The sequence below is a fragment of the Phoxinus phoxinus genome, assembly GCF_949152265.1.
Source record: "Phoxinus phoxinus genome assembly, chromosome: 23".
In the NCBI taxonomy this organism is placed as follows: Eukaryota; Metazoa; Chordata; class Actinopteri; order Cypriniformes; family Leuciscidae; genus Phoxinus; species Phoxinus phoxinus.
Genome location: NC_136898.1, coordinates 769,958 through 914,136, shown reverse-complemented (window position 1 = coordinate 914,136; position 144,179 = coordinate 769,958). Strand labels below are relative to the sequence as shown.

At 41.0% G+C, this 144,179-nt stretch overlaps 7 protein-coding genes across 13 annotated transcripts in view; 2 read left to right on the top strand and 5 right to left on the bottom strand.

Annotated features, from left to right (window-relative positions):
- glis3 (GLIS family zinc finger 3) overlaps positions 1-3,504 on the top strand; it is a 38,776-nt gene extending 35,272 nt beyond the window's left edge. The window contains exons 10-11 of one of the 2 annotated variants that reach the window (XM_079599682.1): positions 811-975; positions 2,789-3,504. In XM_079599682.1, coding sequence (XP_079455808.1) covers positions 811-975; positions 2,789-2,913 — 290 coding nt within the window. In that variant the 3' untranslated portion in view covers positions 2,914-3,504. The remainder of the gene's footprint in view (positions 1-810; positions 976-2,788) is intronic. The other variant, XM_079599681.1, reaches the window with a different exon arrangement.
- Positions 3,505-4,481: 977 nt separating this feature from the next.
- Positions 4,482-40,565, top strand: rfx3 (regulatory factor X, 3 (influences HLA class II expression); the record flags this gene model as incomplete). 2 transcript variants are annotated; one of them, XM_079599779.1, is made up of 17 exons in its annotated part: positions 4,482-4,617; positions 15,924-16,030; positions 17,141-17,232; positions 21,620-21,887; positions 26,296-26,370; positions 27,439-27,620; positions 28,512-28,631; positions 29,213-29,337; positions 30,557-30,669; positions 31,378-31,493; positions 31,575-31,729; positions 34,142-34,239; positions 35,083-35,232; positions 36,115-36,323; positions 37,962-38,115; positions 38,199-38,241; positions 40,312-40,565. In XM_079599779.1, exons 2-17 carry the CDS (start codon positions 15,929-15,931, stop codon positions 40,563-40,565), a joined length of 2,256 nt encoding a protein of 751 aa, XP_079455905.1. In that variant the 5' UTR covers positions 4,482-4,617; positions 15,924-15,928. The 2 variants fall into 2 exon arrangements, with proteins under 2 accessions (XP_079455905.1, XP_079455906.1); XM_079599780.1 differs by lacking the exon at positions 26,296-26,370.
- A 9,608-nt stretch (positions 40,566-50,173) lies between these two features.
- smad4a (SMAD family member 4a) lies at positions 50,174-70,953 on the bottom strand. 3 transcript variants are annotated; one of them, XM_079600068.1, is made up of 12 exons: positions 70,555-70,953; positions 68,793-69,130; positions 66,930-67,104; positions 66,806-66,835; positions 65,567-65,776; positions 62,863-62,985; positions 60,306-60,413; positions 58,500-58,550; positions 58,238-58,421; positions 56,352-56,520; positions 52,663-52,801; positions 50,174-51,384 (listed from the first exon to the last, which is right to left on the bottom strand). In XM_079600068.1, exons 2-12 carry the CDS (start codon positions 69,033-69,035, stop codon positions 51,173-51,175), a joined length of 1,644 nt encoding a protein of 547 aa, XP_079456194.1. In that variant the 5' UTR covers positions 69,036-69,130; positions 70,555-70,953; the 3' UTR covers positions 50,174-51,172. The 3 variants fall into 3 exon arrangements, with proteins under 3 accessions (XP_079456194.1, XP_079456193.1, XP_079456195.1); XM_079600067.1 differs by having other exon boundaries at positions 60,306-60,440; positions 70,555-70,885; XM_079600069.1 differs by lacking the exon at positions 62,863-62,985 and having other exon boundaries at positions 70,555-70,908.
- A 6,539-nt stretch (positions 70,954-77,492) lies between these two features.
- bmp10l (bone morphogenetic protein 10, like) lies at positions 77,493-81,001 on the bottom strand (the record flags this gene model as incomplete). Its single annotated transcript, XM_079599048.1, has 2 exons — positions 77,493-78,513; positions 80,722-81,001. 2 exons carry the CDS (start codon positions 80,999-81,001, stop codon positions 77,681-77,683), a joined length of 1,113 nt encoding a protein of 370 aa, XP_079455174.1. The 3' UTR covers positions 77,493-77,680.
- Positions 81,002-93,620: 12,619 nt separating this feature from the next.
- Positions 93,621-104,063, bottom strand: npffr1l3 (neuropeptide FF receptor 1 like 3). Its single transcript, XM_079600587.1, has 4 exons — positions 103,941-104,063; positions 101,215-101,563; positions 99,598-99,697; positions 93,621-95,560 (listed from the first exon to the last, which is right to left on the bottom strand). Exons 2-4 carry the CDS (start codon positions 101,546-101,548, stop codon positions 94,636-94,638), a joined length of 1,359 nt encoding a protein of 452 aa, XP_079456713.1. The 5' UTR covers positions 101,549-101,563; positions 103,941-104,063; the 3' UTR covers positions 93,621-94,635.
- A 5,633-nt stretch (positions 104,064-109,696) lies between these two features.
- On the bottom strand, positions 109,697-114,425 carry LOC306991312 (uncharacterized protein; the record flags this gene model as incomplete). The annotated part of the gene is made up of 4 exons (XM_079599043.1): positions 109,697-109,859; positions 110,439-111,018; positions 111,554-111,590; positions 114,399-114,425. The coding sequence occupies 4 exons, from the start codon at positions 114,423-114,425 to the stop codon at positions 109,823-109,825; spliced, it is 681 nt and encodes a 226-aa protein (XP_079455169.1). The 3' UTR covers positions 109,697-109,822.
- A 3,454-nt stretch (positions 114,426-117,879) lies between these two features.
- arvcfa (ARVCF delta catenin family member a) overlaps positions 117,880-144,179 on the bottom strand; it is a 59,953-nt gene continuing 33,653 nt past the window's right edge. For all 3 annotated transcript variants that reach the window (XM_079599893.1, XM_079599892.1, XM_079599894.1), the window contains exons 17-19: positions 142,883-142,959; positions 120,016-120,119; positions 117,880-118,391 (exon numbers count right to left, since the gene is read on the bottom strand). In XM_079599893.1, the coding sequence (XP_079456019.1) occupies positions 120,027-120,119; positions 142,883-142,959 (170 nt within the window). In that variant the 3' untranslated portion in view covers positions 117,880-118,391; positions 120,016-120,026. The remainder of the gene's footprint in view (positions 118,392-120,015; positions 120,120-142,882; positions 142,960-144,179) is intronic.

Here is a 144,179-nt window from a genome sequence, read left to right as displayed (position 1 = left end):
TGGTTAGATATATGGCTTTGATCTTACAGTAAAATTATTTTGTAAAATATATATATTATATAAAATGTTTAGTACAGTACATTTGATTTGCAGTAAATCTAAACTTCCATAACTTTTTCATACTGTAATTTTTTTAAGCTTTCACTTAAGTCAATAATCTACTGAGTGTCTTCTCTAAAACAAGACTCTTGAATTACAACCATTTAAGTTTGGATAGTGCATTTTCACGGCAGTTAAGCTTCAAATTTGTCACAAAGCGCTTCTCTACAAGTATGTGAAGATGTTTGCTGTATGTTTTCGTTCCCGAACGCTTGTTAAAGCGACTCAAACTCAAAGCAGAGGCAGATAGAGACGCTGCGGATCATGAGTTGCTCGCGTGTAAATGAACACCGTGCCTGAAGCACGCAGCGCACACACACAGCCATTCACCATTTCAGGTTTTATTTTAATTAATAGTGCAGGCGGCAGATCTGTGTGGCGTCTGACTCTATATAAGCTCATCTACATATAAGCCATATGTGCAGTAAGCAGACGCAGAGTGCATATGTAAGACGTGACCGTGAGCGCAGGATGAACCGATCCGCACTGAATGATTCACAGATTTGTCCTTGCGCTCTCAGAGCAACAGATGGCAGATGTCTGTCAGGCCGAGGCAAAAATAGATCCATCTAATGCATGTAAAAATCTCAGCGTATATGAAGTTTTTCCAAACTCAAATGAGGAAATATCATTCATTCTGCATGCAATCTCAAATTAAGGACTTAATAGTTCAGTTTTGGATGTGAGTAATGTTTTTTCATTAACACTCAGGTTTCTCTGGTGACGCCCGGACCGTGTTCTCATACACTGACTCACCGCAGGGAGACAAGCAGATTTCTTCCTTTTCCATGATGCAGACGCCCATGTTTGAGGAACATCTGGGCTCATCAGACGCGCCTCAGCCCGAGCTCGACCTCGTCCACAGAACCATCACTGGTAAAACACAAATAAGCATCATGATATGCACTGCAGAAGCTAACTTATTATTTGTAGTGTATTAAAGTCCCCCTGTGGTGTAAATCCAGTTTCTAATGTTGTTTATGTGTGTATGTGGTGTTTTTAATCTGCTGTAACACACACCATGTGTAAGTTCATAAGTGGACAGCATTGCTGAGTATTTTCTGCTTAAAACTGCAGTGAACCAAAGACAGTCTCAAACACACGGTTTGAAATCGCTGGTGTTTCTGACGTCACACACTACCTTGACCAATCAGATCAACGTGTGATCGTCAACCAGTGGATCTCTGAGTGAATGAGTGAGTGGAGGCGGGGCTCATTTGCATATTCATAGAGCCGCGCATACTAAATGAGGCAAGGGTGATGAGTTACATTCAAGGGGCCCTATTGTAACGCTCTGAAACGCAAGTATCAAACGCTAAACGCAAGTAACTCTGTGGGCGGATCCCGGCGCTGTTGCTATTATACCGGCGGGATAAACGACTCTTGCGCCCGACGCAAATCTAACGTGTTGTTCTGAAGTCGTTTCATTATTCATAGGTGTGGTTTGGGCGTAACGTGAAATAAACCAATCAGAGCGTCCTCTCACATTCCCTTTAAGAGCCGGCGCGCTTGTTCCACGGCGGATCGCTATTATAACGGCGGATTGCTATTATAACGGCGGATTGCTGTTGTTCACACGCTACATTATGGCCAAGCACGCGCCCTTAAAATAGCACATGACTAACGCGCGGTGCCGCTGTCTTTAGACTGGGTTTCTCCTGGTCAGTGGCGGAGTTGTTTTCTGGATCTGCAGAATATCACCAGGGAACGTTTGCGCCGGAACACACTCCTCTTTACACTGAACCGCCCCCCCCCGAGCGCAAGTTCATTCCCTAATTTACCGACGTGTGTCTGTGGAGGGAAGAGTCGCTGTGTGCGGGTGCAAAATAGGAATGATACATGCGTCGGTGTACAAAGTCAATTGCGCTGGGTGCAAGATAGAGCCTAAGATATTTTAAGACATGAAGATTGTTTTTCAAGGAAAAAACGTTTAAATATGTCATTTTGGTGATCAAAGTTGAGTTTTAAATGATAAAATTATTGACTACAGAGGGACTTTAATTATATGAAAAGTGTTCTGAAAACACTGTTTGACAAATGTAAATGCTGTTATATTAGGTACACACTTTACACATTTTAAGGTGATGTAGTAACATTGTAATTACTGAGTAAAGTGATTGACTACAGGAGGACTTTAATGTTGCTGTTTTTAAGCTCTGCAAAGTTACAAAGTCTCTCTATATCAGTGTCAGTGTTTCTGAACTCCTGAAACGCCTCCATTGTATCTCGAGTTTCTTCCGGGAACGAACACGTCACAATATTCCTCATATATAATTCATACGCAGAATAAAGGGGCGGGGCCTGGTTGAGTTAGTCAGTAGTGTGTTAAACTGGCGGTTAAGAGGCGGGACATTTCCCAGACACACTCGAAGCGCTCGACCAATCACAGCACACTGCATCAGCCGACCAATCAGAGCACAGTGTGCTTTTCAGAAGGAGGGGCTTCATAGAGACAGGAAGTAAACAGAGCGTTATTGACAGACTGGGAAGAGAGGAGCCGCAACAATGGAGAATATGAGGAGAATAATCAACATTCAAGCAGGAAAACCTGTTCTAGTGGAGACCAAACACTAGAAGGGCATAATATGGTCTCTTTAAGGGCTAAAGACTATTCAAGGCAAACTAGAAACCTTTTTAAAAATGTCCATTAATGTACTTTCTGAATAGAAACGTGTGTTTGTGACTACAGTGTTCGACTGCCAAACCGGACCGGAGCAGTTTCTGGGAGACCCGGTGCCTTCGCTGTCGGAGGACAATTACCTCCACATCCCGAGATGCCCGAGCCGGATCTCATGCGTCTTTACTGAAGGATGAAGGTTCCCTCTCATCGACCCAAACAACTCACTCGCGCTGTTTAAAGAGCTTTCCTCGGGGACACTTCATCATGGGAGAAACTGGACATTCGAGCCAAACTTAAACTGTAAAAATGTCAAAGCAAGTGTTTTTATCTGTGCGTAAAACATCATCATTTGTGCTCATATATCTGTGCTTTTATTTCAAAGCGTATTTTTGCCTAATGTTTAGCTTAAAAAGCATGTTTCCTAACACTAAATGAAATGCTATGATATTTTAAAAGGGTATAATGTTTATTAATGTACAGCCACTGTATGTACAGTGAAGAAGCAAAACTATGAATATACCCCCCCCCCCGACAACAAAATGCACTTAAAAGCCATACCGATATGTAAATATTTATGCATATGTTTGTAAAGTGTTATCTGCAAAAAATTTGAACATTGAGGTTTGCATAACCTTATTCATATCAATGTGTATTTTAGGGATAAAATGTTTAAATTCCTCCAAACAGACCAGAATGTCAAAACATCATTGCTTTTACTTTAATATTTTGTTGTCATGCTCTAATCTCAGCAATCTGTTAACATTAAATTTGATGATTTTCCTTGGAAAAACATTGTATACAAACGTTTTTGCATGAAAAAAATATAATATTTGTTGTAAAAAGGGGTCTAATTTTAGGGTTACTCATCTGATTGACATTTTTTTACTTTAATTTGTATACATTTTAACAAATTACAACAACGAAGTAAACATTAATTGACAACAACGGTGGCCCAAATATAGAAAAAGTGAAAAAGAAAATGCATAAAACACTAAAAAACTATTTTTTTTCTTCATATACAGCAGGGAATAAGTAAAAGTTTCACACCGATCAGTTCACCCTCAATATATACAAATATAAATACTATATATACACTAAAAAATGTGTTCTACACTAAAATCATGTGTTCCATTTTGTAAATAGATTGAAGTTTCTCTCCATTGACTAATTCTTGGTGGATGTGACTTAGCATGTAGTAGGAGAACATGCAAATATATCTTTTGACTACTAAAATCTTGGGGTATTCATTCAAGCATAAAAAACACAAGGGAGTTAAAGGCAGGTCTACATGCAAAATATTCACAATCTCAATCTGATTGACTTTATTCAGCAGAATTCATCAAAAGTGAGGCTGATTTTTGTATACAAGGGAAAGTGGTTTCTGGTTTGACGCACAAGCCCCGCCCTTCTTTCTCATCTCAACATCTCAACCAGACCTGCTTCAGAAGCCCCGCCCACTCGTCGTTGGGCGCCTCCTATTGGTGCTTTACACACAGCCCACGATAATTATTTATTTTGCAATATATCCTTGCGTTCTCAGTTTCATCCCTTTTATGATAATAATTTCCTCAGTACTTTAATCGATAATAAATTATTTCAAAAATAGAGAGGCGCTCACGCAGACTCCTCCCTCCCACCACCACAAGCCCCGCCCCTTCACTGAACGTCATGTTCGGTTGCGCTCAGAGCTTTATATATAAGCTCCGCCTCTTTCCGCAGCGTCAAGTTAGTTTACGCGGCGAGCTTTATAGCAACCGTTGCCCCGAGTTGCAGCGCCATAGTCACCGTAGTCCTGGCGACTGTAACCCACCAACAATAACAACAACAACCTCCTCCTCTCCTCTCTCCATCCTTACACCACCTTCCTCTCATCCTCATCCTCATCCACACCAGTCCAGGTGAATATTTCAATATTAACATCTCGTTTCTAAAGTGTGTTCGCTGTGTAACCGCTTGCGTGATGGTTGTGGCTTTGTGTTTCTGTTTGAATACCGGAGTAAAACCTCCCGAGCTTGTGTTGTTTGTGAAGGTTTCACGGCTGTCGTTTTTATTCTCTGACGGTTTATTCCGTTTCTATTGATGCGGCGCGTCCAGATGTTTCGCTCCTCATCTGCTTTATGTGTTAAAAACCTGAGGAGCGAACGACATCTGTCGGCGTTTCGATAGTGCTCATTGATAAATACGTGTTTAATGATGTGGAAACGCGGTGGAAACGCGGTTGTATTGAAGCGCAGCATCATTTTCTCACGATGCAGGTGTTGCTAAGCGGCTAATGTTAGCATGATGAGCCCGAATGCAGCGATTCTTTATCACACTTTCGCTTTAGGAATCAAAATCACATCGCGTGTGTGTGTTCGTGCTTTTAGTCGTTTAACACGATCTTCAAGTTGTATATTCGAGTCGTTTTGATCGCTGGGTGTTGTTTATCGCTAGCCTCAGACGCTCATTTGTAAACGAAACAATGCATTTTCTCTCCAGGCAGGTGTTCGTGTTTTTATTTCCCGCTGATACATGCTAATGGAGGATCTTAGGTGTGATTCTGTGGGGTATAATGACACATATGAAGATGATCTGTCTGTCTTCTATTGTTATAAAGCAGGAGTTACTCTTGCTAAGCTATTGGCCCTCTGTGGTCGTGTCTCAATCGTGTCGTGGTCCCTATATAGGGGCCTATCCTCATCATGCCCCCTAAACACAGTCTCCTGACCGCCTATCTGGAGCTGTTTTAGGGCATCATGCACCAGCATCTCTGTCTATGTAGGCAGCTCATTAGATGTTTGTGTTATTAATAACACACTGATTATTTGCACAGCTGTGCAAAATCCACCTGTTTATTGGCAGATTAATTTTTAACAATATTAGTAAGGCTGGGCATTGATGGTTCGATTTTAATTCACACGCTTGCAGTTCTGATCTTAATTCGATATGGATTTATTTTTCCTTAAGCAAAAAAAAAATCATCTTTATTATAATGCTGTAAACTATATAGGGAGTGAACATATTACTATATTATTACAGGTTAAAATTAATGTTATAATAACTTTTTAAAGCCATAATTATAATTCTACTCCAATACATAGCCTAAACATTTAAACAGTGGCCGTCGTAAGATTTATTAAAACACATTTAATATTGAAGAGCAGATATAATGAATTTAAAGTGCATATACGAATCAAAATGAGTTAGGCTATTTTTCTAGTTGACTTATGGTCATTGAATGATAATATAGTGATATATAACTGTTTTATTGACGTCATTCTGCAGTTAAACACTGATTGATGGATTACATGAGACATGATTGATTTCATAATATGTTCTGTATCTTTCAACGTTCCTTCTGATGTTGATTTGCTGCTGTAACTGGAAGTAAAGAGGTGATCGGTTCATCTGTCACACACATTAAACACACATTTGAGTGAATTTAATGACACAACTGACCGGATTTTAAAGCTGAGGTTTCATATCAAAAGTATCAAAACCGGATTGGATGACAGGAGCGATTTACAAATAATGTTTATTAGTGAACTTCTGTTCATTCATCGGCTGAAAATGCTCTGAAAGATCAATCGTGTGATTTAAGAATCAATGTCGGTTCATAAAAAAAAAACGAAAATCAATATTTTCAATATCAATATTAGTGTTTAACGTCACTTATTGAATGTTGGCTGGTTCAGATTCAAATTCAAATTTTGTAGCATATTGCCGAAGTATTTATATTACAAGTGCTGCACGGTTACTCTTATTTTAATCATGATGGTGTTTTCTGTTCCTCTCAGTTATTTAACTCTTTCCCCGCCAGCGTTCTTCTGCAAAGATTACAGCGTCAGCAATGCTTCTATCGCTTGTTTCTGCTTCTTCTTCTCCTGTCTTTTGATCCAGATGTGTAATAGCGCATCAAAAATGATCGGCCAATATAACGTTATCGGCTTTTTTAATATAAAGAATTATCGGTATCGGCCAAAGTGTTCATCTCTATTGTCTTTAATATTAGGAATATTTCTGGAGTTTTGATTTTTGAGGGAAGCTTCTCACGGCTTTACCAGTTTTCATAATGTAGAGATAAAGTCAAAATAATCCTTGCGAACGAGTTGTTTTCTAGAGTAAAAGTGCAATAATTTTGATGAAATGTAAAAAAACACTAATGGATAGGCCTGCTTATTATTATTATTATTATTATTATTATTATTAAGGGTAAATGAGAGAATGGGGGGAAGGTCGTGGAAATGATGTTATCGTATTGAGACGGTGTTATAGTAAAAACCTTACTCAGTGTTTCATAACATCGTCATTTTATTTCACAACCAAACTTAATTCAATTCAAGTTTATTTGTATAGCGCTTTTCACAATACATATTGTTTCAAAGCAGCTTTACAGAAAATGCATTTCAGAAATGTACATATAAAAATACAGTTAGTTAATCATGTATAAATTTAGGGCACAACATATCGCCGGCGTCCCGAGATAACAGCAAAAAAGCAATAATAATTAGCGTAGCTGCTGTTCATAATATGAATGCATTTGGTCTGATTTAACTGTAGGATAGAAGGTATGAGATGCATCATGTGAATGCTTGGCTAAAGAGATGCGTCTTTAATCTAGTTTTAAACTGGGAGTTAAACTTAAGTGTTATAATAATCTCACCAGGAGCATCATCATGTTTTCATGTTCTCATCCGCCACGTTCTTCAGAGATTCGCTCGGCATCTGAAATCCACTTTTACACTCACCGGCCAATTTGGCTTAGAACTACACTCTGAAGTTACCGGCCATTCAGAACTTCTACTAGCCAAAGAGAAGAAGCAGAAGAAATAAACCAGATTAAGCTTGTAAAATGTGGATTTCATACATTAATTTCTTATTCAAACAAAACCCTCATCCAGCATCTCCTCTCTTCCTTTATCATCCGCGTCCTTTTCACCAGAAATGCGTTTTATGAGGACAGATTAATACAAAGTGTTAAAATAATGTGTTTTCTGTTCACCGAATGCTTTTTAATCTCCGCTATTGCTTCAGTGCAAATGAACACGCGCTGTTGTTTGTTGTGTAGTGACGTGTGTTTAAAGTAATCCAGATATGAGCAGATTCTGCACAATACACTGTGTTTAATATATCATGAGGACTCTCGAGTGTTTCTGCTAAACCTGTGCAGATTTGTCTTCCGACGAAGTGAGTAAATATAATAAGTAACACGCAAATTAGCGAGTGATTTGACCGCGTGACCCGCCGCTGTTGATGTATACGCGCACTCGGCGAGTGTTAATTGAATCCAAACGCTGTCTGTGATAGGCTAATGCAGGAGATGCACAGAAATGCTGATCTGTGAATGAGCTTCTTTATGTCCTGGATAATGATTTTTAATAGAAACAAACATATTGAACAGGTTCTGAACTAAAGCTCGGCGTAACCCGGCGGCTCCTGCTGGTTTGTAAGGGCCGTGTCAGCTTTAGCTCCATGCGTCTGTAGTCTCGAAGTTGACGATGGCTGCAGAAATGTGACCGATCTTCACACACTCCAGCGCAGCACTGAACTCTCCGCCGAGGGTTGCATCAGGGTCCTCTGCGAGAGGAAGTCGCGTCTCGCTTCATTACGGGCCGAGGAGACCGGAGAGAGGCATCATGGGATAGCGCTCCATTCAACCTGATCAACCGATGAGATGCTGGAGTTACACACTGATCTCAGTGCGAGTTAAAGTTAGGGATGCACCGATATGAGCATTTTGACCGATAATTCGTTACACTTGAAAGTCGATAACCGATATATCGGCAGATAAATCTAAATCCAAATTTTTATATAATTTTTGAGAGCCTGATTACAAAAGCAAAAGTGTCCATCATTAAAATCCACGTCCCAAACACAATTACGATGTTCTCATGATAATGTTCTGAAGCCGATATGACAGACTTGCGCTGCACATGTTGCACTGAACTCTATTTTCCTTTATTGAAGTGATTTTAATCATATTTCAAGCAGTTCAGAATCATCATGTTGAACATCTGTAGAGTCTCAGCTGAAGGACATAATACATTATTTATCGGCTTTAATATATCGGAAAAATTTTCTTATCAGGCCGATAACGATAACATTAAGAATGAACATATATCGGCCGGTACGATAAGGTGGACGATATATCGTGCATCACTTGTAAAGTTGGCGGATTGGAAAGATGTGCTGCATCTTCTCTGAAAGCAATCGGAAACCATCCAACTAATGAAGTCGATCATGTTATTCCAGGTGTTACTTTAGGGTTATTTTCTGATCCCCCCCCCACCCCCCCCACCCCCCCACCACACACACACACACACACTATAGTCCGTTAATGCCAAACCAGGAGGACATGATGTCAGAACCCCAGTTATCAGCTCACGTTACTCTTATCTACGGTCAGGTGTGGAGTTGAACCGGGCCGTGCCACCTGTCCGCAGTATCCGGTTGCTTTCCAATCGCTTTAAGAGATACTGATTGAGTAAATAATTCATATCCATTTCATTTCAAGCTAAACCCATTGAGGTTCACGGCTCACGAGTGTGTGTGGGCGGATGCTGCTCGGGAAAAAAACTTGTTTTTTTTTTTTAGATCAAGATTAATCAAGACTACTTTATTTTAGCTTTGTTATAGTGTGTGTGTGTTTTAATCTAAACCACCCCTGGCAACGCTAAATATACATCAGCTAGTGACATCGCTTTGATTGTTCTGTATTCTGTACATGCTTCATGCTCAGTTCTGCTGGCGATCGGTTTGGTGTTTGTTTGGAATATGACGATGGGTTCTTCAGTAGCCGATTCCAATATAAGTCTCGTAATTTTATTATTGTGCAGATCTGAATAATGGTAATATTGTCTACTTCTGAAGAGCTGTGGTTGTGTGAAAAAAAAGTGTCCAAAAAGTGAAGTTTTTAATGACGCTACAAGTTCAATTAAACCATCAAAAAATGAAAAAATTAGGGAAAAACAAAACACTAAACTTACTTATCTGACAAAATTATTTGGCAAAAAAAGGCTAACTACAGCTACAGGTTTTATTTTACAAAGCAATATTATACTATTGTTCTCTCTTATTTTTGCATGCATTCATAATGTCTTTGAATGATATCCTGGCCAAAATTTATTTATTTCTTTATAAAGCACAATTTAATACAACAACAGCTGCCAAAAATTGCTGCACAAAGAACTTAAATATAATATTAATGGGTAACACTTTATTTTACAGTGTCCTTGTAACACATGTTACATGTACTTACTGTAGTAATAACAGTAAATTATGCATAATTACATGCAACTAACCCTCGAACAAACCCTAACCCTACATGTTGTTAATTATTATTACTCGGTCAGTACTTAAATATATAATTACACTGTAACAGTGACGCCTGAAAATAAAGTAATAATGATACATAAGCCAAATGACACAACAGTAAAACATGGCTCAGCACCCAATGGAGATATGCATGTTTGATTGCGTTATTATCATCACAAATAAACAATGCGTGCGCTGGTCTAAAGGCACATCTGACCCCTGACTCGTGGGGGAGAGGCAGCGCTGGGCCTTTGTTCGCTCCAGCATTGAGTGTGCGTTTGCTGTGGGTTTAAGTGGGCCACAGGGGAGCGCATGAATGAGCGGAGGTGAAGTCAGCTGGGTGAGGGGGGGGGGGGGGGTGTTCAGACAGGTGCCGGTTTATACACCACCACAGGGAGCAGGCGCGGTTAGGCCACACAACACACATCAGCCGGCGTTCACATCGGACAGCTACTGACATCATCATTTACCAATTTATCAGTAAATATAGAAAAATCATTAAGTGTATATGGACACTATACAAGATTATTAACATGATTTTTGGATGTTGTTTTTGTTCTCCGCGGTCGGTAACTTACTGTGCAAAATACACACTTGTGACGAGTGAAACCTTAATGCACTGTTTGTGATGTTTGGGTTAGGATGAGGACACGTCACATGTTTAGACGGCCCATGAACACCTGTGTCTGCATCTGTCCAGTGTCCACGTGTGCTGCACAAATACTGGAGCTTGACCGCACCGATTCTATAACTTTTCATTTTAACTTTCACTATGCTAATTACACAGTTGGTTAGTAGCATGTGATCATTTGCATTTACTGTGTTATTTATTTACTGTGCTAATAAGTAAACAATTATTTATTTATTGCATTTGATAAATCAATACCACAGTAAATTCAAATGATTTATTACACTATGCTAATTACAGTTGGTTAGTTGCAGGTAATCATTTGCATTTACCATAGTATTGATTTCTTTACCCACTCTCAGGGTTGGACAGTAAGCCCTGTCGTGTGCTTGTGCTGTGCAGAAGTAGATCAGTCATTCACTTGTCCCAGTAAAACAGTTGATTGTATGGAAAAAATAGGATTTTTTATGTTGGAAATATAATTTATTCTGAAGCAATATTCTCGTATCAGCTTTGACATGTTTAACTCTTCGTGTGGCAGTCAAAAATTACCTATTTTTGTTATTATCGTTTCAATGAAATGATTACTATGTTATATTTTGATAATGTTTTTTATTTAATATTTAGTATTTTTAGAGGATTTAATGCCATTAAATGATATTTATTCAGTAGTTATTCCATTCACTTTTTGAGCATAGAGTTGATAATGCAATTTCCATCTTAAACTGAGGTAAATATTGAATACTTGAGAGCACAGGCTGAAGTTTGTCAAAGAAGACACTTGGCAAATTATTGCTGAAGTGAATACATTTAAAAAAGTGAACTTAAAAAAAGTTACAGATTTTTACATTTATTGTTATGAAAAATGCACAAAAATAATATTTTTTATTCTAAATCAAAGTGATTATTCTAAACAAGCTGTGTTGCAAATTTTTGTTCGGCCGCAGTACCAAAGGTTTCCACTAGATGAAATTCATATCCCATTTTTGACTGTGAACAGAACACAAGTGTGTCTATATTTTACAGACCATTATGAATCATGTCCATGATTTATTTATTTTTTGCTCAAAAAGTAAATAAATGTATTATCATCACTGCATAAATATAATGTAGTACCATAAAATGGCAAAAAAAAAATATATATATATATTTAATTTTTTTTGACGACACTAGAGGATAAAGGACAACATACAAGAGTTTAACGGAGGATTGTGAGGAAAGAAAGCGATTAAGACTTCAATTCCCCCAGTTAGGAGTTAATAAGTAACAGCGCTGCATCATGTTTTAAAGGTGATGGGGATCCGCTACGCTAGAACGCCGTCTCTGAATAGTTGGTTGTGGATGAAGTCTGTTGACTCATCAGTGTGTGTGTGCGCTGGAGATGTCGTGATTATGCGTGAGTCAGGAATGCTGGGTAATCAGACGTTAGGGCTGAGGGGGAGGAGAAGTGAACAACACCACCTGAACCCTTCAGGTGAACGAGGAGCAGAAGAAGAGGAGGTGCAGGAGCTCTGGGGAGAGATAATTAACCTGGAGAGACCTGATCATGGAAACCAGTGTTTACCTGCACACGCTCTCAGTACTGTACTTCTGCAGACGCCATTAAACATTAACTGCATTTATTGCAGCGCTCTCCGCTCACTGACCTGCTCAGAACACACAGATAACCTCAGCATCACTAATGTGTGTGTGTGTGTGTGTGTAAGCAGAGGACTGGAAGAGGCCCAGCTTGATCAAACAAAAACAAAACAAACAATATATATATATATCTTTTGTTCTGTAGGTAACGGCTCTCAGTGTTGTTATTAGCAGTGTTTGCCCAGACGAGCATCGCCATTACTAGTGACTAAAATAATCAATAACTAGTGACTCAAGCCATCCTAAGGTGTACTGTACACCAGTGGTTCCCAACCTTTTTCTGTCTGAGACCCTTTTTCCCAAGACAATATTTTAGGCCCCTTCACATTTAATGATATTATCGCTCTTGTAAGTTTGCAGCGAGGATGACCAAATATGTTGTTTTCAAACGAACGGTATGTTTACTATAACCAGATATGTTTATGCACAAATAATAGCCTATAATATTGAAAATACAATAACAAAAACATCAGTAGGCCCTTTATAATTTAAAAACGTAAGCCGAGGAGTAGCCTATGAACTGGACCTATTAGAAATGCAATAACACAAATATTCACACTGGTGTGCAGGTAAAAAATAAAGAATATAGTCTATTACTAAATGACTGCTGTCTGGGACTCAATACTTGCATGTTATTCGTGAGGCTTTATTTTTGGCGCTATAGCGAGCGATAATAAACTTGTGTACGTCTCTGTGTACGTCTGTGACGAGTCACGCAGGCACTGGGCTCCTCCGCATCCGAACCCGTGTAAAATAGTCCCAGTGTAAACACTTATGATAGGAGCACCAGTGGCTCAGGATCAGACAACAACACGGATTGGAAAATGGATTCATGATGAACTCGCTCATTATACATTTTGTAAATTTTGAACAGAAAAAAGTTAAGGACTTTTATTTAATGCTCATTGCTCAAAACTTTTACAAATATGACGCGACCCCCGACAGAGCTCGCTGACGCCCCCTTGTGGGCCGCGACCCCCTGTTGGGAACCGATGCTGTACTGTATATGGCTTTCTTCTTTCATACAAACACAATCTGAGTTATGTTAAATTATATCCTGGGGCCGGTTTCACAAAGCTATTTTAGCCCGGTCTATAGTGTTAGACAAGTCTAAAATTTGCTCATAGACTAGTCTAATGCAAGTTAGACTGTTTCACAAAAATAAAGACTGACTTAATTTAGACCAAATAAATTAGACACCTTCCCCCCCAGGCTAACTTCGGTCTAAGACTCTGTTACCTTGGCAACCAGCAGTAACAATCAGTTACATCACAAACAGCTGAAAGAAAAGGGAAAACGGCTCATAATTTGTGGTTTGCAGAGACGTGGAGAGCGCTGAGAAGGGAACGGGTTTTAGGGACCGCAGTAACTACTGGAGATATATAATAATGACGACTTCATCGTCGGTTTCGTTTTTGTGTCTTTTCTGTACGTCTTTAACGCTCAACGGTCGGATTAACGCTGTTAACTGTCATGGCAATCTTTTCCCAAACATTTCTTCTTGTTACTACATTCTCCGCTAAACTTCCCAAGTAAAATGTCCTTGTAACTGTTATACTCCTCCAACAAACACATATTTTCTGCTGGGATAAACTGCACTGAGCGGCTGAATGCGCTTACTCGATCCGCCATGTTTTTGGTTTTGAAAAGTGTCTTAGTTTACCCAGAATGCATTGCAGTGTAGTCCTACTTAAGATAGTCAAAGTCTTAAGTGCTTTGTGAGACGGTCTGATTTAGATGTCTATCTGAAGTCTGACTATCTACTATAACTAAGCCATAGTCAAAGTCTATCTTTGTGAAACCGGCCCCTGGCTCTTCTAGTTTTTAAGCTCCAAAAAGCACATCCATCCATCATGAAAGTAACTCCAGCGGGTTAATAAACGGCTTGTGAAGCGGAGCGATGGTACGAGTGTTCAGGAGAGTCGAGTTCTGGTGTTAGGCTGACCTCTGACCCGATCCTCTTCTCTTATATCGAGTTCTTCACACCAAGAGCAATAACTATATTAGCGCCCACACCAACGAACGATAGCGGTCGGTTTATTCTAAGCTCGCGCTGCGGTTTCAGCGCGTGTACAATCCGTCAGAGCATGTTTCTGCTGTTCTGTCCTCAGCATGCTGTGTACCGCTAGTGTAATCGATCTCATAATCTAACCGTGCGTTTATCTGACGTACTCGATATAGTGAATAAAACAACATCGGCTTGACGTGTCGACAGTGCTGGATTCATCTGGACCTCGGAGATTAACCTCTCCACGATGCCGTCTGTCGTCTTGAATATGGAGCTTGTTATGATTTCTCTATATCGTTACAGTTGTGGTGTGAACTGTTCTTTAATATTGAGAACGTTTTAGATCTAGGCTATATGGTTATTGTTATTGTCATTGGTGTGAACGGGCCTTTACACTTCTAACTTGTGTCCAGCGTTTTGCTTTGCTCTGCGCTCGTCAGTTCTCAGCTTCGCTTTACTGCGTCATACATCCTACGTCAGGACATTTAAACACATTCAAACTCCTTTTGTGGCCCATAATCGACAGCAGGGCATACGCATTACAACACCAGGGTGAGTAAACGAGGAGTTAGTGTTCAGTGTGGGGGAATCATCCCATTAAACTAAACCAAACTCACTATAACTACTTCAAATAAATTAAGCCTAAATAGAAATATTTAAAAAAGGCAGAAAATTAATAAAATTACAAAAGCATAAAACGGAATGAGTAAAAATTCAACTAAATTAACAAAACTAAAAATATATAAATAAAGGGTACTTCAAAATATTAAACTAAAATGACACTTCTGCATCGCAGTGTTAACTAAAACTAAAACCATTAAAACATTTGTTACTTTAAATAACTGAAATATGTTTCTATTTATTTATTTTATTTTTTTAATAAATATTTAATATTTTTATTTATTTATTTTACTACATAAACTACATTTAAAATGAGCTCAAATCAAATTTTTTTTTAGTTTTAATAGTTTATTAAAACTAAAAAAAAAATTGATTTGAGCTCATTTTAAATGTAGTTTATGTAGTAAAATAAATAGAAACTATAATCAAGTCAAGAATATTTGTATAGCGCTTTTCACAATACAGATTGTATCAAAGCAGCTTCACAGTATTAAATTAAAACAATAATAAAACGTCCATGTTTGGTAATGCTAATCAATAGTAATATTGATAGACATGTATACAGAAACACAAGATGAATCACTGAAGCGAACAGTAAGTGTCAGATTCACCCACAGCGCAACTCTTCTGGGGTTAAAGCGCTGTCAGGACTCACTGAAGACAGTGATGGAGAGGCGCGCGCGGTTGTGTTTGCTGCTCACGTTATCTGCATCTGCATTTGTAGGAGTTTCCCGTTTCCCTTTCATACGCAGTGTTTATACGAGGAGAGTTTTTAAATGAATCATGCAAATTGATTAACTAAAGTTTGTGCTCGTCAATTTAATGGTGTTTTCATCATTATTTATACCGCCCCAGCAAAACACGTCTCTCACGATGATTTGCCCTGTTTAGTAAATCTGCCCCTAACACTTGAACTAAAATGGAAATGAAAAGGGAATGAAACCACTACTGTCCTGCAGCGTGTGCATGGTGTTGTTTTAGAGAGTGTTAATGATGTGATTGTGTGTGTTCCTCAGGCGCCATGCAGACCCCCGAGGCCGGCGCTGACTCCTCGTCCAACACACTCCAGACCAGCGTACCTGTGCAGCCTGCAGTCAGCGGCCAGCAGGGGGCGTCTCAGCAGGTGACAGACACACACACACACACACACACACACACACACACACTCCAGACCAGCGTACCTGTGCTGCCTGCAGTCAGCAGCCAGCAGGGGGCGTCTCAGCAGGTGACAGACACACACACACACACACACACACACACACACACACACTCCAGACCAGCGTACCTGTGCAGCCTGCAGTCAGCGGCCAGCACACACACACACACACTCTGCAGTGAGTCAAGGGGAAATCAGACCAATCTATGTTTGAATGGATACAACTGGCCAGTCTTAAAGGGACAGTTCACCCATTTACTCGCCCTCATGCCGTTCCAGACCAGTGTGAGTGTCTTTCTTCTGCTGAACACAAAATAAGATATTCTGAAGAATGTCCCTAACCAAGTCAATGGCTGCCGTCAACCGCTTGATTACCAACATTCTTCAGAATATCGTTTGTGTTCAGCAGAAGAAAGACACTTTAGGGTCGTTGGGTGAACTGTCCCTTTTCTATTCTATGCAACTGACCACATGAACAAACAAATATTATATATATATATATATATATAAAAATGATAGACATTCTAATAACTGTAAGTAACTTTGCAACTACCTCATGAACTTTTTTTTCTGACTTTTTAAAATTATTCATTGCATTTAAATCAGTGTAACGAATGAACAGCTTGGCTAAATTCTATTTAGAAAATAAAAATGCGTAGTTTTTTGTCAGCTATTCTTCTGACAGTTTATGAACTCTTCCACAACTCTGGCATGTTTAACAGTTAATAACGGTCTAAGACTAGTAATGTTTTTTATATTTTCCTGTTTTAAGCTTTTATGTACATGTATAACACTATACTTGGTGTTTTCTCTGCATTAAGATGCAGCAAACTCTTGCTTCTAATAACGTCTGAGACATCTTTCTCTCTTCTAACTATCATAATCCATATGCATATTTCCCTCTTTTGGAAAATCATAGAAACGCTATAATGTACTTTAGCTCTATATAATGTTATCCACCAACTTCTGCTTCTGAGACGCATGGACATGTGCACTTGTGTCGCTGACTGAGCTGCCGCTGAACGCACTGACTCCTGTAGTCCTGAGTGTTTACAGAGACGTGATGCTGTGTTTCAGGCGCAGACTGTTCAACAGGTCCAGCATGTGTATCAAGCACAGGTGCAGTACGTCCAGGAGGAGAACAACAGCGTTTACACCAACGGCACCATGTGAGTGTTTCATCGCCACACACACAGGGTTTAAACGTGTGCTTTAAAGGGATAGTGCACCTAAACATGTATTTACTCACCCTCTGTCATTCTAACCCTGTATGCACTTCTTTCTTCTGTAGATCACAAAAGATGATATTAAAAAAAACTGTTTCATTCATAAATTCCACATTCGACGCGTCCGCCCATCTTTAAACGGTTAACATGACGCTCACACTAACAAATCTATGTATTTTAATTGGAAATGTCACTGTAAAAAATATCTGTAAAAACCACAGAGCATAAAATCCAGATGAGATGTAATGACCTTTCATTTCCCATTGACTTCCATTGTTTGTGTGTTTTTTCAGTGGGAAAAGGAACGGTTTGGTTACCATTATTCTATCTTCCTTTACGTTCCACAGAAGTCAGTCAGTCAGACGAGTTTGGAACAACATGAGGGTGAATAAACGACAGATTTTTGATTGCTGGGTGAACTATCCCTGTAACACAGACGGGTGCACAATAAAGGCCCATTCTCAAGTCATCTTCATTTATACAGCGCTTTTAACACTGTAGACTGTTTTAAAGCTGCTTTACAGAGATAAATGTATAATTTAAGGTAACAGATTGTTTTGTCTTTATAGCGGTTCTTGAATAATGTTATTTTCCAGCTAAAGTTAGTTTTGATTGATTCACTTCCGTCGAAAGGATAATTAGTTATTAAATCAGGGGCCGCTAAGACGACAGCGTTCTCTCTACACAGACTTTAAACTGAACCCGTGAGAAACACTGATGGCGCTCGCGTGCGCATCAAGAATTAATTCTATAGTTATGTGCGTTTGAATATATGTGCGCATGTTTGTAATTCCCTACAAACCAAGCCTAAACAAACTACTTGTCCTGCCTATATATTTGATACAGAATTGTATTAAATTTTTTCACTACGGGGAGATACGCGAATCTCCCACAATCTGTAGAGTGGTACAGGGATCCTCCACAGGGAGAGGCTAGTTGGCACATTCTCAACAATAACCATAAAGATACAAGGTGTGTCCCAGTTTGCACACTTATGCACTATTTTGTAGTATAATAGTGTGTTTAGTGTGTTCACTCCAAATAGAATAAGTGCGTTTAAATACCCGGATGATGCTCTTAATTAACCCAAGAAATGAAGTGTGGAATGTCATCAGCACTTGAATGTCGATGTTGAATGACAAAATAACCTTATAAAGTTCATACACTACACAGTGTACAAGTGCGTCATTTGGGACGCAACTGTAGTTAACATTGACAGCCAATTCATTCTGTTTTAAAGAGTTTGAGCATAAAAGCACAGACGACATGTGGTTCATGTGGACGCTAATATAGTTACTGTACTTCGTGTGAAAGTCTCTCATACTGTCATAGATCACAGTAAGGGTCGTGTGACTGAGCAGAGCATGTGTTCAGAGGCGAACTGACTGAATACACTGCGTCACTGAAACACACGATGGTCAGTCATCTGGAAATGACCACAAGTATCAACAAGTGGTGAAGCAGCGGCGCTGTACGGCAGGAGAGCACCTGAAGAACTTCTGTCTGTTTTCTCCATATTTAGACATTCACTCAGCAAGAAGCCAAGATCTTTTAAATTGGCTATTATAAATAACATGTCATCAGCCGAACGGAGAGAGCACGCATCAGAATGGCAATCAAAAGCAATGTTCTCCATAAAACAGTTATGCTTTGGTGATTTCTGTATCCATGGAAACAGCACACTCACCTGAAGATGAAAGGATGGGGACTCATCACAACACGACTTCTGTTTGTCCAAGTCAATTAAAGAAAAGCGTGCACGCCGATATAGAGATGAAGATGTCAGAAATCATCTAAGATTTATTGTCACTGTACGAAGGTATATAACCAAATTGGAGCAATACTTACAGTGCCGTCACAGATAAGTTTGTGCAAACTGCTGAACATCTCATTTAAATACATACATTTAAGTAGAATTTTAAAGAAACTACGATAATAACCAATATAGTCAAGTCAAGTCCCCTTCATTTATACAGCGCTTTAACAGTATAGAGTTTCACAGCAGCTTTACAGAGATCACAGGCAGGGCCGGATTAACCATTAGGGCAACTGGGCACTTCCCCAGGGGCCCAGGACATCTAAGGGGCCCTGGGCACCGTCAAATATTATGTTAGATTAGGGGTGTGCGATATCACGATTTTTGATCGTGGACGATTAAAATGTCTCCACGATCTGCTTTTGAAGAAATATCGTAGGATCGTGCATTCTATCAGTTTCTGGCGCCTCCGTCTCAACATACTGTACAGCGCGACATATATTTACATGAAATGCAGAGGAACGGGACTCTGTAGTTCAGGGATGTTCAACTTCGGTCCTGGGAGGGCCACTGTCCTACAGAGTTTAGCTTCAACCCTGACAAAAGCTCTTTTCTAGTAATCCTGAAAACATTGATTAGCTTGTTCAGGTGTGTTTAATTAGGGTTGGAGCTAAACTCTGCAGGACAGTGGCCCTCCAGGACTGAAGTTGAACATCCCTGGTGTAGTTCATAAAAATTAATTATTTGCATGTGCTTTAAAGCCTTGTCGGTTAAACATGTCATTCGCTGCTGATGCGCTGTTCTAACGGGCGCTTTTCTGAGCGCAAACACCCGACGCGCACGTGCACTAAAGCCTGTCTAACAGCGCCTGGTCTAAGTTATCTTTCGAGTCTTATTGCTCTAATACTGTCAAATACACACAAGCTTTACATAAACAAAGTTGGTTATGTCTAAAGTGAAAGAACAGTAGAAAAAAATAAGAAACAAATCTGCTTGTCAAATGCGTGTATATTAGACTCGTCGCGTGCAGATCTTAAAGTGACAGTAGCCCTAATAGTAAACATTCAGCCGCTTGTCCTTAAAGGGACAGTTACCCAAAAATAAAAATGATGTCATTATTTACTCACTCACTCTAATGTTGTTCCAAACATGTATTAATTTATTTCTTGTGCTGAACACAAAAGAAGATATTTTGAGGAGTGTGGCTAACCGGCGGTTGCTGGTCCCCATTGACCATAGTAGGAAAAAACTATTATGGAAGTCACTGGGGTACATCAACTGTTTGGTTACCCACATTCTTCCAAATCCGGCCCTGATCACAGGAGATTACAGTAACAGAGAGTGTTCAGCTTTAAAGCAGCTCTAGAATAAAGTTATTGTCCAGATAAAGTTAGTTTTGATTCACTTCCGTTGTAAAGATCATTAGGTATTAACTTATGGGCCGCTAACACGACACCGTTCTAACAGATATATACAATATACAGTACAATACGTCAATACACAATATGCCTTAATCAATACAACGCAAAAACAATGCACAGAAGCCAGTGCAAGCAAGGCGAACAGTCACGTATTGCACAGAAATATTGCACAGTAAGCTTAAGTACTGCACGATATTGCACACAATGAAAGTGAGGTAAGTGCAACAGAATGTAACCACATTTGAATAATATAGTGTAAACATTTAGACACACTGAGATATATAGGGGGTGTAGTTAACCTTATATAGGAGGAGATATAACAGTGTGTGTGTTAGTGTGTGTGTGTGTGTGTGTGTGTGGGCAGTGTTCAACTGTTCTTGAGTGTATTTGTCCGTGATTTGATGGACCTAAAACGTTCATCAGAGGGCAGCGTTTCAAACAACTGATGTCTCGGATGGAAAGGATCCTTTAAAGCTGCAGTGTGTAAGTTTAGCAGCATCTAGTGGTGAGGTTGTGAATTGCACCCAACATAAGTTACGGTGGCCGTCAGGAAGTGATGTCGTCGTCTGAGACAGCAGAGAGTAGCCAGTTAAACAATGAGGTTTCTTTACAAAGATAAATTAAGAAATTAAATGTACTTAATTATTAAGTAAAACGATTATGTAATTGCGAATATTATTGTTACCTGTTCATCATCGTGTCAGTGTTTTATTCGCCACTGTAGAAACACGTCGATGTAAGCGGACCTGCGGTGTGTGTAGAAACACGTCGATGTAAGCGGACCCGCGGTGTGTGTAGAAACACGTCGATGTAAGCGGACCCGCGGTGTGTGTAGAAACACGTCGATGTAAGCGGACCCGCGGTGTGTGTAGAAACACGTCGATGTAAGCGGACCCGCGGTGTGTGTAGATAGAAATGTCTCGTTCTAATGTAATAAAACATCACGGGTCATTATGTGAGGTCTTCATACACCACTGAAAACTTAGTTATGTATGATATTGCATTTCTGTCAACAGATCCTCCTGAATATTACACACTGCACCTTTAAAACAAGTGCTGCTCTTCGGAGAAAGCCGTGTAAAGCTCTGTTAGGGACGGTTAAGGGCAGCCAATGAGAGTGTAAAAGCAGCACATGTTCTTGTTTTATTGGCAGACGGGCGTATTCATATTCAGAACCGCAGCTGTACAACCAGAACAGCGGCGGGAACTACTTCGACACGCAAGGCAGCTCGGGTCAGGTGAGCGCGGTGGTGACCAATCACAGCATGGCTAACAACGGGAACGGCAACGGCGCTCTGGGAATGGGCCTATCAGGAGGCCAGATCATCAGCAGCTCTGGAGCTTATCTGATTGGAGGAAACTCCATGGATGGCTCCGCCCCTCACTCCGCGGCTCAGACCACCAGAGCCTCCCCCGCCACGGTGAGCACCAATCACATCGCTCTCAGTACAAGTGTCTTGAGTTACGTAATCAGATTACCTTTTCAAGTAACTAAAGTAACGCATTACTTTTTCAATTCACAACAACATATCCAAGTTACTTTTTTACATTTATTGACTGAAAAATAAGTAAGTAACGCACTTGGTTACTTTTTTGGGGAGTAACGCAATGTTGTAATGCATTACTTTTAAAAGTAACTCTCCCCAGCACTGCTCTTAAAGGGACAGTGCACACACATCTTCATTTACTCGCGCGACCTCAAGCTGTTCCAAACCTGTACGAGTTTCTTCCTCGTGTTGAGCGTGAACATAATCAAACAGTTGCTGGACCCCATTGACCTCCGTAGGATAGATACAATATACTATGGAAGTCAACAGGAATTTAAACTGTTTGTTTGCCAACATTCTTCAAAATATCTTCTTTTGTGTTCAGCACAAGAAACTCACACAGGTCTGGAACAACTTACGGGTGAGTAAATTATGATCTTTGGGTCCCTTTAACACTCATGTTGACTCCCAGTTATTTCCCACAAGAGGATTTTATTTTCCCCGAAAATGCTAGTTAATACTTTTTCAGGATTATTTTTTCACCCCATCTCGTTACACTTCAAAATAATTGACCAAATATTGGATTTAATCATTTTGTCAACTTGTTTTCTTTCAGTTAGCACTGCTTTGGTATTTATAATAATAATAATAATAGTACATTTTATTTATATCATACAAACGTAACATCTGTCATCTTGGAGCATCAGTACTAACATCATTAAACAAACAATACTATAATTTACAGTAAGACACGGGAAGATATAAAACTCACTGCATGTGCCGTCAGTAACAGGCCTGTTTAAATCTGGGAGTTTTAAAGGGGTCATGACATGAGAAACCAAATTTGCCTTGATCTTTTGGTATATAAGAGGTTTTTGTACCATTAAAACGTCCTGCAAGTTTCATAGCTTAAGACGTCCTCCCCATTATAAACGAATCATTTATTTAATCAAGCTCTAAATACAGCTCGTTCTGGATCCATGGTAAGAAGTGACGTCACGGTACGAAGTGACGTACCAGCGTTTGCATAATGACCGCCTCCGGCACAAGACAACTACGCTTAAAGCGCAAGACAACTACGCTCATTTCGTATCGTTGTCGCGCCCGCGCGCCTCACAAGTGTTCAGTCGCCGGACAGCGAGTGGGTCTGTCTGTGTACAGGGAGATTACGATGCCGCAGATGTGCTGTTCCTGGCTGTGGACAAACAACATCTTTGAATACGCTGCAGAAAGATCCAGTCGTCAGGGAAAAATGGATGCACTTTATTTTTTGCGGACGTCTCAGTCACGGCAGTGTTAGTTAAAGCGTTTGTTCTGTACATTTGAAGGATAACTGTTTTGAGCTTTGCCAGAAAACTGTTGCTCAAAGATAAGTCCGTGCCGACTATTCTGGGCTCAACAACGACGACGCAAACTGTAAGTAATGTATTTAAAACTTTAAACTACTTCTTAAATACGCTGAAAGATCCAGTCGTCAGGAAAAAATGGATGCACTTTATTTTTTGCGGACGTCCCAGTCACGGCAGTGTTCTTTACATTTAAGGATGACTGTTTTAAGGAAAAAATCCCAATATGATGCTGGCTTTGCCAGAAAACTGTTGCTCAAAGATAAGTCCGTGCCGACTATTCTGGCCTCAACAACGACGACGCAAACTTACTTTTTACCATGGCTAATATAAACACATTTGTATAAGAGAATCTTGAAAATATGTCGCCTTTCTAGTAGCTACATGTGATAGAAAATTAAAAATGTTGCCTTTATCAATGCTGCATCTTCAAATATGGTCTGTGCATGCATTTTTGTCCGTGGTACACCCTATCATTTCATTGGAATTAGTTAAATAATGTTAAACTGTTAGCAAATGAAGCTATAGGATAATTATGCAACAATAATCCGTTTTCAAGTGTCTCGGGTTAATTTTTTTTTATTAATTCAAAACAGTTTCACTTTCCATGTGGACACGGGCTGATCCAGTCTTCGTTGTTGTGGTGATGGTTCATGTTCATCTGATTCCGGCTCAAACATAAGGTTTTATCATTGCAAGAGCCATCGCTTCGCATGCATCACCCGCTATTAAACAGTTGCGCCGAATCCGCACAGGTTCTGGCTGGGGGCGTTAATAACTGATGCATAGGCACTGACGTTAGCCAATCATAACAGTGGGCGTTAACACTGAACTCTTAAAGGGGAAACACCCCCAAAACAGACTGTTTGAATCAGAGGATGAGAAACAGGGTGGGAAAAGGTCATAAATCACTACATTTTAAAAGTTTTTTGTAAAAAAAACTATAGTAATACTATAATTGCACCTAAGGGAACATAATAATAAAATAAAAAAAACCATGTCATGACCACTTTAAGGAGAGATTACTTTATTGAGGAACTGATTGATTGTAGGTCTCATTGATCTGAGCTCAGCCGTTTATTCTCTTTTATAAAGACCCAATTTATATTGTGGACTTATTTAATTTAATTTATTTATTAATTTAAATATTTTATATTATTATTTAAAAACATGTACTACTCACATTTATTTAATAGCACATTTTTTATTATTTATTCAGATTAAGTTGTTTCGAGGTGAACTTTTTCTGAGGCGCATGAGCTCAGATCAACGAGGCGTTCCTGTGCTAGTTTACAGAAAACAAGCGGACAAAAACATTGAGCCCAATAATGGCCAACAACGGCATAATGAGAGATTTAGAAGCAGTTTTTAACACTGGTCATTTGTGGTTAACACAAGAGTTAACCCTTTAAACAAGGGTTCGTCTGAAATGTGCCTGTGATAATTAAAGCCAGTTTCAAAAATAAATAAAGAGCCGAAAACACACTTTTGAGTCAAATACTTCAATTTAATTAATTCCTTCAAATGAATTGTCAATCTGAATAATTATACAGGCTGTTACCAATCAAAGTGAATTAACATATTTTATGTGATAATGGGTCTGTTCCAAAATGATCCACCTTATTTTTTTAATGTGAAAGTAAGTTATTTTCTGTGAGCGTGCGTGACTTCAGATTCATTGCTGGTGAAGTCATGTTTATTTATTGTTTATTAAACAATCTATGTTTATAGATAATTTCAAAGCAGCTTCACGGTAATAAACGGGAAAATAATGATTCATTAAATATGACACACATTCACATTCTGCTGTAAAGAATGTGTCATTATTCAGATCAATTCAGTTCAGTAAACGGTAAAAGTATTTGCACTACAAACCAGTGCGTTTACAATATAAATATTAAAGTATGATAACAAATGGACTGTTTTTGTACGGCTAAAATAACTAGAAACTGTTAAAAAAGCTCCTACATTAACAATGAAGTGGATAGCAACATGCATGCACAAATACTGAGTGTGTTACTGATCGTTTTCAGCATTAAAAGCATGAGTATAAATAAACATACAAGCTGATCGGACCAAAACAACACCGCATGTTTGAGCATCATGTGATGTCTTCAATTATTCCGCATTAGGGTTTGGAACAGAGCCTAGATTTCTTTATTATAGGATGTAATGTAGAAGAAAAAAAGTGATATTGCTTCATTATTGTTGTCAACCACCTTTATATTGTTAGAATATGTAAAAAAAACATTTAGTTTATAAAAACTTCTGCATTTTTGTATCCCCGGGCCCAGTGCATTATGGGTGTTGAGGTTCTCCATCCTTTTTGGGAACTTCACAAGTTCACAGCCATTTTTCTTTAATCGTGAAGACCTGATTTCTGTGGAAGCGTGTTTCCGCCACAGAATTAAACTATTTAAAAGATAATTGCGACTTTTTATCTCACAATTGCAAGATATAAACTCACAATTCTGACTTTATATCATGCAATTGTGACTCTATATCCCACAATTCTGACTTTATATCACGCAATTGTGACTCTATATCCCACAATTCTGACTTTATAACACAATTGTGAGTTTATATCTCACAATTCTGTGATAAAAAGTCAGAATTGTGAGATAAAAAGTCGCAATTATCTGTTATTTTTTATTCTGTGGTGAAACAAGCTTCTATAGATTTCTACTGCACAGACAGACACATTTTATCTGGCCAGGAGTGAATTACACATATAATTTCTAAGTCTGTATATGAAGATTTAACCTCATTATCAATGTATTGTAGTTTAGATGTTGAGTTCTGAGTGAAGGTTTACAGAAGCTGGATCAGTGTGTGTGTGTGTGTGTTGGTGGCTGGGATGCTTTAGTCGGGTCTATTTCTGCTGCTCATCTCTGGGTTCAGTACAGCTCTCTTTCGCTACAGCCTTCATTTGATCCCCCCCCCCCACCCTCTTTTTGTTTTGTTCTCCTTTATTCTTTTGCTCTTTGGTCTATCAGATTGAAATGGCGATTGAGACGCTCCAAAAGTCTGAAGGTTTATCCAGTCAGAGAAGTTCGCTGCTCAACAGCCATGTAAGTTGTGAACACGCACCGCTTGGCTTTGCCCGTCTCCTAGCGATCTGCTGCGGTACTTCACGCTTGTCTCTCTCTACGGGTTACTCACTTTCTTTCTGAAGGACGCTCACACCAAGGAGATTAATGATACCGGAACGATTTAATAGGGAAGTCACGGCATAACGATAACAACACAGATATCAGAACTTTAGTTTAGTTTTAGTAATAAACAAAATCTCCGGTTTCCTAAAACAAAAATATACACATAATTATGTAGTTGTACTTAACTGAAAAGGAGAGTGTATAGTGTCACCCTAAATTGTTCATTATGGCTTTTTTTGTGGAAAACTGCTTATGTATTATAAAATTAAATGCATAGAATTGAGTGTGCAAACGTTTGTATTTGACAACATAATTTCCATTTATTCATTTATTTATCTTTTTAAAATATTGAACAAGGAAGGGACAAAGGAGGAGGATCTGAAGATGTAAAGTGAACACAGAACTTGATCTTATTAGATAAAACACGTGTGGACAGTTTCCCTTTGGGGACATTTGCAGTTGAAAGAGTAAAATATCAATATATATTTTATTGCAAGTAAAAAAAAAAAAAAAATCACCATATAATATAATATCGTATAATGGAGTCTGGTGATTTTAGACACTAATGTTCCGTTATCGTCATCGTTCTTGGTGTGAACGGTCTTTATACTGTGCCGTTTAAAAGAGTCACATGATCAATAACACTCATTTACTTCACATTTCTTTGCTTTCTTTAAATTCGATACAAAAAAATCTTAATTTTTATTTCCATATTGTCAGTGTAGACTCAGACTTTTTAAATGGCACTGTATTTCTTAGGTTATGCAAGTTCTATTGTAGTGTAAAGTTTGTTTTTGTTATTTATTTGATGAATGGACTGTTATGTTAAATATTGTAATGCTTTGTTCTGAGGTTATAGGTCATGCACCAATTAAAAACACCAGGATAGATCACGTCATTCCAAAATGTTCCGTAGAAACACAAGATGCAGTGTCATTAAGGAGATGTACAGTGAGTCTGACGCGTGTAGCGTGTCGTTCACAGCTGCAGTGGCTGCTGGATAACTACGAGACGGCCGAGGGCGTGAGTTTGCCCCGATCCACCCTGTACAACCACTACCTGCGCCACTGCCAGGAGCAGAAGCTGGACCCGGTCAACGCCGCGTCCTTCGGGAAGCTCATCCGCTCCATCTTCATGGGCCTGCGGACCCGGCGCCTGGGAACCCGGTAACATCTCCAGCTCTCCTCTCATCAACACACACATTTTACAGCCAAAAAATATATTTTTCAAAATGTGGTCGATTCAAAATCGATTCTTAAAGGCCACATTTATTTATCTACTAGTGCTGGGCGGTATGACCAAAAATCCATTTTTCAAAATGATACCGATTTCACGGTATATGACGGTACGTATGTCTTCAAGCATGTCTGGGTGTTAACCACATGTTCTTCTGAGTGAGACAGGACACACACTGCAGGAGATTGACTTAAATTGCCCAATTCTACTGTCATGAGTGAATATTGTAGAAAAAGCCACACTAGTACTAATACAGGTCTGCAGTGTTTATAAAGAGCACCAGCAGGAGGCGCTGTAGAGCGGCAGAAGCAGCGGTTTCCCCGGTAACGGCTGAACACAAAGCGGTTTCCCCGGTAACGGCTCATAAACGCTGCTTTATCAGGAAAGATTAAGCAAGATTCAATGAAAATAACAGAAACTTTTCTAAGTTTCTCTTTAGATATGAAAACACCCGCGCCACGGTTTGACTTTGAAACGTGCCGTGCTCATCATTTTGTAAAGCGACATACACAGGTATTGTGATATATAAAAAATTCATACCATAACAAAAATAAACACCGGTATTCGGTATGAACCGGTATACCGCCCAGCACCATTATCTATATCACCCAAAAGCCAGTATTAGTTTTCATCCACTGTTCTCCATGTTATAGCGAATCCTTGTAAACTTATGTTCACCGTTCTTTTTCATAAATATAGGATTTGTATTAAATCTAGATTAATTGAGTCGAATGGGACCATGTGAATGGACACCCAGCCCTCGTCACCACATGCTCAGTTCTGTGCTGCTCACTCCTCTCGTTTTCTCTTCTTGAGTTTAGAGGGAACTCGAAGTATCATTATTACGGGATCCGTGTGAAGCCGGACTCTCCTCTGAACCGGTTGCAGGAGGACATGCAGTACATGGCGCTGAGACAGCAGCCCGTCCAGCAGAAGCAGAGGTCAGTGTCGTCTCCGTCGAGCTTTCTGCTGTTTATTTCAGTTACAGTCCCCCTGTGGTCACTCACTTTATCCCTTAAAACTCCTCTGATACATATTTGAACCTTTTTTCTTTGAAAAAAATTATTAGTGCCTTAAAATATCTTGAATGTAACTCGACACCCTTGCCTCATTTAGTATGCGTGGTCCTATGAATATGCAAATGAGCCCCGCCTCACTTCCATATAAAATATTGCATATTTGCACTCTAAACAGTGAAATATTATTACAATGTAAAGCAGCTGTTTTCTACGTGAAGAATCCTGAAAAATAAAGTGTATCATGGTTTCCATAAAAATATTAATCATAAATGTGTCTTGAGCATCAGATCATCATATTATACTGATTTCTGAAGGATCATGTGACACTGAAGACTGGAGTTATGATGCTGAACATTCAGCTTTGATCACAGGAATAAATTACACTTTACTAGATATTCACATAGAAAACAGTGGTTGTACGTTGTAATAATATTTTTGATCAGATCATTATCCCCAACGTTCGGCCGGCAGTGAAGTTAACCGCTCTTTTGTCCCGTCTGCAGGTTCAAGCCGGTGCAGAAGATGGACAGTGTTTCGGGGGAGAGTTTCTCCAGCGGGGGGCAACACACACCCAGCGCAGCGGAGCAAACCTTCATCGCTCAGAGCCAACACCATCAGCAGTTCCTGGGTAAACACACACACACACACACACAGCTCAAGCTCAAGTCATGTTTTAGAAGAGCTGATCTGGGGTGTGTTTCCCGTACACCGCCGTAACTCGCTGCTTCACTATCACAGTGCGATGCATCGTTGAGGAAATCAACTAGCTAGTCACAAATGTTTCCCGAAACCATATTGTCGCAAAGACCCGCCCCCTTAGTTACTGTCGCTATGTCCAACAAGCTACGCCGCTCTCACACACACCATGTTCTCACACAGTGAACAACACACCGCGGAGCAGAGAGACACTGACAACACACTGACGGACACAGTCCAACTTACTTTTAGATATTAAACAGCCTCAACTTTCAAATTTGGTCATTTTATAAAGAAATGTAAATATAAATACTGTTTTGTGGCTCTTTAATGTGTGTGACAGATCGCTCAGTTAAAGCGGCTCGTGAACCGATCATCTCTTCTTCTAGTTCATTTATAGCATCAAATAAACATGAATGAACATCAGAAGGAATGTTGTTTAAACCGCGGAGAGACGTCAGTACACTCCGCTTCTCAAGCTCAAATCCTCCAACGGTAATCTACTAACTCTCCTGACTGCTCTGTCCGACAAAAGTGGCGGATTATGATTGGTCAGAACGCCTGTCAATCAAGCTCCCTGCGAAGGGTCAATTGGTCGTTCAACCGCGTTGGTTAATGATGTCGTGCAGGTGCTGGAGTGTAGTTTTAATTAAACTGTTTTGAGATCGAGTTAACGCTAGATGTTTTGCTATACATTACGGTTATGGCATCTGAGGAATATTTCTCATGTTTCCCAGTTATTTTTCTTTATTTCCAGATTCACTCATAGACTCGTTCTTACACACTAGAGCTCGTTCACACGTTCAAAAACTACACTTTAAATCTCTCCACAAACTAAAAGATGTAAATGTCATTTGTATGTATTCCAAATAATAGACACAGATTGCACTGAATGGCCGCTTGATTATTTGGCTCAAGATCAGGATTTATTGAGTCCACACGTCATGAAAACTAGAAACCGCTTCTAACCGCAGGAGATCTGTCGCTCACACACACAACTCTGCGATGCGGTTTGCGAATGTTCGTGGGAACGATGGGTTCGGGAAACACGACTCGTTGAACTGCTGATAGCAATAACTTGTGAGCATAGTTGGCTAGCGATGCTTTCGGGGAACACAGCCCTGAATGTCCCTGTATGATGTCCCTGTCAGACGGGTCCAGAGCTCTGCCAGAGTTTGTGGAGCTGGACCTCGGAGAGCCTGTTGAAGACATCGGCCTGGAGGACGTCAAAGCCCTTCAGACGCTGTACAGGGAACACTGCGAGGTCAGTCCACCGGTCAACGCTACAAACCGCCCTACACTGCTAAATATGCTCTTCTTACTTAGTGTTTTTGTCTTGTTTCCAGTCCAAATATCGAAAAATTCTCAAATCAAGATGCATTTACTAGAGGAGTAAAATGACAAGATGTCAGATAACAGAATCAACATTAGTTTTCTGACCCCACTGGCAGATCATTTAGCTTGTTTTAAGCTACAACTCACTTAATTTTTATTTATTTCCCCAGAAAAGAAGACATAATATCGTATGGCATTTTACTCATCTAGTGAATGCATCTAGAGTTAATTATAAGTGTATTTTGACGGCTTCGGGTCATTTTGACCCCCAAAGGAAGGGTTTGTTACAGAACCTGAGGGAAGGATGAGGGTTTCATAGGGCGCTAGTTAGTCCAGTTCTCCGCTTAAAGTGATAGTTCACCCAAAACTGAACATTAGCCCATGATTTACTCACCCTGGAGTCATCCTAGATGTATATGACATTCTTCTGTCAGACGAACACAATGTTATATTAAAAAATGTCCTGGCTCTTCCAAGCTTTATAATGGCAGTGAATGGGTGTCTGTCTTTGGACGTTCATAAAGTGCATCCATCATAAAAGAGTAAATCATGGGCTAATTTTAATTTTTGGGTGAACTATCGCTTTAAGTCTTGTTGAATTACAGTTTAAAGGTGTTGTGATCATTTTCCCACGCAGGCCATTTTGGACGTAGTGGTGAACCTGCAGTTCAATCTAATCGAGAACTTGTGGCAGACGTTCTGGCGCTATTCTCCCTCCAGCACCGTAGAGGGCGTCACCATCACAGAGAACAGGTTTGTGGCCCGGGCCTCCTCCTCATGCAAGCTAAGTAGAGTAAATGCATGATTCCTGAGATGTGACTGTCGTTAACGCAGCGGTGTGAGTGAGATCGAGGGCCGCCTGCCGAGCGACACACTGATCCTGCTCTGCCGGAACGATGATGTGCTGAAGTGGATGAACACATGTGATCACCTGATGTACCAGGCCCTCGTCGAGATCCTCATCCCGGACGTTCTGAGACCCATTCCTAGTGAGTCGATTCATTAACACGCGTTTTGTATTATTCTGCAAAAATTGCTTTTTCATAGTATTTTTGTCTTTTTCCCAGTCGAAATATCTAAACATTATTAAATCAAGATGCGCTTACTAGAGGAGTAAAAGGCCATGAGATATAATATCTTCTTTTCTGGGGAAATCAATCAAAATTGAGTGAGTTGTTGCTTAAAATGAGCAAAATCATCTGCCAATGGGGTCAGAAAAATTAAGATTAAGATTATGTTTCTTACCCCATTGGCAGATGATTTTGCTTTAAGCAACAACTCAATTTTGATTGATTTCCCCAGAAAACAAGACATTATATCTTCAGTAAATGCATCTTGATTTAAGAATTTTAAGATATTTGTGAAAACAAGACAAAAATACTAAAGTAAGGAAAGCAGGGTTCCTACGTGGTTTGGAAAAGTATGGAATTTTATTTGAGTAATTTCCAGGTCTGGAAAAGTATGGAAAAAAGAAAGCAGAGTATGGAAAAATATTTGCATTTCCAGACTATTGCCCCTGTTTAGTTTTCTATAATAGAAAATCTAATGAAAAAAAAAAAAAAAAAATGCTGTGCATTCACGAGTTCACACATACATGAAATCAGATATAGTAATTTATCCCCCCTTTGACTGGGATAGAAAACCAGCCAAGAGTGAGGTGATGGGGTGGTGGAGGGATGCTGTGAAACTGTCATGATGGGACACGGGTGATACCGGCTTAGATCCACTTTTTGGGGTGAAAATACTGACATGGCTAAGACTTTTGCACAGTAGTGTATGTGATAAACTTTTTTGTGCCCTTGAGAAACTATTCACATGTGCACGGGAATTGTTTTGCATGTTTGCGCATTACAATTTCTACTTGTATATATAACCGTCTACGGACACTACAGCAGAATATATATAAATAACTGGCTTAAAACCATTTTTTGGTGGACTGAAAATACTAATTTTGCTTTGGAGGTCTCCTACAAAAAACGCTTTCATTTTCTCATAATATACATTGCACATCACCACATTTTTCATGATTCTCAAACACAGTTTCGATGATTCAGTCTCTTTAAATCCCTCCTTGTCACAAGCCTACTCTGCTGTGATTAGTCTACAGTGCTTGTCGGAAACTAAACACCCATATTACCCCCTATATAGATTGTACACACTGTAAAGACAGTAATTTACCATATCAATCCGAGCTCGAATCCGATGAAACATTGGAAGAACTAGTTATTCAACCCGAACCTCCATCGCAAGCACGATTTGAACGTTTCTCAGTGATACGCTAGTAACACCCAATAGAAAATATATACATCAATAAATAATCATACTGACTGATAAAGTGGGTCCCATCTTTAATGGAAAACCGTTTTGTAAACCTAATTTAGACTTCATGGAGATTTGAGAAGCATTGGTCAAAAGGTTATACTGCTGTTGTATTGCTGTGGCAATTTTAACCAGAATCTTCACATCCTCATCCTTTGAAAGTGTTTAGAAAGATAATTTGCTTTTGCAGAGTAGAAAACAGCGTCTTCTCGACATACACAACACGAACCAGCTACAGTGTTTGAGGGCAGGTCAAGTTGCTCACAGGCGGACAGCGTAGAACATAGGTGGGCATTAGGCAAATGTGTTACCCAGCTTGATCTCATGAAAATGCGTCTCTATAGCACATATTGTGTTGATCGTGCAATTTATACGCAAAAATTATTTTTTACGTAAATAGGATACACAGTTTTCGCGTGCATATGATACACACTTTATTATACACATGCACCCCACACCACTACTTAACCTACCCATGTGTATCCTATGCACATAAAAACTCATTCTCACGTATAAATTGCACGATAAACACAATAGGTGCTAGGGACGCATTTAGTGTGACCGGGTTGGTTACCCAGTGACGTGTAGCCGTGAAGTGGGATTAAAATTCCTGATGACTCGTTTTAGGTGGTTCAAAGTCGATTCTTTCTTTTGAGAAACAATAACTTAATTTATTGTGTGCTCTTTCATTTTCATACCTTTGCAGAGAGCTGCATTACACATGGCATGAAAGGGAATATTTGAAAAAGCATAATAGGGGCAATTTTAATATGGTCTGAAAATCTACAGAGAAGGTTTGAAATTTGAGTCTGGAAAAGTATGGAATTTTGAAATGGAAAATGTGTAGGAACCCTGGGAAAGCATTTTTTTGCAGTAGTCCTTTTTGTTTTAAAGCAGCTTTATAGAAAAATTATGTTTATAATATCTTTAGTCACATTTATCAGATAGGAGCTGGACGACACTATAGTTACATTTCACTACGATATAAACAATCACGCAGCTGAGATTAGCGATGTCGATTTTATAGCATTACGTGAGTGTACTCATGAATGCAATTAATGTTGGTCATCTGCATTCGACAGGTGCCTTGACTCAAGCCATCCGTAACTTTGCCAAAAGCCTTGAGGGCTGGCTCACCAACGCCATGAGCAGCATTCCCCAGAGGATGATCCAGACCAAGGTAAGAGTACAGAGGTTATGCATTGACATCAGTGTCTCACAGGAACACGGAGTGGCAGAAGAGCTGCTGAGTGACTGCATTTAACAGAGGAAACTGAGGAAACGCCAGTAAAACACACGATTATCAGTTTAAACTGAAGGTTGGACTCGATATAGTGTTCCTCACAACTCACCACAGATCCAGTGATCATGGATATTGACACGCAGAACGCTTTATATAAACACAATATCGCTCTAAATCCATGTGATCACTTATATCAGTGTTATATATATCATCATATCGTCCAGCACTAAAACTTGTGTAGTTTTTTGTCAGTGTTTATTTAAAAACATCCAATAATGCAGAATATACGATGTTAAATATTAAATTGATGAGTTGTCAATACAATATCAATACAATACAATATATAGGGTGTGATTTTACCCATAAATTGGGCATATTGACACTAAATGATAACAGTAAATCCAGCTTTCTCTGCCTGGATCCAGTTGTTTCTGTGAATCGCAGGATTCATTCACTTCTCTGTTCTGTGTCTTTCAGAGTCTGTAAAAATATACCTCAGATTTCTTCTCAAATATATTTATACAGTCAATCTCTAAACTCTTTCCCGGTTTAGATGCGTTTTGTGTGTGTAAACAAATGCTGCCACTCAGTGTCTCTGCCGCTCTGTGTGTGTGTGTGTGTGTGTGTGTGTGACCGCAGTCACACCGGCCGACGGTGACGTCACATGCATACACTCTCTAGAAGATTACGAGTGGTTTTATTGCATGACTGCCAGCTAGAGCAGTTGGTAATGAAGCCTGTCTGCCGTGGAAAGCCTAAGAGCGGTCTTGTGTCGCGCAGGTTTCTGCTGTTAGTGCCTTCGCTCAGACCCTGCGCAGATACACGTCTCTGAACCATCTGGCACAGGCAGCGCGTGCCGTCCTGCAAAACACCTCACAGATCAACCAGATGCTCAGCGACCTCAACCGCGTGGACTTCGCCAACGTGCAGGTACGTCACATGATCCACGTCCTTAAAGAGATCGACCAACCAAAGATGTACTCGCCCTCATGTCACTCGCCCCAGGAGGAGGGGCTTCATAGAGACTAAACAGATCGCACTGACAGAGAGGAGCCGCAACAATGGAGAATATGAGGAGAATAATCAACATTCAAGCAGGAAAACCTGTTCTAGTCTAGACCGAACATTAGAAGGGCATCTTTAACCCCTTAACGGTCACTGTCTTGCTAGACGGTTGCTTTTTTTTTGTATCACATATTTTAATAATCATCATAAATTAGGTATTATTCGAAGGCTTACAAACTCAATTCATCCTGTGAAAACTATTTTGAATTTTGACATTGCGTTACCATGGAAAACAGTACTTTCAATTATTTTAGCTGGCTCCTCCCCTAGTGGGCGTCTCAGGTTTCATATTACAACATGTATTTTAACTACTTAATCGAAACCTTTTTTTACATTTTTGACAAAACACATGTCGTTGGAAAGGTCTGAGTCTCGAGGTTCAATGTTTGGTGATGGAAGGGATATTTGGACAGAAATGTATTAATTTCTTGACTAATTTGTTACAGGAAAATGCATTAAAAAAAAAGTTGTTTTAAATGTTGGTTACACCCGGTGGCTATTTTTGGTACAGCGCCTAAACAAAATGTCAAAGGAACTTTCATTTTTGTGATGATTTCAAATTTGGAGCACAATTTGGTTAGATATATGGCTTTGATTTTATAGTATTAATAATTTTGTATTAATAATTTTGTATTTTTGTATTTGATTTACAGTAAATCTAAACGTTGATAGTTTTTGAAGTGCTTTGAGTCAGTAGTCTGCATGTAGCTGGTCAGTGGTGACGTTGAGCTGTGCTGCTGTGTACAGGAGCAGGCCTCGTGGGTGTGCCAGTGTGAGGAGGGGGTGGTGCAGCGCCTCGAGCAGGACTTCAAGGCCACCCTTCAGCAGCAGAGCTCACTGGAGCAATGGGCGGCCTGGCTGGACAACGTGGTCACCGAAGTCCTCAAGCCGTTCGAGGACAAGCCCTCCCTCCCCAAAGCGGCTCGCCAGTTCCTGCTCAAGTGGTCCTTCTACAGGCAAGACCGTTTCAATGCTTGCTTTAACTGTGTGTGTTGAGTCCATACGAGGGCTGGGTATCGGTTCAGATGTTTCCATTCCATTTAGATTCTAAATCTGATTTCCGATTCGACTCAATGAATATAGATTTAATACAAATCCTATATTTATGAAAAAGAATGGTGAACATAAGTTTACAAGGGGTTAATTAATAAAAAGAATTTAAGAGCCACAAATCTGCATATTAAACTTTTTATTTTAGGCACATTAAAACAGAACCTAACTATATTTCAAATGCATAGACAGGATTTTGATGCCAGATGAAAAATTGATGCTGAAAACTCAGAACAGTGGCATGCCTTGATCAAACAGGAACTAGTTATTTTATGTTTAATATGAAACACACATAAAATCTCTCAGCATTCACTGTAACATGAGGCCTATGAACAGTGGAGGAAAATTAATACTGGCTTTTGGGTGATATAGATAAAAAATATGGAAAAAAAATCTATTCGTGGCCTTTTGAGAATCAATTTTGAATCGACCACATAAAAAAAAATATTAATTGACAAATGTTTTTTTGCCCAGCCCTAATCCATACTGGAATCTACATGATCTCTAGATCTCCTTCTGGTGTGGAATTGCTCTGAGGCCAACCAAATGAACTGTACATTTATATATATATAAAAATTAACTGTTCATTTGGTTGGTCTCAGATATAGATATGTGACCCTGGACCACAAAACCAGTCACATGGGTCAATTTTTTTACATTGAGATTTGTATATAACATGGAAGCTGAATAAATAATCTCTCCATTGATGTGTGGTGTGTTATGATAGGACAATATTTGGTCGAGACACCACTATTGAAAATCTGGAATCTGAGGAGCAAAAAAATGTAAACATTGAGAAAATCTCCTTTAAAGTTGTGCATTTATGTTCACGATTGTGCTGCATTCACTCACAAAAATACATGTTTTATATATTTACGGTAGGACATTTACTAAATATCTTCATGGAACATGATCTTAATATCCTCATGATTTTTGGCATAAAAGAAAAATTTATAATTTTGACCCATACAGTGTATAGTTGCTATTGCCACAGATATACCCGTGCGGCTTGTGTTGTGGTCCAGGGTCACATATATATATATATATATATATATATATCCGCTCTGGAGAAAACCGTGATGTCATCGTCCTGCTCAGTTCAGTTCTCATATAATGCTGTCAATGCAGGAGATCAATAATATTGTTGAATATTAAGCGTCAAAAGCCAAAAATGACAGCGGCGAGGAACCAAAACTCCATCAGTGACAGAATGGAGTAAAACCCTTGTGAGAAACTAGACTCAGTCTCAGTTCTCCTCTGGCCAACAGTGCATGATTATGGTTCAGGCAGCATTAAAAGTCAGTCAGATTGGATCAGAACATTCAGAATAAGTCAAAGTAGGCGGAGCCTCAGAGCCACACCCACTTGTTACGCCACAGACCAATGGTAGTGAAGGAGTTTACTAGCCAGAGCGGAAAGAACTCCAAACGAACTCAATTCTCGCCTGATTTTGGTTTATGACAAGTTCGTTCTTTGACTTCTGGGCCTTTAGAGCAAAGTGCCAACAGAACTTTTAACTGGCCCGTTTTATCGGACTCTTACAGCTCTATGGTCATCAGAGATCTGACCCTGCGCAGCGCTGCAAGCTTCGGCTCCTTCCACCTGATCCGACTGCTGTACGACGAGTACATGTTCTACCTGGTGGAGCACCGAGTGGCCCAGGCCACGGGAGAGACGCCCATCGGGGTGATGGGAGAGGTAACGTGTGTTTAGCTCAGCACGAGCAGTCGATTGCGGTGACGTCCGTCTCTCTCTAATCGACATGTCTTTGTGCACTGCAGTTTCAGGACCTGAACACCCTGTCACCCGCCAACATCGACAAAGGTAAGCGAGCCAGCGCTCGGACGGCAAGCGGAGACTCATTACTGGGTTACGCAATTACAACCCAGGCTAACAAGCCCAGGCACTTTAGACCAGTAGGAGACCGTTGCTGGATGCCCCATTACTGTAGAAACACTTCTGTCTGTGTTAGACAGCTTCTGCTATACGAGTGCCACTTCTTTCTTACATTTCATCATTTAGAGGACGCTTTTATCCAAAGTGACTGAAGAATACGATCGGTTCATCTTAGGCTCAATAAACACGAGGAGTGCTCGTAATACAAAGTTTCAAAAATCGTGCAAGCTAGAACAGAGAGGGATTAACCCTTGTGCCCTGTTCGAGGTCTGTGTACAGCCTTTATGGTGCGGGTCAAATTGACCCTAATTGGATTCAATACAATTCCTCAAAAATCACACTATGAAAAACAACAAAGATTCAGGTACAAATTGTAAACTTTTAACATCAACATTTGTCAAACATTACAAAAAAACATATGATTTATGAAAAAATCTTCAAAAGTTTGTTTTGACAAAATCTGATTATTATTGATTAACAGTATACTGTTTTTTTAGTTTTTTTTATGCTTAGAACATCATAACTGAACAATTAAATTTAGCTGTATAATGAAAATGAATTCACTATTAGTAATAGTACGAACGTATAGTAATTGTGTTTGTATATGTCAAAACACATCAGCATGTTGAAACTTTGCATGCATGTTCATCATGATAAATGAGGAAAAGTCACAAAATATCAAGAAAAAACAAACAAAGGTTTAATTTTATTTCAGGAAGCTTGAAAAAATAAATGATAGCTAATTTTTACAATCTGTGGCTGACAAAATATTTTTCTGTATTGAAATAAGTATGGAAAAGCACATTTTTAGCTTCATACGGTAGTAAAAAGACACAATAACAAAATATAACCAATAAATGTTATTATTTTGGGTCGGTACAGTTGCCTTAGAGCGTTAAAATATGTGGGTCAAATTGACCCGCGAACATAACAGAAGAGTTAAGGAATAGTGAAAGCAGAAGTTCTTTTTCAGAAGGAAGTTGTCAGGGATTTGACAGTCCGGATAGGGATCAACATTAGCACTTGTCCGGGACAAGAGGATCTTTTGAAGAGGCGAGTGAAGAGAATTTACCTCGCCCGACCGGTATCCGGATTCAAGAGTCAATAACAAAACATAACTAGGGAATCACCAACACACGACTGATTCTGCGTTCATTTAGTGTAAGTGGCTCTCACAGCCTCATGAGGAGAAATGGAAACAAATGAGTGCAGTTCACAGATACTCAGTTAACACTGCGGTAAACATAACAGTTAAGCAGCATCACACGACCAAGAGTGCGGAATACCATTACGACTGAAAATGTGACACCGGTTTCATACGACAGTTAATATTAACTAGTTTATTGAAGTCACTTACATTTTAGACACACTATTGATTGTTTTTGTTCTATTTTAGCAGCAAAAATAGTTCCAAACAAAGCTCACAGCAGAACCATAAAGCCTCTGAACGATTCAGCGTTTAGCGAATCGGTGGAGACAAAGATTCAATTACAGATTCATGAACAACTGCCTCATTCCTGAACGAATCGATTGAATGAATGACTCAATGACTCGCTCGTTAAGGCGGTCCCCTGCCGCCACCTACTGGCGGTTTACTGTCATGTTTAAAATATGATTACATTCCTTATTTGTATATTCAAAATATATTTAAAACAATCTCATAACATTATTTGATGTTTTGTCTGTATTTTCTGTCATTCAGTCGTCGACCTTTCAGTGTCTTATTATTTTAATTTATTGATCAAATTTAAGATTTTAAAATGAAGCATATTTATTTAAAAAAAAGCCCTTTATAAAAGGTAAACATCATAAATATGTCAAAGCTGATGAGAACATTTCTTCAGAATACATTAGATTTACAACACGCACACAAAGGACAAGCACATGAGGCTTCATTTCGAGCTCTGAAACATTGAAAGAAAAGGTTTTGAAAGTGATTGTGTTCCTCTTAATTGAACATGTGCCTTTGAACTGACGCCACACTGTGCTGTCTGCTAGATGACGTGAGCGAGATGGACAGCGATCTGGACGAGGACATGGAGGAGTCGGACGAGCCTCTGGCGAAGCGGGAGAAAGCGGAGACCGAGGTCATCCAGGTGCTTCAGGTCGGAGCCATGGAGGACGGCACCAGTGCTGTGGTGGGAGTCGTCAATCCCAGCATGCTCAGCGCTTTACCCCCGACCGAACACATGCTCAGCTCCACCGGGACCAGCACCATCCGCCACGTGGGAAACACATACGCCTCGGTGTGAACGCCCATCCGTGTCCCGCTCATCCCATCCATCTCGATCAGTCCTATAGAGACCAGAGCGTTTAGGCCACGCCCACAGCGGGGGGGCGATCCAGCCGTCTCATTGACTCTGTAGTGTGTGAAGCTGCCTCCTCGTCATTTATGACTTATAGCAAAAACAAAACAATGTCTGAAAGCTGCTGTGTGACGAGGTGTACAGCAAACCAGCTAAAAACACAGAAATACATTTTTATAAGCAGTCGACCCCAAAATATGAGCGTTTAAACACACAACAGTGGATACCGGCGATTGAGACGGAGCAGCGGGATATATTACTCTGAGAACTGACTGTTCAAACGTTATCAGCGACGGGATAGCTTAGCTTACAGAAATATCATATATCTAAGTGACATTTGGATATTTAACAAAATATCCAACAAACAAGTATTCATCACTTCAATGAGCTCGTGGTTTCTGCCTTAAATTATTACATTGTTTACATTAGTATATGTTTAGCTAACTGTGATTTGTATAAGAACATTTCTGAAATACATAATTTAGACCAGTGGTTCCCAACCTTTTTCTGTCTGAGACCATTTTTCCCAAGACAATATTTTAGGGCCCTTCACACTTAATGATATTATCGCTCTTGTAAGTTTGCAGCAAGGATGACAAAATATGTTTTCAAACAAACGGTATAATGCGTCGGTATAATAACAGAATAATGCGTCTTTCGGAAGAACATTGTAGCCGGATCTACTTCTCTCTGTGTACGTCTGTGACGAGTCACGCAGGCACTGGGCTACTCGATCCGAACCCGTGTAAAATAGTCCCAGTGTAAACACTTATGATAGGAGCACCAGTGGCTCAGGATCAGACAACAACACGGATTGGAAAATGGATTCATGATGAACTCGCTCATTATATACATTTTGTAAATTTTGAACAGAAAAAAATTAAGGACTTTTATTTAATGCTCATTGCTCAAAACTTTTCAAAATATGCCGCGACCCCCGACAGAGCTTGCTGACGCCCCCTTGTGGACCGCGACTCCCCTGTGGGGAACCGATGACTTAGTTTCCTCTGATCACACATCACTCTAAACTGTAATGGGCACTTTCTGTAAAGCTGCTTTGAAACGATGTGTGTTGTGAAAAGCGCTATACAAATAAATGTGAAGTGAATTGCATTGGATATTTGACTCACCAGTGACAGTTTTCGGCACACGAGTGTATCTTTAGTGCACACGAGCGTCAGGATCACACAATTTACCCAATCCACTTTTATATCCACTGTTGTGTGTTTGAACGCTCGTTTTTTGGGGTCGACTGCTTATAAAAACGTATTTCTGTGTTTTTAGCTGGTTTGCTGTACACCTCGTCACACAGCAGCTTTCAGACATTGTTTTGTTTTTGCTATAAGTCATAAATGACGAGGCAGCTTCACACATCGCCCCCCCGCTGTGGGCGTGGCCTTCAGATTATGATGCGTGTCGCTCGGTCTCGATCTCTGTCTGCGAGACATCGTGGAAAGACACGACACAACGTCCCATAAACCACTAAATCGATACAAGGATTTGACGAGATGCTGATTGTAACGTTTGAAGCCCTGATGTTCATAGAAAACGTTTAATTCTAGAACTCGAATCCAAGCCAGGGAACGGTTAATTCTGGAAAATACCATTTGCCTACTACTAGTCACTATATTTATCACTTCTCTACTACTGTACTGGTCATTGTTTACAGTTTTGTGTTTAGAGCGTGTCATTGGCCAAACGTGTGCGGTGTGAGTCGGGGTCTCGCTGTGTAACTGTGCTGCTATAATCCCAGCAGGCTTAGACGAGTACGAGCCTTTCCACGTCTTTACTTTGCAGTCCGAGTGTTTCCACTTGCCTTCTGTTGTAGATGTAGTGGTCGGGTAGCTGGAGTGTGTGTCGGTGTGTGTATAATGCTGCATGTGCGACGCGCGTCGTGGGTCTGGGGGATTTTGTACCGATTGGACCAAAAAAAACACAAGAGTGAGAGACAACCGGCTGTCCTTCGTTGCCTCTCGTTGCAGAGCGAATGTCAGGGATTTATGTACCTCGGGTTCATCTTAGTGCCTTAACCCAAAACAACAGCTTTTCATTTCGTCTGAACCGGTGGAGGTCCGAAGCGTCTCAGACATCTGCCACTGGATTCTGTGATCCGGCTCGGTCACGTTCAGGATCTGTCGCTCGAGTCTCGCTCCCTATCCGACGTCAAGGCCCGTGTGTGTGAGTGTGTGTGTGTGTGGAAGTGCTGGCCGAGGTGTGTGTTACGTGTGTATCTTGTCGCCCTACCTCACAAAAAACACAAAACGTGTTTCTTCTTTGCCGACCCGTCATTTTAAGTTCACATCGGTTGCCCTCCAGAATCACTAAAAGTCATTGTATCGTGACCAAAAGTTGATAAATATCTATATTGGTATAGAAGTATATGATGATGATGATGATGAAGAGTTTATACATTGGGTCTCATTGTTTTTAAAAACCTTTATGTAAAATTGTGATGATTTATGCCAGGATGATTTCACAAAACTGCTTTTGTTTTACGTCCCAGCTAACCAAAATATGTTCCAAGAACATTTCACTGATGTTCATATTAAGTTATGAACGTTGTTCTTTGAGAAAAAAATCTTGGTTATACAAACGTTATGGTAACGTTACTTTCAAATGTTCTCTGAACGCTCAAGTAACATAAAAAAAAAAACGTCCAACTGACACGTTTAAGAAAACCTTGCATAGATGAACGTTTTATTAGCGTTACTGGGAGAACGTGTTCATAACTTTACCGTTAGCTGGGGAGAACTATGAGTTTATTAGTTTGTTTTGTAATCTGCATGTATAGATGGTGGAGTTTCATTTGGTACTAGCTCTAGATTGTTTAGTTTGCTGTTTGATTACTGTGAAAAGAGGAAGAGGAAGTAGCCCTGCTGTGACGCTCTACTATTGTGGAAAACACTGGACAAGTTTTGTAGTTGGGAAAAAAGCGTTATTTTCTTCACTAAAAACTTGATTTTATTTTCAACGACTGACTGTGCGCGCGCTATTTCAAGTACGTTTTATGCATCTTTTTTATGGAAATGTATTATGGATCTTAATTTTAACGTGGTTGTAACGAGGATACACTTTCAGTCCGACGTGACGCTTTATATGTGCGTGTGCGATCTGTGGGCGGCAGCTTCTGGACACGAGCAGGTTTTCTACAGATTCTTACAGGGTTTTGTACTTGGTTTGCGCTCTCGTTGCTCCCCTCGGTCTCCGTGCCTGGACTCGACGGCTCGTCACTATTGGATGGTTTGGTAGATGTACTCCTCGAAGTGCTTCTTTCGGTCTCGCATGCCTCTCCGTGCGCTGCTAGAGTCTCACCGATCCGCTTCTGGACTGCAGAACCGCTCAATGCGCTGATCTCATGCCCGTTTCTACTCAGTTTGCCAAAACGCAGTTACAGATTCATACTTTCCACGTGCTTTTCTTTCGTTTTTTTGACACTAAAATTGGCTCCGCCTACTTGCAACCTTACTCTGGATATCAATGCAAGCTTTTCTAGGAAAAGAAACTTGCCCTTCTGATGATATCGACATATCAAGCCCTGAGGAGCGTGAAGGCAGCTTCACTGACTAGAGACTTCAGTGCCTTTGATTTCACCAAGACCTCCAGAACCAGTACAAGCCAACGGAGCTCGTATCCCATCATGCCACACTCACCTGAGACACATATGCACACCCCAGTTTAAAGGCACCCAAACTTGATGACATGAACAGAACTATATTGGGACTCCACTGCACTATCATCGTCATCACGAGTTTTCTTTCTCTCGTGCGTAGAGTGACACGCTTGGTTTCTATGTGGTCTTATTTTTGGGGGGCTTTTAAGTGCCATTTGACTGTTTACGCCGTGAGTCGTGGCATCGCTGTAGCGCGTTCGAATGCAAGCACAAGCATCGTGGTACTCTGAGACAACTCAGAACAAAGTCCTAGATGTAAATATTGAGATAAAAATGGAAGGATATTTATTTACAGTCCCTTACTTTTAATGACAGATGTTTGAAAGTGTAAATTGTGATCCACCCCCCCCCCCCTTCTCTATTGTTTATTTGGATGACGTACCTTACATATACAGTACATATGTATTTTTTTTTCTTCTTTTTTTGTGTGTGTTGTTCCAATTTACCTCTTAGTAAATTATATCCTCTGAAAATTGGTAAAAGCTTACTAATAAGTGTAGAGTGATTTGTATTGTGTATTTTACATGAAGGATAACAAAAACTGGGGAACTTTTATATTTATAAAATGATATATTAACATTTAGTGTGTCAATATGAGGAAAATATAGGAATTATCCAAGACACATGTAGTTTGTTTTTTCTGAATATTTCAGACTTGAGCTCAGGCTAGCTTATTAGTGTTGTTTTCTTAAATTTGTGGCTTGTCTTTCAATTAATAAACCTTTTTCTTGTTGAAACAAGAGCTGTTGTGTGTAGTGGTGTCAGATTGTACTCACCCGCCGCCGCCGCGCGTCGCGCCGAGCCTCAGCGCTGCCGTGTTTCTGAGGAATACAGGAGGAGAAAATATTCATAATGACAAGCTCCAAAAAAACTACAAATTTAATAAAATATAGCATTAATGTTCCATTATCTGTTATTCTACAGGTAAGTTCTGTAATCTTATTTACATCAAATAAAAAATAAAAAAAACCTGCAGAAGCTTCCTTAATTCCCCAGGGAATTTTTGTAATATTTTTTTTTTAGAACGAGAAAATTCACACGTACTAGTAAAGAAATACTAATAAATTGCTTGTAAATTTCACAAATAATTAGAGAAATGGCAAGAAAGACATTGAGTTAGACCATTAGATTTTGACATTGAAAGACTGAAATAGTATTTTCTTGGATTTAAAACCTAAAAAAATAAATAAATCTGAAGATAACGACTAGAACAGCAGGTACACCCCGGCCCGGCAGCGGGGCCAGTACATATTTAAAACAGTAATACCCTATACTAAACCTAAACTAATCTTGACAAACTATAGATCATTTGAAAGCTTACAATCTCTAGTTTGCATATTTGGTGACTGATTTTCAAAATACATTACACAGGAGCCGTAATTTATCAATTTGCAACAAGAATATGTTCACACTCCTAATGCGTGTTCAGACCTTTATTTTGAAATAGTGATGAACATGAAAAATCATGAAAGAATGGTAGAAACCTCAGTTTGTTTTCTGAGACAAGAAAATTTACTTCATAAATTGTATGAAAATTGTAAAAATAATGGTTCAGACTCAAACCACATATGGAGATGGAGGCGCCCTTATATGGGCAGTGATGTCCACTAGTGGAGAAGTGTGGTACTGCGCCCAAACTAAATGTCACTGAACGCTTATTTACTGAGAGATCAACCTAAAATTTGAAACAACTTGTTCAGATGTATGGCTTTTATTTTTTTTAGAGTCCACCAGGTTTGAAAATATATATTTTATATAAAATATGAATTAAATTTTTAACGTTGTACATTTTCATAAACTCAAACTTCTATAACTTTTTTTTCTGTTTAATTTTCTTAATTTATTTCACTTCTATAGAAATCTGCCAAATGTCTGCTTTAAAACAAGACCAATCTCACATCTATATTCCAAAGCATTCCTGAATTACAACCATTTAAAGATACAATATGTAACAATTTTGTAATAAAAGGTCCAAAAATCACTTGGACAGTGTGATATATTTCCTGCAGTTGTGTACTTAAAATATCCCAAAAGTCTCCAAAGATTTTTTATTTCAGAGAAATTCCAATTTTAAATAATTGTCCGTCCCGGTAAAAAATGTCACCTGTCAGTGACGCAATATCCGCACTACCCTCGGTTTCCGCAATATCACGTGGACAAATGCGTTAGTAAAAAAAAGTTGCTCTAGCCGGGACACGAACTCGGGTCTCCCACGTCATATGATGGCACACTTGCCCACGACACTATCGTGATGCCGCATCCCCGCACCCTATTATGATTTCCGTCATTATTTTATAGTGACCGAGATTATGGCAGTGCAATTAAATAACTTACAATCGGATATCTGTTGTTAAAAAATATTAAGCCATTACTTGCAAATGTCCGTTCAAATTTAATTTTACTACGATTGGTCTGAACAAGTAAAACAACACTTCAGGGCTACACTGTGTGATTTTACCCCCATCTAGCGGTGAAAAGGTATATGACCATCCAGTGAATATTAGTTTCTGTTCCTCTCAATTCCGATTTGGTTTTAACTCCTACGGTGGCCAATGTAGTCCAAGATTAACATGGCTTCCAGTTCGACCTCGTCCATGAGTGTTCCTTCAAGTGATGAGGTTACTTTAGAAAACTATTATAATTTGCAGTAATTTAATTTGTCAGTTAACATATAGGTTATGACATCTATGTAAAATGAAAAATAGTTTTATGTTTTCGTTAATTTTTTACCATTTTATTGCTAACATCAGCTATCAGGAAACTATTGGAAACTATGATAAACACTTTCATGATTATTTGATGAATAAAAAATTAAAAAGAAAAGCATTTATTTAAAAACGAAATATTTTGTAACATTACACACGTTTTAATGTCACCATTGATAACTTTAATGCATCCTTACTGAAAACAAATCTGACTAACCAACACATTTTTGAACGGCAGTGTACATTCAGTAGGTTATTATTTATTGCAATATAAACACTGCAGAGTGATCAACAAGGTATCTCTTCATTTACCAGTCGAAGACGAAGCAACTTTCTGCTCTGATGTTAGCTTGAATTAACGGGTATGTCCCTCTTTGGCTAATGTACTTTCAAGATGGAGGGGCAACATGGCGACCGACATTCGAACCCCTCACCCGTATGTATTTTCAATGGCATATTATACACTCACGAGAATACTTTATTACTTGAACGAAGTAAATATACATTAATGAGCACATATATTTTTGAAAGAACTAAGCGTTTTTAGCTAAGAATAAACTACAAAAGTTACACAGTGTAGCTTTAACTATATACATCCTAAAACTACGCAGCATTAATCTAACAAATCATTTGAAAAATCACTGTAACAGGATAATATAGCATAACATTTCGCGTTCCTTGTAGTTAATTCATTATTATGACAAAAAAAATTCGCGTTCAGACGTACAGGTAATACAAAAACTAATAAATTACATCATCCGTGATCATGATTCATTAATTCCATACATCTCTGGATGTTGAAAACGACATCTCCCATCGTTCCACTCTCCTTCATAGCGTCATCAAGATTCGCCTTTGTTATTGTTGTAAACAGCGCCCTCTTGTGGCTCAAAATCTTACATACTGTAGCTTTAAGTTCGAAATGTGCATTTTCATGTCTATTAGGAAAAAGGGGGACGCTTGATAAGGGGTAAAAGGCATTTTGCCTAAACGTTCTTGCAATGACGCAAACTAACCTTTAGAAAATGTTTTATTTTTAATTTTATTTTTGAATTTTATTTTTAATTTTATTTTCAATTTGCTTTAATTTAAACGAGCTAATGCAAAATAATCACTGCACATTTACTCACTGCCTAATCTTGTGCACAAATAGATACAGCAGTAGGTTTCTAATTCCCAGCATGCTTTTTTATGGGAATTACCTAGGAGAGTTTAAATTATTTTAATTATCTAAATAATTTAATTTTAGATTGTTTTAGAGCAGGAAGAATGAAGGAGACTTGTTCATGTTCTGTTAAACTTGTATTTAGAAGATATTCTAACAGATATGTTTGAGTTTTTGAGATCATTAACTTGAGCTCAGTTTGAGAAAGAGTAATTACTGTCATTTTATACATGCTGTTGATATTTGAAAGCACAAAAACGCCCCATCTTTATAGCTCCGCCCCCAAATCCACTAAAGGTGCGTTCACACTACAAGCTTTGTCGCTGCAGGTCGCCAGTGGCTGGCGGTGAGGACGCTAGTGGGCGTAACCGCTACTGGTTGCCTAGTAATGTTTGTGAGTGACACTCACGGATGTTTCTCCATGTTGTAAACGACAAATCCGTTTTCTTGCCACTACAAACAAACATTTTGGAAGGAAAAGTTTAAATATAAATGGAATCAGTACATATAATGCATAATATTAAAGATGAACGAGAAACAGCGAGTGCTCTTTGCCATCGCGGCTATTTACCTGCAGCAAACGGGTAAATACCGTCTATATGTGTTCACGAAACCGGTCAGGCTCCGAGTCAGTACGGCGAACACCACTGTATGCACACGGAGATATATCACAACTTATAGGACAGTTTCTGACAGCTAAAATTAGCTTCTCGTTCAACTTTCCTTGGTTAGACTCCGCACTGCAGAGTGACGGATCACGCGCGCTCCACTGACTTCACTCCTATTGGTTGTCGCTCCCAAAAGTCTTCATTTGCATAAAGTAAACAGATCTCAACTTTGTCGCATCGCCAGACACGCCCCATCCGGTCGCCCGCTCCCCATTGAAATGAATGGTATCATGTCGCTTTGTCATTTGTAGTGTGAACGCACCATAACGCGCTCTGCAACAGGCACCTCCCCCTCGTGAGTGGACACGCCCCTTACTGCTGATTGGCTACAGGTGTTTGTGCTCAACAGCATTTCTCAGAATTCGCTTACTGCACCTTTAAAAATAAATGTAGCATATTCTTCCATCTAAATCTTCTATCTATCTGAAATCAAAGTGTTTGTTTTTTTAGCAATTATTTTCTTAGTAAGTTCGTAGTCTTATTGTGATGTGAATCGTTTCACCGGTGATTACAAAGTGGCGTCATTGTAAAAACCCTCTTTTAGAACCTTCATTTTTAAGAGTGTTCGTGATTGACATCTGACACGTTTACATGATAAATTGTTGGCTTTACTTAAGGATGTCTAAATTGGTCGTACAAAATAAGTGTAAAATAGCCTAACCGTTACTTAAAAGTCGAACGCAAAAAAGTAGCCTTTTGTTGTTGTTGTAAAACCAGGACAAGGTTTATATACCGGTATACATATCTGAACAAGTTTAATAATGTATAGGGAGTGTCTAATTTCATAATAAAGTTAAAGGTATCAGAGGACTTTGTTTTACTTACCTGATTAGATGATAATACCGATTTCTACAATGAAAATCCTGTCGAACTTCTTTGTCGCGCGTTTGACAGAAATGGCGCGAATCACTGAGGCGAGAGTCGCGAGACTTGTTAATTAGTGAGGCTTGTTAGCTAAAATTAACGTGGGTTCCCCAAAAATGAACTAGGAAGCACGTTAATTAGTCATTATAGTCCAGACACTTGTAAATCAACAAATGTTTCGTAATAATGTGTTAAAGTGACAGGCCACGCCCACTTAGTTACGTAGAGACGCACGAGTAATACAAGAATATACAATTTATACTAAATAGCAAAATCCATAAATTAACCACTAAATTAAAATGTAATTATTAACTGATATTGTCTTTACATTTGAGTCAATAAAAAAATATTTTTACACATATTAGAATGAGATGAAGATGTGAATGGTTTCATTTTACATACTGTGGTTATAATGTCTCATGATTTTGCTCTGAAATGTGCAAAAAGTGTGTCTGTGAAAATGAATAACATGAAATACACAAGACTTCAAAATCAATTTTAATAGCATTCTGTATTTGATAAACTGCTAAAAGTACGAGTTATTCGAGGAATCTTCCACTTCAGGATCTCTTCAAACTGAGATGAGATCAGGCTCCACAGAAGTATGAGCCGTCATCAGACCTCAGACACGGGCACGGCTGTATGGCATTCCCAGAGCCGGTTCAGGAAGAACAACACCAGCTCCGAGTAATACTGACATCTCTCTCCGTAATGTTCATGTCATGTGACTTTCAGTGTTCACATCCCAACACACGGCTCCGGTTCATCTCAGATCAAAACATGCCCGTCGTGTACTATATTAATAACTGATATTCTCGGGCATCAGAGATTAATGGTGTAAAGTTGTTAATGCATCAGATTCCTGTTAAAGGCATTATCATTATGAGTCAATGGAGCCCTTGTGACCTTTAACCTTTAAATCAGCTGCATTAATAATAATAATGGACACACATCTGACTGAGTCCAATTCATAAACGTGTTCATGTTTGTAAAAGAGGAGCTGGATATGTTTTTATTCACAAGCTGCAGAGAAATTAGAAAGAAAGAAAAGGACAAGCATTCAGAACACAAAGCTGGTGCGTGTGTGTTTAGCCGAACCGTTCTGCTATGATGTTAGCAACGGTCAAGCCGATTAGCTTGAAGCTAATTAAAGAAAAGTGATGTTTTATGTACATGCGAGCTGAACCGCTGTAACCCACACAGAAGTGAAAGCAGATTCGACAAACGCTCAACCCGTGAGGCGAGAGAACGTCTGGAAGCAAATTCATTAAAACAGTTTTTGAAGACCGAACCCAATCCCAGCATGCACCTCTGAGGAGCTCGCGTCTTTTTCATGCAAAACTTTTAAGATGATAAATTTGGAACACTTTCTGCACGGCGTCACCAGGGCCGAAGAGGTGAAAAGAAAAGAAAACAAAAAAAACAATGATTCTTTCACTGAACTCGGTGCGTGTGGCGTTGACCTCTGACCCCGGCGTGCCTCAGTCGAGCGGCGAGGGGTCGGCGATGGGCATGGTGTGCAGGACCTCGTCCAGCAGCTGGAGGGCCCGGTGCAGGTGGATCTCGATCCAGCAGGGCGTCTCTTTGATGCTCTGCCGAGGGTAATCCGGACCCCAGCCCTTCACGAAGCTCATGCGCAGGATGCAGAGCCGGCGGAGATCGTCCACACCGATGCCAGCCGCCGCGGACAGGCCTGCGGACGCACGTCAGAGGCGGCGGATTAGAGACATCATCACACATATAATAACACGTAACACTTTTTGAGGCAAGTACATTTATGTTTCACTTGTCCATGCACAAAAGTCACTTGTCCGGGTAAAGATTTATAATCGTATAATTTATTTTTGATAAATACCCGGCAGAGGCTGATTTACCAAGGGATACTTTAAACCGTGTAGCTACTTTACATCTGAACATTAGCTAATATTTAACTATATGCCGTTAATGCTTGTTTACAGTACACGGCTGCCGACGCTAGCTAGCTAACGTCACTCACTTGTCAGCCGGGTTGGGTTTCCCCGACAGACGCCACAGAACATCACTCCGTCTTCATAAATAACCCAGTCGAATTCATTACCATTTGGTTTCGTTCGCGTTTAATTCGTATGGTGCTGTTGGTGTGACTGTACGGTGACTTGTTTTTGGAGCTTGTCCTGGCGCTTTGAGGCAGGTAAAAATGTTTCAACTTGGCCCGACTCCTGATTGGCCAATCAAAGCATTCTGAGTTGGACGCTAGTCGACGGATTGTGGGGAAAAAAATGTGTTTGTTTCAAATCGGTAAAATTAAATCTGTAAAATAGACGTAATGAGTGGCACATAACGCGAAGTAACATGGCATTTTATTTTGGAAAACTCATTTTCACTTCCACTTGTCCTACAAAAAAATCCACTTGCCCCGGACAAGCCTTAATGTCGAGCCCTGCAATGCGCAATAAAGATTTACAGTGAACACGATATGAACATTTTGGCTGATAACCGATATATCTGCAGATAAATCTAAACCCACATTTTTATATATTTTTGAGAGCCTGATTACAAAAGCAAAAGTCTCCTCATTAAAAGCCACGTCCCAAACACACAGTTATGATGTTCTCATGATAATGTTATGAAGCCGATATGACAGACTTGCGCTGCACATGTTGCACTGAACTCTATTTTCCTTTATTGAAGTGATTTAATCATATTTCAAGCAGTTCAGAATCATCATGTTGAACATCTGAAGAGTCTCAGCTGAAGGACATAATACATTATTTATCGGCTTTAATATATCGGAGAAATTTTCTTATCAGGCCGATAACGATAACATTAAAAGTGAACATATATCGGCCGATACCGATATAGTGGCCGATATATCGTGCATCCCTAACATTTGTCAGATTAGGGGTTCTGTGGGTATGAGACTAAATGATCGAACTTCCACGTTTGGGAACCTGAACGCGCAGCTCTGGAGTGTGACGTGCAGAAGACTCACTGATAGCAGGAGCGATTCCTCCGACGGATCCGGGTCCGGGGATGTTCCCGGCCACCGCCGCCGCTTGAGCCGCCGCCGCCGCCTGAGCCGTGGCCGCCTGCTGCTGCATCTGCCGGTGGCACTGCCGCAGGTCAAACACCTGAGGGACACACACAACCTGAGACTGAGGGACACACAACCTGAGACTGAGGGACACACACAACCTGAGACTGAGGGACACACACAACCTGAGACTGAGGGACACACACAACCTGAGACTGAGGGACACACACAACCTGAGACTGAGGGACACACACAACCTGAGACTGAGGGACACACACAACCTGAGACTGAGGGACACACACAACCTGAGACTGAGGGACACACAACCAGAGACTGAGGGACACACACAACCTGAGACTGAGGGACACACAACCAGAGACTGAGGGACACACACAACCTGAGACTGAGGGACACACACAACCTGAGACTGAGGGACACACAACCAGAGACTGAGGGACACACACAACCTGAGACTGAGGGACACACACAACCTGAGACTGAGGGACACACAACCTGAGACTGAGGGACACACACAACCTGAGACTGAGGGACACACACACAACCTGAGACTGAGGGACACACAACCAGAGACTGAGGGACACACACAACCTGAGACTGAGGGACACACACAACCTGAGACTGAGGGACACACAACCTGAGACTGAGGGACACACACAACCTGAGACTGAGGGACACACACAACCTGAGACTGAGGGACACACAACCTGAGACTGAGGGACACACACAACCTGAGACTGAGGGACACACAACCTGAGACTGAGGGACACACACAACCTGAGACTGAGGGACACACACAACCTGAGACTGAGGGACACACAACCAGAGACTGAGGGACACACACAACCTGAGACTGAGGGACACACACAACCTGAGACTGAGGGACACACACAACCTGAGACTGAGGGACACACAACCTGAGACTGAGGGACACACACAACCTGAGACTGAGGGACACACACAACCTGAGACTGAGGGACACACACAACCTGAGACTGAGGGACACACAACCTGAGACTGAGGGACACACACAACCTGAGACTGAGGGACACACAACCTGAGACTGAGGGACACACACAACCTGAGACTGAGGGACACACACAACCTGAGACTGAGGGACACACAACCAGAGACTGAGGGACACACACAACCTGAGACTGAGGGACACACACAACCTGAGACTGAGGGACACACAACCTGAGACTGAGGGACACACACAACCTGAGACTGAGGGACACACACAACCTGAGACTGAGGGACACACACAACCTGAGACTGAGGGACACACAACCTGAGACTGAGGGACACACACAACCTGAGACTGAGGGACACACAACCTGAGACTGAGGGACACACACAACCTGAGACTGAGGGACACACACAACCTGAGACTGAGGGACACACACAACCTGAGACTGAGGGACACACACAACCTGAGACTGAGGGACACACACAACCTGAGACTGAGGGACACACAACCAGAGACTGAGGGACACACAACCTGAGACTGAGGAAGAACATGGACGTCACTCTCTTCCATTGGTGAACACTGAAGCCGACAAACTCCTAATATGGCGCTGTCATCTTGTGCAGATTCAAGACCTGTGTGTGTGGTGTGTGAGTGTGAGTGTGAGTGTGAGTGTGAGTGTGAGTGTGAGTGTGAGTGTGAGTGTGAGTGTGAGTGTGAGTGGTGACTGGTGTGGTGACTGGTGTGGTGACTGGTGTGGTGACTGGTGTGTGTGGTGTGGTGACTGGTGTGTGTGGTGTGGTGACTGGTGTGTGTGGTGTGGTGACTGGTGTGTGTGGTGTGGTGACTGGTGTGTGTGTGGTGACTGGTGTGGTGACTGGTGTGTGTGTAGTGTGGTGACTGGTGTGGTGACTGGTGTGTGTGTGTGGTGTGTGGTGTGGTGTGGTGACTGGTGTGTGCGTGTGTGTGTGTGTGTGGTGTGGTGTGGTGACTGGTGTGGTGACTGGTGTGGTGACTGGTGTGGTGACTGGTGTGGTGACTGGTGTGTGTGTAGTGTGGTGACTGGTGTGGTGACTGGTGTGTGTGTGTGTGGTGTGGTGACTGGTGTGTGCGTGCGTGTGTGTGTGGTGTGGTGACTGGTGTGGTGTGTGTGTGTGTGTGTGTGTGTGTGTGTGTGTGTGGTGACTGGTGTGGTGACTGGTGTGTGTGTGTGTGTGGTGTGGTGACTGGTGTGGTGTGGTGAGTGTGGTGAGTGTGTGTGTGTGTGTGTGGTGTGGTGTGTGTGGTGTGGTGAGTGTGGTGTGTGTGTGGTCATGTGATCAAGGTCCCGCCCTCACTCTCGCAGAAACGGTTACTACAAAGTGTACTGTGTGAAATAAACAGTTATGGACATGTAGAAATTAAAGCTGAGGCTCCAATCTCCTCAGTGATACTTCGTTTAGAGGAGCTGTCAATCACAGCTGTCAATCATAACGTCACATTCACGTTTTTATAGCATTATATTTATTATTCTTATTTTTAAAAAACGAACACTTAAATTTACATCAGTGTGACAAAAACTCCCTAAATGATAGAAAACATATTCGGAAAAAAATTAATTTGAAGTGTAATTTGATTAAGTTTCCTTTGGGTTCATTAGACTTCATGGGGAGGCGGGGTCTCTCGGCTGTCTCTGGCTCAGCGCTAGCCAACGCGCGAACGCAGATTTGAATTGAGAAGTTGATGATCATTGGATCTGAACTATCGTACAGGGTTAACTAGCGATCACATGCGGTGATGATGTTTACCAGAGGACATATTTCAGCCGACAGCTGACGAGCTGAGGCATCAGTGGCACCAAATCTGTGTTTGATTCGGTCCGGTTACACTCCGGTTACTTGGGTACCGGTTACACATCGGTGCCCGGTTTCCGTACACAACCGCACGTGTTGCATATTTACACACACAATGCATTGACTTTTTTAATGTTTTTGAAAGAAGTCGGCTCACCAATGCTGAGTTTGTTTGTTTAAAAATACAGTGAAAATAGTGAAATATTATTTCAATTTAAATATTTGAACATGCATTCAAACCAATATTCATCCAGACTCCTTCCACATCTCTGACATTATCAGTTTATTCGCTATAGTTTAGAAAATGGTGATGAAATATGAGCAGAACTCAGTTGATATTTGACAGGTGTTGTCCGTCCTTCTGTTAGACTGTCTCACACATGAATTATGTTGAATATCTGTCAGCTGGTAAATGTAACTACACAATTAGATAATACCAGTTTAGCTCAACCAGTGACCAAGCAATGCTTCATTGTGTTCAGTGTGTGTGTGAAAAGAGCATTAGCAGTTACAGACACACACTTCAGCAGAACATGACCAGCTCAAAGTGTCCGGATCATATTTGGTCCTAAATTTGTATAAATGTCACTGGTAGTCTCTGTATGAAGAATATTTGGGTATAATACGTCACAGTTTACTTTATTTTGCTCTCCTCACTTACACAAATGAACAATTGTGTCCTGCACACACTAGTAAAAACATAGAAAATATTATATCTGGTGTCAATGTCTGGTTTTACTGTTTTAAATGCAATTTATTCCTGAAATGCAAAACTAAATGTTCACTACCTAGACGCATCTTTCAGGGTTTACAGCAGACGTTCCTCTCACCTTGATGTATGCGCTGGGGTAAATCTTGTGCACAGCATCGCCCGGAGCGCGGCCGGCCTCGCGGTCCAAGTAGTAGCTCTGGACGAACACGGCGTGATCGCTCAGACAGCGAACCCAGACATCTCCTTCCCCTTTACACTCCAGCTGGACGCCTTTCCCGATGTGCAGTCTGAAAACAGGCCTCAGATCAACACGGTGAACCGATGCCCTCCTGTCACGATTCCATATTAATGCAATACTCCAAGACACATGATAGAAGATTTACTGTTGATTAAAATGCTGAATTTGATGAACACATTGTGTGTGTAAATGAATATGATGGACTATGATGAACCCAACACAGGACAATAGAGACACCAGATTAACAAAATTCATGATTCTGAAGATACTGAATTATTTTAGACGAATATGCTTGATCTCGGTCACTGACTGGATATATTTAATATAATGTAGGACACTTTACTGGTAAAATCAGACATCTGGTATTATCAGGACTCACAAACATTCCCCATCGCATTATTATAGATTATATTCAACATTATATATAGTAGTTTAATGTAGTACTGACACTAAAACTCTGAAAATGTATTTTTTTTCCTCACACAGTGTATACACAATACATATGGTCAATAGCCATGATACATTTTGTTGCATATTTGTATTGCTATATATTGTGACACGATATATAGCCGCGTTTCCACCGCGGGAACTTTCCCCAGGAACTAGGAACTGTGCGCTGGTACTCGGTGTGTTTACACCGCAGGGTCTAAATGAAGTTCCGGGTAAATATTTCCCCCTCCGAAAGTCCCTGCTGGCGAGGTAGTGCTTTTCCAAAGTTCAGGAACTTTCGGGGGCGGGACTTGTGCGCTGAACATGCTGATTGGTTGTGTTCACACCGCATTTTGATTGGATGACTCCACGCAGCATTCTATTTTAACCGGCATTTTTAAAAATCTATTGCGGTTCGTGGCTTCATGCAGTGAGAGTCTGTCTGCAAATATGGAATTTAATTTAAAAAAACACACACCGCTGGACCGACGACGAGGTTTAGGCTTTATTAAGCGTATTTGTGTAACAGGAAATTTTCTGCGCGTTCGTCCAGCCGTCTCACGGTCAATGTCCGCATCGTCTAATTTTATAGCATTAGGAGCTTTCTGAACACGCTTTAGTATCAGTGCTCGTCTCTTTACTGCCGTTTTGTTAATTACCTCGTTAGTAAACCAATACATCACAAACAACTGCAGCACCGTTTGAATCTCCTCCATACTTATTATAAATGTGGCGCTCAAAACTGATTACTGTCCGTCCAGACTGGGAGGAGCCGTCGCGCGCAGTTATAATCTTCACAAAAAGTTCCTGGGAAAAATTGTTCCGGGTAATTTCGGTGGAACTGCGGCTTGTGTGACCCTGGACCACAAAACCAGTCACATGGGACCATTTTTTTCAATTGAGATTTGTATATAACATGGAAGCTGAATAAATAATCTCTCCACTGATGTGTGGTTTGTTATGATAGGACAATATTTGGTCGAGACACAACTGTTGAAAATCTGGAATCTGAGGAGCAAAAAAATGTAAACATTGCGAAAATCTCCTTTAAAGTTGTGCATTTATGTTCACGATTGTGCTGCATTCACTCACACAAATACATGTTTTATATATTTACGGTAGGACATTTACTAAATATCTTCATGGAACATGATCTTAATGTCCTCATGATTTTTGGCATAAAAGAAAAATGGATAATTTTGACCCGTACGCTGTATAGTTGCTATTGCCACAGATATACCCGTGCGGCTCCAGACTGGTTTGTGGTCCGGGTCACATATAGTCGTTACTCCCCTACTGTATTCAAGCATCTACAGTAAACCAGGATCCTGTGCTACCTCGCCCTCTCGATGGCCTCTGTTCGGTGGACGTTGCTGAGCTGTCCGAGGCAGAAGCGGTCTCCTCCTGAGGGATCCACGTATCCGTCCACCGTCACGATCGGGCAGGACGAGGGAACTTTAAATGTCTCGCCCACTTGAACATCCATCTCGAAATAAGCAATGGAGCACCAGTATTCGGGAGCTGCTCGAGACAGGAGATCATGAGACGCCGGAGGAGGATTATGACTGGAGTACGATCAGAAGAGAGGGAAACTCTTACCGGGATGGTTGGATATCGGGGGCTGAAATCCGATATCGTTGTGAACAGGCCCTGAGGAGGAAACACAGATTATGAGGAAGTGCATTTTTAATGCGGATAGCATTTTTATACTAGCGTGTGCAGGACACTATAGTTCAGTTGTGTAAGTGAGGAGAGCAGAATAAAGTAAACCGTGACCTGTGTTGGGAACGTTCACTTTCTACATGAACTAGTTCAAAGATCAGTTCACAAAGTTCGCAGACGCGTCGCCGAGCCCAGAAAAATATCTAGCATGCTAGATATCCGGAGCTGTCACACGACTCAACCACATGTGATGTCATGAGCTACAGCCAATCAGAGCAAGGCATGGGTTGAGGTCACCGGGAAAATACGCTTTTTTTGTGTGTTTTTTTCAGAGCAAATCATCGCACAAACATGCAGCACTAATTTCTGTCTGACGTCCATATTCAAACAAAGACTCGCGTGTTGTTTACTTGTGTTCTTCTTCGCTGGGTAGTGGCGCGCGTGCTGTATTGCGTCATTTCCGGTTCGTTTTATCGCGTGATTTTTCGTGACAAAACGTGGTTTGTAGACAAGATATACCGGTACAGAGTTGTTGTCAACTCGTGTAGTGCGTTACCTCCTGTTGCGGATCGATCACGTTGTGTCGTGTGGTGTGAACAGCTCAACAACTTGAACACTCCTGATTTCACAGAGAGCGAGTCATGTAGTGTGAACCGCACAGTTACGCCGACGGTTTAAAATCCTGTAGTGTGAACTTGCCATAAGTGGATGTGTTCGGGGAATTTGCCAGTTAATAGTATAACATTTAAAGCCCCTTAAATGAACGAAATAACTCGGAAAAAGATTTGTTCATTTTGATGAACGAGATCGAACAGGAGAGTCGGTAGACACTGGTGGCTGGTGTTGCCAGATTGGGTGTTTTTCCGCTACATATTAAAGGATTAGTTCACTTTAAAAAAAACTTTTGCTGATAATTTACTCACCCCGATGTCATCAAGATGTCCATGTCTTTCTTTCTTCAGTGGAAAAGAAATGAAGGTTTTTGATGAACACATTTCTCCATATAATGGACGTCAATGGGCCCCAAACGGGTCAAGGTCCAGATGACAGTGTCAGCGCCGCTTCAACGGGCTTTAAACGACACCAGACGATGAATACATAAATAATAAAGTTTAAGTTTTATAAGCACAAGCGCTCGCCTTGCTCTGTTCTGTGATGCGCGTTCGTGAAGTCACGTAATACGCAGTTACGTTGTAAAGGTCACGGTTCTGTGAAAAGTAAAACATTTCTATCCTGACGAAAATTTTCTTTTAGGCTTTTTAATATTCCAACACCAGGATACACACACGAGATGGGCATTTTAAACGATAAACTGACACAAAGACATTTGAATATGTGTGTATGGTCCTCCTCCCGCACATCTGTAAACACTGACTCGTCAAGCGTGACCTTTACAGCGTAACTGCGTATTACGTCACAAACGCGCATCACAGAACAGAGCAAGGTGAGCGCTTGTGCTTATAAAACTTAAACTTTTTTATTTATGTGTGAAATGACGATGGTTTCGCTAGATAAGACCCGTATTCATCGTCTGGTGTCGTTTAAAGCCCGTTGAAGCGGCGCTGACACTGTCATCTGGACCTTGACCCGTTTGGGGCCCATTGACGTCCATTATATGGAGAAATGTGTTCATCAAAAACCTTCATTTCTTTTCCACTGAAGAAAGAAAGACATGGACATCCTGTCAGATATCAACTGAGTTCTGTCATATTGTATCTGGTGTTGTGCTGGTGAGCTGCTCACAGTAGTGTGCCGGGTGAGCCATGGGCGGGTGATGCTGAAGATGCCCGTTCTGATGGTGAGGAACGCTGGGAGTGAAGTTATTGTTCCTCGTCCAGGTGGAAGCGGCGTCTGTGGACAGAAGAAGAGACACCGGGCCTGCTGTCGTCAAGCAGACTTTACTCACGCCTGAATGCGCTGGAAGCAGGAGATGCTGAAAAGCTTTCGGTTTTGAAATCAAATTTAAGGCTTTTTAAGACATGCACAAATAGAATGAATACCGTATTGGGGAGGGGATGTGGGTCAATGTTTATGATGACATCCTAAACCGTAAAAACAACTTATCAGTTCAAATAACACATTTAAATGAAAAAACCCTCACATTTCAGCCTTTAAACACAATCGGTTTTAACATTTTTATTATTTTTTAAAGTCTCTTCTGCTCACCAAGGCTGCATTTATTTGTTCAAAAATACAGTAAAAACTTTTTTAACAGTAAAAATATTATTATAATGTAAATCATCAGTTTTCTATGTGAATATCTAGTAAAGTGTAATTTATTCCTGTGATCAAAGCTGAATGTTCAGCATCATTACTCCAGTCTTCAGTGTCACATGATCCTTCAGAAATCAGGATAATATGATGATCTGATGATCAAGACACATTTATGATTATTATCAGTGTTGAACACAGTTGTTAATTATTTTTTTCAGGATTCTTTGATGAATAAACAATAGCATTTATCTGAAATAGAACATTAAACACTACTATTCAAATGTTTGGGGTCAGTAAGATTTTTTTTTTTTTAAAGAAATTAATAATTTCATTCAGAAAGGATAAATTAAATTGATCTAGAGTGACAGTAAAGACATATATAATGTATTTTTGGATCAAATAAATGCAGCCTTGGTAAGCCGAAAATACTTTCTAATCGATCCACTGGTTAAAATGTACAACACTGCATGTAAACTGCATAAAAATATTCTATCTTCGCATTGGTCTGAACAAAAACGGTGCTTATGAACTGCAGAAATTTAGCGGTTACCTCTGTAAACAAAGCTTTATTAGGCTTTATACAGAGGTAATATGAAAAGATGATGCCTCACTGATGGGCGACGAGTTGTCAGGTGTCATATAAACATAATTGTCATAATTAAGTCAGATCAAAGCAAACGCTTGGCATGAACGAGTGGCATTCACTGATCGTGAACTAGCCATTTTTACTTTCAAACATGCAGTGCTCACATTCATTTACATCATCGCATAAGCCATATCGTGTTTTCCATCCCCAAATCTAAAACCTCTTGTAATAAAGACGTTTCTTACACCATTAGAGATATTTAGGACTTCTATGACCTTAATTTTTGATCAGACTAGATGTAAGAGTTTTGAAGGAGCAAGGGTTGTAACGGTATGATGATATATCACAGTATGAACATGTACGCTTCTCATATTGAGCAGATTTGCTTATCTACGGTATTGGGGAAAATACAATAACATTTGCAACTTCTTTCCACTTGACTGCTTAGACTTTCAACTCGCATACAGCGAAGTTGTTTTGTTTTTTCGATTACCACCGTTTTTGATCATATATTTGTGTTAAATCATTAAAAAAAATCTGAATAAGATGCATATAAACTAGAATGTTTTTATAAATTATTAATGATAAAAATAAGTTGTTAAATGGTTTCAAGTTTGTTATAATAAAGCATTTGTTCAATCAAAAAAACTGTTTTTATTAATCTAACGGTCATTTTAACTGATAAGAATTGATAGTTGAAAGGGTTGGTTGATTATGATTTCACTTTTCTAACTTTAGTGAGTGTGTAATGTTGTGTTTTCTAACTGTAGTTAGTGTGTAATGTTGTGTTTGATCATAAACAACATCTGCAAAGTCACAACGCTCAAAGTTCAGAGCAAAGGGAGATATTTGCTTTTAAATAAATAGCTTTTTAAGGACTACAACAAACGGCTGGCAGAAACTACACGAGCTTCCTCCCGGGTTAGTGACATCACCAACCCTAGAATTTACATAAACCCCGCCCCCTGAACACGATTTATAGATTAGACAGAATATGCTAATCAATGACTAGAAGATAACTACACATAAGCTTCATAAATTCATCAACTAACCATTCAGAAATGTCCTGTTCTTCTACATGTTGTCACTTCTTCTTGAGTCTCTCCATCATTGTCTGACTCCGGTTTGAACATAAAAGGCTAAAAGTTTTTGAAATTTTCAGTGCAGGTGTGTGTGTGTGGTAAAAGCACACAAGCTGTTGAAGCTCCGCCCCTTGTGCCGGGAGCAGCAGCTCATTTGCATTTAAAGGGAAACGGCATGTTTTTGCTCATCCTCAAAAAGTGACACTTTAACATGATGTATAAAAATATCTGTGGGGTATTTTGAGGTAAATCTTCACACACACACTCTGGGGACATCAGAGACTTATTTTACATCTTGTGAAAAGGGCATTATACCCCCCCTTTAATACCGTATACGGTGATATATTTCATACCGTGAAAATCTCATACCGTTGCAACCCTATAGCCTATAGTGGGTGGAGGTTCACTGATGGCTTACTGTGATGGTACGTGGAGGTCTGGCCTGGAGGGAAGCCGTTCTGCTGAGAGCCCGGCCCTGTCCCTGATGCAATCAGCAGACTCTCACTGCTATGGCTTGCTGTCAGAACACTACCGGGCTGAGCTGGGGAGAGAGGCGGCATGCACACATCAACACACACACACACACACACACCATTAAACACTGGGACGGCAGGACTACAAGCGTGCATCACGGCACAGGTGCTTAATAACTATAGCAGTGTTTAACTCATTATAGTGATGCACAGAAACTTCAGCAACTGCAAATTACTTTTGAGTTGCACAAGTTCACACACTACCTTGTAACCAATCAGATCAACGTGTGATCGTCAACCAGTGGATCTCTGAGCGAGTGGAGGCGGGGCTCATTTGCATGTTAATAGAACCACGTATACTAAACTTTAATTTCGGTCTCAGTGGAAAAATTTATTTCGGTGCATCACTAATAATATAGTTGAATACCTTCAATGCAAAGTAAATCTGCCAAATGCAGAAATGTAAATGTACATTGACATGCAGGAAGTTGCTCAACACATCCCCCATGTTTGTTTGTCATTCTCATGCGTGAATAATGTAACAGCCAGTGCTGGCCATGTGATCACACTGATCTCTCCGGTCATAGCGCCCAGCCCTATTAGACACCAATGAAGAATATGACTAGAGATGCACCCATATAAAAAAATGGCCGATACGATAACCGATAATTCTTTATATTTGAAAGCCAATAACCGATATATTGGTCGTAAATCTAAATCTAAAAGTTTCATATAATTTTTGAGAGCCTGATTACAAAAACAAAAGTCTCCTCATTAAAAGCCACGTCTCAAACACACAGTTATGATATGATGATGAGCTGATATGACAGACTTGCGCTGCACATGTTGCACTGAACTCTATTTTCCTTTTTTGAAGTGATTGTTGAACAGTCGCATCTGAAGAGTCTCAGCTGAAGGAAATAATACATTATTTATCGGCTTTAAAATATCTGAGAAATTTTCTTATCGGGCCGATAACATTAAAAATAAACATATATCGGCCGATACCAATATGGTGACCGATATATTGTGCATCCCTAAATATGACGCCTACACAAACGAGAAAGCTTTTCAGCATGACCTATGCATTAAAGGAACACTCCACTTCTTTTGGAAATGAGAGTTCAACAGCTGAGTTTTCGAATCCATTCAGCCGATCTCCGGCACTTTTAGTATCCAGATCTGAGGAAGGACCTTCGCCTGGACCTGACGTCAACGCAGTGCTGAAGTGCCAACTAGCCTCTCCCGATGGAGGATCCTTTACCACACTAACGATAAAGCATTGTGGGAAATTCACGGATCTCCCCCGTAGTGATAAAATAAAATTCTGTATCAAATATATAGGCAGGACAAGTAGTTTGTTTAGGCTTGGTTTGTAGGGAATTACAAACCTGCGCACATATATTCAAACACACATAAATATAGAATTAATTCTTGATGCGCACGTGAGCGCAATCAGTGTTTCTCACAGGTTCAGTGTAAAGTGTGTGTAGAGAGAACGCTGTCGTCTTAGCGGCCCCTAATTTAATAACTAATGATCGTTGCGACGGAAGTGAATCAATCAAAACTAACTTTAGCTGGAAAATATCTTTATTCAAGAACCGCTATAAAGCCAAAACAATCTGTTCCCTTAAATTATACGTTTATCTCTGTAAAGCAGCTTTGAAACAGTCTACAGTGTTAAAAGCGCTGTATAAATGAAGATGACTTGACGACTATAGCTTAGCATAGATCATTGAATCTGATTAGACTGTTAGCAACTCTCTCAATAAAAAGAACAAAGAGTTTAGATATATTTCCTATTTAAAACGTGACTCTTCTGTAGTTACATCGTGTACTAAGACCGACAGAAAATGAAAAGTTGTGATTTTCTAGGCCAATATGACTAGGAACTATACTCTCACTCCTGCGTAATAATCAAGGATCTGCTGTACCAGCAGCGCAATGATATTACACACTTAGTGCCGGTCACGCTGGAAGTTTTCAGGCGCTGTGTAATATCATCGGGCTGCTGCACCCATGGTACTATGGCATTATTACACAGGAATGAGAGTTTAGTTCCTACTCATATTGGCCTTCTGTCAGTCTTAGTACACGATGTAACTACAGAAGAGTCAAGTTTTAAATAGGAAAAATATTGAAACTCTTTGGTCATTTTTTTTGAGAGAGATGCTAACGGTCTAATCAGATTCAATGATCTATGCTAAGCTAAGTGCTACCGCCAGACCCGGAGATCGGCTGAATGGATTAGAAAACAGTAAAACTGTTTAACTCTCGGGGAGCTGGAAAATGAGCCTATTTACAAAAAAAGTGTAGTGTTCCTTTAAGTGATATACTGAGGAATATACTGATAATGTTATTTTATGACAGACTTGCGCAGCACATGTTGCACTGAACTGTATTTTCCTTTTGATATATTAAGTAATTCAAAACCATCATGTTGAACAGTAGCATATAAAGTAATAGGAAATAATACATTATTTATCTGGCTTTAAAGTATTGGCCAACGTAACGATAACGTTAAAAATGAACATATCGGCTAATACGATATACCGCGCATCCCTAAATATGACGCCTACACAAACGAGAAAGCTTTTCAGCATGGCCTACGCGATTAAGTGATATAGTGAGGAACTGTGTGTGGCGTACTTGTGGATCCGACCGCGATGTTGGAGAAGGCGGAGCTGGAGGCGGAGCTGCTGCCCTCTGCTGGCGGGAGCATGGCGGGCGTGTGGAAGGGCTCCGGGGCCACCGGTCTCGAGGCGGGGTGTTGAATCGTCTGCATGTGTCCCTCAGTGCTGGGCAGAGACTGCTGCGATTCATAATCATATTCATCCTTCACCATCAGGCTTGATGGACCTGAAAGACATCACATAGATACACATTCCATGTCAAATGTATATAAAAACACATTTTACTTCCGTAATGTCATTTTAAGGAGACTTTTGAATGGTAAACAATCACGTGTATCGGTGTATTAGATCAGTGCATTCGGTCTTAAAGTGACAGTAGCCTAATAAACCTGCCGCTGTCTGTGTCATTAAAGTCACCATGAAATCAGAATTGGCACTTCTTATTTTATGTGTTATATATAGTGTTTAAAGTAATATAGTTTTTATTTTAAATGATTTATCAGAGCACATCATTATTGTTTTTAATATTCTTGAATCAGCATCTCTTCTCTGAGGACGAGGGCGGGGCTATAACCTGTCACTCACATGAGATCAGCCAATAGCAAACCACAACCATCCAACATTTTTTGTTGTCAAAATTGGCATTTTAAATTGTGAAATATTATTGTTAAATAAATATACTCATATTGTGCTTTAAAGTCCCCCTGTAGTCAATAATTTATCTCTTAAAACTCATCTTTGATCACTAAAATTACATATGTAAAAGTTTTTTTCGTTGAAAAAATTTCTTCATGTCTTAAAATAGCTTGAATGTATTTTGCCTCATTTAGTATGCGCGGTTCTATGAATATGCAAATGAGCCCCGCCTCCACTCACTCAGATCCACTGGGTGACGATCACACGTTGATCTGATTGGTTACAAGGTAGTGTGTGACGTTAGAAATACCAGCGATTTCAAACCGTGTTTTTGAGACTGTCTTTGGTTCACTGCAGTTTTAAGCAGAAAATACTCAGCAATGCTGTCGACTTATGAACTTACACATGGTGTGTGTTAAAGCAGATTAACAGATTAATAACACCACATACACACATGAACTACATTAAAAGCTGGATTTACACCACAGGGGGACTTTACGATTTTGATCAGCCCTACAAGTAATGTGTAAAATTCATATTGACTAATTTAAATCTCTTTAAAAAAAAAATAGCACGGTAAAAACAACCAAAAAGTATTTTCCAGGAGAATATCACTCACCAGAGCCTGACAGTGTGAGTCCAGATAAATCTATATGAGAAGAAAACACACGATAGGTGAATTATAAATACAGGACGGACATGACGAATGAGCTTAACACTATTAACACAAACGTCACACGGACCTATTCCCGGAGACACGACCCTCTCGTAGTGGTAGGGGTTCACACAGACGCTGTCACACTTGAGGTCAAAGGCAAACTGGCAGTACTTGACGTGCTTCAGCTCGTTCTTATGAAGGTCCGGCCATCGCCATAACCGTGCATAGATGACATGTGGGAATCCTTTACGGCCAGCCACCTAAACACACACACACAGAAGGACAGAGAAATATTTATTCAACAACACCTGTACACTATAGTCAAACCCAGACTCATCCAGACTCCTCCAACACTTCTCACATTATCAGTTTATCCGCTATAGTTTATAAAATGGTGATAAAATATGACAGAACTCAGTTGATATTTGACAGGTTTTGTCCGTCCTTCTGTTAGACTGTCTCACACATGAATTTAGTAATGGGCGATATAAACAATACAAAATTGGCCTACGATAGAGATTTTAATTCTATTGCAATCGCGATAATGCATGTTGATGACGCAATCTACCCGCGAAATTTAGAGTGACGAGCTGCAGCCGGCTGAAGCGCATCATATTCGTCGTCATCTTGAGTAAACATGGCTGACAGCGAAACGGAGGCGCTGGTGACAAAGATCGGTGCAACATCCATTATTTGGACTTGGTTCGGATTTAAGCCGTCCGACGAGCAGCAGCAAACTATACAGAGTGTGTGGGGCAACAGTTCGGGACACACACGACTAATCTGTTCATAACGAAACATGTGACTAAATACCAGCGCGTATTCACAAAATAGTGGTGTGAACACAACATCTCTGTGTGTGCCCGATTTCAAGATTCGTTGTGTTGTTGCTTTTTAACTAACTCTGCATCTTTTGTGTCCTTTAAAAAAATAGCCAAACTAAAACTACATTTGATTTGGAGTGCCTTCTGCACTGTTCTGCACTTTATTCTGTCTATGGCACGGCACTACTGTAAACAAACTTTTATACTTGAAGCATTTTCTTTAGTTGACGTATAACAGGAGAAACGCGAAAAATTAGAATATCATGCAAATTATGATACAGAATCATCCTCACTTACAGAATCATGCAAATTATATAGACTCATTACATGCAAAGTGAGATATTACAAGCCTTTATTTGTTATAATGTTGATGATTATGGCTTACAGATTATGAAAACCGTTTCACAATATTCTAATTTGGAATTTGGGGTTTCATAAGCTGCTAGCCATAATATAAACATTAGGGCTACTTAAAGCTAGTGTACTAGAATTTTATTTATCTGCAACATTATGTTGTATAATTACAGTTTTGCACAATAAATGTTCTCAAAACTACATACACCGTTTCTTTCTTTCTTTCTTTAAAAAAAAAATACATTTAGCAGTTGTTTGGCTTTCCTTAGGGTCTGTGTAACCTGTTCTGAAATGGGTTTATTATCATTTATATATCGTTATCGCAAGAGGCTGCAATGTATATCGCAATATGGATTTTAGGCCATATCTCCCATCCCTAATTAATTATGTTGAATATCTGTCAGCTGTTAAATTTAACTACACAATTAGATAATATCAGTTTAGCTCAACCAGTGACCAAGCAATGCTTCAGTGTGTTCAGTGTGTGTGTAAGAAGAGCATTAGCAGTTACAGACACACACTTCAGCAGAACATGACCAGTGTGTCCGAATAATATTTGGTCCCAAAGTTTTACTGGTAGTCACTGTATGAAGAATATCTGGATGTAATATGTCACAGTTTACTTTATTTTGCTCTCCTCACTTACATAAACTAACTATAGAGTCCTGCACACACTAGTGAAAACATATCAAAAATGATATCTGGTGTCTGAATAATTTTTGGTTTGTCTGCATATATACACAGACGTGCATGTATAGACGTGTGTGTACCTGCAGCCGGCCGTCCAGCGTCCTCTGTATGGTCACACACTTGCTGGGGTGCGCGCCGTTAGTGGTGATGGCGGTGATGAGGGAGTCCAGCTCGTCCTTCTTCTCCTTCAGCTTCTTCACCAGACTCTCGATGGCCCGCTTGGCGAAGGTCTCGCTCTCGCCGCCCTGCCGGTGGCACATCAGGCTGTGGACGATGCTCAGGCACGCGTCGTTACTCGTGGGCGTGTTCGTGATGGACATCATGCGCTGGTGATCCGCCTCGGGGTTACCGAGGCTCCCGGTGCCGGTTAAACTCGGTTCAGCAACACAGCCGTCAGTGAAGCGTCCATTCACACGCCCTGAGGAAGGAGGATTAATAGTGAGATATCAATAACACACATAATATATAATATTTAAATTACCGGTCAAAAGTTTGGAAACATTAGTATTTTTAAAGTCTTCTGCTTATTAAGCTAGAATTTGCTTTAACAAAATTACAATAATATTGTGAAATATGTGTAATTTATTCCTGAACTGAATCATTACTCCAGTCTTCAGTGTCACATGATCCTTCAGAAATCAGTATAATATGATGATCTGATGCTCTAGACACATTTATGATTATTATCAATATTGAATAGAGTTCATATTTGTATTGAAACCGTGATGCATTTTATTTTTCAGGATTCTTTGATGCATAGAAAGTTCAAAAGAACAGCATTTATTCCAAAATACTGTAGAAATCTTTTCTAACGCTAAAAATGTTTACTATAAATAATCAATTTAACACATCCTCGCTGAATAAAGGTATTAATATTTTTTTTTTTTTTAAAAGAAGAAAATAAAAAGTGACCCTAAACTTTTGAACAGTAAAGTATATTACAAAAATATTTCTATTTTAAATGTACGCTGTTCTTTTTTAACGTTTTATATTCATCAAAGAATCCTTAAAAAAAGTATCACAGGTTATGAAAAACATATTAAGCGGATTTCAAATATTAAAATTGTTTCCAACATTGATAATAAATGAGCATATTAGAATAATTTGTGAAGGATCACGTGACACTGGAGTAATGATGCTGAAAATACAGCTTTGATCACTGGAATAAATTACATTTTAAAGTATATTCAAATAGATATCCATTATTTTAAATTGTAATAATATTTCACAATATTACTGTTTTTTCTGTATTTTTGATCAAAGAAACGCAGGGTTGATGAGCATAAGAGTCTTTCAAAAACATTAAAAATAGTAATGTTTCCAAACTTTTGACTCGTACTGTGTGTGTGTGTGTGTGTGTGTGTGTGTGTGTGTGTGTGTGTGTGTGTGTGTGTGTGTGTGTGTGTGTGTGTGTGTGTGTGTGTGTACAAACACATATACATAAACGTGTGTATATTAAAACCTACAATATATGTTGTACCTGATGTTTAAAGCAAATAAAAGCACCCAAATAAATAAAAGCAGAAAGTTAGGCTACCAAAACACTGAGGACAAACATCGTGTTTACTAATGTTGTAATTAGATAAAGCGTCTCACACACACCACAACAATCCTTCACACACTTGATTTCAGCCAGAGTGCAGAGACGTGCACGTGTGGAGATGCGCAGTGAACTCGTGCACGCGATGACAGTGATTTATAATGAGCTGAAGAGGATGTAAACAATCTGTGCTAGCACATCCTGCTACATGCTAGCTCGCGAACTGCGCTTACTTCACTCAACTTCTACTATAGAGGAATAAAACACATTTAAATGTCAAAGTGGGTGTGTAAATGACATACCTGTTGTGTCTCCTGGGAATCAATCTGTCTTTGTGTATCCAGTTTGGGGATTTTGCTGTGAATCTTGTTAGCTGCTCCAGCGCGTAACGTTAACACACTTCAACGCGTTTAGCTGATCTCTAAAACGGTTTAAAGCGACAAGAGTTCTTCATTTGAGCGATAACTCGGTTGGACTGGGGGTTAGCATAGTATTTTAACAACAACCGGGTGAAAACAGTCACTGAGCGCAACGAAAATAAACAATGTAGCCGCGATGTTTTCGACGCACTATCTCACGCCCAGCTGCGCAATATGGCGAACTGCGCATGCGCACTGTGCCTCAAACCCGCTCAAAACACACCGAGCTGCAGTTGTAATTTGGCGCCATCCCTCAACAAGTTATACATTTTGTAAGAACTCGTGGAAGTGATTCTTCTGAGGCAATATATGTTAAACACAGCATGTTTCTAGGAGATATTAATATTCTGAAACACAGTTGTACTAATAAACATATTAGGAATATTTTAACAGGTGTATTTAGAAATATAAACTGGGATAAAGCTTGGTGTGTTTGTGAAGCTTACCGTTTAATTTAATTTAGATATTCATGTGATTTTTGTTCCATACAAAAATAATTATCCATCTGCTTTGTAATTGTATATATACGCAAAGTTTTATTTGGTGGATGTGGAAAATGTAATTAGAAGGAAAACAAATGTTATAATTAAATAAAATAATTTTGATATATGTGCAATTCCAATGAAAGTAATAATAATAATAATTTAACTTTGTATTATTTTAGGAAAATGTCATATACACAAGAAGAAATGCTCAGTATCCAAGCCCAACTCTTCTTAATTTTCTTCAGGAGACTGAATTATTGCACCAGTCTGGAGGACATTATCAATAGGTTATATCAATAATATAATTTTTTTAATTACTTAATCAATTTGTACACTCTGTAATGTTTTTCTTTGTGTGATGTATTATGTCAATTCTGTATACTATATTGTATACTACTAAAGTTCGTTGGATAATAAAAAACATTATTTATTTTTTTAATCGCTTAAGGTCATTTGTTAGTGTCTCTGAAGCAGAATCATTATGTGTTGTTTTTTTAGTTTTTTTTTAGTTTTTGATGTCAGTGTAAGGGTTGTTCAGTTCTGTTAGATGCCATTGATCCCCAAATATCATCATTCTCAAGAGGGACCCCAATCCTAAAATATAAAAGACATATTTTCATGTATAAAGATCCAATTAATACTGTGAAAAATGAATAGAACTAAGATACTCAGAAGCTCAGATCAAAAAGAGTGGAAGGCCTGACAAGAAATAAAATAAAAACATAAACAAGAACTCTTTAAAGTCCCGTTTGTTTCTCCTGGACAGTAAATGAGGTGTTTTGCTTGATGCTCTTGTCCTGTCCTGAGGAAAGATGCCCAGTAATAATCTCATGTGTCTCTTCTGTCAAAAGTTCAATTGAACATTTTTAATAAAATTCTCCCACGGTCAAATAACCAGCTTCTCATTCTTTATTTTTTGTGGAATAACTGTTAAAAGACATTAAGAATGTAGCTCACTTTGCAAAATACATAAATAAAACTCAGAAATTAATAATATTATATGTAATACTTGAAACAATTATATTAATGTTGTATTTATTAATGAATGTATGAACGTTTTAGTCTTATGTAACTGTTTGGATGGATAAACGGATGGATGGATAAACTGATGGATAAACGGATGGATAAACGGATGGATGGATGGAATGACGATTGGATGGAGAGATGGATAGACTGATGGATGGATGGAGAGATGGATAAACGGAGGGATAAACTGATGGATGGATGGAATGACGAACGGAAGGAGAGATGGATAAACTGATGGATGGATGGAGAGATGGATAAACTGATGGATGGATGGAGAGATGGATAAACTGATAGATAGATGGAATGACGATTGGATGGAGAGATGGATAAACTGACGGATGGATGGAATAACGATTGGATGGAGAGACGATAAACTGATGAATATGATACAGACAGAAATACATTAGATTGATTATAACTAGTAGTGAAAGAGACACTTATTAGAATTATGACATAAAGTGTAGGAATAATAAGCTTATGGCTTCAGCCTACACCTTTATCAGTTATTATAATCAAATATTTAGTATGGAAAATTGTGTACAAGGCCCAAAATAAGTCTTGATGATGATGATGATGGCATCCATACCGTGTGTGTGTGTGTGTGTGTGTGTTTTCCGAGCAGTGCTGAGGAATGATTTCCGGCTGTGTGTGTGTGTGTGTGTGTGTGTGTTTTCCGAGCAGTGCTGAGGAATGATTTCCGGCTCTGTGTGTGTGTGTGTGTGTGTGTGTTCTGGATATGCCTCTAATCTCCACTCATAAAGGTCTTTACATTGAAACACTTCGTGCTCCTGATAAAGCATCCAGTCTAAACCAGTGTGAGTGCATGGACACACCAGAGGGTTTGCTGGAGCGAGTATCAACAGGTTTATTCACATCACACGCACAGAGAGGCTCGGCAGTCAAGAATAAATACGTTTCATGTCAGATCATCATAACATCGCACTGTAAGAAGCAAAATCCATAGAAATATGTAATTCTGTGCATTATTCGTTAGTTCAAGGACATTTGCTTTAACCCGATCACTCTTAAAAATAAAGGTTCATTGTTGGCATCAATGGTTCCATGGAATATGTGCAGGTTCTTTATAGTAATAATAATTATTATTATTATTTAACATCCAAAGGTTCTTAATAATAATAATTATTCTTATTAAACATCAGTTGCACAAAAGCCTCTTTACACTGAAAGTTCTTTAGACTTTTAAAATATATGAAAAAATTGTTATTTTATGAACTCATCACTTTTTCGGGGAATCAAAAATTATTATTTTATTGTGAAAATCTTTATTTTTAAGCGTGTCAAACAAACACAATGCAATGCGTGATTTAAAATACGGGTAAAACACTAGTGGACGATCAATACAGGAAAACCCCTTAATTTTGACCAAGTACACTTAGAAAAGAGGTTTATAGAGATAGGGTTCTTTAAGCCCAATAGGTTCTATATAAGGAGAAATACCTTAAATTATTGCATAATACTTTCATGTTGAACAAGTTATTTAATTTTTCATAGTGATAAAGCATGTTTATGAGCTATTTAATTCATAAAATGTAACAGAACCCTGAAAGGGATAGTTCACCCAAAATTGAAAATTACCCCATGATTTACTCACCCTGAAGTCATCCTAGCTCTTCGTGGCTCTTTTAAGCTTTATAATGGCAGTGAATGGCCGTTTCTATTTTGAAGTCCATAAAAGTGCATCTATCCATCATAAAAGTGCATCTGTCCATCATAAAAGTGCATCTATCCATCATAAAAGTGCATCTGTCCATCATAAAAGTGCATCTATCCATCATAAAAGTGCATCTATCCATCATAAAAGTGCATCTGTCCATCATAAAGTGCATCTATCCATCATAAAAGTGCATCTGTCCATCATAAAGTGCATCTATCCATCATAAAAGTGCATCTATCCATCATAAAAGTGCATCTGTCCATCATAAAGTGCATCTATCCATCATAAAAGTGCATCTGTCCATCATAAAGTGCATCTATCCATCATAAAAGTGCATCTGTCCATCATAAAAGTGCATCTGTCCATCATAAAGTGCATCTGTCCATCATAAAAGTGCATCTGTCCATCATAAAAGTGCATCTATCCATCATAAAAGTGCATCTATCCATCATAAAAGTGCATCTATCCATCATAAAGTGCATCTGTCCATCATAAAAGTGCATCTATCCATCATAAAAGTGCATCTATCCGTCATAAAAGTGCATCTATCCATCATAAAAGTGCATCTATCCATCATAAAGTGCATCTGTCCATCATAAAAGTGCATCTATCCATCATAAAGTGCATCTATCCATCATAAAAGTGCATCTATCCATCATAAAAGTGCATCTATCCATCATAAAAGTGCATCTATCCGTCATAAAAGTGCATCTATCCATCATAAAAGTGGATCTATCCATCATAAAAGTGCATCTATCCATCATAAAAGTGCATCTATCCGTCATAAAAGTGCATCTATCCATCATAAAAGTGCATCTATCCATCATAAAGTGCATCTGTCCATCATAAAAGTGCATCTATCCATCATAAAAGTGCATCTATCCGTCATAAAAGTGCATCTATCCATCATAAAAGTGCATCTGTCCATCATAAAGTGCATCTATCCATCATAAAGTGCATCTGTCCATCATAAAAGTGCATCTATCCGTCATAAAAGTGCATCTATCCATCATAAAAGTGCATCTGTCCATCATAAAGTGCATCTATCCGTCATAAAAGTGGATCTATCCATCATAAAAGTGCATCTGTCCATCATAAAAGTGCATCTATCCATCCAAAAGTGGATCTATCCATCATAAAAGTGCATCTATCCATCATAAAAGTGCATCTATCCGTCATAAAAGTGCATCTATCCGTCATAAAAGTGCATCTATCCATCATAAAAGTGCATCTATCCATCATAAAGTGCATCTATCCATCATAAAGTGCATCTATCCATCATAAAGTGCATCTATCCGTCATAAAAGTGCATCTATCCGTCATAAAGTGCATCTATCCGTCATAAAAGTGCATCTATCCATCATAAAGTGCATCTATCCATCATAAAGTGCATCTATCCATCATAAAGTGCATCTATCCATCATAAAGTGCATCTATCCGTCATAAAAGTGCATCTATCCATCATAAAAGTGCATCTATCCATCATAAAGTGCATCTATCCATCATAAAAGTGCATCTGTCCATCATAAAAGTGCATCTGTCCATCATAAAAGTGCATCTGTCCATCATAAAAATGCATCTGTCCATCATAAAAGTGCATCTATCCATCATAAAAGTGCATCTGTCCATCATAAAAATGCATCTATCCGTCATAAAAGTGGATCTGTCCGTCATAAAAGTGCATCTATCCATCCAAAAGTGGATCTATCCATCATAAAAGTGCATCTATCCATCATAAAAGTGCATCTATCCGTCATAAAAGTGCATCTATCCGTCATAAAAGTGCATCTATCCATCATAAAAGTGCATCTATCCATCATAAAGTGCATCTATCCATCATAAAGTGCATCTATCCGTCATAAAAGTGCATCTATCCATCATAAAAGTGCATCTATCCATCATAAAGTGCATCTATCCATCATAAAAGTGCATCTGTCCATCATAAAAGTGCATCTGTCCATCATAAAAGTGCATCTGTCCATCATAAAAATGCATCTGTCCATCATAAAAGTGCATCTATCCATCATAAAAGTGCATCTGTCCATCATAAAAATGCATCTGTCCATCATAAAAGTGCATCTGTCCATCATAAAAGTGTTCGTCTGAGGGAGAGTAAATCATGGGCTAATTTAAAGTTTTGGGTGAACTACTCCTTTAAAGGTTCCATCGAGAGCCGTTTCTTCTAAGAGTGTCACTGGACCCTGGATTGTGGCTCATCACAGCATTGGATGGCCAGCGGAAGCGAAGGCATCGTTGGAAACTGTTGCTGTTGGCGCTCAGGAATCTGACGGCTCTCGCCTCCAACGACACACCACTTGGGATGAGGTCTCATCCTGAGTGAGGGGTCGCACACTTCTCGGTTTTTGACACCTCCTTATCTCAGCTGTGTGGAAGAGAACGTGTTTGTGGCTCGCATGGCATGCGGCCGTCAGCGGCGAGAGAACATTCGCGCTCGGAGGAGGAACGTTTGGGTTACAATCAATGTTATTTGATTGTGTGCAGCTGAAGTTAAGCAGATATAAGATGATCACTCTTAAAAATAAAGCTTCTTTCACGGCATCAATGGTTCGTCTAACGGCCATGGAACCTTTTCATTGGAAAAAACGTTCTTTAAACTAAGAAAAAAAAGGTTGTTTTAAAGAACTGATCACTGAAAGGTGGTTTGAAGAACCATTTTTGTTCCACAATGACATCACTGTGAAAAAAACCCCAGTTTTGGAACCTTTATTTTTTAAGTTTGAATATGCAAATGATGCATTATCTAATTAAATATGCTTTCATTTGCATTCTTTTCTAGAACATTGGATAAAGCCATGTTGTAAATTGTGTTCAATTGTGTAAAAACTGTTTAGTTTTGTAAGAGTTATTATTATTAATTAAATATGCTTTCATTTGCATACATTTCCAGAACGTTGAACAAATCTTGTAAAATTTTGTCAAAATTGTTTCGTTTTGTAAGTTATTTTTAGTTGGTTATTGTTATCGTTAATTAAATATGCTTTCATTTGCATACATTTCTAGAACTTTGAACAAATTTTGTAAAATTTTGTCAAAATTGTTTCGTTTTGTAAGAGATATTTTTATTTATTGTTATTGTTAATTAAATATGCTTTCATTTGCATACATTTCCAGAACTTTGAACAAATTTGTTTAGTTTTGTTCACATATTAGGAGTTTGCATTGGAATTGAAACCTACAGACGCAAATAAATAAAGTTCAATGAAACAAACACTTAAAAGTGTATTTTGGATGCTTTCTTCAACTAGTCTGAAATAACACGTTATGAAAAGCTAAACAGTCCAAAATCTCAAAATTGAACAGTGCATGAACAAAATAAATATGTTTTTGCTTGTAGAGTCTCGCAGATGATCAAGCAGCAGGTTTAGTTGGTAACACTTTATAGTAAGGTTCATTAGTTAACATGAACTAAGAATGAACAATACTTCTTCAGCATTTATTAATCTTAGTTACTATTAATTTCAACATTTACTAATACATTACATTAGTTAATGCACTGGGAACTAACATGAACAGACAATGAACAGCTGTATTATTATTAACTAACATTAACAAAGATTAATAAATACTGTAACTAATATATTGCTCATTAACCAATGTTAACTAATGAACCTTATTGTAAAGTGTTAGCTTTTAGTTTGAACTTCTCTCATTATAAGTGACAAATGATAAGCAGTGTGTTGTATATTACAAGTAGGATGTGCAATAGAAAACGGAGTAATTTACAACAAGTAAATATACATGAGGCCTAAATAAAATGCAGTTAGCTTCTGGACGTTTTATACACTAAACAGTCGTTTTCAGACTATCTGCATCCGCATTCCTTGACCACCATTCCTTCGTATTTATTATTTAACACCACAACGCCGTTATCGTTCAAGTAAAGGAGGGAAATGGGCTTTAACTCGGTCGGCACACAGCAAGCTTTCTGGGCCTTCTGAGGACTCTTCAGATTGAGCAGGGCTTGGATGATGGCGTGTTTGGTGGGCGTCACTTCGGGAGCGAGAGGATAGTCGCACACGCCACGACACGTGTACGCCTGATAACCAGCCGGCGCCAAGACGAAGTTATCCCAGCCGATATCCTTAAATTCCACGCGCATCTCGGCTATTCTGCAGTCTTCCGCTGCAGCGCTGCGCCGGACTCTCGAGACGTCGTTGATTGAGCGCACCTGCTCCTCATTGCTCCTCAGTTCGTTGTTCTCTTCCTTCATTCGATAGCTTTGGTCATCCGAGAAGACGATTAGCAACGGCTCATGTTGTCCATCAGGATTCTTGTCAATGTCAAGGTCTTCCTTCGTATTCCTAAACGCGTTTTCAATGTGAACCTCTAGCCTAGGGGTCACGATATTGAGCTTTCGCCAATGCTGAACAGCGTTCGTCATGTCAAAGACTTCCCATCCGCTCTCCTCACGGTGAACGTGCTTCGACGCCAGCGGATCTCGCTCACCTGTCCCGTAGCGTCCGGCCCGATGCGTGTCGAATACGCTCACCTGCCACCCGGAGCCGATGCGCTGGACCGAGTCTCTCTGGAGGAGTGTGTGCAGGCGCAGCTCGGCGCTGACCACACGCTCGTGTTGCGGCACTGAGAGGTTGAACAGGAGGCGGTGTGTTCGCAGGCTCTTGCTCAAGGTGTGGTCTGTGAAAAAGACATGGTTTAATTGAGATTAATTTTTAAAATTTTTTAAACAACAACACCTTTTGTCTGATGTCAATCTGGATAAGGAACAAACAGACACCAGGATATAAAGAAACATTTAGATTTTTTATGTAACGAATTGTTAAATAATAATAATAATAAGTGTGATTAAAATAACCATAGGTTTTAATTGTAAAAAGAATAATAATAATTATGACAATAATAATGTTATATATAAATAATATAAAATTATTAAAAACAATTTTTTAAATAATAATGATTCATGTCATTATTAAAATATTATGATACTAATAATATACATTATTATTATAATACAAACACCAGGAGAAAAACAAGAAACATTACAATTTTTAATTTAAAGAATGGTTAAATAATAATAATAATAAGTGTAAATAAAATAATCATTGGTGTTAATTGTAAAAAAAAGAATATATAATATTATATATAAATAATAATTAACATAGTTTATTTTAAATAATAATATTAATTTAATAATATAAATTATTATTATAATACAAACACCAGGAGAAAAACAAGAAACATTTAATTTTCTTATTTAAAGAATAGTTAAATAATAATAATAATAATTAATATTATTACTAAAATATTATAATACTAACTATATATATTACTATAATAATACAAACACCAGGAGAAAAACAAGAAGGTTAAATAATAATAATAATAATAATAAGTATTATTAAAATGATAATGATAATATTTATAAAAAAACATTTTAAGATTTTTATTTTAAATAATATTAATTCATATATTTATTAAAATATTATAATACGAATCATATACATTTTAATAATAATCATAAAAAAAATATTTACAAATATTAATAATCATATATATTAAACAATACAAGACTAATAATATAAAACAATATTAAAATAATGATCACATCATTTTTAAATTAAAGAATGTTTAAATAATTATAATATAATGATAATTATCATTTCAAATAATAAATTGCGAAAGTCATTTCAGAATAAAACATTTTTTTTTTAAATATTATAATTATTTCTGAAATATTGCACAAGAACAAAAGCATGAAAAAAGGATGGGGGGGGGGAAATGCACAATACTCAGAAATACTCAATAATAAATAAATCACAATTGATGAACTTAGCAACATTGACAGTTAAACTGAACTGATCTGAATAATGACACTTGTCTTCTGAACAGCTGCTCATTTTGTTTCATAATTGATCAATTTTGTTATTTTATTGTTTATTAAAGCGAAGCTTCTTCTGTATTTATTGATTCATTTAGTTACTTTGTTTATTAATATGAAGATTCTGTATTTTTGATGAATTGTTACTTTATTGTTTATTCATATGAAGCTTCTGTATTTATTGTTCGATTTTGTAATTTTATTGTTTATTAATGTGAAGCTTCTGTATTTATAGATGAATTTTGTTATTTTATTGTTTATTAATGTGAAGCTTCTGTATTTATTGATGAATTGTGTTACTTTATTGTTTATTAATATGAAGCTTCTGTGTTTATTAATTTTGTAATTGTATTGTTTATTAATATGAAGCTTCTGTATTTATTGATGAATTTTGTAATTTTATTGTTTAATAATGTGAAGCTTCTGTATTTAATTATGAATTTTATTGTTTATTATGAAGCTTCTGTATTTGTTGATGAATTTTGTTATTTTATTGTTTATTAATGTGAAGCTTCTGTATTTATTGTTCAATTTTGTTGTTTTATTGTTTATTATTGTGAAGCTTCTTCTGAATTTATTGATGAATTTTGTTACTTTAATGTTTATTAATATGAAGCTTCTGTATTTATTGATGAATTTTGTTATTTTATTGTTTATTAATGGTAAGCTTCTGTATTTATTGAAGAATTTTGTTATTTTATTAATGGTAATTTTGTTATTTTATTGTTTATTAATGTGAAGCTTCTGTATTTACTGATGAATTTAGTAATTTTACTGTTTATTAATGTGAAGCTTCTGTATTTATTGATGAATTTTGTAATTTTATTGTTTATTAATGTGAAGCTTCTGTATTTATTGATACATTTTGTAATTTTACTGTTTATTAATGTGAAGCTTCTACATAAATACAGTTAAAAACAAACAAACTAGGAAGATTCCTTTGCTTGTCGTAACTAACGTTTGTTTATGAGCCGAACCGGGATTAGCTGAAGGTAAACGTGCATCACCTTCGTTCCTGAAGCTCCTCACGATGTTAGCGGGCGGCGTGGCGCTCCCGTCGTTGGCGAACCGGTTGTACAGTTCCAGCATGTACTCGGGAGGTTTGGTGCGGCTGGAGCGCGGCTTCAATCCGGGCCCCGGATCCGTCAGGTTCAGCATGTGGAGGACCTGCCCCAGAACCTCCTGCATGTCCACACGCTCCTCCAGACGAGGGATCGGGCCGCAGCGACCCCACGACCCCAGCAGAACACAGAGGCCCAGCACTCCGGGGAACACAGACAGAGCCATGAGCACGGGTGCGAGTTGTTAGGATGATGTGGTGTGAGGTCTCGGACACCTGGTGTTTGCGCCGGTCCGGTCCGGTCTCTCCCTCGGCCCCTGACAGGTTGATGTGCCGTGAGAAGAGAAACAGCCTCGTCCTTGTGGATCTTGTGATCGGGGATAGAGGGCAGGACTGCGTTGTCGACCCGCTTGTGCTGACAAGTTTGGAGATGTTGCCACTTGGCCTTTTCTGAGGGCCACTGGGTTCCTCACACTTTCTGTATCTTTTTTCCATGCATGCCTTTCTCAGCTCCAACGTATATACGTTCTGACTACATGCAATTCATATTTACATTGAGTCTTATCCACACTCTTCAAAATAAAGGTTTGACAAAGAGGGTTTTTCACAGCGATTCCACATAAGAGCCATTTCTTAAAAGTCCCCCTGTAGTCAATCATTCCATCCCTTAAAACTCATCTTTGACACCAAAATGACGTTTTTTACTTGAAAAATATTCCTCATGCCTTAAAATATCTTGAATGTAACTCGACACCCTCGCCTCATTTAGTATGCGTGGTTCTATGAATATGCAAATGAGCCCCGAATCCACTCACTCACTCAGAGATCCACTGGTGGACGATCACACGTTGATCTGATTGGTCAAGGTAGTGTGTGACGTCAGAAACACCAGCGATTTCAAACCGTGTTTTTGAGACTGTCTTTGGTTCACTGCAGTTTTAAGCAGAAAATACTCAGCAATGCTGTCCACTTATGAATTTATGGAAGCGTGTTTCCGCCACAGAATAACATTTTAAAAGATAATTGCGACCTTTTTATCTCACAATTGCGATATATATGAAGTCCAATTCTGAGAAAAAAAGTCAGTCTTTCTTTCCTTTGAATTGAACTTTATATTACATAATTGTGAATATATATATCATGCAATTGACCCTTCGCAGGGAGCTTGATTGACAGGTGATCTGACCAATCATACTTCACCATCCGGACAAAGCAGTCAGGAGAGTTAGTAGATTACCGTTGGAGGATTTGAGCTTGAGAAGCGGAGTGTACTGACGTCTCTCCGCGGTTAAAACAACATTCCTTCTGATGTTCATTCATGTTTATTTGATGCTATAAATGAACTAGAAGAAGAGATGATCGGTTCACGAGCGGCTTTAACTGAGCGATCTGACACACACATTAAAGAGCCACAAAACGCTATTTATTGTTTACATTTCTTTTAAAAATGACCAAATTTGAAAGGTGAGACTTTGTTTGATATCAAAAGTAACCGAAAAGTAAGCTGGGGCCGGTTTCACAAAGATAGACTTTGACACTATGGCTTAGATATAGTAGATAGTCAGACTTCAGATAGACATCTAAATCAGACCGTTTCACAAAGCACTTAAGACTTTGACTATCTTAAGTAGGACTACACTGCAATGCATTCTGGGTAAACTAAGATACTTTTCAAAACAAAAAACATGGCGGATCGAGTAAGCGCATTCAGCCGCTCAGTGCAGTTTATCCCAGCAGAAAATATGTTTGTTGGAGGATTATAACAGTTACAAGGACATTTTACTTGGGAAGTTTAGCGGAGAATGTAGTAACAAGAAGAAATGTTTGGGAAAAGATTGCTATGACAGTTAACAGCGTTAATCCGACCGTTGAGCGTTAAAGACGTACAGAAAAGATACAAAAACGAAACCGACGATGAAGTCGTCATTATTATATATCTCCAGTAGTTACTGCGGTCCCTAAAAACCCGTTCCCTTCTCAGCGCTCTCCACGTCTCTGCAAACCACAAATTATGAGCCGTTTTCCCTTTTCTTTCGGCTGTCTGTGATGTAACTGGTTGTTACTGCTGGTTGCCAAGGTAACAGAGTCTTAGACCGAAGTTAGCCTGGGGGGAAGGTGTCTCATTTTTTTTGGTCTAATTTAAGGCAGTCTTTATTTTTGTGAAACAGTCTAACTTGCATTAGACTAGTCTATGAGCAGATTTTAGACTTGTCTAACACTATAGACCGGTCTAAAATAGCTTTGTGAAACCGGCCCCTGGTCTGTGTCTGTCAGTGTGTTGTCAGTGTCTCTCTGCTCCGCGATGTGTTTTTCACTGCGTGACAACACGGTGTGTGTGAGAGTGGCGTAGCTTGTCGGACATAGCGACAGTAACTAAGGGGGCGGGTCTTTGCGAACGGTCAATTGTGACTTTATATCACGCAATTGTGACTTTATAACACGCAATTGTGACTTTATAACACGCAATTGTGACTTTATATCACGCAATTGTGACTTTATAACACGCAATTGTGACTTTATATCACGCAATTGTGACTTTATATTGTGCAATTCTGAGATAAAAAGTCAGAATTGTGAGAATAAATCTCAATTACCTTTTTAATTTTTTATTCTGTGGCGGAAACAATCTTCCATATGAATTTGCACATGTTTGTCTTAAAGCAGATTAAAAACACCACAAAGAAACAATATAAACAACATTAAAAGCTGTATTTTCACATTTTAAACTTTAAGACTTTAAAACTATTGTTTTAGCATTAAAAACATTTTAGTAATCTGAAGAACCTTTTTCCACTATTTGGTGCATTTGAAAGGTGGATGTTAAAGGTTCATTATGGAAACCATCGATGCAAATAAACCTTTTTTCCTGTTTGTAAGAGTCAACAGATGACAAACATTCAAGAAAAGTGATTCCTGTACAAAAAAATACAAATAAGTGCTGTAAAACCAGATGCAAATACAATGTTATTTTGCAGCTGAATCTGTAACATCACATCACAGCAAAACAAGACCGTCTGCTGATTTGACCGTGCAATCTGAATTTAATGTTATTATAAATATTCACAAACAAATGACTTATGAGGCAGTTCCTTTTAACAAATGAATGCAAAATAATTCCGATTTTTTTGTTTTTTGTTTTCTTACAGTGAAGCTGCTTAGAAACATTCTGTATTGCATAAAGCGCTGTATATACAGTATATAAATGACAAGCTACAAAAATACAGCAGTATTACAAAACAACCACTAGGCGTCAGTGTAAAGGCATGCAGTTGATTTGTAATGCAATGCAGGTTTACTGTAAGACTATAATTTTAATAGCATTATCAGTTTGATGAGATAATGTGCACTCAAGCATCACTTTGATAGAGAGGTTTAAAGAGCACAATAAGGGCTAATTAAGGACTGGATTGCTGTGATTGGGAAATCATAACCAGCTCGCACATTAGTTTTCCTGACGCTTGATTTGAGCGCTTGATTACGCCTCCCTGCAGGCGGCTGACACCGGCATTTATTGTGTTTTTCTGTCGGTGTATACAGCGTCAGAGACACACGCATCGCATTCATCCACAACAGCCATGCAGTGATAAACGTGGAGTGGTTTTAAAATAAGTTGCACAATGTACGGCGGCACAATGGAGGAACGGTGATGCAAATGATCTCGACGGGAAGGGTTTAATCGCAGGATTGACTGAGATGCACAGATGAGATTACAGTCGTTTGCCAGTCTCCAGCTGTGCTGTTCAGCCAGACGAGAGATTCAACAGCACACCGCCAACACTAGAGACAACAGCTGAAGGACAGGACGGCTCACTCGTACATGTAGAGAGAACATTTTAGGCTTTCCCATTACGAGATCATTTTATGATTTTCTTTTAACCCCTTATATTGGCATCAGCCATTACATATTTAAAACATATCTAAACCTAAACTAATCTTGACAAACTATATATAATTTGAAAGCGTACGATCTCTAGTTTACATATTTGGTGACTGATTTCCAAAATAAATGACAGAGGAGCCGTAATTTATCAATTTACAACAAGAATATGTTCACACTCCTAAGGCGTGTTCAGACCTTTATTTTGAAATAGTGATGAACATGAAAAATCATGAAAGAATGGTAGAAACCTCCGTTTGTTTTCATGCCAAGAGTTCAAAAGATAGCATCCATTCAATTATTTTAGAAAAAAAGCTCTGAAAATGTTTTAAATATAAAGAAAATAATAATAGATTCAGCATTAGTGATGTGGCGGCGAGCTATAATGCACATACGGGATCTTTTGTGTTTCTTAGAGGTTGAGTTCATTTCAAAATCTGCCAAACTTCCAATACTACTTCTGAATAGGATGTCTACTTCATAAATTGTATGAAAATTGTAAAAAATAATGGTTCAGACTCAAACCACTGAACCATGGAGATGGACGCGCCCTTATATGTGCAGTAATGTCCACTAGTGGAGAAGTGTGGTACTGCGCCCAAACTAAATCTCACTGAACGCTTATTTTTTGAGATATCAACCTAACATTTGAAACACAACTTGTTCAGATTTTTGCCTTTGATTTTTTTTAACAGTTTTAGAGTCACCCAGGTTTTGAAAATATATATTTTATATAAAATATGAATAATAAAATTTTCAACATTGTACATTTTCATAAACTCAAACTTATAGAGTTTCATCCTTCCCTCAGGTCATTTTGAACCCATTTTGATTAAAAAAAAAAACAATAATAATTAGTGTTCATCGGAGGGTCAGGACTTTTGTCACACTTGAACCACGAATACATTTGTTTTTTTTTCATTTGTGGGAGTTGACCTAAAAATACTCAAAATTAAAACTAAAAATGCTAAAACTTTACCAATAAATTATTTTATAATGTCTACATGTGTATCTGAATGCACACTGAAGTTAACTTACTTTAGGACCCAGCGGAACAGCTCATTTGCTCCATATAGAGATATAAGCCCATCTAGAGTCATGAAATATCATGTTATATAATTTATTTCCACAAGAGGTCGGCAAAGACATACAATGTAAGATATTTAGAGCTGAATTAAAAGGGTTATGCATGAGTTATTTTGAATTTAAAGTTGAAAGAATGTGAGGAATGTGCCTAAATTACTATTTATTTAATGTATAATGTATTTATTTTATGTTTTTAATACGCTTTAAGACAAAGCATGTGTAAGTTCATAAGTGGACAGCATTGCTGAGTATTTTCTGCTTAAAACTGCAGTGAACCAAAGACAGTCTCAAAAACACGGTTTGAAATCGCTGGTGTTTCTGACGTCACACACTACCTTGACCAATCAGATCAACGTGTGATCGTCCACCAGTGGATCTCTGAGTGAGTGAGTGAGTGGAGGCGGGGCTCATTTGCATATTCATAGAACTGCGTATACTAAATGAGGCGAGGGTGTCGAGTTACATTCAAGATATTTTAAGACATGAAGACATTTTGTTTTCAAGGAAAAAACTTTTAAATATGTAATTTGGGTGATCAAAGATGAGTTTTATGGGATAAAATGATTGACTACACCAATTCAACTTTACCTGAATAGGTGTATCTGTAGGGACTTTACCTATTTGCATGTCTTTGTTTAATTCAGTTTAGTTCAGCATAAATCTGTTAATTGTGAAAACAATTACATTTATTTTAGTTTAAAAGTATGAACATGAAATATGGCTAGCTGTGGAACAAGCAATATTCAATTAGTTAAAATGTATGAGAATGAAACATTGCATTTATATATATATATATATCTGCTATAATAGCTATTGTGTAAAACACATTCAGTTTATTACAGAAATCTGACCGGTTTCATTCATATATGACTGACAAATATGCATAGCATTAAGTTTATTAGTTAGTTTATGCTAAAACTGTAATTTTATATGCAAATCAAATACATAAATCTTCAATTTGGGCATTTTTTGAGACCAAGAGGAAGAGTTTTGAGAGTCTGACTTCTGACTCTCCTCTTACTGTCAAAAATCAAGCCCATAAACTGGTCAATCTGTCCATCACGACCCAAGCGACGTGGCGTCATCCTTAGACTTTTTTTTACAATCATAAATCTTTTTTGTGTGTGCAATCATATGATTGCAGCGGCATGAGTCCATCAGCCCACTGACCGTCACTGGCTCCGTGTGGTCGGCGCTCCAGCGATGGGCTATTAACCCCGTACAGCCCGACAGGAGGAATAATAATCCACCTTCACTGTAATGTAAAGTTTACTGAATATTAAAGAGTTTGCATATGTGTTTTATATTGAGTATCATATTTGATCCATCTGGCCTATTTAGTTGAAAATATTGAGAATATAAAGGGGGAAAAAACAGCTCAATTTTACTCAAACTGAGCAAAAATATCCTGCAGATGCTGATATTTAATAATGTAAATCAATGAGCTGTTTATAACAGTATAGCTGATACTCACATGTATATCATTATCATTCATCACTATTTCTGCCAATAATGTCTTAGAAAGATTATATTTAAATATCTTAGTTTTATGATCAAAGCTCTGTAGTTGTGTAAAATATATAATGCAACGCAACGCAATGATTATTGATAAACCTTCCTCAAATTCCACTTTCAACCCTTTATGAAATTGTTTAGGATATGAAAAAAAAGGTTTTTGTAAAGTTTATTCAAATGCTTCATAGTTCATACTTCAAGCGCGCTTTAGTACACACACACACACACGCACACATGCACACACACACGTACGCACACACACACTTTATCTGAAATAGAAAGCTTTTGAATGTTCAACATTTTGGAGTCAGTAAGAATTGTTTTTGGAAAGAAAAACTAAAGAAACAATACATTTTCATTCAGCAAGCACATATTAAATTGATAGAAAGCGACAGTAAAGACATTTATAATGTTATAAAAGTTTTCCATTTCAAATAAATGCTGTTCTTTTGAACTTTTTATTCATCAAACAATCCTGTTTTTTTTTTTACTGTTTTTAGCACCGATAATAATCCTAAATGTTTGTTGAGCATCAAATCATCATATTACACTGATTTCTGAAGGTTCATGTGACACTGAAGACTGGAGTGATATAAATGTCGCAATTAATTAAGTCGTAATTGCAAGAAAAGTCTTCATTGTCATCAGATTACGACTTCATTGCAACTTTTTCTGACTCTTTTTTTCACAATTGCAAGTTTATTTCAATTCTAAGAAGTTACAATGCGTGAACATTTTCATAAAACGAGTCGACACCGGGAATGAAGAAAGTGATCAGCATGATTGATATTCAAAATGGTCAGCAAGCGCTGCTTTGGTTGACAACACAGTCGGCTTTAGTCGCCGCTAGGTCCTTGCTAAGATCAAAGCAAACACACCATGTATATGTGACCCTATAGTTCTTATTCGATCTACGTCATGAATGTTCGCGGCGGCCATGTTGTTGACATAGAATCCACGGCAACTGTCAGTCTGTCAATTGAAAAGGGAGGCAGGGTCGGTATTATCGCTGTATCTTTTTTTTTTTTTTTTTAACAGCGCGATGGTGTGTTGTGTAATACACTGCTGTTCTAACAACAGCAAGAAGAAGTTAGTTTTTATGCGATACCGACTGTCAGAAAACGTGAAGGGAAGGAGACAGAGGAGTGAGCCAGCGCAGGAGAGACTTGGCTTGATTTAATATTGGCTCATTTGGATAAATATTAGGTAGGCTACACAAGATAGGCATTCATTTTTCTCAAGAAAAAAACAACTCACCTAATGCTGTAAACATACAAAGAGAGATATGCGTTTTTTTTTTATTATAATAACTTTATTACATATTATATTTTTACTTATATCATTAAAGTACACATATTTAGCAAAATACTCTCTATATCTCTCCAGCTGTTTTATTGACCCCTTTGTTTGTTTGATTGATTGGTCGATATTATGTATGAGGAATATACATTTCGGTAAGTTGTACTGTATCTTTCAACATTGTTCATTTGTGTTTATTTACTAGCTAACGTTAGAGATGATCGGTTCACGTGCCGCTAGGGATCTGTCGCGTCACATTTACAAGCGCCAAAGCGGTATTTATTTTTTGAATTTCGTAATAAAAGTGACAGAACCTGAGAGCTGAGATTTTTTAGATCATAAGTAACTACTCTGTCTAGTCTGTCGGTCTCCGTGTCCTCTTTGCGTCACGATTTTTCTAGGCTATGCGTGAGAAAATGGATGTGTGGCGTGAGAGCGTGTGGAAAGTGTGCTTCACGGTGAATGCGTGAGAGTTGGCAGCTCTGAATAAATATCCGGATAAGTTACAGCTGGCAATAAGGACGAATCTTTACTTAAGGCTATTGGGTCTATTTGATATGGGTCCACGCCAATCTAGCTGATCTTCTCTTGATATAGACGAGATGAAGCCGTTAGGCTACGGCTCCCCTCAACTAAAATCTGCGTGCGGCTACGGGCAGGACAGATGTCATGTCAACAATATGGCCGCGGTTAGCTACTTCCGGTGTTTGCGAATAAGGCCTATACTACAAAATCAGTCACATTGGTCAATTTTTTTCAATTGAGATGTATGCATAATCTGAAAGCTGAATAAATAATATCTCCATTGATGTGTGGTGTGTTAGGATAGGACAATATTTGGTCGAGACACAACTATTGAAAATCTGGAATCTGAGGAGCAAAAAAATCAAAACATTGAGAAAATCTCCTTTAAAGTTGTGCATTTATGTTCACGATTGTGCTGCATTCACTCACAAAAATACATGTTTTATATATTTACGGTAGGACATTTACTAAATATCTTCATGGAACATGATCTTAATATCCTCATGATTTTTGGCATAATAGAAAAATGTCTAATTTTGACCCATAGTGTACAGTTGGCTATTGCCACAGATATACCCGTGCGGCTCCAGACTGGTGCTGTGATCCAGAGTCACATGTGAGGATTATTCCTCAGGTAAACGTCTGATATATGAACTGTCAGTCTTGTAAGTAACACAACAGCAAGACAAACAACATCCAAAAATAAAAGCGCAACATGGTTTACTTCAGTGTACACTGTACAAGAAAACAAATAAAACCATATGAAAATCTCACAATGTTCCACTCAGATTAATGCCATCATGATGAATGACTGACTTCATGTGCAGTTTTCTCTTGCACATGTCACAAATCAAAATTAAAGTGTATAAATCTTACTCCGCATTACATTTTCAGCTCAATTTGCTAAAGAAAATATGTGAAGTCAACATGAACCGGCTCATTTACTTCTGTAATGACATATTTGGAGTAGAAACTAACAGGATATACAATGACAACAACAACAAAAAAAGTAGGGCATTGATTTTAAATCAATCGTAATCTTCAATTACTCAGAATAACTTCCTCTTGCTGATGATGTGGGCGGGGCAACCTGTCACTCACATGACATCAGCCAATAGCAAACCACAACCATCCAATCAATTACTCAAGGACACAATCAAGCCCCGCCCACATGTGTTCTTGTTCCTGAAGCGCTTCTCTCGATATATACAGAACAATAGAGAAGAAAACACCAGCGCAACTTCCACTTTAATGCTGACTTTAATGAGTTGTGGTGTCTGTAAATATAATAAACGTTTAGCTAACTGTGATTTTGTATATGTACATTTCTGAAATACATAACTTACACAGTTTCCTCTGATCACACATCACTCTACATTATAATGTGGACTCAAGCTGCTTTGAAACGATGTGTATTGTGAAAAGCGCTGTACAGATAAACATGAATTGAATTGTAAATGACAGTAGAGTGGAGTGAGATGTAGTTTAAGCTAAACACTAAAAAACACATCTGAGGCTCTGAGGACATTCGATTTTCATCTCCAGGTCCGTAAACAGAGTAATCCTTCATATTCCAGCATATTATTTTTGCAGGTCAAGAACACAAGCAGCTCGATCTCTCCTGGGAAATTATGACTCGGAGTCGTGAGGAAGGCACACAGCGCTGTAATTTACTGCAGGTGTGTGTAGTTTTCCTGTAATTTTCTCAGAAATTGGTTCCGTTGTCAATAGGTCTTTTGTTTTTCTATAGAGAAAGAGAACAATTAATTTCGCTCCTCAAATGTCAGCACGCGCCCATTTCACCCGTAAAGCCAAACGGTGAAAAGCCTCGGATGATAATCATAATTTAATGCAGAGACAATTGTTTGAACCGTCATTAAGGAAAGTCATTTTCCTGGGGATGTTGTCATCTCTTCTCTGAGGGGCTGTGTACACACGACACCGGTTTCAACTAAAAATGTAAAACAAGTATGCGTTTTGGCCGGTCATTTACACGAAAACGGCGTTTTGGGCGCTCAAACTTTTTTAAAAAGTGTTTCAAAGTGGACGTTTTTGAAAACAGTCTCCGTGTAAACAATAAAAACACGAATCTCTGAAGACGCTGACGTCATGCACATGCGCATTACGAGTTCAGTCTATAGTGTTTCATCGCCATCTACTGGCCTGGCAGCAGAATACAGCGTTTTTAGATCCGTGTGAATGGGGATTGTTTTGATAATGGTGTCGTCTATACGCAGAAAGCCGCTTCAAGCTTATCGCTGTCGTGTAAACGTGCCCTTATTAAAACTTAATTTATCAAACACAGAACTGTATTTTTTGTACTATATATATATATATATATTAGGGCTGTCAAACGATTAAAATATTTAATCGCGATTAATCGCATTAATGTCATAGTTAACTCACGATTAATCGAATTAATGTCATAGTTAACTCACGATTAATCGAATTAATGTCATAGTTAACTCACGATTAATCGAATTAATGCTATAGTTAACTCACGATTAATCGAATTAATGTCATAGTTAACTCACGATTAATCGAATTAATGTCATAGTTAACTCACGATTAATCGCACATTTTTATCTATTCTAAATGTCTCTTGATTTCTTTTTGTCCCATTATTTTTTCTCATTGTAATGCTCTTATCAACATGGAAAAGTGGATCGGCTTGCTTTGTGCAAATGTTTTTTATTGAAAACAACATATACTGTGTTCAATTACACACTAACATTCTCACTTGGAGCAAATAATCTCACACAATGTAACTCTGTCCATCAATAAAAGGGTGAAAGAAATACTGACGAGGTAACGTTACTGATATTGACGAGTGGGAGGACAATTCGCATCAGTGTGTGTGTGTGTGTGCTTGGCCATCAAGTGGTATTTCAGACTGGACGTGCCGCGATGACAGCTCAGTTCACAATGACATAACACAGATCACTTTGGTCTTGTCAATAGAACCATTTGGCAACTTTTTAAAAGTAAACTTTACATTCAGAATCTTATTGGCCTCCATTTCGTCGTCTCGCGCTCATCATTCATCCTCTCAAAACGTAACGTTAAAGGCGGTCGCACACCGGACGAGAAGCGCAGCGCCGCGTATTTAAAAACACATTATTCTCTATGAGTGTACACACACCGGCGGCGCCATTCTGCGTATTTATTGCTGGCCATAAACTGAGAAAGCGCGCGTCCGATGTGCGATACGAGTTGTCCTAGACGCGGCTCGGGGCTGTGCTTCTCATCCACTCTTTGGCCGGTTCGCATCGCAAGACCAAACCAGTGTGTGCGGCGCGCCTGTTGTTTTGTTTCTGGTCTAGATCCGGTGTGGTGTTGTAGTTTTAATAACGTTACTAGTTGTTGCAAAAGCATGTGAAAAAAACGACAAAGTTTGCTAGGCGTTAATCTCGCGATAAAAAAAATTGACGCCGTTAAAATGGGTTTGGGTTAACGCCGTTAATAACGCGTTAACTGACAGCCCTAATATATATACACACAACACCAGATAACGAACTGAAACACACACTCACATATATACCGTATTTTCCGGAGTATACGGTAAGTCGCTTCGGAGTATAAGTCAAAAAATGCGTCACGAAGAGGAAAAAAAAACATATATAAGTCGCACTGGACTAGAAGTCGCATTTATTTAGAAATTTATATCACAAAATCCAAGACCAAGAACAGACATTTAATCTGAAAAGGCAAGTTATTCAGCTCCACAACAGCACACAGAAAAACAGCTAAATAGTGTCCGGTGTGTTAGCGTAACACATTAACAGTTATTCAGCTGCACAACAGCATAAAGAACATATACCTGAGGCTGAATAGGCTAAACTAACATAAGCCAGCGAGTCCAGCAAGTTACCGGTCAGCAAGTTCACCAAGCTCCCGATCTCACTCCTCAACACTGAATCCATTGAGTTCTTCCTCGGTGTCGCTTCTGAACAACTCCGCTAACTAGAGCGCCCTCTCACGGCTGTAGACGGTAATGTTTTCTCTCAGTTCATCTCAGTCAGTATGAATTCATTTTGATATATAAGTCGCACCTGACTATAAGTCGCAGGACCAGCCAAACTATGAAAAAAAGTATGATATAGTCCGGAAAATACGGTACATGTATATAATGTGATCACTGACTACTTTTGACAGAACACTACCGTTCAAAAGTTTAGGGTCCCAAATTAGCAAGAAATGAATATTGTTATCCAGCAAGCACACATTAAATTGATCAAAAGTGACAGTAAAGGCATTTATAATGTTACAAAAGTTTATATTTCAAATAAATGCTGTTCTTCTGAACTTTCTATTCATCAAAGAATCCTGAAAAGTTTTATGTATCGCAGTTTCTACAAAAATATTAACTGTTTTTAACGCTGATAATAATCATAAATGTGTCTTGAGCATCAAATCATCATATTATACTGATTTCTGGAGGATCATGTGACACTGAAGACTGGAGAAATGATGCTGAACATTCAGCTTTGATCACAGGAATAAATTACACTTTACTAGATATTCACATAGAAAACAGCGGTTGTACGTTGTAATAATATTTTTTTACTGTATTTTTGATCAAATAAATACAATCGTGAGCAGAAGCGACTTTAAAAGAAAAACTTTTGAACAGTACTATTAATAATCCTAAGACAAACACCTGATATTTATCAATGTCTGATGCCAATACTGACATCTAGAGTCTGACGGTTGCTAAACTGCTGATACATACATTATAATGAAAATATAATTACACAAAATCACTTATTTTACACAATATTTACTCTATTTCGTTCAAAAACGGAGGCTCTCTCTACATCAATCCGGATACATTTAAAAGAAGCGTTTCCATAATAAAACGCTCTCCATCCACAATAGGGCTGTCAAATAATTGTTTTTTTATTTGAATATTCATTGAATTTTAAAAATCCTGCACATTCGAATGCAAATTGTGTGTTCATGTATTTCATTACTCTGTGTTTTATTCACTATTGTAACATCATTTTCCTTGCATGCACATTAAGGAAACTATATTTTTCTTAAGAACAATTGTTTCAAATGTTAATGCACTTTAAAAAGTAAATGTCATTTCATGTTAATAAATAATGCAGTGCTTGATTTGGTTTATGTTGCGCTCGCTTGCGCCTTCTTGTGGACACAGGAGACAATACAGCACTTTTTTCCCTCTAACATTATTAAGTATTGCCTTTTGAATTCGAATACAAATCGAATTTTGCTAATATTTAAGAAAGAAATTCAGATGTAGCTTTTCAGCCATTTTGACAGCCCTAGTAAACACAAAAGCTCACAGAGATTGTACCGAGAATAATCATTTTCTCACGATTTTTTAGTGTAGACCCGGATTAATGTAGAGACGTCCACTGTTTATATCCACTGTGTCTGTCAATCATTTCATTTCATTTATTTATTTACATAGCACATTTATTGCAACAGCTGTTGCCCAAAGTGCTTCACAATCACTAAAAACACAGAGGAGTACAGACAGAGAAATTAAAAAAGAAAAAGAAACATAGTTAATCTGATGCATCTGCTGTATTTTCAAAGCTCCCAGGCATTATATATTTTACCTCCTGCTTTCTCAATATCTTGGAAAGGATTTTTTCTTTTCACAGACACGGCGCCACCTTCGGCTTTGTCGTCTCCTGAAGCGCTCCGATGCTCGAGCTCCAGGCGAACGCATCCGGTGAGATCGCTCTCGGCGAAGATCTGGTTTGTCCGTGTTCCCACACCGAGCGGTTTTCCGCTAGCACACGTATTCAACGGGCTACAACCCTGACTTTCAACTCTGGGCTGTTTAATGCTAAATCGCCGTTTCCTTCGGCTACGGAAACAAGTGTGCTTCTGACACGCGGCTTGAAAGCCTCTCTTAAAGTTCTCGTTGAAGTAGCCGTAGATAATGGGATTGACGCTGGAATTGGAGAACGCTAGCCAATGAGAGATAGGGAAAACGTAGCTTGTTAGAAGCTCCAGATTGACCTCGTCTGGACGAGCGTAATCAGTCAGTAGCATTAGCGTCCACAGCGGAAGCCATGATAGCATGAACAGCAAGGCAACCACAATTAGCATCTTTATCACTCGAATCTTGCGTTGAGACGCGGGACATTTCACCTGTGAAGGAATATCGGCGCTGGAAAGGACGGTCGTGCCGTACAGTTTTGCCCCGATTCGGCCATACATTAGCATGATTAGCACGAGGGGAATCACGTATATGTGCACGAACAGGACTGTCGTGTACACCTTCCTCATCTCGGGGTCGGGCCAGGTCTCGTAGCAGGAGTACAGCGGGTACGTGCGGTTGTGGTCGTCACTGTGAACCATGAAATGGTTTTTTTCTTGCTCGACAGTCAACATTAGCGCTGAGGGAAACATAATGGTGAGCGCGAGCACCCAGATCGTCCCAATCGACACCTTCGCGACAGAGAGCGTGAGTTTGGGCTTGAACGGGTAAACGATGCAGCGAAACCTGAGATCCAGATGAGGAGAAAACACATATGCGGATCATTAACCCAGATGTAATGTTTTCTAGAGCTCAAAATAAGTTTAAACTGTCAATCAACAGTTTCAACTGTCAACTGTCAATAAACTGTCAATCAATACAAAAAAATGTATTAGATGAATCTATTCACCACTGCATTTCATGAGGCTAAATTTCAATCAGCTTTAAAGCTGCAGTCCGTCGTTTTTCCTCTTTGTCGCCATCTCTGTTAGAAATCTGCAATTGCAGTTATTCGCAGAATTATTAACTGTGCGTGGGTAGTAAATCGGCATGAAACAGCGCGGATGAACACAATGTATTGAGGCTGCCGCGTCGCTGTGGATACTGTAGCCTACTGTCATCAGCAATCTCAGAGTATACTTTTTGAAAGTGTCAACATTAGAATTTTCATCGGAAAATGTCATCTGAACAAGTAAGTAACATTCACGTTTGTTCTGACCAAATTCGGGGGGTGGGGGGAAGCATTGCAGTAGGCTATGCTGATTAAATCTAACGATTGCTTATACTATCACATCAAAACGTGAAAAATATATTTTTTCTGTAGCCACTCTGAAGTCTGAAGTCTTGGGTTTTACAACTGGTGAATCTCCAGTTGTCACTGGTGATTGTCGCTTTAAACTTTCGGGATCCGCCATACCAAGTGCTAAGTTAAATCTCCACCATCATCCACACACGCTATATAGCCGACTAGCCGGGGACTCCTTCTCTATGTGTACAGAAGTGACGTAATGACGCAAAGACATGCTCGAAATTCCCGCGGAAATCCACCAGTACCACTGGAATTAAAATCATTATTACAAGCTTACCGTTTTGAATCGAGGTAAGGCAAGCAGATCGTTTTGAACACTGGCTGGTTACTTTTTTTTCAAAAAATGTCTTTTTTGATATTTTTAAACCCAAAAAAGTGCCGGACTGCAGCTTTAAAGGGTTAGTTAACAGTGCAGCGTTTCTGGAGTGTACATCAGAACGGAGGCTCACTATTGGCCAGCATCACACGCATCACACACATGACCAGCGTCGGCCAATAGTGAGCCTTCGGTCTGACGTACAACCCAGAAGCGCTGCGCTGTTACACTACGTGAACTCACTCAGAGGCCCACACTAAAGAACATCAAGAGTTGAATAAAGTCCTTATTGTTGTGTTTTTTTGCGCACAAAAAGTATTCTCGTCGCTTGATAAACTGAAGGTTGAGCCGCTGTAGTCACTCTGACTATTTTAAACATCGTCTTTACCAACTTTCTGAGCCGGCAAGTTTCAATTACAACAGAAGCCTATGGAGGAGTGAGACCGCGCTCAGATTTAACCACAAATATCTTCATTTGTGCCCCGAAGATGAAGGAAAGTCTGATGGGGTTGGAACAACATTATTTGCGCTTTATTGTATATTTGGATACCGTCACACTGTTTTTTTTGTGTGTGTATTTAAATATTGTAACAGGTGTCTTAAAGGATTAGTTCACTTTAAAAAAAACTTTTGCTGATAATTTCCTCTCCCCGATGTCATCCAAGATGTCCATGTCTTTCTTTCTTCAGTCGAAAAGAAATGAAGGTTTTTGATGGACACATTTCTCCATATAATGGACGTCAATGGGCCCCAAACGGGTCAAGGTCCAGATGACAGTGTCAGCGCCGCTTCAACGGGCTTTAAACGACACCAGACGATGAATATGGGTCTTATCTAGCGGAACCATCGTCATTTCAAAAATAAATAAAAAAAGTTTAAGTTTTATAAGCACAAGCGCTCGCCTTGCTCTGTTCTGTGATGCGCGTTCGTGGCGTCACGTAATACGCAGTTACGTTGAAAAGGTCACGGTTCTGTGAAAAGTCATAGGCTTTTTAATATTCCAACACCAGGATACACACACGAGATGGGCATTTTAAACGATAAACTGACACAAAGACATTTGAATATGTGTGTATGGTCCTCCCTCCGCACATCTGTAAACACCGACTCGTCAAGCGTGACCTTTACAGCGTAACTGCGTATTACGTGACGTCACGAACGCGCATCACAGAACAGAGCAAGGCGAGCATTTGTGCTTATAAAACTTAAACTTGTTTATTTATTTTTGAAATGACGATGGTTTGCTAGATAAGAGCCGTATTCATCGTCTGGTGTCGTTTAAAGCCCGTTGAAGCGGCGCTGACACTGTCATCTGGACCTTGACCCGTTTGGGGCCCATTGACGTCCATTATATGGAGAAATGTGTTCATCAAAAACCTTCATTTCTTTTCCACTGAAGAAAGAAAGACATGGACATCTTGGAGGACATCGGGGTGAGGAAACTATCAGCAAAAGTTTTTTTTAAAGTGAAATAATCCTTTAAGTTATTTTATAGTGTCATTTATATTGTAGTTATTGATTTGCCAAAGACTTGTATTGACAAAGAAAAATGTATTTTCATGTTTGTATTTGAATGCTTCTTTAACATCTTGGCTAGGGGACTACAGATGAAAAATAGCCTTTTGGCTTATTCTGGCTTAGATAAAACCATTTTTGTTCATGTGTTTAATGAAATTGCACTGTCCCCTCTTAAAGGTGCCATGTGTAATTGTCTGGCAAAAAAAATCAAGTCATACTCCACATTCCATACCAGATGGGGGCAGTATACCTCACATATCAAAATATGTGATGTAGGATATGGTATTTTATAAATCACACACTATAAATATGATAAAGAAGCAGAAACAGATAGTTGCAGTAAAGTAAGATATTTTAATAAGTTGAAGAAACAATAATGATTTGTGACACACAGTCACACACACACTCGATTTGCGCATCGCTATCATGTGTGTATTACAGGTAACGTTATTACATTGCTTCCTGATATCACGTGCGCAAACACAAATAACCTATATTTATATATATATATATATATATATATACTACAGGGCCGTTGAATGCTTGTATCTGATAACCGTGAAGCTCTTGTAATTATTACTTTACCCAACCTCTCCATGTCGAGTGATGCAGTAAACATCAGACAGCGCACGTGAACCGATCATCTCTAGGCCTACTATAGTAAAAAAAACACGAACACTGTTGAAAGATACAGTAGGCTACAAATGACCTGTTCGCGCCACAAATTGTTCTCCGTCCTTAGCGACCGAGTCATTGAATGTGAAACAGCGGCTGCTGTCATCAGAGAGCAGCAATATTCAGACAACGAGGGCGCGCGCGCCGCGCTGATACCTCCGTTTCAGTTTTTCGAGCCCGCGCAGTGCGGCGGTCAGAACACGGAGACCATTCTGCCCCTAGCTATGCGTGCGAAAGCATGGGGAGCGATCCCGGGCGTGTCAGAATGGGTGCTGAACGTTGTAAAACAGGGCTATACGCTGCAGTTCGCTCGCCATCCCCCGCGCTTTCGAGACCGGACCGTGACGAGCGGTCCTTTTCTTATCTGATTTGATTTGTGCTTGATCAGAGCGCGGTGGTTGTAGGGGTCTCTTGCCAAAGGCTTCAGCCATCCTTCCGCTCTCTTCCCTGAATTGAAATGAAGTAGTGGGCTGTACTTTCCTACTGTCTATGGTACTTTCCACACGATTGACATCAGGTTCAAGAACGCCCACAAAGCCGTGCGAGTTATTTGTGTATTGCAGGTTGGCTGGTGGTTATGTTGCCCGCATACCGCCTCCCATGGCCGAAACTGGTATTACGACACCTGTCGGGCCGTGGCTAGAAATGCTAATGCTAATTAAGGTTGATATCTCTGCAGCACTATAACTTGACATTTTTTTAATGACATCATTGCCCTTATTTCTTCTCATTCTTTTGATGCGTGTAGCTCATTTTTTGGATATTTTTACCTCAATTTTTACACATGGCACCTTTAAATAAACCAATAAATAAATAAACATGGGGGAGAGTAATTACTAGCCCTTTAAAGAATCCAGCTGAGCAGCAGATATGAGCAATACCTGACACGATATCTGCTCTATTGTTTCCCTTCAATGATTATTTTTTATTTTATTTTATTTGACTCTCAAAATTCTGAACACTTACCTGTCCACAGCGATAGCAACTAATGTGAAGACTGAAGCGCAGACTGACGTTCCTTGAACAAGGCCACTCAGTTTGCATACCGTGTTGCTGAAAGGCCAACCTGACGAAGACAGACACATAATAAGGTTATATCTAGATAGATCTAAATTAATCCAGATACATTATAAGCATTTTCTAAAAGTTCCGACAATTTTTGTAAAAATAATTTTACTGCACATACATAAAAATAATAAAAGCTCCCTGAGACGATACAGAGAGACCAAATTGCTCATGCTATTCTTCTGGCACAACCATTTTATTAGAAAAATATCTTCCTACATAATAGTGCATTTTGGGGATGTGCGAGAGGATTAAAGAGCTCACATTCTGCCCTTTTACAAAGTCTTGCTGTAGTTTTCTGTCTCGACTAGAACATGTTTTCCTGCTTGAATGTTGATTATTCTCCTCATATTCTCCATTGTTGCGGCTCCTCTCTTCCCAGTCTGTCAGTAACGCTCTGTTTACTTCCTGTCTCTATGAAGCCCCGCCTTCTGAAAAGCACACTGTGCTCTGATTGGTCGGCTGGAGCAGTGTGTTGTGATTGGTCGAGCGCTTCAAGTGTGAAATGTCCCGCCCCTTACCATAACCGCCAGTTTAACACACTACTAACTAACTCAACCAGGCCCCGCCCCTTTATTCTGCGTATGAATTATTATAATGAGGAATATAGTGACGTGTTCGTTCCCGGAAGAAACTCAAGACTACAATGGAGGCGTTTCAGGAGTTCAGAAACACTGACACTGATATAGAGACCGAGATCATTTAGGCCACGCCCACACCGGGGGGGAAACGATCCAGCCGTCTCATTGACGCTGTAGTGTGTGAAGCTGCCTCGTCATTTCTGACTTATAACAAAAAACAAAACAATGTCTGAAAGCTGCTGTGTGACGAGGTGTACAGCAAACAAGCTAAAAACACAGAAATAAGTTTTTATAAGTAGTCGACCCCAAAAAACGCATCTTCTCCGTGATTGGTGCGTTTAAAAAGGTGTCTTTAAATGCTCAAAAAACGAGCGTTTAAAGACACAAATGTGGATACCGGCGATTGAGAACTAACTTCCGCCCACTGGAGGCGACAGGATAGCTTAGCTTACAGAAATATAATATATAAAACTGACATTTGGATATTTGACTCAGCAGTGATAATGTTTTCTGCACACGTAGTGTTTCTTTAGTGCACACGAGTGTCAGGATCACACAATTTAAACATTCGTTACAGCCTATATCCACTGTTGTGTGTTTAAACGCTCGTATTTTGGGGTCGACTGCTTATAAAAACGTATTTCTGTGTTTTTAGCTTGTTTGCTGTACACCTCGTCACACAGCAGCTTTCAGACATTGTTTTGTTTTTTGTTATAAGTCATAAATGACGAGGAGGCAGCTTCACACACTACAGAGTCAATGAGACGGCTGGATCGCCCCCCCGCTGTGGGCGTGGTCTTCAGATTATGACGCGTGTCGCTCGGTCTCTATAGATAATTAACTCCCAGTGGAGGGACTTTTATTATTATTACACATTATGCAAATATTGTTTACATTTCAGACACAATATTTTACAATCTCTACGTTAATCTCTCACCTGTGATGAGGTTGTCCACTAACGTGGTGGGAATGCAGAAGATCCCGATCAGTAGGTCGCTGACGGCCAGATTCAGGATGAAGATGTTAGTCACGGACCTCATGCGCCGGTTCCTCAGGACTATCGCACAAACCAGACCGTTTCCCATCAGGCACAGCAGGAAGATGAAGAGATACGCCAGCGTGAACAGCGTCGCCGTCGGCAGGGAATGCTGGTAGTAAGGAGACAAGATGAAGCCCTCCGTTGTGCTGGAGTTGGTGCCGTTGGTCTGGTTTGGGCAGGAGACGAGATCTGAGATGATGCAGACGGAGCCGGCATCCCATAATCCCTCCATGGATGCACAGAAATCCTGGGAAAACAACACATTAATATGGAACAAAACAAAACAAAATTCCTTTAGTTTTAGTACTGATGCTTAGGGCTGTAAACGATTAATCACGATTAATCGAATCCAAAATAAAAGTTTGTGCTTACATAATATGTGTGTATTGTGTATAATTATTTTGTATATATAAATACACACACATGCATGTATATATTTAAGAAAAATGTGTTATTTATATATAAAATAGTTCTATTTATTAGGGGTGTAACAATATATCGTGCCACAATATATCGCAATACAAAAATGCAACAATACGTATCGTGGATAGTGACAATATGTATCGTGGATAGTTCACCCAAAATAGAAATTACTGTATAAGAAAAAAATCATGTTTTCAGAGTTTTAGTGTCAGTACTACATTAAACTACTATATAATGTTGATTATAATGTATAAAAATTGCAATGGTCAGCTTCAGAATCATGAATATTTTTATTCTGGTGTCACCATTGTCTTTGAATTACAAGCACCAAGTCCAAACCTGTTCATTTAAACCCACAATGTAATATCAAAGTTAGCATTTTAATCAACAGTACATTTTTTGTTAACCTTTTATCATATGTCTTGGGAGTATCGCAATAATATCGTATCGTGAGTTCAGTATCGTGATATATATCGAATCGTGAAATGAAGGTATCGTTACACCCCTACTATTTATATATAATATAGGCTAAATCATATAAAAATATATATACAGTATATAAATGCAAATATTTCTCAAATATATACATGCATGTGTGTGTATTTATATATACAAAATAATTATACACAACACACACACACACACATATTATGTAAACACAAACTTTTATTTTGGATTCGATTAATAGTGATTAAACGTTTACAGCCCTACTGATGCTAGTGACATTCTGCTGAATGCTTTGGTAAATCATAATTTTGACAAATCAACATACAAAGGTCATCAAAATGATAACATTAAAAAAAATCATAATTATGACTTAGTATGTCTATGATTTTTGTCATAATTTTGACTTTAAGTTTTAATGTTTTGTATATTTTAACTTGTACGAGATCAAGAACAGACATTTGAACTAGTGAAGACATAATTATTGATATCAAAAATAAAGGTTTTTACTAGTAAGTATTGTATTCCTGATATGTGAAATCGGAGTTATAACTATATAATAATATAGTTCTTAAAATAAATTCTTGATATCAACAATCGAATTTGAATAACAGCCTATGGTCACATTTAATTAGTGGAAATATAATTACGGATATCAAGAATTCGTATTTCTGTCATTGTAGATATCAAGAATTAACATTTTTACTAGTGGAAATCTAATTACTGACATCAAAAAATGCTATTACTAGTAAAAATCTAATTTCTGATATCAAAAATTATGTTGAATATGGTAGAATATTGAATTGTTGATATCAATATAATAGAATAAAAAACAGCTTGCCATGGACACACAGCTCTACTCTATATCTCAGCAATGATAAGGTTTTGAATCAAAAGTCCAATTATGTTTCTTTTTTCTAGCTGGTTTCAAAACAACTAATTCAAAACTGTCTAATATTAGAGCGATTTTTGTGAATTCTGTCCTCCAAACTAAATATGAAGCTTTTGGGCATCAGGTATAATCATAAAATCAAGCTTACACCATGTAATGGATTCACAGCTTGTGTCCAAAATATGCTTTATTAAAATGTTATTGATTGTATTATTGGGGGAAGTTGTCACACATCTTTGTTCTTCATAATTTGTCATTGTACAATTTATCAACTGCAATATATATGTAGGCCAAAACAATGGTTTGATATTTTTCATATCCAATTTTGCTGTTTCATTAATTGCTTTACCGAAAGATTTGCTGAAAAAAAAAAAATATATATATATATAATATGGGTTGTGTCCGTTGTGACAACATGCCCCAAAATCACTCAACGAATGTCAATATATATATTTTTTCCCAGGGCAACAACCGTGGAAATAGCTTTTAGATAGCTCAATAGATTTTAAGGTTTGTATCTACAGATATTTAAAACGCACTCAGGAAATAACGTTAACGTATTCACTAGAGAGAGAGAAAAAATGTGACAACTTGCCCCCAAGCGCAAATCTCTCATATTTTAGTTCGGATAACAATATATTCATGTCTAGGACATGTTTATTATCTTTATATCAAAACAATTTTCCACATTATTCAGCAGTGAAGATCGTTTAATCCCGCTCATGATGAGGGAAAAAAGCGCGAAGAAGCTGCAGTGATTCTGACTGAGAGAACTTCACCTCAGGTGCAAAAACTGATCAAAGTAGCTAAAATATTTGATTAAAAAAAAATTTTAACGGTTAATGCGAGTCACAAAAAGTCTTACCTTTCAGTCCTTCAGCTCAACGGGTGAAATAAAGCCAGTATTGTAATAATATGAGAATAAAAAAGAGCTCGATTATAATGGCGTGTGTCTTCAACTCTGTCACACCTGTCACGCGCTTCTGATGTCCGATTCACGAACCGGTACTTTTCAATGATTCGTGTGAACCGACTTACAAACCGTGTGTAAATACTTGACTATAACTTAGGCATAACTTGTTTGGGAGAGATTAATGAAGAGCTAAATACAATTAAACTCTCAATTATGTAACTTATAAACAAAACAGAAAATCAGTTTTTAAGGGACACTTCTCTGAGTGATGTCCTAACGAGTCGAATCATTTAAATGAACCACCCAAGCGAGTCGACTCCCTGAAATGATTCACTTTTTCACACATCACTCACAAGTCACGACAATTTTCACATTTAGTGCTTCACATGCTGCAATTAATGTGGCGCAATGATTAGACCCGCTGATTAATAATTACTGCCACAGAAATGACTCGCAATAATTACGTTAAATAAAGCGTTTATCGTGAATGCTAAAACCAATATAATTAGAGCGTATATTTAATTTTGTCGAGATATAATTGATTCGCATATTCATAATTAGGTCGACATACAGTAGAATTCCTCACAATAGTTGCAATGATGTGTGGGAGGCTAATTCCTCTGTTTAATACATTAACTAAACACTGAAATCTAAGAATAATAGCACACGTGTTCACATTAAAAATACCACATAATGAAAGTTGTATATTATGAGGAAATGCATGTTGTAAGGTTAGTTTATGCCCCATAGCACCTGTGCATCATGGGTGGGTGATTCTTCATCAACACCTGTGAAATATTACAACCTTTTTTTTAATTGACCAGATTTAGAACATCTCATGATGTCTTGTTTGTTTCTTTGAGAATATGCTAATTGAAATATATTTGAGCATGCATGCCAGCTTGTGTTTCTTTATCCTTCTGTTGCTGTTTAAAATTCAACATACACTAGAGCTCATGAAGATCAAAAAGAATTGTACACAAGAAACTGTTTTCTTTCATCATTTCAACTGTGAAATCGACTGGTTATTTGTCTGCATCATGCTGTTAAAAAATGCAAGAGTTCATATGCTTAACATTTTCTGAACTGCAGAAGCCTAATCTATTGCATGCATGCCCGTGATATTGCTGTTGAATCTTCATGTTGTTTGGTTAATGCACATATTAAATATTAAACCCCTTTCTCCTTCTTATAAGCTTCGAGTTTTATATATAGCTTTATTCTTCTTATCTCTCACAAATGTTCATCTTCGATTTCCCAGCTGTGTTTGCTGACATTTCTATGCAGCGCTGCTCGGATCCCGAAGGGTTTAAAGACAGCAGGAAAGACTTTTGTGCACAGAGCTCAATTTTAACAGTCTATTAATCTCAGCGTGAGTGCGAGAAATATGAAATATGGGCGTTTTAAATCAACATTTGAGGCTCCTGTATTTTTCACCTCTTTCATGTTGTGTTTTATAATATCAGCTCTTGGTGTGTAACACTGAACTTTATAGACCTGCCCAAATATTTTATTATTGATATAAAAAAAACTGTTAAAATCTGTGTTGTGTATATTCTTCCCTTTATTATTATCTTTTTTCCACCTGTTTTTATATTGTGCAGTATGTGGTGGTCACATAATCTAGTGTAAATGTGAACTTTGCATGAACAAAAGTTAGACATTAAGTTATGAAAATGTTACTTTTGAATGTTCTCTGAAAGTTCTGAAACAAGTCACATTTAAGATCCTGGGTCAGACGTAACAACCCAGTGTTTGGGTAGTTTTTGTGTAACCCAGATCCTGGGTCAGACGTAACAACCCAGTGTTTGGGTAGTTTTTGTGTTACCCAGATCCTGGGTCAGACGTAACAACCCAGTGTTTGGGTAGTTATTGTGTTACCCAGATCCTGGATCAGACGTAACAACCCAGTGTTTGGGTAGTTTTTGTGTTACCCAGATCCTGGATCAGATGTAACAACCCAGTGTTTGGGTAGTTTTTGTGTTACCCAGATCCTGGGTCAGACGTAACAACCCAGTGTTTGGGTAGTTTTTGTGTAACCCAGATCCTGGGTCAGACGTAACAACCCAGTGTTTGGGTAGTTTTTGTGTTACCCAGATCCTGGGTCAGACGTAACAACCCAGTGTTTGGGTAGTTTTTGTGTAACCCAGATCCTGGGTCAGACGTAACAACCCAGTGTTTGGGTAGTTTTTGTGTTACCCAGATCCTGGGTCAGACGTAACAACCCAGTGTTTGGGTAGTTTTTGTGTTACCCAGATCCTGTGTCAGACGTAACAACCCAGTGTTTGGGTAGTTTTTGTGTTACCCAGATCCTGGGTCAGACGTAACAACCCAGTGTTTGGGTAGTTTTTGTGTAACCCAGATCCTGGGTCAGACGTAACAACCCAGTGTTTGGGTAGTTTTTGTGTTACCCAGATCCTGGATCAGACATAACAACCCAGTGTTTGGGTAGTTTTTGTGTTACCCAGCTCCTGGGTCAGACGTAACAACCCAGTGTTTGGGTAGTTTTTGTGTTACCCAGATCCTGGATCAGACTTAACAACCCAGTGTTTGGGTAGTTTTTGTGTTACCCAGATCCTGGGTCAGACGTAACAACCCAGTGTTTGGGTAGTTTTTGTGTTACCAGATCCTGGATCAGACGTAACAACCCAGTGTTTGGGTAGTTTTTGTGTTACCCAGATCCTGGGTCAGACATAACAACCCAGTGTTTGGGTAGTTTTTGTGTTACCCAGATCCTGGGTCAGACGTAACAACCCAGGGGTTGAGTTATTTATCGCAGGCTTTTTGCGACCTCTTCAGGAGAGATCAGTGCAACTCCGTCTAATAGTGTCTCCGGTAAAATACAGGTTTGAGTACATTTTATTTTATCTATAAATACGTTATTGTTCTGTACATAGTTTAATTTTATGCAAAGCAATATACAGGAGCACGATTTGAGTCACCTAAACGAGTGTCGAGTCAGTCTTTTCACCCGATGCGTAGCATAAAATGTTATGTTTTTATTCAAAAAAGATACAGAATCTGTACACTGATTGTTAGTGGACAGGCTATGGAGTCAGTCGGCGCATACTTCGGCTACGAGTGAAACGCAGGACGGCGGTCGGTTAGAAGTTCCCTGGCTTAAAAACTATATAAAATATACAGTAAAATATGATTAAAAAAATAAAAGAATTATCATGCAAACCAGTGGTTGTGTAGAGTTTTTTTTTTTTTTTTAGTTTAGAGGATTCAAGTTAATCCGTAAACATTAATTCAAGTATGAAGTAAAAAGAAAAGAAGAAGCTAGTACTAGAGTAAAATTGAATCCACCCAGTATGTTGGGTTAAATAAACAACCCAATTTTCTGGGAAAAATTAACCCAACATATGTTCTGTCCTATATTTACCCAGCCCTTGGGTTGTTTTGTGTTTTCATATAACTTTGAACAAACGTTCTGTGAATGTTTCTAGAACGTTTGCTCATAACTTTGACAGAATGTTCCCGTTTATCTGATAAAAACTGTTCAGTCTAGTTTCAGGCACACATTAATATTCCCAAATCTTTCAGAAAGTTGCTGTTCACTTCAAAGCTCTCCAGCATAATTGATTTTAAAACACAGAAATAGTCGTCAGATGAACATTTTGTTCTTGGCACTGCAAGGTCAAGGTTTAATCAAGTAATTACTGCCTCCTGCGGAGACTTTCAAGAACATTTAAAGCTCCTGACATGACATTATAAACGCAGAGACATTTAATTTCCCATTCTAATCCCATATGTTCTATACTAAAGAAAATAAATGGGTCTTGTCTTGCTTACAGTGGCCTGAAAACAAATATGCATGCACATTAATAACCTAATTGCTCTCAACTAACCAAACAAAACTAAATCTAATTGATTGGCACTATATCTGTATGTCAGTCTCAGGTGCAAAAAGTTCAAAAGCAAGAGATTGTTCGATCATGCTGGATTTACTTTCATTAAATTGTTGCTTTTGCAAATAATGATCAGGATTTGCATGAAGAACACGAGGCGTTTGAAGGTGTGGAGTCAAGTAGGTTTGAGAACGGCACCATATTGATCATACGCAGGTTTACTGAGGCTAAATTGGCAGTCTAATGAAGCTCAGAAAGCCTCATGCAAGCATAAGAAAAGCCGCCCACATTCCCAGCGGATTCACCAGAACGAACAAACACCGGCCACTATATTTGTGAGATAAAGGCCTTCCTTTCCTTAAAGAAGATTCGTTTCAAGCCTGATCTGTTTCACTGGCCCGTTCACACCAAGAGTGATCACTATAATGATAGTTATAAATTAGCTCTTTAATCTATTTGATTATTTTTGGCCGAAATTTTTTTTTTTTTTTTTTTTTTTTTTTTTTTTTTACTGTTTTACTTCATTGGAATGGTTCAAAACTTGGTAAAGGTTTTGGCACTTGCTGTGTGAACACAACAAAATCATAGAGATGATTCGGAAAGGTTAAATGGTCCTGAAAAACAGCCACACTTGTTCTGTTTGCGCTCAAAAATGAATAAATTAAATAAAAACAGGATAAGTTTCCTCTAGTGGAAGCGTGTGGTACTGCAGCCGAACACATCTCACTGAAAGCTCATTTACTGAGATATCAAACTCACATCTGGAGCATACTCGTTTAGATTTATGACTTTGATTCAGTTTCAGAGTAAAACGTGTTTTGGAAAAATATATAATTTAAAAATGCGTTTGCTTGCAAAAAACAAAACATTTGCATCACGAAAAATGAATTTTAATAATAAACTTACACTTCTATAAAATAAAATTTGTTTAATTTTTTTATTACTTTTTTCACTTTAGCAATAATCTGCTAAGTATCGTCTTTAAAAAGAGACCAAACTTCAGTCTGTGATCCAAAGATTTGAGATTTACCAGTTTATGCTGAACATTTCATTTTCAGGTCTATGCTCAAAAAAGTGAATAAATGGATTATAACTACTGCATATATATAATTTAGTACCATAAAATACACTAAAAATACAAAATATTTAATAAAAAACATGATCAAACTATAATATAGTAGCCTACACTCATGTAATTTCACACTTGTTTTCGCTTGAATTCACCGGGTTGATTTAGACAAAGTACAACACTTAAATATCCCCAATAATGAAACTTCCCTGCAGAATAGACAAGCATGACTTTTGTGCTAACGATTAATTGTCATGCATATAATTGCGATTAATGATTTACTTCTGTTTTGTTCATGTCACTTACAGTGTAAGCCTAAAGTTATTTATTTTTACTTGGAATCGTATATAACATAATAATAAAAATTATAATAAATTAGGCTCATATAATTCATTTTAATGCTGTGAAAATTGTGTAATATAATATAATATAATATAATATAATATAATATAATATAATATAATATAATATAATATAATATAATATAATATAATATAATATAATGCTGATTAATTCCTTCACTTCGAATGAAGGAAGGCCTTTGACTTTATGTACTTTACAAGTTTTTTTAACATTAGGCTATGTTCTTTCTTCTTTGGAAAATGTGATTGAAATTTAAAGTGCCTAATTATTGCAGTTATCTCAAAATATTGCAATTAAATCGAATAACCATGATCAGAAGATTAATCAATAATCACATAGTTTAATATATATAAAGTGTTTTGATTGAAATCATTACTTTGATGAGATGATGTGTGATATTTACTGTACGCTGGCGGTAGAGATGTAATGATGCTCATATTTATTGTTTGTTCTCTCTGCCATCATGTGGTCATTCATCACATTACATATTCATATTCATATTCACATTCATCCAATGGCAATAAAGCATCAGGTCACAGTCTGTCCAACATTCAGTTCCTGATGCTTCTCCTCTTCTGTTGAATAAACCTAAACACATAAACACATAAACATCTGCATTATTATATTCTCACACTCATTACAACACATTTAACCCTATAGTGAAAAAAAAAAAAACCATAATGTATGTGAAATACATTTATTTTATGCTAAGAATACTACAAATACATATTTATTTGTATACATTGAACGTTTGGTATTCTAAACTGATATACTTAAAGTCTGCTAAATTTGAAGAACTAATATTGAACTTAATGCACTTTAGTAGTCCGGAAATATTGCTAAACTCTAAGTATATTTGATTCTGCTAAAGTGGAAATATTGCAAGAATACTTTAGATACACTTTAAATATAAATAGGCCTATATACAGTCTGATATTATAGATCATATCTGTAGAGTGATATTAAAACACATGTTAGGCTTATCAAGAAATGTGCATTGTGCAATAAATGTGCAATAAATAAGTGCTTCAAATAAAGTTTCATTATAATATTTATTACTAACTTTTTAGTCATAATCTCAATTTTTTATGTCACAATTACATCTTTTAAGTCATAATTTAAATACAATAACATGAACATAATAACGACTTTAAGAACCCACAGTACCTCAGCCAGTGTCCGGCAGAGCCGCTCTCCACGTCTTCGGCTGATCTCTCGTCAGGACACTGATCCTCACAGCCGACCGAGAACCTCTGAAGCAGAGCGCTCTTCCACTTCACACAGGACTGTGGTCCGGGAGTGTGTGTGTGTGTGTCCTCGCAGTGTTTGAGCTCGTCGTCTGTAAGGATCTTCAGCTGTGATGCTTCAGAGTCAGACTGTGGACTCGGGTTTGGTTCCTCCGTGTTGGTCTTCAGGGATGTTTGAGGAATCAGTTTCTCTCTGGTTTGAAGGGCCAGTTTGACATCGGATGAATCTTGATCGTCAACATTTTTCTGTTCAGATGCATAAGCTTCTTTGCTTAAATCAGAGTTATTATCCAGGAAGTCGACCTCAGTCCGTGAACAGCCGGAAGTCTTGGGCTCAGAGACCCGTGTGTGTTTGCTCGTGTCGGGTCTGGGGTTTATCGGGCTGGTTTCTGAGCTGCTGCTGCTGCCCGGGTTCCGGCGCCACGACCGGCGGCTCGTTCTCCTCTCCGGCGCCCGGATCACTGGATCATCTCCCTCATCACCCTGAGACTCACTCCAGCCTGTGTGTGAGACAGCTGATCAGCTCATCTTAATCCATATTCAGTCAATTATGTCTTTCATAACCCAGACAGCAACATAGTGGAATCCATACCGGATCTGGGCCGGCACTGTGTTGCTGTCTGGGAAGTAACACTAAATTATAATTTTTTATTCCAAAGGGTGATTACATATCAGAAACTCAGAAGACATTGAAGATGAATTATAAAATGATATGATGTTTAGGCCCCCTGAGTGTTAGACAATGAACAGTTCGATATTCACTATGTAGGCCCTCTTATTTATATTTATCCAGTTGTATGTACACATCTGTACGTAAGTCTTCTGCTTATTTCATCTAGATGCTTAATACTTATTATTGTTCACTGTTATTTTACATTTTTAATCCTACTCTTGTTAATTGTATTTCTATTCTCTTGTGTATATATATATGTATGTATGTAAGGACCCAAAGCTCCTGGAAACTTTTCAGATTCTTTTTGAGTTTGTGCACACTTGCCGAATAATAAATACATTCAAATAATATTGAAGACTGACCTTTGACCCAACAGGACCCTGCAGGCGACGACCGACCCTGAAATGAAATGGTTAATCATGCAGACTGACAGATCCATGAACACAGATATAGATTCTGATGAGGAAAAAAACTGTGACTCTGAAAGAAGTTCGACACTGTAATGTACAAATATGCAGAAACTCCACAGAGCCCCTGAAGCGACACGGTGACGGGAGGAAAATAACGAGACGGGAGGAAACATTATATTTCAATCCTTTAGCATAAGACGTCTGCAAATACAAAAGTTTCGCAAGCGAACACAAATGATTTGTTTTGCAAGCAAATGGTTTTTGGGTGAACACAAAAGGTCTGCGAGCAAATGAAAATGTTTTTTGAGTGAATGCAAATGTTTTGTTTTGCAAGCGAACGTGATGCAAATGTTTTGTTTTGCAAGCGAACGTGATGCAAATGTTTTGTTTTGCAAGCGAACATGATGCAAATGTTTTGTTTTGCAAGCGAACGTGATGCAAATGTTTTGTTTTGCAAGCGAACGTGATGCAAATGTTTTGTTTTGCAAGCGAACGTGATGCAAATGTTTTGTTTTGCAAGCGAACGTGATGCAAATGTTTTGTTTTGCAAGCGAACATGATGCAAATGTTTTGTTTTGCAAGCGAACATGATGCAAATGTTTTGTTTTGCAAGCGAACGTGATGCAAATGTATTGTTTTGCAAGCGAACATAAATGATTTGTTTTGCAAGCGAACGTGATGCAAATGTTTTGTTTTGCAAGCGAAAGTGATGCAAATGTTTAGTTTTGCAAGCGAACGTAAATGTTTTGTTTTGCAAACGGACGTAAATGTTTTGTTTTGCAAGCGAACGTGATGCAAATAATTTGTTTTGCAAGCGAACGTAAATGTTTTGTTTTGGAAGCGAACGTAAATGTTTTGTTTTGCAAGCGAACGTGATGCAAATTGTTTGTTTTGCAAGCGAACGTAAATGTTTTGTTTTGGAAGCGAACGTAAATGTTTTGTTTTGCAAGCGAACGCAAATGTTTTGTTTTGCAAGCGGACGTAAATGTTTTGTTTTGCAAGCGAACGCAAATGTTTTGTTTTGCAAGCGAACGTAAATGTTTTGTTTTGGAAGCGAACGCAAATGTTTAGTTTTGCAAGCGAACGTAAATGTTTTGTTTTGCAAGCGAACGCAAATGTTTTGTTTTGCAAGCGAACGTAAATGTTTTGTTTTGGAAGCGAACGTAAATGTTTTGTTTTGCAAGCGAACGTAAATGTTTTGTTTTGCAAGCGAACGTAAATGTTTTGTTTTGGAAGCGAACGTAAATGTTTTGTTTTGCAAGCGAATGTAAATGTTTTGTTTTGCAAGCGAACGTAAATGTTTTGTTTTGCAAGCGAAAGTAAATGTTTTGTTTTGCAAGCGAACGTAAATGTTTTGTTTTGGAAGCGAACGTAAATGTTTTGTTTTGCAAGCGAATGTAAATGTTTTGTTTTGGAAGCGAACGTAAATGTTTTGTTTTGCAAGCGAACGTAAATGTTTTGTTTTGCAAGCGAACGTAAATGTTTTGTTTTGCAAGCGGACGTAAATGATTTGTTTTGCAAGCGAACCTGATGCAAATGTTTAGTTTTGCAAGCGAACGTAAATGTTTTGTTTTGCAAGCGAAAGTAAATGTTTTGTTTTGCAAGCGAACGTAAATGTTTTGTTTTGGAAGCGAACGTAAATGTTTTGTTTTGCAAGCGAATGTAAATGTTTTGTTTTGGAAGCGAACGTAAATGTTTTGTTTTGCAAGCGAACGTAAATGTTTTGTTTTGCAAGCGGACGTAAATGATTTGTTTTGCAAGCGAACCTGATGCAAATGTTTAGTTTTGGAAGCGGACGTAAATGTTTTGTTTTGGAAGCGAACGTAAATGTTTTGTTTTGCAAGCGAACGCAAATGTTTTGTTTTGCAAGCGAACGTAAATGTTTTGTTTTGGAAGCGAACGTAAATGTTTTGTTTTGCAAGCGAACGTAAATGTTTTGTTTTGCAAGCGAACGTAAATGTTTTGTTTTGGAAGCGAACGTAAATGTTTTGTTTTGCAAGCGAATGTAAATGTTTTGTTTTGCAAGCGAACGCAAATGTTTTGTTTTGCAAGCGAATGCAAATGTTTTGTTTTGCAAGCGAACGTTATGCAAATGTTTTGTTTTGCAAGCGAACGTAAATGTTTTGTTTTGGAAGCGAACGTAAATGTTTTGTTTTGCAAGCGAACGTAAATGTTTTGTTTTGCAAGCGAACGTAAATGTTTTGTTTTGCAAGCGAATGCAAATGTTTAATTTTGCAAGCAAACGTAAATGTTTTGTTTTGCAAGCGAACGTTATGCAAATGTTTTGTTTTGCAAGCGAACGTGATGCAAATGTTTTGTTTTACAAGCGAACGTAAATGTTTTGTTTTGCAAGCGAACGTGATGCAAATGTTTTGTTTTACAAGCGAACGTAAATGTTTTGTTTTGCAAGCGAACGTGATGCAAATGTTTTGTTTTACAAGCGAACGTAAATGTTTTGTTTTGCAAGCGAACGTGATGCAAATGTTTTGTTTTGCAAGCGAACGTAAATGTTTTGTTTTGCAAGCGAACGTGATGCAAATGTTTTGTTTTACAAGCGAACGTAAATGTTTTGTTTTGCAAGCGAACGTGATGCAAATGTTTCGTTTTGCAAGCAAACGTAAATGATTTGTTTAGCAAGCAGACCACTTGTTTTTAAAGTGAAACTTTAAAGTTTAAAGTTCCAAAAGAACAGAAATGTTTTGCAAAATAACGCAAAGATTTTCGGGGGAACGCTAAAGCATTCAAATAAAAACTAATTCCCCATAACCATGTCCCCTTAGGGGCCCCTTAAAAACACTTGGTCCAATGAAAGACATTCACTCATTTCGACGTGAACCGACACTTGATCGAAGTGACCCGGGAGCCAGTAAAGATCATCTAATGGATCATGTGACTGACCTCCCGAGGTCTGTGCAGTTTCTCGTCCCCCTGTTCCCCTCTCCTGGAGAGCCTCCGGTGCCGGCGTAACGCTTCCCTGCTCCTGCGGCTCGTGTTGTGGGCCGCTCGTCTGCCGGGCTCTGAGCTCGTGGAGGACGACGGAGACGGGTCTGTTCCCGAACCCAGCTGAAGATCTCTGACGGAGCGAGTCCGAGCGTCCGAGGCTCCAGAACGGCTCCTGAGCATCTCCACTCGCTTCAGCTGCTCTTGGAAGCTTCTAGGCTTCCGTTTCGAAGACCCGGAGCAGTTCAACATGGGAACTGGCATCTTCCAGATCCGTACGGCTCTCCTGAGGAGTTTGTGTGAGAGTGTGTTCAGGTAAATGGCCGGGTGAGCCGCGACGATGCTCTTGTTTTGCCGTGGAGCTTCTCTCTGAACATCAGCACTCCTAACACACTCTTGCTCTGGCTTCAGCGCGTGTTTGGCTGCTTTTATCCGCTGCTGTGTTAGTTCCAGCTGTTTCGTGGCTCTGTAAGTGAGTGACAGAACATCAGAGGAGATTCTGGACTTGGATGGACCTTCTGCAGCATCGGACGACATATCTGGACAGAAAATAAACATCTCTTAAAGGGGGGGTTGATTATGATCTCACTTTTCTAACTGTAGTTAGTGTGTAATGTTGTGTTTGATCATAAACAACATCTGCAAAGTTACAACGCTCAAAGTTCAAAGCAAAGGGAGATATTTAAAGGTAAAGGTAAAATGCCATTTTCACAAGATGTAAAATAAATCTCTGATGTCCCCAGAGTGTGTGTGTGAAGTTTTAGCTCAAAATACCCCACAGATATTGTTATGTAGCATGTTAAAGTGTCACTTTTTGAGGATTTGCAAAAACGCACCATTTTGTGTCTGTCCCTTTAAATGCAAATGAGCTGCTGCAGAGGGCGGGGTTTCAAGAGCTGGTGTGTGTTAGCAGCTGCAATTACCTCACACACACACACTAAAATGACAGAAACTGTTCTGTCTTTAATGTTAAAACGGAGTCAGACTAAGATGGAGAGACTCAAGAAGAAGAAGAACATGTAGAAGAACAGGACGTCTCTGAATGGTTAGTTGATGAGTTTATGTCGCTGATGTGGAGTTAAAGGTGGGGTGTGTAATTCTCTTTTTTGGCCATTTTTTCAAAATCACTTAAAATCCTATTCCTAACCCACTTACAGCCACTGAGTTAGAAGCACTGAAATAAAAATTAAGCAATTTAATCATCTGTGGAAACGGGCAGGACTCGAAAAACACCAGCCAATCATTTCCAAGACCACCTAGAATCATTGGACAGTAAGTGCGTCAATCAATCGGTCGTACCCCCCCCCCCCCCCCCCCCCATCCGTGTCCATGTTCTTTGAGTGGGTGGAGTCAAAGGAAAGAAGGTAGGACCATTTGAGTTGTGTATTTTCAAAATCTGCCAGCCGTTTTGCTCTTCCTCTTCTCAACATGGACTGTGTGTTCAGGGGGCGGGGCTTATGTAAATTATGTAAATTATAGTGTTGGTGATGTCACTAACCCCGGAGGAATGTCATGTAGTTCCAGCCGTTTGTTGTAGTCCTTTTCTTTAAAAGCAAATATCTCCCTTTGCTCTGAACTTTGAGCGTTGTAACTTTGCAGATGTTGTTTATGATCAAACAGCAACATTACACACTAACTACAGTTAGAAAACACAACATTACACACTAACTACAGTTAGAAAACACAACATTACACACTAACTACAGTTAGAAAAGTCAAATCATAATCAGTCCCCTCTTTAAGGACTACAACAAACGGCTGGTAGGAACTACAACTGCAGTAGCACCGTTCAGCCTGAAGAGGGCAGCACTCAGACGCTTTACACCATATATTGTAGAATTAAAACACTTTATACCCAAATGTCAACAAATTTACTTGAATCAATGAACAGCATTAACAAAGCCCCAGTCTTACAGATCATTAACTAAAAAAAGTTGTTTTAGGGTTTAGTTACCCTTTAACATGCTATATAAAAATATCTGTGGGGTATTTTGAGCTGAAACTTCACACACACTCTGACTGGGACATCAGAGACGTATTTTACATCTTGTAAAGAGGGCATTATACCACCGCTTTAAACTCTAATGACATGTGCATTATGAACAGTGAGTGTACCAGTATTGTTAATATACTATTAAATATTATTTATTTGTAGCCCACTTTTCAACATTAATCTCACAATTCTGTGTTGGCTTTTACAATACTTTTACAGCATTTTTTAATCTTAGTTAATATCAATTTCAGCATTTACTAATACATTATTAAAATCAAATGTTGCGTCTGTTAACATTAGCAATGCAGTGTGAACTAACATGAACAATCAATGAACATCTGGATTTTTATTAACTAACAATAACAAAGATTAATAAATACTGTAACTAATGCATTGCTCATTGTTAGTTAATTAGCTAATGTTAAGAAATGAGACTTTGTTGTCAACTTTTTGTAAGTTGAAGTAATTTTGGTATGGTATGTTTTAAAAAAAAATCTGTCTATATATTTTTATTCAAGTTTTAGTTTTAATTATTTTATAGTAAATTTGAATAGATTTGAAATGATGCATGGCAAATTAACTCAAACTAATTTACGTCTTCAATTATATTTTAGCCTACATTATTTTAGTTATCATTTATTTTATTTAAAGTACTTTATTTAAATTTTATGGTTTAGTTTTAGTTAATGAGACTAAGCTTGAAAAATGTCCTCTACATTTTTTGAAATATTACATAATATTAATAATTTCTTTTTTCTGAACTCAGTTAAAACCGGTTTACTGTAATAAAACAACATTAATAATTAAGCAAAACTACGCTAACAGTTCTGAACGGACATTTCAAAAGACTTTCTCAATCATCACATAAAAAGTAAATAATATAAATATAAAACGTTAATTGAAGTATATTTGCATATGAACTCCGCCTCTGGCTCACCTGTGGAGTTTCTCCGGTTCTCCTCGGTCGGTAATCGATGATTTTCACTAATTTCCGCCGATCAGCTTCTGAAGATTCAGTGATTCTGTAACCGATGCGATTTCAAAAAACGCGAATCTTTTGAATCGAATCTTTTCTTTTGAATCACAGAAAACATTCCACTGATGATGAGCGAGTCGTTCATCTCGCGCCACGAACGATTTCTGCAAAAACGATTATGATTTCTTAAAACTTTGTGTAATTTTGCAGTTAGCGTTTGTAATAACTTTAATGCCACGTTGTTAATTTCCATTCAAAACAAGAAAGAAAATGTGTAATGCAATGTTCAATTAACATGTCTATTTAAAAAATAAAAAAATAAAAAAAGCTGCCACAACGCAAGTTTTGTTTTATTTTTTTTGCATTTTATTTTCTGTTAGATGCATGACGTAACAGATTTATTAAGAACTCATTGATTTTTATTTTCCAAGCCATTAAATCACTGATGTTATGAAACAAATGTAGTATGAATGCCTTAAAATCTCTGATATATTCTCTGATTTAGACTATAATAAGTACAATTTCGGTTTTGCCTGTAGAGTATTAATATAATCATATAATGTTATTATTTAATTTTGTGCATAAAACTTTAGACACAGAACTGAAATCGTCTGTGTGGATGATCAGAAATATATGGAACACTATTATACAATTTAGAGACTCGTCAACAACAACAAAAGCAATAGAAACAACACAAGATTGGTGTTTAGTCAGATCTACGAGAGACTCGGCTCATCATGAGTCTGGAGTTTAACAGTGAGAGTCATGTCCAGGTCCAGACGGCTCGGGTCTCAGCATGTGTGTGTTGTGTTGCTGTCGTCTTCTCTCGTCTGATGCTGAGATGAGTTGTGCTGACCGTCCGTCTAACTGCAGATCTGACCCTGAGGAAACATATTACATCAAACTCGACATGATGGTTAATGCGTTCATTGATAACCGCAATTTAGGGTGTAACAATAATATATCGCAATACAAAAATGCAACAATATATATCGTGGATACTGACAAGTATTGGGAACAGTTCATCCAAATTTTAAATTGTGTGTGTGTGTGTGTTTGTGTGCTGATGTGTGTGTGTGCTGATGATGTGTGTGTGTGTGTGTGTGCTGATGTGTGTGTGTGCTGATGATGTGTGTGTGTGTGTGTGTGTGTGTGTGCTGATGTGTGTGTGTGCTGATGATGTGTGTGTGGTGATGATGTGTGTGTGTGTGTGTGCTGATGCGTGTGTGTGCTGATGATGTGTGTGTGTGTGTGTGCTGATTGTGTGTGTGTGCTGATGTGTGTGTGTGCTGATGATGTGTGTGTGAATGTGTGTGTGATGCTGATGTGTGTGTTGATGTGTGTGTGCTGATGTGTGTGTGTGCTGATGATGTGTGTGTGAATGTGTGTGCTGATGTGTGTGTGATGCTGATGTGTGTGTGTGTTGATGTGTGTGTGCTGATGTGTGTGTGTGCTGATGATGTGTGTGTGTGTGTGTGTGCTGATGTGTGTGTGTGTGTGTGCTGATGTGTGTGTGTGCTGATGTGTGTGTGTGCTGATGATGTGTGTGTGAATGTGTGTGCTGATGTGTGTGTGATGCTGATGTGTGTGTGTGCTGATGTGTGTGTGTGTTGATGTGTGTGTGCTAATGTGTGTGTGTGTGCTGATGTGTGTGTGTGTGTGCTGATGTGTGTGTGTGCTGATGTGTGTGTGTGTGTGTGTGTGTGTGTGTGCTGATGATGTGTGTGTTGATGTGTGTGTGCTGATGTGTGTGTGCTGATGTGTGTGTGATGCTGATGTGTGTGTGTGTGTGTGTTGATGTGTGTGTGCTGATGTGTGTGTGTGCTAATGTGTGTGTGTGTTGATGTGTGTGTGCTGATGTGTGTGTGTGTGTTGATGTGTGTGTGCTGATGTGTGTGTGTGTGCTAATGTGTGTGTGTGTGCTGATGTGTGTGTGCTGATGTGTGTGTGTGCTGATGATGTGTGTGTGTGTGTGTGTGTGTGCTGATGTGTGTGTGTGTGTGCTGATGTGTGTGTGTGCTGATGTGTGTGTGTGCTGATGATGTGTGTGTGAATGTGTGTGCTGATGTGTGTGTGATGCTGATGTGTGTGTGTGCTGATGTGTGTGTGTGTTGATGTGTGTGTGCTAATGTGTGTGTGTGTGCTGATGTGTGTGTGTGTGTGTGTGCTGATGTGTGTGTGTGCTGATGTGTGTGTGTGTGTGTGTGTGTGTGTGTGTGCTGATGATGTGTGTGTGAATGTGTGTGCTGATGTGTGTGTGTGCTGATGATGTGTGTGTTGATGTGTGTGTGCTGATGTGTGTGTGCTGATGTGTGTGTGATGCTGATGTGTGTGTGATGCTGATGTGTGTGTGTGTGTGTGTGTTGATGTGTGTGTGCTGATGTGTGTGTGTGCTAATGTGTGTGTGTGTTGATGTGTGTGTGCTGATGTGTGTGTGTGTGTTGATGTGTGTGTGCTGATGTGTGTGTGTGTGCTAATGTGTGTGTGTGTGCCGATGTGGTTTACCGTGAGCCGGATCAGACCCATGAGTCGAGTGGTTGAGGCGTTCGCTCCACTAACCCGACCGCGGGCCGGCTGGTCCTGATGAAAGGCCTCTTATCACACACACCCTGAAACACAGCAGCAGCTTCTTACACACACACACGACGTCCCGGGGGAGATTGGTGTTTAAACCATTAAAATAGGAATAATCTTTAACACATTTTTAATAATATTAGCATGAAGAGTGACACTACTGTTATACTGTATACTTATATAAAAGGTCTCATTATTAATGTCATTATTATGGTGTTCTGAATGTATTTTAGCATAATGAGTGTGTGTGTGTGTGTGTGTGACGTCATCGCCGGCAGGAGTGAGAGCGGTTACACACACTGAGTGGCAGAAACACTGAGTGGAAGCATATATATATATATTGTATTGTTATATATTGTATTGACAACTCATCAATTTAATATTTACCATCGTAATATTCTGCATTATTGGATGTTTTTAAATAAACACTGACAAAAAACTACACAAGTTTTAGTGCTGGACGATATGATGATATATATAACACTGATATCAGTGATCACATGGATTTAGAGCGATAGGACCCTATTGTAACGCTCTGAAACGCAAGTAACTCTGTGGGCGGATCCCGGCGCTGTTGCTGTTATACCGGCGGGATAAACGACTCTTGCGCCCGACGCAAATCTAAAATGTGTGTGTCTGAAGTCGCTTCATTATTCATAGCTGTGGTTTGGGCGTAACGTGCAATAAACCAATCAGAGCGTCCTCTCACATTCCCTTTAAGAGCCGGCGCGCTTGTTCCACGGCGGATCGCTATTATAACGGCGGATCGCTATTATAACGGCGGATCGCTATTATAACGGCGGATTGCTATTATAACGGCGGATTGCTATTATAACGGCGGATCGCTATTATAACGGTGGATCGCTATTATAACGGCGGATCGCTATTATAACGGCGGATTGCTATTATAACGGCGGATCGCTATTATAACGGCGGATTGCTATTATAACGGCGGATCGCTATTATAACGGCGGATCGCTATTATAACGGCGGATTGCTATTATAACGGCGGATTGCTATTATAACGGCGGATTGCTATTATAACGGCGGATTGCTATTATAACGGCGGATCGCTATTATAACGGCGGATCGCTATTATAACGGCGGATTGCTATTATAACGGCGGATTGCTATTATAACGGCGGATTGCTATTATAACGGCGGATCGCTATTATAACGGCGGATTGCTATTATAACGGCGGATCGCTATTATAACGGCGGATCGCTATTATAACGGCGGATTGCTATTATAACGGCGGATCGCTATTATAACGGCGGATCGCTATTATAACGGCGGATTGCTATTATAACGGCGGATCGCTATTATAACGGCGGATCGCTATTATAACGGCGGATTGCTATTATAACGGCGGATCGCTATTATAACGGCGGATCGCTATTATAACGGCGGATCGCTATTATAACGGTGGATTGCTATTATAACGGCGGATCGCTATTATAACGGCGGATCGCTATTATAACGGCGGATCGCTATTATAACGGCGGATTGCTATTATAACGGCGGATTGCTATTATAACGGCGGATCGCTATTATAACGGCGGATTGCTATTATAACGGCGGATCGCTATTATAACGGCGGATCGCTATTATAACGGCGGATTGCTATTATAACGGTGGATCGCTATTATAACGGCGGATCGCTATTATAACGGCGGATCGCTATTATAACGGCGGATCGCTATTATAACGGTGGATTGTTATTATAACGGCGGATCGCTATTATAACGGCGGATTGCTATTATAACGGCGGATCGCTATTATAACGGCGGATCGCTATTATAACGTCGGATCGCTATTATAACGGCGGATCGCTATTATAACGGCGGATCGCTATTATAACGGCGGATCGCTATTATAACGGCGGATTGCTATTATAACGGCGGATCGCTATTATAACGGCGGATCGCTATTATAACGGCGGATCGCTATTATAACGGCGGATCGCTATTATAACGGTGGATTGCTATTATAACGGCGGATCGCTATTATAACGGTGGATCGCTATTATAACGGCGGATCGCTATTATAACGGCGGATTGCTATTATAACGGCGGATTGCTATTATAACGGCGGATCGCTATTATAACGGTGGATTGCTATTATAACGGCGGATTGCTATTATAACGGCGGATCGCTATTATAACGGTGGATTGCTATTATAACGGCGGATCGCTATTATAACGGCGGATTGCTATTATAACGGCGGATTGCTATTATAACGGCGGATCGCTATTATAACGGTGGATTGCTATTATAACGGCGGATCGCTATTATAACGGTGGATTGCTATTATAACGGCGGATCGCTATTATAACGGCGGATCGCTATTATAACGGCGGATCGCTATTATAACGGTGGATTGCTAATATAACGGCGGATTGCTATTATAACGGTGGATCGCTATTATAACGGCGGATCGCTATTATAACGGCGGATCGCTATTATAACGGTGGATTGCTATTATAACGGCGGATCGCTATTATAACGGTGGATTGCTAATATAACGGCGGATCGCTATTATAACGGCGGATCGCTATTATAACGGCGGATCGCTATTATAACGGTGGATTGCTAATATAACGGCGGATTGCTATTATAACGGCGGATCGCTATTATAACGGCGGATCGCTATTATAACGGCGGATCGCTATTATAACGGTGGATTGCTATTATAACGGCGGATCGCTATTATAACGGCGGATCGCTATTATAACGGCGGATCGCTATTATAACGGCGGATCGCTATTATAACGGCGGATCGCTATTATAACGGCGGATCGCTATTATAACGGCGGATCGCTATTATAACGGTGGATCGCTATTATAACGGTGGATCGCTATTATAACGGCGGATCGCTATTATAACGGCGGATCGCTATTATAACGGTGGATCGCTATTATAACGGTGGATCGCTATTATAACGGCGGATCGCTATTATAACGGTGGATCGCTATTATAACGGTGGATTGCTATTATAACGGTGGATTGCTATTATAACGGTGGATCGCTATTATAACGGCGGATCGCTATTATAACGGTGGATTGCTATTATAACGGTGGATTGCTATTATAACGGCGGATCGCTATTATAACGGTGGATCGCTATTATAACGGCGGATTGCTATTATAACGGCGGATCGCTATTATAACGGTGGATTGCTATTATAACGGCGGATTGCTATTATAACGGCGGATCGCTATTATAACGGTGGATCGCTATTATAACGGCGGATTGCTATTATAACGGCGGATCGCTATTATAACGGCGGATTGCTATTATAACGGCGGATTGCTATTATAACGGCGGATCGCTATTATAACGGTGGATTGCTATTATAACGGCGGATTGCTATTATAACGGCGGATCGCTATTATAACGGCGGATCGCTATTATAACGGCGGATTGCTATTATAACGGCGGATTGCTATTATAACTGCGGATTGCTATTATAACGGCGGATCGCTATTATAACGGCGGATCGCTATTATAACGGCGGATTGCTATTATAACGGCGGATTGCTATTATAACTGCGGATTGCTATTATAACGGCGGATCGCTATTATAACGGCGGATCGCTATTATAACGGCGGATTGCTATTATAACGGCGGATCGCTATTATAACGGCGGATCGCTATTATAACGGCGGATTGCTATTATAACGGCGGATTGCTATTATAACGGCGGATCGCTATTATAACGGTGGATTGCTCACTTTAGGGAAGTGGATTTGAAACGGGTACACGGCGCCACTCAATTGACGCGAAGTGGGACGCACTCCGTGGACGCTGCGCAGCGCCCCCTAGATGATTTTTGGGGGGCCCCGTGACGCCCCTTCCCGCAAGGGGCCGTCCCCAAGGTCACCTGAGAGGTGGTCCCAAGACTCTGGACCCCCCAGGGGCCACATGGGAGGGGCCAGAAGTTACCTCACCAAAACCGCAGTTCGGGCATCGGCCACCAGGTGGCTCACCGACGTCCCACCCGCAACCTATTCGACGGGCGTCGAGTAAGTCAGGGGTGGGCGTCCACGGGGAGCCTAGACGTCCCCCTAACAGCCTAAATTGTCCACGGGGAGCCTAAACGTCCCCCTTACAGCCTATTCACCCTTACACGCTCCACGCCATTGGCCGAAGTCGCGGGGTGGGCGGGGCCGTCCACGAAGTGCTTAAACGTCCCCCTAACAGCCTAAAGTGTCCACGGACAGCCTAAACGTCCCCCTAACAGCCTAAAATGTCCACGGGGAGCCTAAACGTCCCCCTAACAGCCTAAAATGTCCACGGGGAGCCTAAACGTCCCCCTAACAGCCTAAAGTGTCCACGGACAGCCTAAACGTCCCCCTAACAGCCTAAAATGTCCACGGGGAGCCTAAACGTCCCCCTAACAGCCTAAAGTGTCCACGGACAGCCTAAACGTCCCCCTAACAGCCTAAAATGTCCACGAGGAGCCTAAACGTCCCCCTAACAGCCTAAAATGTCCACGGGGAGCCTAAACGTCCCCCTAACAGCCTAAATGAAGCCAGGGGGTGGGGATCGATCACTGACACGCCCCCTGTCCACGGACAGCCTAAACATCCCCCTAACAGCCTAAAATGTCCAAGGACAGCCTAAACGTCCCCCTAACAGCCTAAAGTGTCCACGGACAGCCTAAACGTCCCCCTAACAGCCTAAAATGTCCACGAGGAGCCTAAACGTCCCCCTGACAGCCTAAAATGTCCACGGGGAGCCTAAACGTCCCCCTAACAGCCTAAATGAAGCCAGGGGGTGGGGATCGATCACTGACACGCCCCCTGTCCACGGACAGCCTAAACATCCCCCTAACAGCCTAAAGTGTCCACGGACAGCCTAAACGTCCCCCTAACAGCCTAAAGTGTCCACATAGGTTACAGGTGGGATGCTGTTTTTGATCGGGAATATCTCAGGAACCAAGCCGACTTGGGGCTCCATACTCTGTGGTCATGGGGGGCCCAATGGTACCCCCCAGTGCCCGGAGTATGGAGCTCCAAGTCGGCGTGGTTTTCGAGAAACACCCGGTCAAAATCCCATCTTTGACCGGGAATATCTAAGGAACCAAGCCGACTTGGGGCTCCATACTCTGTGGTCATGGGGGGCCCAATGGTACCCCCCAGTGCCCGGAGTATGGACCTCCAAGTCGGCGTGGTTTCCGAGATACACCCGGTCAAACCTGGACAGGAAGTGGCCGTATCTCGGAACCGGAAAGGCCCAGGAGCTGGAGACGGTGGGGTCTGAAGGGGACCTAAGGGCCCTCCTCCTGCCCGGAGTTTGGAGCTCCAACTCGGCTTAACTCCCAAGATACACCCGGTTATACATAGGGGACTTTTGGACAAAACGGTCCATATCTCGGAAAGTACGAGTCCCAGCGGGTCGTCCTTCGGGTTGGTGGGGGTCCCCCAGGGGCCCTCTCAGACCTCAGAGTCCTGAGCCTCTGGGGCCCTTCCTTCTGAATGACACCCTTTCCTGTTGGCCCCCGTATCTCGGCCTGTGGGGGAGCTAGAAGCACGGGCCAGGGTCCGTTGGAGAGGGCCCCTCGGGACCTTACTTTGACCCGAGTTTGGTGCATCTAGGCCGCTTGGTCGCGGAGTTATAGCCGTTTATGAGTTCCAGTTGGGGAAGTCCCACCTGCAACTTATTTGACGGAGCCCCTGTAGGCTCCCCATGGACATTGCATTAAAAGGTCATTTTTCATAAATAATGTGTTTTTTTTGTGGTCAAACCTACTGTACACCACTCAGGGGACACAGCTCCACACACTGATGTACATTACAGCCATTAATTATGCATAATTTGCATAAAATCATACTGTCCACCAACTGCTCACAGGGGCACCGTCAAATAAGTTGCAGGTGGGATGTTTTGGTTGAAGTCCCACCTGTAACTTATTTGACAGGGTCCCTGTAGGCTCCCCGTGGACATTGCATTAAAAGGTCATATTTCATAAATCATGTGGTTATTTGTGGTCAAACCCTACTGTACACCCTTCAGGGGACACACCACAACACACTGATGTACATTACAGATATTAATTATGCATAATTTGCATTAAATCATACTGTCCACCAACTGCTCACAGGGGCACCGTCAAATAAGTTACAGGTTGGATGCTGTTTTTGACTTAGAAATTTTCAGCGGGTGGATCCTCAGGAACCTTGGGTTGGAGAAAGTGGATCCTCGGGAACCTTGGGTCTGATTCTCTGAAAATTGTAATTTATGAGGTGAAACCTACTGTACACCACTCAGGGGACACGAATCAACACACTGATGTACATTACAGCCATTAAATATGTTTTATTAGCAAAAATCTGGACTGTCCACAGAGAGCCTATTTTGACCCGGTCAAATAAGTTACAGGTGGGATGCTGTTTTCGACTTAGATTTTTGGAGTGTGTTGGCTCCAGAGCTCCGACAAGGGACCCCCACCTAGGTACACCTTTTGCCCGACTTGGAGAACCAGAGCTCCGGGCTGGGACCCCTACCTTGGTCCACCCTCTGCCCGACTTGGAGAACCAGAGCTCCGGGCTGGGACCCCCACCTTGGTCCACCCTCTGCCCGACTTGGAGAACCAGAGCTCCGGGCTGGGACCCCCACATAGGTCCACCCTCTGCCCGACTTGGAGAACCAGAGCTCCGGGCTGGGACCCCCACCTTGGTCCACCCTCTGCCCGACTTGGAGAACCAGAGCTCCGGGCTGGGACCCCCACATAGGTCCACCCTTTGCCCGACTTGGAGAACCAGAGCTCCGGGCTGGGACCCCCACCTTGGTCCACCCTCTGCCCGACTTTGAGAACCAGAGCTCCGGGCTGGGACCCCCACCTTGGTCCACCCTCTGCCCGACTTGGAGAACCAGAGCTCCGGGCTGGGACCCCCACATAGGTCCACCCTTTGCCCGACTTGGAGAACCAGAGCTCCGGGCTGGGACCCCCACCTTGGTCCACCCTCTGCCCGACTTTGAGAACCAGAGCTCCGGGCTGGGACCCCCACCTTGGTCCACCCTCTGCCCGACTTGGAGAACCAGAGCTCCGGGCTGGGACCCCCACCTTGGTCCGACCTCTGCCCGACTTGGAGAACCAGAGCTCCGGGCTGGGACCCCCACCTTGGTCCACCCTCTGCCCGACTTGGAGAACCAGCGCTCCGGGCTGGGACCCCCACCTTGGTCCACCCTCTGCCCGACTCGGAGATCCAGAGCTCCTGCACAACTTGGGCCTCCACCATCACCTGTGCACCGGCCGAACCCGGGGGTCCCACACTTAAGCCCGGGCATTATTGTCCCAGCCACTCCGCGCCACCAGAGAACCGGGCCACTGGTAACCCAAAATTAACTTAGGTTTTGGCGGCCGGCCTGGTTCCCTGGTTCCGTACGGCCGGGGTTCTTCGGCCTCAGGCTGACTCAGGGATCCAGGGCTCTGGGCAGGGACCCCCACCGTGGTCCACCCTCTGCCCGACACAGAGAACCAGAGCTACCCCACTACACCCTCACCTGCGCACCGGCCGAACCCGGGGGTCCCACACTTAAGCCCGGGCATTACTGTCCCAGCCACCCCGCGCCACCAGAGAACCAAGCCACTGGTAACCCAAAATTAACTTAGGTTTTGGCGGCCAGCCCGGTTCTATGGCTCCGCACGGCCGGGGTTCTTCGGCCTCAGGCCGACTCACAGATCCAGGGCTCTGGGCAGGGACCCCCACCTATGTCCACAGTCTGCCCAGACTTGGAGAACCAGAGCTCCGGGCATGGACCCCCACCTTGGTCCACCCTCTGACTGACCTTGAGAACCAGAGCTCCGGGCTGGGACCCCCACCTTGGTCCACCCTCTGAACGACTTGGAGAACCAGAGCTCCGGACTGGGAGTCCCAGCTTGGTCCACCCTCTGACTGACTTGGAGAACCAGAGCTCCGGGCTAGGACCCCCACCTTGGTCCACCCTATGACCGACTTAAAGAACCAGAGCTCCAGGCTGGGACCCCCACCTTGGTCCACACTCTGACCGACTTGGAGAACCAGAGCTCCAGACTGGGAGCCCCACCTTGGTTCACCCTCTGCCCGACTCAGAGTGCCCACTGGCTGGGCTTGGATTGCTCCTGGAGGCCCTCTCCCTCCAGGACTTCCAGGGCTCCATGGCATGGCCCGATTTAGATTGTATCCCCAGCCATATTGACTCTGAGTGGGTGTCACAATGGTCTGTGGGAGGGTGCCGTGTCCCTCAACCACACTCACCTTCTCCCATACAACCCCGAAGGCTCGTTTTAGGACCGTCTTAGCTCCAGGTGGAGCTCCAGGGGTGGCGGTTAAATCTGCCTTTGACCCAGGAAAGGCCACCCTTCCCGGGGCAGGCCGAGGAGTCACGAGTGTATGGAGTCCCACGGGTAACGCACATTGGACTTGGGTTTTGGAGCTACTTTGCCCGACTCAGAGAACCAGAGCTCCAGACAGGGACCCCCACCGTGGTCCACCCTCTGCCCGACTCAGAGAACCAGAGCTACCCCACTGCACCCTCACCTGCGCACCGGCCGAACCCGGGGGTCCCACACTTAAGCCCGGGCATTACTGTCCCAGCCACCCCGCGCCACCAGAGAACCAGGCCACTGGTAACCCAAAATTAACTTAGGTTTTGGCGGTTGGCCCGGTTCGCTGGTTCCCTGCGGCCGGGGTTCTTCAGCCTCAGGCCGACTCACAGATCCAGGGCTCTGGCCAAGGACCCCCACCTATGTCCACCGTCTGCCCAGACTTGGAGAACCAGAGCTCCGGGCAGGGACCCCCACCTTGGTCCACCCTCTGACTGACTTGGAGAACCAGAGCTCCGGGCTGTGACCCCCACCTTGGTCCACCCTCTGACCGACTTGGAGAACCAGAGCTCCGGGGAGGGAGCCCCTGCCTTGGTCCACCCTCTGCCCGACTTGGAGAACCAGAGCTCCGGGCTGGGACCCCCACCTTGGTCCACCGTCTGCCCAGACTTGGAGAACCAGAGCTCCGGGCAGGGACCCCCACCTTGGTCCACCCTCTGACTGACTTGGAGAACCAGAGCTCCGGGCTGGGACCCCCACCTTGGTCCACCCTCTGCCCGACTTGGAAAACCAGAGCTCCGGGCTGGGACCCCCACCTTGGTCCACCCTCTGCCCGACTCAGAGTGCCCACTGGCTGGGCTTGGATTGCTCCTGGAGGCCGTCTCCCTCAAGGACTTCCAGAGCTCCACGGCATGGCCCAATTTAGATTTTATCCCCAGCCAGATTGACTCTGAGTGGGAGCCACAATGGTTTGTGTGAGGGTGCCATGTCCCTCAACCACACTCACCTTCTCCCATACAACCCCGAAGGCCCATTTTAGGACCGTCTTAGCTCCAGGTGGAGCTCCAGGGGTGGCGGTTAAATCTGCCTTTGACCCAGGAAAGGCCACCCTTCCCGGGGCAGGCTGAGGAGTCTCTAGTGTATGGAGCCCCACGAGTACCGCACAACTGGACTTAGGTTTTGGAAGGATTTATCCCCAGCCAGAGTGCCCACAGGCTGGGCTTGGTTTGCTCCTGGAGGCCCTCACCCTCCAGGATTTATCCCCAGCCAGAGTGCTCCCAAGCTGGGCTTGGTTTGCTCCTGGAGGCCCTCTCCCTCCAGGACTTCCAGAGCTCCATGGCATGGCCCAATTTAGATTTTATCCCCAGGCAGATTGACTCTGAGTGGGTATCACAATGGTCTGTGGGAGGGTGCCGTGTCACTCAACCACACTCACCTTCTCCAATACAAACCCGAAGGCCCGTTTTAGGACCGTCTTAGCTCCAGGTGGAGCTCCAGGGGTGGCGGTTAAATCTGCCTTTGACCCAGGAAAGGCCACCCTTCCCGGGGCAGGCTGAGGAGTCTCTAGTGTATGGAGCCCCACGAGTACCGCACAACTGGACTTAGGTTTTGGAAGGATTTATCCCCAGCCAGAGTGCCCCCAGGCTGGGCTTGGTTTGCTCCTGGAGGCCCTCACCCTCCAGGATTTATCCCCAGCCAGAGTGCTCCCAGGCTGGGCTTGGTTTGCTCCTGGAGGCCCTCTCCCTCCAGGACTTCCAGAGCTCCATGGCATGGCCCAATTGAAATTTTATCCAGGCATATTGACTCTGAGTGGGTATCACAATGGTCTGTGGGAGGGTGCCGTGTCCCTCAACCACACTCACCTTCTCCAATACAAACTCGAAGGCCCGTTTTAGGACCGTCTTAGCTCCAGGTGGAGCTCCAGGGGTGGCGGTTAAATCTGCCTTTGACCCAGGAAAGTCCACCCTTCCCAGGGCAGGCTGAGGAGTCACGAGTGTATGGAGCCCCACGGGTACTGCACAACTGGACTTGGGTTTTGGAAAAATTTATCCCCAGCCAGAGAGGCCCCAGGCTGGGCTTGGTTTGCTCCTGGAGGCCCTCACCCTCCAGGATTTATCCCCAGCCAGAGTGCTCCCAGGCTGGGCTTGGTTTGCTCCTGGAGGCCCTCTCCCTCCAGGATTTATCCCTAGCCAGAGTGCCCCCAGGCTGGGCTTGGTTTGCTACTGGAGGCCCTCTCCCTCCAGGATTTATCCCCAGCCAGAGTGCCCCCAGGCTGGGCTTGGTTTGCTACTGGAGGCCCTCTCCCTCCAAGATTTATCCCCAGCCAGAGTGACTCTGAGTGGGACCCGAAATGGTCTGTGTCAGGGTGCCCCCTCCACCACAGTACCCTCTATACAACCCCGGAGGGCCGTTTTAGGACCGTCTTAGCTCCAGGTGGACTTCCAGGGGTGGCAGTTAAATCTGTCTTTGACCCACAAAGGGCCACCTTCCACGGGGCTGGCCGAGGAGTCCCGACTGCCTGGATCCCCAAGTGTACCGCAATGTTTTGGACTTTAGGTTTTGGAGTGAACTTAGCCCCAGAGTCAAGCCACAAGCCCAATGGACAACTGCGGGGCCGGGGAATCCGAGCCGGGTATGAAGTAGGACGGCCCGCCCGCGGGCTTACCCATCTACGAGCACATGCAGTTAGAAGGACGGTAACCCAATGAAAACTTATTTAAACGCCAATAACTCGGCGAGGCCACGTCCAATCAACGCCAAATTTTTATCGAGTTTAGAACGGGAGAAGACCTTTCCAACGAGCCCACCCACGACCTCGGGGCCCCCCGGGGGCCCGAGATAGAGCCAAACGAATGCGAAAAACGCAAATATCTCGGCGAAAACTAAACGGATCCGGCAAGCACCGAGCTCTTTAAAACCGTCTAGTTGAACTGAAAATAAAGATACCAGTTTCATGATTTTTGGTGCTGTTTTCGCGGAGATATTAGCCGAAAACCACCGGGAGCGCGTCAAAATGGCGGCCGCCGGTGACGTCACGGGCTCAGAAGAAAATCGCTCGTATCTCGGGAACGCGAACACCCAGAGAGCTCAAATTCGGGTGAGGAGGTCCCGTGGGGACCCTTGCCCGAACGCGAGGGTCGCGGGCCTCGAGGACGCCCCCTACAGCGCCGCCGCTCGCCGGGACCAGGGACTTTGGACGGCCGTAACTCGGGGACCCCGGCGAGTTGGACCTCGTGGGTGGGCTCTTTCGAAAGGCCTCGTCCAGCCCACCGATCGATTAGAGTTTGGAGAATATTGAGCGAGGGGCTCTCGAGTTATGAGCCGAGAAAGGTGCGCCTTTGACCGGGCGTAACTCCCTGGCCCGACCGCCCACGGGGACGGGGGTTGGCTCATTGGATAGGCCCTCTCGAGACCTACAATCGACCAGAGTTTCAAATTTAGGGTTAGGGTGGTTTTCGAGATTTTTTGCATAAAATGTAACTGTCCCTGTCAAATAGGTTACAGGTGGGATGCTGTTTTTGACCGGGTGTATCTCCGAAACCAAGCCGACTTGGGGCTCCATACTCTGGGGTCAGGGGGGCCCCAAGGGTACCCCCCCAACCCCGGAGTATGGACCTCCAAGTCGGCTTGGTTTTTGAGATAAACCCGGTCAAAGCTGGACAGGAAGTGGCCGTATCTCGGAAACGGAAAGGCCCAGGAGCTGGAGACGGTGGGGTCTGAAGGGGCCCTAAGGGCCCTCCTCCTGCCCGGAGTTTGGAGCTCCAACTCGGCTTAACTCCCAAGATACACCCGTTTATACATAGGGGACTTTTGGACAAAACGGTCGATATCTCGGAAAGTACGAGTCCCAGCGGGTCGTCCTTCGGGGTGGTGAGGGTCCCCCAGGGGTCCTCTCAGACCCCAGAGTCCCGAGCCTCTGGGACCCTTCCTTCTGAATTGCACCCTTTCCTGTTGGCCCCCGTATCTCGGCCTTAGGGGGCGCTAGAAGCACGGGCTAGGGCCCGTTGGAGAGGGCCCCTCGGGACCTTACTTTGACCCGAGTTTGGTGTCGCTAGGTGGCCGGGCCCCCGAGTTATGGCCGTTCAAAGTTTGGAGCCCACCTGTAACTTATTTGACAGGGTCCCTGTAGGCTCCCCGTGGACATTGCATTAAAATGGTCATATTTCACAAATAATGTGGTTATTTTTGGTCAAACCTACTGTACACCACTCAGGGGACACAGCTCCACACACTGATGTACATCACAGCCAATAATTATGCATAATTTGCATAAAATCATACTGTCCACCAACTGCTCACAGGGGCACCGTCAAATAAGTTACAGGTGGGATGCTGTTTTTGACTTAGAAATTTTCAGCGGGTGGATTCTCAGGAACCTTGGGTTGGAGAAAGTGGATCCTCAGGAACCTTGGGTCTGATTATCTGAAAATGTTAATTTATAGGTGAAACCTACTGTACACCACTCAGGGGACACAGCTCCACACACTGATGTACATTACAGCCATTAATTATGCATAATTTGCATAAAATCATACTGTCCACCAACTGCTCACAGGGGCACCGTCAAATAAGTTACAGGTGGGATGCTGTTTTTGACTTAGAAATTTTCAGCGGGTGGATTCTCAGGAACCTTGGGTTGGAGAAAGTGGATCCTCAGGAACATTGGGTCTGATTATCTGAAAATGTTAATTTATAGGTGAAACCTACTGTACACCACTCAGGGGATACAGCTCCACACACTGATGTACATGACAGCCATTAATTATGCATAATTTGCATAAAATCATACTGTCCACCAACTGCTCACAGGGGCACCGTCAAATAAGTTACAGGTGGGATGCTGTTTTTGACTTAGAAATTTTCAGCGGGTGGATTCTCAGGAACCTTGGGTTAGAGAAAGTGGATCCTCAGGAACATTGGGTCTGATTATCTGAAAATGTTAATTTATAGGTGAAACCTACTGTACACCACTCAGGGGACACAGCTCCACACACTGATGTACATCACAGCCATTAATTATGCATAATTTGCATAAAATCATACTGTCCACCAACTGCTCACAGGGGCACCGTCAAATAAGTTGCAGGTGGGATGCTGTTTTTGACTTAGAAATTTTCAGCGGGTGAATCCCTGTAAAGAATGGGGGATTTCATCACATGTGGTGAAGTCCAGTGAGTAGCTTATTAAGTTACAGGTGGGATGCTGTTTTTGACCGGGCATTACTCAGGAACCAAGCCGACTTTGGGCTCCATACTCTGGGGTCATGGGGGGCCCATGGTTGCCTACCCAACCCCGGAGTATGGACCTCCAAGTCGGCTGGGTTTCCGAGATACACCCGGTCAAAGTCCCATCTTTGACCGGGCATTACTCAGGAACCAAGCCGACTTTGGGCTCCATACTCTGGGGTCATGGGGGGCCCATGGGTGCCTACCCAACCACGGAGTATGGACCTCCAAGTCGGCTTGGTTTTCGAGATACACCCGGTCAAAGTCCCATCTTTGACCGGGCATTACTCAGGAACCAAGCCGACTTTGGGCTCCATACTCTGGGGTCATGGGGGGCCCATGGGTGCCTACCCAACCCCGGAGTATGGACCTCCAAGTCGGCTTGGTTTTTGAGATACACCTGGTCAAAGCTGGACAGGAAGTGGCCGTATCTCGGAAACGGAAAGGCCCAGGACCTGGAGACGGTGGGGTCTGAAGGGGCCCTAAGCGCCCTCCTCCTGCCCGGAGTTTGGAGCTCCAACTCGGCCTAACTCCCAAGATACATCCGGTTATACATAGGAGACTTTTGGACAAAACGGTCCATATCTCGGAAAGTACGAGTCCCAGCAGGTCGTCCTTCGCGGTGGTGGGGGTCCCCCAGGGGCCCTCTCAGACCCCAGAGTCCTGAGCCTCTGGGGCCCTTCCTTCTGAATTACACACTTTCCTGTTAGCCCCCGTATCTCGGCCTGTGGGGGCGCTAGAAGCACGGGCCAGGGCCCGTTGGAGAGGGCCCCTCGGGACCTTACTTTGACCCGAGTTTGGTGTCGCTAGGTGGCCGGGCCCCCGAGTTATAGCCGTTCAAAGTTTGGAGCCCACATGTAACTTATTTGACGGAGCCCCTGTAGGCTCCCGGTGGACATTGCATTAAAATGGTCATATTTCACAAATAATGTGGTTATTTTTGGTCAAACCTACTGTACACCACTCAGGGGACACAGCTCCACACACTGATGTACATGACAGCCATTAATTATGCATAATTTGCATAAAATCATACTGTCCACCAACTGCTCACAGGGGCACCGTCAAATAAGTTACAGGTGGGATGCTGTTTTTGACTTAGAAATTTTCAGCGGGTGGATTCTCAGGAACCTTGGGTTGGAGAAAGTGGATCCTCAGGAACCTTGGGTCTGATTATCTGAAAATGTTAATTTATAGGTGAAACCTACTGTACACCACTCAGGGGACACAGCTCCACACACTGATGTACATGACAGCCATTAATTATGCATAATTTGCATAAAATCATACTGTCCACCAACTGCTCACAGGGGCACCGTCAAATAAGTTACAGGTGGGATGCTGTTTTTGACTTAGAAATTTTCAGCGGGTGGATTCTCAGGAACCTTGGGTTGGAGAAAGTGGATCCTCAGGAACCTTGGGTCTGATTATCTGAAAATGTTAATTTATAGGTGAAACCTACTGTACACCACTCAGGGGACACAGCTCCACACACTGATGTACATGACAGCCATTAATTATGCATAATTTGCATAAAATCATACTGTCCACCAACTGCTCACAGGGGCACCGTCAAATAAGTTACAGGTGGGATGCTGTTTTTGACTTAGAAATTTTCAGCGGGTGGATTCTCAGGAACCTTGGGTTGGAGAAAGTGGATCCTCAGGAACCTTGGGTCTGATTATCTGAAAATGTTAATTTATAGGTGAAACCTACTGTACACCACTCAGGGGACACAGCTCCACACACTGATGTACATCACAGCCATTAATTATGCATAATTTGCATAAAATCATACTGTCCACCAACTGCTCACAGGGGCAACGTCAAATAAGTTACAGGTGGGATGCTGTTTTTGACTTAGAAATTTTCAGCGGGTGGATTCTCAGGAACCTTGGGTTGGAGAAAGTGGATCCTCAGGAACCTTGGGTCTGATTATCTGAAAATGTTAATTTATAGGTGAAACCTACTGTACACCACTCAGGGGACACAGCTCCACACACTGATGTACATTACAGCCATTAATTATGCATAATTTGCATAAAATCATACTGTCCACCAACTGCTCACAGGGGCACCGTCAAATAAGTTGCAGGTGGGATGCTGTTTTTGACTTAGAAATTTTCAGCGGGTGAATCCCTGTAAAGAATGGGGGATTTCATCACATGTGGTGAAGTCCAGTGAGTAGCTTATTAAGTTACAGGTGGGATGCTGTTTTTGACCGGGCATTACTCAGGAACCAAGCCGACTTTGGGCTCCATACTCTGGGGTCATGGGGGGCCCATGGTTGCCTACCCAACCCCGGAGTATGGACCTCCAAGTCGGCTGGGTTTCCGAGATACACCCGGTCAAAGTCCCATCTTTGACCAGGCATTACTCAGGAACCAAGCCGACTTTGGGCTCCATACTCTGGGGTCATGGGGGGCCCATGGGTGCCTACCCAACCACGGAGTATGGACCTCCAAGTCCGCTTGGTTTTCGAGATACACCCGGTCAAAGTCCCATCTTTGACCGGGCATTACTCAGGAACCAAGCCGACTTTGGGCTCCATACTCTGGGGTCATGGGGGGCTTATGGGTGCCTACCCAACCCCGGAGTATGGACCTCCAAGTCGGCTTGGTTTTTGAGATACACCCGGTCAAAGCTGGACAGGAAGTGGCCGTATCTCGGAAACGGAAAGGCCCAGGAGCTGGAGACGGTGGGGTCTGAAGGGGCCCTAAGCGCCCTCCTCCTGCCCGGAGTTTGGAGCTCCAACTCGGCTTAACTCCCAAGATACATCCGGTTATACATAGGGGACTTTTGGACAAAACGGTCCATATCTCGGAAAGTACGAGTCCCAGCGGGTCGTCCTTCGGGGTGGTGAGGGTCCCCCAGGGGCCCCCTCAGACCCCAGAGTCCCGAGCCTCTGGGGCCCTTCCTTCTGAATTGCACCCTTTCCTGTTGGCCCCCGTATCTCGGCCTTAGGGGGCGCTAGAAGCACGGGCCATGGCCCGTTGGAGAGGGGCCCTCGGGACCTTACTTTGACCCGAGTTTGGTGTCGCTAGGTGGCCGGGCCCCTGAGTTATAGCCGTTTAAAGTTTAGAGCCCTCCTGTAACTTAATTGACAGAGCCCCTGTAGGCTCCCCGTGGACATTGCATTAAAATGGTAATATTTCACAAATAATGTGGTTATTTTTGGTCAAACCTACTGTACACAACTCAGGGGACACAGCTCCACACACTGATGTACATGACAGCCATTAATTATGCATAATTTGCATAAAATCATACTGTCCACCAACTGCTCACAGGGGCACCGTCAAATAAGTTACAGGTGGGATGCTGTTTTTGACTTAGAAATTTTCAGCGGGTGGATTCTCAGGAACCTTGGGTTGGAGAAAGTGGATCCTCAGGAACCTTGGGTCTGATTATCTGAAAATGTTAATTTATAGGTGAAACCTACTGTACACCACTCAGGGGACACAGCTCCACACACTGATGTACATGACAGCCATTAATTATGCATAATTTGCATAAAATCATACTGTCCACCAACTGCTCACAGGGGTACCGTCAAATAAGTTACAGGTGGGATGCTGTTTTTGACTTAGAAATTTTCAGCGGGTGGATTCTCAGGAACCTTGGGTTGGAGAAAGTAGATCCTCAGGAACCTTGGGTCTGATTATCTGAAAATGTTAATTTATAGGTGAAACCTACTGTACACCACTCAGGGGACACAGCTCCACACACTGATGTACATCACAGCCATTAATTATGCATAATTTGCATAAAATCATACTGTCCACCAACTGCTCACAGGGGCAACGTCAAATAAGTTACAGGTGGGATGCTGTTTTTGACTTAGAAATTTTCAGCGGGTGGATTCTCAGGAACCTTGGGTTGGAGAAAGTGGATCCTCAGGAACCTTGGGTCTGATTATCTGAAAATGTTAATTTATAGGTGAAACCTACTGTACACCACTCAGGGGACACAGCTCCACACACTGATGTACATGACAGCCATTAATTATGCATAATTTGCATAAAATCATACTGTCCACCAACTGCTCACAGGGGCACCGTCAAATAAGTTACAGGTGGGATGCTGTTTTTGACCGGGCATTACTCAGGAACCAAGCCGACTTTGGGCTCCATACTCTGGGGTCATGGGGGGCCCATGGGTGCCTACCCAACCCCGGAGTATGGACCTCCAAGTCGGCTTGGTTTCCGAGATACACCCGGTCAAAGTCCCATATTTGACCGGGCATTACTCAGGAACCAAGCCGACTTTGGGCTCCATACTCTGGGGTCATGGGGGGCCCATGGGTGCCTACCCAACCCCGGAGTATGGACTTCCAAGTCGGCTGGGTTTCCGAGATAAACCCGGTCAAAGCTGGACAGGAAGTGGCCGTATCTCGGAAACGGAAAGGCCCAGAAGCTGGAGACGGTGGAGTCTGAAGGGGCCCTAAGGGCCCTCCTTCTGCCCGGAGATTAGAGCTCCAATTCGGCTTAACTCCCAAGATACACCCGGTTATACATAGGGGACTTTTGGACAAAACGGTCGATATCTCGGAAAGTACGAGTCCCAGCGGGTCGTCCTTTGGGGTGGTGAGGGTCCCCCAGGGGCCCTCTCAGACCCCAGAGTCCCGAGACTCTGGGGCCCTTCCTTCTGAATTGCACCCTTTCCTGTTGGCCCCCGTATCTCGGCCTTAGGGGGCGCTAGAAGCACGGGCCATGGCCCGTTGGAGAGGGCCTCTCGGGACCTTACTTTGACCCGAGTTTGGTGTCGCTAGGTGGCCGGGCCCCTGAGTTATAGCCGTTCAAAGTTTAGAGCCCTCCTGTAACCTAATTGACTGGTTGCAGGACGGACATCTGGAAAGCAGGGGTCAAAAGGTCGCAGGGGCTCCAAATTTGGCACGGTGGTAGTCCAGGGGCCCCCGAGTCAGGATCCAGAATTTCAGGGTCCTAGCTCGACCCCAAGTCTTTTTCTTAACCCTACCCTATCTTTTCATTGTGACCTTTGGAAAGGGTCTTTCTGTCTATAAGTGAGAGAGGCCTTGTGAGAGATTTTTACAGAGCAGGCCAAAAAAATTTCCCTGCGCTCTAGGGACTCGTCCTCATAGTATATGGCAATGGGGCCCCTAGGCTTCCAGGATGCGAAGTTTGGGGCCCCTCAGACCCCCGGGGGGCCGAACAGTAGCCGAGGACACGTGCAACTTATTGCATGCGTTTTCATAGGTGGTTCGTTGGATGGTGTAACAAAAGGTCTGGAGACCAGGGGCCAATAGATCGCAGGGGCCCCAAATTTGACACAGTGGTAGTCCAGGGGCCCCCCATTCAGGATCTTGAGTTTCAGGGGCCTAGGGGGGGGCAAAAAATTTCCCTGCGCCCTAGGGACTCGTCCTCCTAGTATGTGGTAGTGGGGACCCTAGGCTACCAGGATGCGAAGTTTGGGGCCCCTCGGACCCCCGGGGGCCGAACAGTAGCCGAGGACACGTGCAACTTATTGCATGCGTTTTCATAGGTGGTTCGTGGACAGTGGACCAAAAGGTCCGATTGGCCCCAAATCGACGTCCACGTCTCGTCAGGGGCCCCTGGGGCCGTGTCTGGAGCCTCGTGTCCCTTCGACCCGTTTTCGTGCTTAATTGGCCCAATTGTCTACGAACAGCCTATGTCAAATAGGTTGCAGGACGGACATCTGGAAAGCAGGGGTCAAAAGGTCGCAGGGGCTCCAAATTTGGCACGGTGGTAGTCCAGGGGCCCCCGAGTCAGGATCCAGAATTTCAGGGTCCTAGCTCGACCCCAAGTCTTTTTCTTAACCCTACCCTATCTTTTCATTGTGACCTTTGGAAAGGGTCTTTCTGTCTATAAGTGAGAGAGGCCTTGTGAGAGATTTTTACAGAGCAGGCCAAAAAAATTTCCCTGCGCTCTAGGGACTCGTCCTCATAGTATTTGGCAATTGGGCCCCTAGGCTACCAGGATGCGAAGTTTGGGGCCCCTCAGACCCCCGGGGGCCGAACAGCAGCCGAGGACACGTGCAACTTATTGCATGCGTTTTCATAGGTGGTTCGTTGGATGGTGTAACAAAAGGTCTGGAGACCAGGGGCCAAAAGATCGCAGGGGCCCCAAATTTGACACAGTGGTAGTCCAGGGGCCCCCCATTCAGGATCTTGAGTTTCAGGGGCCACGGGGGGGGGCAAAAAATTTCCCTGCGCCCTAGGGACTCGTCCTCCTGATATGTGTCAGTGGGGCCCCTAGGCTACCAGCGTGCGAAATTTGGGGCCCCTCGGACCCCCGGGGGCCGAACAGTAGCCGAGGACACGTGCAACTTATTGCATGCGTTTTCATAGGTGATTCGTGGACAGTGGACCAAAAGGTCCGATTGGCCCCAAATCGACGCCCACGTCTCGTCAGGGGCCCCTGGGGCCGTATCTGGAGCCTCGTGTCCCCTCGACCCGTTTTCGTGCTTAATTGGCCCAATTGTCTACGAACAGCCTATGTCAAATAGGTTGCAGGACGGACGTCTGGAAAGCAGGGGTCAAAAGTTCGCAGGGGCTCCAAATTTGGCACGGTGGTAGTCCAGGGGCCCCCCGTTCAGGATCTTGAGTTTCAGGGGCCTAGGTGGGGGCAAAAAATTTCCCTGCGCCCTAGGGACTCGTCCTCATAGTATGTGGCAATGGGGCCCCTAGGCTACCAGGATGTGAAGTTTGGGGCCCCTCGGACCCCCGGGGGCCGAACAGTAGCCGAGGACACGTGCAACTTATTGCATGCATTTTCATAGGTGGTTCGTGGACATTTGACACTTAGTTGGATGTTTAGGCTGTTCGCGGACATTTTAGGCTGTTAGGGGGATGTTTAGGCTGTTCGTGGACATTTTAGGCTGTTAGGGGGACGTTTAGGCTGTCCGTGGACACTTTAGGCTGTTAGGGGGACGTTTAGGCTGCCTGTGGACATTTTAGGCTGTTAGGGGGATGTTTAGGCTGTTCGTGGACAGGGGGCGTGTCCGTGATCGATCCCCACCCCCTGGCTTCATTTAGGCTGTTAGGGGGACGTTTAGGCTCCCCGTGGACATTTTAGGCTGTTAGGGGGATGTTTAGGCTGTTCGTGGACATTTTAGGCTGTTAGGGGGACGTTTAGCCTGTCCGTGGACACTTTAGGCTGTTAGGGGGACATTTAGGCTCCTCGTGGACATTTTAGGCTGTTAGGGGGATGTTTAGGCTGTCCGTGGACAGGGGGCGTGTCCGGGATCGATCCCCGCCCCCCTGGCTTCATTTAGGCTGTAAGGGGGATGTTTAGGCTGTCCGTGGACATTTCGGGCTGTTAGGGGGACGTCTAGGCTCCCCGTGGACAAGAGGAAGACTATGGTAGGTATTAAGCAGTCAGGGGACACCTAACGCACTTTGTGGACGAAAGGATGAAGAATAAGCTGTTAGGGGGATGGTAACGCACTCCGTGGACGAAAGGATGAAGAATAGGCTGTTAGGGGGATGGTATGTGCAGTTCTTGGACACTGGGGCCCCGTGGACTTCGTAGGCCCTCCGTGGACACCCCCGATGGAGCGTGGTCGCCCCCTAGAGGTGTCCATACAGGGCCCTATGGGCAATGCAGTGCATTGCTACGCCTTACCCCTCGAAAACGCAAAGTGTCCATTTCACCATTGACTTAAGCGGCAAATGGGCGTCCATTTGGTGCAGCGATCCCTCCGAGTGCTTAAGTGTCCAATGGCAGCTTAAATGAATGGGCAAATGTCCACGAACAGCCTAGTTTCCCTTACTATTATAACGGCGGATTGCTATTATAACGGCGGATTGCTATTATAACGGCGGATTGCTATTATAACGGCGGATCGCTATTATAACGGTGGATTGCTATTATAACGGCGGATCGCTATTATAACGGCGGATCGCTATTATAACGGTGGATTGCTATTATAACGGTGGATCGCTATTATAACGGCGGATTGCTATTATAACGGCGGATTGCTATTATAACGGCGGATCGCTATTATAACGGTGGATCGCTATTATAACGGTGGATTGCTATTATAACGGCGGATTGCTATTATAACGGTGGATCGCTATTATAACGGCGGATTGCTATTATAACGGTGGATTGTTATTATAACGGCGGATTGCTATTATAACGGCGGATTGCTATTATAACGGTGGATTGTTATTATAACGGTGGATCGCTATTATAACGGCGGATTGCTATTATAACGGCGGATCGCTATTATAACGGCGGATTGCTAATATAACGGCGGATTGCTATTATAACGGCGGATTGCTATTATAACGGTGGATTGCTATTATAACGGCGGATCGCTATTATAACGGCGGATCGCTATTATAACGGCGGATCGCTATTATAACGGCGGATTGCTATTATAACGGCGGATCGCTATTATAACGGCGGATTGCTATTATAACGGCGGATTGCTATTATAACGGCGGATTGCTATTATAACGGCGGATCGCTATTATAACGGCGGATTGCTATTATAACGGCGGATTGCTATTATAACGGCGGATCGCTATTATAACGGCGGATTGCTATTATAACGGCGGATCGCTATTATAACGGCGGATTGCTATTATAACGGCGGATTGCTATTATAACGGCGGATCGCTATTATAACGGCGGATCGCTATTATAACGGCGGATTGCTATTATAACGGCGGATCGCTATTATAACGGCGGATCGCTATTATAACGGCGGATCGCTATTATGACTGGGTTTCTCCTGGTCAGCGGCGGAGTTGTTTTCTGGAACTGCAAAATATCACCAGGGAACGTTTGCGCCGGAACACACTCCTCTTTTCACTGAACCGCCCCCGCGAGCGCAAGTTCATTCCCTAATTTACCGACGTGCGTCTGTGGAGGGAAGAGTCCGCTGGTGCAGAATAGGAATGATACATGCGTCGGTGTTCAAAGTCAATTGCGCTGGGTGCAAGATACGGCCCATACTGTGTTTATATAAAGCGTTCACAGGTAAATTTGCTTTATGTATTTCTCCGGCGTTGAAATCCGGCTCATATAAATGTGAGGAAACACGATTCCTGCTGCGTGTCAATATCCATGATCACTGGATCTGTGGTGAGTTGTGAGGAACACTATCGAGTCCAACCTTCAGTTTAAACTGATAATCGTGTGTTTTACTGGCGTTTCCTCAGTTTCCTCTGTTAAATGCAGTCACTCAGCAGCTCTTCTGCCACTCCGTCCGGCTGAGGGACGTCACTGCATAACCTCTATAGCTACAGGACACAACATGAGCATTGACCTGAAAAGTTTCTCGTTCGATCATGTGACACGGAGCGTCTCCGGCTCTCTCGGCCTGATCGACGGAGCAGTATCCTTCTGAAACAGCAGAACACACACAACACAGTTTACATCTGAACAGCAGAACACACACAACACAGTTTACATCTGAACAGCAGAACACACACAACACAGCATTAAAGTGCATGAAATACAGTAGCGGCCTTTAAATACCCGTTTAACTTGAAACAGACCTTGAAAAACAGCCTCGCATCACACCGCGCACACACACTCCAAGGTTGGAAATGATCGGTGCTTGGGGCAAAAATGCCACTAAAAATAAAATCCCCATGTAGTCAATCATTTTATCCTTTAAATCTCATCTTTGATCTCCAAAATGACGTATTTAGGAATTTTCAAACAAAATTCCTTAAAATATCTTGAATGTAACTCGACACCCTTGCCTCATTTAGTATGCGCGGTTCTATGAATATGTAAATGAGCCACGCCTCCACTCACTCACTCACTCAGAGATCCACTGGTGGACGATCACACGTTGATCTAATTGGTCAAGGTAGTGTGTGACGTCAGAAACACCAGCGATTTCAAACCGTGTTTTTGAGACTGTCTTTGGTTCACTGCAGTTTTAAGCAGAAGATACTCAGCAATGCTGTCGACTTATGAACTTACACATGTGTGTGTTAAAGCAGATTAATAACACCACATACACACATAAACTACATTAAAAGCTGGATTTTCACCACAGGGGGACTTAAATAAAAATGCTTCCAAAAACCAAGATATGGTGCATAACGTACTCGGCGACTGACGTAACCTCGGTTCCCTGAGAGTAGGGGACGAGTATTGTGTAGCTAATACGCAGTGGAAACTCTGCAACGGCGAACACACACAGCTAGCAGAGAAGTGATATTGCGTAATCGCCGGATTTTAGGAGAACGGCGACAGAAGAGAAGCGGCTTCTTGAAGTGAAGAAGGCGCTGGTGCGCTGCAGGTTACACCGTGTCCTAACTACACGACGCGCGATAAAATGCGTCTTTTCCATGTTAATCCTAAATAACGGCGACACGCGACGACTCTATTTTAGAAACTATTTCTAATTTTCTGCGCCGTCGCGCTGGAACAACAAACACAAAGTGTGGCACTGATAATCTCAGGCGCTGTTTATGTGCTTTATTTATTGTTGAAAGCGTGTCATGTGACTGAACATCATTAGTGCTCCAGCTTTGAGCTGTAAAAGCAACACTGGATAATTCTCCTCAGATCTTGAGATTAAACATGGAAACAAGAACATTCAAACT

What these genes read in the sequence shown, in the direction of transcription:
- smad4a (XM_079600067.1), bottom strand. Translation starts at nt 69,035, where the DNA reads ATGATGTCCATCACGAACACGCCCACGAGTAACGACGCGTGCCTGAGC. An exon ending in ACTCACACTGTCAGGCTCTG is followed by an intron (nt 65,777 to 66,805) that starts GTGAGTGATATT and finishes GATGTCTTTCAG; the next exon opens with GTCCATCAAGCCTGATGGTG. An exon ending in AGGAATCGCTCCTGCTATCA is followed by an intron (nt 51,385 to 52,662) that starts GTGAGTCTTCTG and finishes GTGCGTCCGCAG; the next exon opens with GCCTGTCCGCGGCGGCTGGC.
- npffr1l3 (XM_079600587.1), bottom strand. Translation starts at nt 101,548, where the DNA reads ATGGAGGGATTATGGGATGCCGGCTCCGTCTGCATCATCTCAGATCTC. An exon ending in AGTGGACAACCTCATCACAG is followed by an intron (nt 99,698 to 101,214) that starts GTGAGAGATTAA and finishes TGTCTTCGTCAG; the next exon opens with GTTGGCCTTTCAGCAACACG. An exon ending in GTTGCTATCGCTGTGGACAG is followed by an intron (nt 95,561 to 99,597) that starts GTAAGTGTTCAG and finishes TCTGGATCTCAG; the next exon opens with GTTTCGCTGCATCGTTTACC.